Consider the following 136,279-nt stretch of genomic DNA (forward strand, 5'->3'; position numbering starts at 1 on the left):
CAGTTGGTTAGAGCGTCGTGCTAATAACGCGAAGGTCGCAGGTTCGAGACCTGCATGGGCCAATTTTTTTTTCACACACTTTCTTTAGTCTTTACTCTTATCTTTTTAATTTCTTCAATATTTTCTTACACTTCCTTTGTTTTTCTCTTTTTAATTTAGGTTTTCTTAAATGAAATTAAGTTTATTCTAAATCCAAATTTCAATATGCTATTTTCCCCCTAAAATTTGTTCAAATTTCCTTACATTTTATTAAGTCTATTCAAAATCCAATTATGGATTTTTCTGTTTATTTTAAATCTTCAAAATTTTTATTAATCTATTCTAAATCTAATTACAATGTAAATTTTGGTGCTTCGAAAATTGCAATTAATGCAGAGAAGATTGCTTTACAAACAGATGCTGTTTTCAGTTGTAACTTTGGTCCTGGTCCATTTCGGTCCATCTTGGACTCATCTTCTAAGAACTGAGGCTACGGCGAGCCTAAAATCCATCCTTTTATTCCTTGGGCTGTGCTTGGGCTGTGTAGAAGAGTCCATCAGCCCATCCTAATGAGGTCTGTTTAAATATCAAGGTGCTTTTGTCATATATAATGCATGATTGAGCACAACGGCCCGGTTCTTATACGAACGTGGGTGGTGGAGACGAAGGTCGTAACTCAAGCCGGTTGGGTCGAGTTGCAGGTAAACCCGAGTCGAACATGACCTCGAATGACCCATCCCACAATCGACATGACCCAAATTTCAACATGATCCGGACCCAACCTAAAGCCTTACATGTCCAACTCAACCTGACCCAACTCGAACTAACCTAATCCAAATACATGTGATTATTCCTAGAGTGACCTAATCCAACCTAAATTTGCCCTCTAATTCAACTGGGGTGACATTTTTCAACCCAAACTCAACCCAAGGACCTTAACAACCTAACCTAGCCGGACCCAAATTTGGGTTGGGTCAATAGGGTTCAGGTCGAACAGAACCCAAGTAGCAACCTTAGTGGGGATTGGGTGAGTTTGTTTAGGCATGCTGAGGACCTGAACCGGGTTTGTGCTTAAGATTTACTATTCTGGCTGGGCTTGGACAGACCTCAGACCGGGCCCAGCTGGGCCATTGACAGCCCTACAAATAAAGGGTCCTCACACAGGAGGACAACGCTCTTGTGGACGATTGACCCGAGTATCATTTTTTACACTCGTTCGTCCTATCATCACAATAGTCGTGCAAAAAGAAAACCTGAGAGTGGCAACGTGGCTTTCTTCCGCTGCTTCAATTATTTAAAGTCCCACATCGGAACGTTTTGTGTAGTTGAAAACCTTTATTTAATGGGAATACCATAAAAGTAACAGGAGCTGTGATGAACTTAGCGCACGTGTGACGCATAGGTGCTGTCACTTAATCTAATTACAGATGAAGCATGCGCTGCTGAGCTCTTTAGATTTTTTCAATATCATGTGGGCCCGCCATTTTCTGATACAACGAGGTGGGTGGAGGGATGGGGCCCACCTATCGCATCTTGATATATGTGCCAACATCCATGGGGCCCCTTATTTTGTCTACTCATTTTGGGGAATGATTCCAACTCTCAGGTAGACTACATTTAAAGGAAACAGCGGTGATTGAATCCCCACCATTAAAAACTCCTTGGTCCACTTATTATTTATTTATTTTTATTTTTTTTACACGTGCACCCGACACACACCCACGCACGCCATTAGGGGTGTACATGAACCCAGCTAGCTTGGTTAGCTTGCTCGTCTCGACTCGAAAAAGCCCAATTCGACTTGATTCGAAGCTGAGTTCGAGTCCAGCCAAGCTGATTGTTTTAGCTTGAAAATGAGTTCGAGCTGGCGCAGCTCGACTCGAGTCGATCGAACCCAACTTCAATTGAATCAGTTCAGTGACTCAGCTACTTTGATGTTGATGTTGCTCATCAAGTGTTTGATGAAATGACTCATCGGAGTGTGGTTTGAAGGTGCAGTCCATGTGTTTGTAGAAATGATGTACAGGTGAACTCTGCTCAAACTTGGCTTGAACTGGCCAGAGCTGCTGACCGAACCGAGCCGAGTTCGAGCTGAGTCAAGTCGATGTACACCCCTCACGCCATAGTGAGATTTCACCACTAATGGGTATCGGTCCCTGGACCTGGTGTTGAAACTCATCAGAGTCTACCATTGAGGTAAGGCCTTGAACCCATCCGCTTACTTTTATTTGCCATCCAACCTGTTTATAAGGTTGAAAAGACTTGGACGAAGAGACCACACAAATATCATCTTTGATTCAAAATTTTTATGGCTCACAAAAAGTTTTTAATAGTTAATTACTAAATATTAAATCAGTTCATGAGATCACACAAACATGGATGATGGACAAAAATAAATATGAACTTGATTCCGAAGTTCGATGATGGTTGGGAAAATTTTAATGGTAGGTGTTTAATTCTCAATTTTATTTTTTTTCTCGTGTCGTGGTCTACTTGAACTTTATCTAGGCAATAATTTTGGAATTATGCTTTATAATGATCTAAAACAAAGGATGGACGGTGTGGATAAGGCACATATATTACCACGGGCTCCCTAGAGCTCAATCTAGGCAATCCCTGGAGTTTAATCCACGCAGTTCGCAGTTCACATCTCTGGCTAGAAACGAACAGGGTCTCCAAAGGCCACCCTGATGTATGGGCTTTATCCACACCATTCATACATTTTGATACATCATTTTAACATATGATACTAAAATTGAAGCAGATACAAATCTCACATGGGCCACATGGTGGGATTAAACACATACCGTTGAAAATTTCTTGGGGGCCGTGAGAGTTTGGGATCAAGTTGATATTTGTGTTTAACCTTCATCCAGGTCTATATCACCTTATGAATAGGTTGGATGGCAATTAACCATCATGGTGGGCCCTATGAAGGTTTCAACGGTCACCTTGCTGCTTCTTGTGGTGTGGTCTACTTGAGCCATAGATGTGCCTCATTTTTTGGATTATATTCTAAAATGATACAGAAAAATAGACAGACGGTGTGGATAAGACCAATACATCATGGCTCAGAGCCCCTGTACTGTTTGTGAGAAATTCACCCATTCATCCGTTTTGTCAAGCTCATGTTAGTACTCAAGCCCAAAATTAGGCAAGTTCCATTAGAAAAAATGGTAGGGAAATGCATACATTTGAAAGCTTCCTGAGGTCCATCATGATATTTATGTGCCATCTAAACCATTCATAAGATCATTCTTGCTAGGATGAACTGAAAACAAAAAATATTAGCTCATGAATCTTTCAACGGTGGACATTCAATCCTCACCCTTTGCTGTCATGCAGTTCACTTGAGTTTTGGATCTGGCAAAACGGATGGATTTCTCCCAAGCATCTCAGTGGGGCCATCTAGCTTCTGATTAGGAACTTCAGGCAATCTGTGTCCGCAAGCATAAAACGTGAGAGCACCATGCATTGCAGGCATGTGTATCTCACGGACGCGGATTAGCAACTGTACGCGAGACTAGCTACTGAAGTGACGTCACTAAGTCTTGTGAGCCCCACCATGATGTATGTGTTGTATCCACACCGTCCATTCATTTATAGATATCATTTTATGTAATAAGCCAAAGAATGTGATAGATCCAAAGCTTTAGTAGATCCCGCTGCAGAAAACAGTGGTGAAAGTGACGCCTACAGTTGAAACCTTCCTAAGTTAACACAGACATGAAAGAAGGGAAAACACAAATATCAGCTCGGTCCAAAATTTCCTAAGCTCCTAAAAGTTTTAAATGGTGGGTGTCACTTTTCCAACTGTTTTCTGGGGATCCGCTCTAGCTTTGTATGGGACTCATTCTCTGGCATATACGTTAAAATGATCTCTCCAAATGGATGGACAGTATGATACAATACACACATCATGGTGGGCCCACAAGACTCGGTGATGTGAATCTAGCTACTCAACCTGTCGGTACCTAATCCTCGTAGCCGTCAATCATTCCAAATCCCACATCGGGAGTGTGTATTGATTCCGAGCTTTTATAAATACGGAATAAAATAAGACGGTGTACGAACCAATGCATGAGCCATGATGATAATTGCGCACCGGTGACCAAGTGCCGTCACGTTTTCATCATCTACAGATGACACATGCGCGCCTGAGCTCATATGATTTTTTGGTATTTTGTCGACTGATCATGTGGGGTCCACCATGATGCATGTGTTGATATTTTTGACACGCGTGTGGTTGGTGCTTGATCCCAAAAATGAGAGGGATATAAATCTCAAGTACCAATTTTAAAGATTATTTTAGGGTTTGATCCAAAAAATGAGAGGGATATAAATCTAATACTAATTTTAAAAATTATTTTAGGGCTTAGATCCAAAAAATGAGAGGAATATAAATCAGTAGAGCACACTATTGGAAAACAATACTGATTCGATATCCATCATTAAAATCATCTTAAGGCTCAATGTATTGTTTATTTGACATCCAATTTGTTGATTAGGTCATACAGACCCAAATGAAGGGAAAAAACAAAGATCAGCTTGATCCAAAACTTTTCTGCCCCCCCAAAAAAATTTTAATGGTCGACATTCATTCAACAGTGTTTACTATAATGTGGTCCATTGAGATTGGGATATATCTAATTTTTGTTGTCATACCGTAAAATGATCTATAAAAACAGATGGACGGCATGGATGAAACACATACATCATGGTGGGGTCCACAAAGCACTGAACACCAGCCATTGGCCGGTGGCAGGAGGAGTAGTCAATCCGTAACTAGAAGAATGGAGAGGTCAGGCGTACCAGTTTTTGCCACGGCACGAGATGTTTGGATCTCATAACATTCCAGTGTTTTTTAACACTCGACGCGGATCAAGCGCAAATTAGGTGGGGTAAGGGTAACAATGGTCTCACCTTGATGTTATGTGTTGTATATCGACGACAACATCCATCTATTTTGATAACTGAGGTCATGGTCCCAAAAATGAGGAAGATCCAAATTTCAGGTTGGCCACGGCTCAAAATTCTTGCAGCATTTTCCTAACACCTCTAAATTCAGATGGTGTGGTCCACCTAGGGGTGTATATCGGGCCGAACCGAGTCAAAATGGGCTCAACCCGGCCTGACCCGGTCACTAGCAAACTCAGGCCAAACCCGGCCCGGCCCGATCACCGGGCCAACATGTCCAGCCCGAACTCAACCCGATCAGTAATCGGACGAGTTCGGGCCAGTTTCGAACCTTACAGCAAGTTCATGGGAATGGCTTCTTTGGTATGTAATCCGCGTCCCAGTTTCAGGCCGATTTAAGGTTTTTTAAAAGCATCACACACACACACACACACACACACACACACACACACCATAAAGGCCAAGTCGAGTTGGGTTTCGGACCAAGTCGGGCCGAACTAAGACCTGTCCGAACTCGGCCCGTACTCAGTTTCGAGTTAAAGAAAATGGCCCGTCCCGACCGAACTTAGTTCCGGGTCGAGCGAAGTCAAGCTTTTTTCGAGCTGAGTCGAGCGAGTTAACCTAGCTAGCCCGATTCATGTACAGCCCTAGGTCCACTTGAGTTTCAGATTTTTTTTAGCATGATGGTCGGAGAGTAAAGGACGCGGATTGTGTCTTACCCTGCCCGCAGGGTAATCCGTCCAGGCAGGGCTCTGTGGGGCCCAAAGTGATGTGAGTATTTTATCCACGCCGTTAATCCCTTTTATTAGACCATTTAAAGTTATGACCCAAAGAACGAGGCAGGTCCACAACTCCAGGGGACCACACCAAAGGAAGCTGCAGTGATAATGACACCCACAGTTGAAACCTTTATGAGGACCACTGTGATGTTTTTTTTACCATCCAACCTATTAATAAGGTCATGTAGACGTGGATGAAGTGAAAACACAAATATAAGCTTGATCCGTAACTTCTCCAGCTCCCAAGAACTTTTTAATGGTGGACGTTCAATCCCCACTTGGTGGTCCACTTAAGACTTGTACCTGCCAAATATTTTTCATCATACCTTAAAATTATCTGAGAAAATAATTAACGGTGTAGATAAAACACTTATATCACTGTGGGCCCCACAGAGCCCTGCCCGGACGGATTGCTGTCCGGGCGGGAGTAGGACGCAATCCGCGTCCGAGAGTAAAAGGGTAATGTGAATGGATATGATGGGAGTGGATTAGGTATGACACTGCAGACCGCGCGACACTTACTGCGGGAGCCATCGCAACCTATGTATTCCATATCCACACCGTCCATCCGTTTTAACAGATTATTTCATGGCATGAGCACAAAAATGAAACAGATCCAATTCTCATGTGGACCATACAATAGGAAACAGTGTTGATTGACCATTAATGGGCCACAAGTGTTTTGGATCAAACTGATATTTATTTTTTCACTTCATCCAGGTTTATGTGACCTTATCTACAGGTTGGATGGCAAATAAATATCACGAAAACATTACAGTGTGGGCCGTAGGAAGTTTTTATTGGTAGGGCATTCAATCACCACTGTTTCCTGTAATATGATCCACCTGATAATTGGATCTTCTTCATTTTTGGGCTCAACGCCCTAGCATGGTTTGCAAAACGGATGGACGGCGTGGATATAGAATTAATATATCAAGGTGGGCCCCACGGTAAGTGCTGCACCTAAACCCGGATGTGATGGCACATATAAACTAGTGGCCCATACAGAACTAACAGTAGGCATCCCATCCTAACTCTTCCTTATTGTGTGGCCTACCTGAGTTTTGGACCAACCCAATTCCTTCCTGGAGTGAACATGAGAAATTGCACCAGATGGACGGCCTGGATCTTATGCACGTTGAGGCACGGTGTCGGTGATGTAAACAAAATACAATGGCCCATTTCAAGCATTTCAAGCATGTGTTCATGACCCACCCATGGACTGTCCAAGGATCTTGACCTTGTATTGTAAAATAGGATTTTCTTATGGGTGGTGGATGATGCAAATTGCCTTGTCCCAGTGTGGATGGAGAATATCTATGTAGAGTGGGTGGTGGACATGAAAGATGGATCAGAGAAGGCCTGATACCAGGCAGAAGTCACTGAGACAGTAAGAACCAGGCATATCTTGCATATCAGAATAAGTTACTCAACATACCATATATGATTTTAGGGTCGGATAAGCTACTTTAGCCAACCAACCCAGCTATGCCGGTTTCCCACACCAAATTTGCAATATTCTACTAGATTGGAGGTCGAATTTTATATTTATTTCTGCTTTTACTATTTTTAATGAGTATTGATTTGATCGTCATTCTTCATCCATTGAGATTTAGGAGTTGTGTCCAACATGAAAATTGTTTAGAAAAAATAGGAGAATAATGTGGTTAAGCCACATAGGACACTTACTATAAATAGTAAATTTACTCTTTATAGTAAGTTCTGCATTTTAGGGAGTTTTAGTTGTAGTTTAATTCCAAGACTTATTCCAATGCTTGGTATCTCTATTTAAAAGGTTGTAGACTTAATTATTTTGATCATGAATCAAATTACAAATTTTATAGAATTTACTTTTTATTTTCCTCGCTTTTTTTAATTTTCTCGTGGATTCGAGGAGTCTAGAGAAGCTCTGTGGATTTGGAGTAGTTATCCTTGAGGAAGACGGTGATCAACCTAATCACGCCCATTCCTGTGTCAATTAGTATCAAAGTGAGGACTCCCCTCGAGCTGACAACAAACAACGAAGGTATGAACTAAAATCCTGTGAACGGTGATTCAAGGATTCGTTATCTTACTCTTTAAAAAATGTGCCTGCTATCGAGAAAAAATAAACTCCTAGGAATCCTTCTAGTTAAATTATCATAGGAGTCTGCCCCGCCCAAAAAAGCAAAGCAGTAGATTGGCAAAGGTAAACTAAAAGACATCATTATGGTGTAGAGAACACACAAAATAGTCACTTAAATACATCCAGACAAACCACAGTAGCACTTCTCTAACATTCAAATTTTCAAAAATGAATTGGAAAAAAGAGAATCAAAGTAAACTCAATCAGACTTTGTGATTAAAAATCCAACAACATACGAACTCGCCATCACAGAAAAAGTACTCAAAACTTTAAAAAAAAAAAAAAAAAATCAATAGCAAAAAAAACTAACAGTACTCCACCGAAGCCGTCCCGTTGTTGTTGGCTTCACCACCCAATCTGGTTCCCTATCCGTCACATGGTGGTACCGGTACAAATTAAATTGAAATACGTCTGAGTATGTGATCATTCCCTGTACTTATTATCCATAACATGATAAATGCTTGGCTTTTTTGGTAATTTAACAAAACAATCAGGGCAATTAAGTTGGTTGGAAAAAACAATCTGGTTCCTGTCCATCACATGGTGGTACCGGTACAGCAATCCAGACCATTCAAATTGTTGGTTCCTTTTTAAATGAACCATATCTCTAAAACTACACTGATTAAGGCAGTCCTAACCGTCCAATCAAAGTCTACCAAATGGATGGTTAAGAATAAAAAAGTGAGTGGTCCGGTAGAAAATGGAAAAAAAAATCAGACAGTTAAGATTATCTCCCTGTTAAAATTTTGTTGATACTCCATCCATAGTTGGTTGGAAAAAACTACAGGGTAACTGTATTGATTTTGCCGAAAGGCGGTAAAATGACAGAGAAGAATCAAAGCAGTGAATCTTTTTAAAGAATGTGGAGTCTAAATTTAAAAGAAAATCCAACTAAAATATATGAAAATTCAAATACTAACCTCGTAAATCTTCTGTAAGGAAGGAAAACGACCCAATAGAAGAGAGAGAGAGGAGATGAGACTCTCTGCCTTCTCTTCTTCTTCTTTTCCCTCCCTTCCCGTTTTCTTTTTCTGGTTTTTTTTTTTCCTTTGTTTTTTTTATAATGGTTTGGCGTCCGGAGCTTTCTTTTAGTTTTTTATTTTTTAAGTGAGTGGTAACGTGGACCAATGAGGATTAGGGTAACAGGAAATCTCTGTTTACCTGGTAACAGAGGATCCGGACTCAAACAAAGCATGCTACTCTGCCTGAGCTGGTGGTCAGTGCTCCGTGGGCCCCACCATGATGTATGTGTTTCATCCATGTTGTCCATCTATTTTTACAGATAATTTTACAGTGTGAGACCAAAAACGAGATATATCCTATCTCAAATGAACCACATTACAGGAAACAATATTGAATGAGCGTTGACCATTAAAAACATTTTGGTGGCTATAAAAGTTTTGGATCAAGCTGATTTTTGTTTTTTTCCCTTCATCTGGGCCTGGATGACCTAATCAACAGATTAGATGTCAAATAATTAAATAAACAGTACAGTGGGCCTTGGGAGGATTTTAATGGTGAATTTCCAATCACTATTGTTTTCATGTGGTGTGGACCACCTGAGATTTTTATACCTCTAATTTTTATGATAAAGCCCTAGAATGATCTTTAAAAATAGATGAACGGAATGGATAAAAAACATACATCATGGTAGGGCCCACATAGCACTGACCCTCAGACATGGGGTTGGTGGCGGCCTAACGGGGGAGTAGCGAGTGGCCAATCCGTTTCCCACCACAGCACAGTTACAGCTGTAGAAACGTCTCGTGCAAAGAGGAGCGGAGACGCGCCTCGAGCTCTGTAGGTTCAAATGAGATCAAGATTATATGGGCCCATAATTATGTATTTATTATATCCACACCGTTTAACTATTTTTCTCGATTATTTTAGAGCATTTGAAAAAAATTAACTCACAAATTCAATTCCACCTAGTGTATACCTAATCCGATCCGACTCGGTTTCCCTGACCGAGTCGGACTCGGTTCAGGTCAAGCCAACCGCACGTCGGATCGGTTTGGGTCAAATGTCCTGAACTCAGTCCTAAATCGGACCAAGTACAGATAAGCCTATATATATTTCGGACCAAATCGAGTTGGACCCAATCCGGTCCGACTCGGTCCGATGCTCAGCTCTAGACTCGTACCTGTTAAAATGATCTCTAAAAACAGATGGACAGGGTGGATTTCTAACAAACACCCCGTTGGGCCCACACAGCATCCTTTCGCAGGAAGCTAAAGGCTTTCACAGGAAATCCTCGTCCAACCAACCCTAGACTCTTTCTTTTTAAGTACCGCGTACCGCCAAAACCCTCCCTCACGCAGCCGACGAGAATTCTCCATTTGCTCTTTCCAAGAGGTAAAATCCCTTATCTCAGCCCTTGATTTCTCCCTTCCGCAACCTATCCTCTCAATCTTGCATCAAATCCATCCGTCCGTTTATCTATTTTCTACAGATCCATCAACAACGAAAAATGTCTGTTAGTGAACAAGCCTGCAACTACGCCTGCTTGCTTCTACATGACGATGGCATTTCCATCACGGTATCCTTCAAAAACTCCTCCTTTTCAGTAACTATAAGCAGTGACTATTAGTTTTTTTTTTCCAATTTTTTTTTTAAATTTTTTTTTCTTGAATCGTTTGAACAACAGGCCGATAAGATCTCGGCCATTGTGAGTGCAGCTGGTATCGAGGTCGAGTCCTACTTGCCAGGTCTCTTCACTAACCTCGTGCAGAAGAGAAGTATTGACGATCTCATCTCCAATGTTGGATCTGGTTCGTCCAATTCTCGATTGCTTCGATTTTATTCATATTCATCTAACTAGTTTTTTTTTTTTTTTTTGTTCTGATTGGGTGGATCTGGCCTAAATATATGATTATTAGGAGGTGGCGCATATGATTGGGGGGATCTGTAGCAGGTGGAGGAGGCGGTGCAGCCGCTGCAGCTGCCCCAGTCGTTGAAGAAAAGAAGGTGAAGAATGTGGATGGTGAACATAGACTAATGGCCACTCGCATCAATTATCTATTCTCATAGACGAACAAGTAGTTATCTATCGTTCTGTTTATTTTCCAAGTTTACTGGATACTCTATAGCTTGTAATAAGATTAATTCACATATTAATAAAATTAGTATTATTTTAGTTTTCTTATTTATTTATTTGTTCATATTTATTCCTTTGAGAAATATGTTGGCTATAATTATTAGTGAAATAATAAGTCCTTAAACACATGACAAAAATAATCTATCAAGACATACTCACTCTTGTTATTTCACAAATTGCTTTTTCGTTGATTACAACCAATTATGGCTATAAATGGTCAGGTTTGGCAGCAGGTTTAGCGAAAACTAATCCCGTCCATTTACTAAATAGGCTAGGGTCTAAATTTTAGACCTAGACCCTTTTACTAAATAGGTGGGTCTGACTCAACCTTATCAAACCCATTTACAAATAAGTTTGGATCAAATAGAGGGAGATCTGCCTAGACCTATTTATAAATGGGTCAAGTCTAACGGGTCTGGTTAAAGGATATCCAGACCCTGAACCAAATCTATTTATAAATGAGTTTACTGAGTTTGGGTGACCTTGATTTTATATCAAAATTAATCAATGTTAATTAATAATAAAAATTAAATTCAACAAGTTCTTATAATAACAAAAATGCAAATAATGCCACGTATAAAGATCGGAATGATAGAGATGATTATTATGGTCAATTACTCCACTTTAGCCATGGTGCATAGTATCTATGAATCTAAAATTATTTTAAATATCATTCAAAGAAAAATGTTTATAAAAGTTGAAATTTCAAGAAATAAAATTAATAATTTAAAAAATTAAACAAATGCATACATTATGATTCAAGACTAAACCGATTCTCCAACCCATTGCAATCATCATCTATTTCTATCACATGACTATCTGACATAAGATTTATATATGTTACACGTTAAATAGTAACTAGTCAATAAATATAGAAAACAGTTTTCTATATTAAGTTAATTACAAAAATATAAGACCTTAAGAATTAAATTTACATACTTTTAGGAATTGCAACTCAAAGCTAATCCTGAAAATATGGCAAAGCTTCTACAACGTCTAGTGCTAATGAACTTAATGAGAAAACCTTTCACATACAATTAGTGTATATCCTAATTCACTAATCCCACCATTTTCATCGTGTCAATTCAGATTTCGTGATGCTCTGTATTCTTAGCCGAACATGGGATGAATTTCTCATTTTAGCTTGTTACTTGTCAAGATATATAAGCACTTTTACTGGATTTAAAAACAGGCCTAAACAAGTCTAAATCTTGATGTGTCTCTTGCAACATAGACAAAACCCACCCATTTACTAAATGGGTTCGAGTCGGGTCAAGCCTAATATAAAAGAAACCAGAGCTAAAGAAGACCCGTTTAGTAAACGGATTTGTTCTTGAGCCCATACCCATACCATTTAACAAACAGGTTGGGTTTGAGTATCCCATCCAGTCCATTGACCCATTTACAACCCTACAACAAGTGGTTGAAAGCTCGATTTCTGAATTCAGTCACTGTCGACCTATCTCATCCTGCCAGAATAGCACTGAGGCTTTCCTTCCTGTTTCAGTCATTCCTAATCCCACATCGGAAAGTTTGCATTGATTCCAAGTATTTATAAGTATGGAACATGCTATAAAAATGAGTCGAGATCCTCTGTTATTAGGTCAACCGGGATCCTCTGTCAGAAATCCCCGTTGACCTGATAACAGAGGATCCGATCCTGCAGCCGGGAGCTTTCTCCATCGTTGAAAAGTTACTCAAAATTCCGTGTTTAATACAAACTTCAACTAGAAAAAATGGAGAGGTGGGCCCTACCATTTTCTGCCACTACACGAGATGAAGGGTATGGATCACTCGGAACCGAGTGCGAATTAGGTGAGGTAGGGGCAACAGTGGGTGAGCCCTGATTATGGGTCCCACCTTGATGTTATGTGTTGTACATTGCATGCTTTCAAAATTGAGGCAGATCCGAATTTCTAGTGGACCACATTCCAAAACCCTGCGGCATTCTAAATTCAGGTGGTGTGGTCCACCTTGACATACGTACTCCATATCAACACCGTCCATCCGTCTTGACAGATCATTTTATGGCATGAGCCCAAAAAGGAAAAAGGAAAAAAGATGGAATTCTCAGGTGGACCATACAATAGAAAACAGTGGAAATTGACCATTAATGGGCCATGAGTTTTGGATCAACCTGTTTTTTTTTTTTCCTTGATCAAGGTTTATGTGACCTTATACGACATGTTAAATGGCAAATAAACATCACGAAAACACTAGGGTGTGGGTTGTAGGAAGTTTTTAATGGTAGGGCATTCAATCACCACTGTTTTCCATAGTATGGCTCACCTGAGTATTAGTTCTTCATTTTTGGGCTCATGACCTAGAATGGTTGGCAAAATGGATAGAAGGTGTGGATATAAAATAAATATATCAAGGTGGGCCCTGCGGTAAGGGTCGCACCTAATCCACTCCCGGATGTGATGGCATATATAAACTACAGTGGCCCCCATAGACAACTAACAGTACCTAACTGAGTTTTGGACCAACCCAATTCCTTATTTCCAAGGTGAACATGAAGCATTGCATCAGATGGACGGCCTAGATCTCATGCACGTTGAGGCACGGTATCCGTGATGCAAACAAAATACAATGGTCCATTTCAAGCATGTCAAGCATGTTTTCATGGCCCGGCCATGGACTGTCCAAGGATCTTGACCTTGTATTGTAAAATGGGATTTTCTTATGGGTGGTGGATGATGCAAATTGCCTATCCCACTGTGGATGGAGAATATCTCTGTAACCATACTACTCTAGCAATCTAACCACTCAATTACAAGCTATCAAATGAACGGTTATAAGCAAAATAGCAAGTGGTCCAAATTCAAAGGGAAAAATCAGTCTTCTTAGTGTAATTTTTCAGTCATGTTATATCCCCATTTATGTAAAGTGATCTCGATTGACATGCAACTATGCAATGAGTGGGTTTGAGTCCGGATCCTCTGCTGGCTGCAAGCATGAATTTTTTACTTGTTGCAATGTGATTGAGCCACATACCGCATTAAATGAATGCTGACAAACCTTAGTAATAAGGTATATCAATTACATTGCAACATGTGGTAAATCCCTGCTTGTGACAAGGAGAATATCAGATTCTTTTTGTCGAGGGTTTTGCTAATGCCAAAGCCCGAGATAACCTAGCATCAACTTGAGCCATTTGTTTATTCATACTACAAAGTGTAAGCCATGGTGCAAAAATCACACCAACAAGAAGATCCTAAACATCTGATCAGTAGCATGAAAAAATGACAGCAATGATTGAGCATAAAAACAAAACTGGTTGAATCATTGTCTTGAAATGTCCATTCAATGAATCTCACCTTGTATTGCTTAGAATTATGAAGTTGCACTTTGGTTTAATGATTCTAACCTAGTGGTCCAAGGGTCATAAACAACGGACCATTGTAACACATTTGCGTCATGCATAGGGCTAGGACCATTTGATACGCCCCACATGCCATTTAAAATCTATGGGACATAGCTTTAAAAAAAAAAAACAAAAGAAAACAGAACAACATCTTTGCAAAACCTAGTTTCCTAAATAGTTTAAAATCATCCATACAAATGGGTGATGAGCCATTTAGCAAGATTTTAGTCACAAAATCAAGACTTAAGACATCGATACCTTCTAGAGTTGAAGATTTTATCATGCATACCAGATCACCTTCTAACCCAATTGGGCAGATGGATCAACATCTTTTGAAAAACTCACTTACAAAGAAGGTTAAGTAAGTTGTTTGATCATGACCCAATCAAATTCATAAGCATGAATATAAATCACAATCACAAATACAAACAGATTTATTTATTCGGCTACTTACCTACTCTACTTCCGACGGACGTATTCTCCTTAAGTGTTAGAATTTATATGATCCGTAAAAAACAGATGAATGACACGGATGCATAATACATATATCAAGGTGGGCCGCACATCAATCCCACTGTAAGGTCCGAACGGTCTTGAGTGAGGCCAGGGTCTTACCTAATCCACTCCACATGCAGGGGCTCTATATGGCCCACCATGATGTATGGGTTTTATCCACACCGTCCATCCGTTTTTCCAGATCATTTGGGTAAGACCCAAAAATGAGGCCGATCAAAGGCTCAAGTGGGCCACTGGAATGAACCCCCACCGTTTAAAACGTCTTGGGGTCACATAAGTTGGGGTTCAAGCAAAAATTTGTGAGTTACCTTCAACCAGGTTATCGTCATCTCATGAAAAGGTTGGATGGCAAATAAACATAACATGAGGCGCTAGGAAGGTTTCAACGGTCTGCGTTATTGGTACCGCTGCTTCATGTGGTATGGTCCACTTGAACCTTGCAACTGTCTAGTTTTCTAAGTTCATAACTAAAATGGTATGCAAAAACTGATGGACGGAGTCGATAAAACCCATACATCATGGTGGGCCGCAAAGAGCCCATACGTGGGAGGAAGAGGATTGCCTACTAACTCACCATGCTTAGCTGAGTAAACTCTGTAAAGTTCTGGATGACTTCCATCCATCCATTTTATCAGATAATTTCATGGAATAATGAATCATATCCAAATCTCAAATGGACCACACCACATGAAACAGTGCGAATTGAATGTCCACCGTTGAAAAATTTTGGGGGCCACTGAAGTTTTGGATCAAGCTTATATTTGTGTTTTACCTTCATCCATATCGGTATTATCTCATGAACATGTTGGATGACAAATAAACATTACTGTGGGGCCTAGAAAGGTTTCAACGGTGGAAATCATTATTCCCACTGTTTCCTTTTGTATGATCCACTTGATCTTTGGATATGCTTCAAGTTTGGAATCAACCACTTAAATTATCTGGAAAAACGGATGGACGGTATGGATAAACCACATATATTCACGGTGGGCCCAACTGAGTTTACTCAGTAAGAAAAGAGCGTAATTAGTAACTTAGTACGCAATCCTACGTGGGTGGGAGGGAGGACGCGGATTTCCTGCGAAAGCCTCCATGCACTGGTAACATATGTGGGCCCACCGTGATTTTTTTGAGGCATCCACTCCGTTCATCCATTCTTTGAGCTCATTATAGGAGATGGAGCCAAAAATGAGACAGATCCAATACGCAAGTGCACCGAAAACGTGAGGATTGGACATCCACAATTGAAAAAATCGTGGGCCACAGAAGTTTTGATTGAGGATAATATTTATCTTTTCAGTTAATCTCAGTAAGAATAACGTTATGAACGGTATGGATGCATGAAAAAATCACTTTAGACCCAGGGAGGTTTCATCCACAGGAATTTCCTTTCCTGCAGTGCGGCCCACTTTAATCTTGGATCCTGCTCACTTTTGCTTTAAAGTCTTAAAATACGGTGAAAAAACGGATGGACGGCGTAGATTTCTTATAAACATCACGGTGGGCCCCACCTAGTTCCTGTGCGAAAGGCTGTTGCAGGAAATCCGTGTCCGCTGTGGAGGATGCTGCAAATTCCAGCGGAGGATGTAGTCTATATATAAGAGAAGGGAGATTAGAATCCTCATTTCCAATCTTCTCCATTACCCTTTCCTTCTCCCATCTTCTGCGACGGACGGCGGACGGCCATCATTATAGCTGTAAGATATATATATCAGCTTCATCATCATCTTTTTCTTCTCTAGGTTGATTTTGTCAGATATTCGTATTATGGCACGTCCAGCTAAAATCAATCAACGCAAGTATATAAAGAATAAGAACTCTAGAAGAAGGGAAGTCTTATGGAATTCTATTTCTTTAGAAAAAGGGAAGTCTCTATCAGATTATCCGGAAGAGATAATCTCGAATATTCTCTCTCGCCTTCCAGCTTCATCTCTTAATGACCTAAAGCGTGTATGCAAGAACTGGTTAGACATAATCTCTAGTTCTTGTTTCATACAGTGCCACCTCGCTCGAGTCCAACCATACCTCATTGAAAGAAAAACATTTTGGAATAATCAGATTCGTTCCGTGGATGTAAAAGATTCCGAAATAAGGGTGCGAAATCTGGTTATAGGTTGTGATTGGGAGATCTTAGCTACCTGTAACGGATTGCTTTTGATAAAAGATTATCTTCTAGACGACATTTGTATCTCCAATCCAGCTACCAAGCAATTGCTACGGCTTCCAACATGTTCTAAATCTCCGTGTGATGACTACCATCTTCTACATGACTTGGAATATTATGTGGGATTCGATTATGCGGAACTCGACTTTTATAGGTTTGGATACGCTCCTTCCACTAGGGAATATAAAGTTGTGCACTTCTTCCACGATGGTTTCCATCAGTTGTGTGAGATACTAACCTTAGGTTCGGATTCATGGAGAAGGATTGATATCTCGTTTCTCGTTTTGCCATTGATATTCAGTGAGCAACTATCGCTGAATAATGGGGTTTTGCCATTGATATTCAGTGATCAACTATCGCTGAATGGGGTTTTGCACTGGGTGGTTGGTTATCATTATATAATGTCTATGGATGTTGCCCAAGAGACGTTTGATGAAACGCGAATTCCAAGTTGCATCAGGCCAAATTATGATACGTTTTACATGGATGAAACTTTTCATCTTTCGGATATTAGAGGCTCTCCATCTCTCATTAACAGAATCTCTGATGTTGAATTTGAGGTTTGGATCTTGAAGGACTTTCAAATAAAAGAGTGGATAAAATTGCGGAATATCGACGGGACTGCAAGAGGCTTAATTAATCTTATTCCTCTTCCTTGCTTGAGAAATGACGAGGTTGTATTCCAATCTCGTGAAAAGAAAAGTGGGCACTTGGTGTTGTCCACCTACGATTTCAAACTTCAGAAGATGATTCAGGTCAAACTCTATCCAAGAGAGTTTCAGAGTTTGCCTAAGATTACTCACTTCGATACCCTTGTTTCTTTGAAGTTTTAAAATAATATTAAGATTTTGGTACTAATGTTACTAGTGGAAATTGAATACTCGTATATATATAAATTTTTTTAATGGTTAGGGTTTATTTAGATGAAATAACTTATTGGTTGTAATGGTGATTTTTATTCTTTTTCAGCTTCTTTTTTTTTTTTTTTGCAATGTCAGTATGGGTCTTTTTATGAGAACTGTTGGAGCCAATGATTATTGGGTTATGATCTTTGGATCATAAAGTAAGATTGTTGCATGAGCTTATCAGAAAATCCATAGTTCTAAAACTTGGTGACTCGACCAATGCTGCTGATTCAACTCGATTCAATGAGAAATCAAGCTGATAAACTCTACCAAACTCAACACAGTTGGTAGAATTGGCATGCAAGACTCATCCAGTCGACCCAAGGAAGCTTTTACTGTGAACCTTGTTAGCATCTCTTCTGACACGTGTAAGTGCTATGCCGTCCATCACAGGGTGGGTCCCATGTATATGACAAGCAGGCAGATAATTAGGTAGTACAGTGATCTGCAGGTGGGCCATACATGTAAAAAATGAAAGAACTTTCTGGCCAGTGACACATGTCGTCCTATTTACGAACCTGATTTTCAGGCCTTATCACATAGAAGGTGGGACCCACTGTCTAAAGAACTGGAATGTCGGTTATTCAAGTCACCTTGGCACGTCCGAGCACTTGCTTTCTTTGTCTGGTTTGCCACACCCACAAGCACCTTGGCAGCCCATTATTACATGGCACTCTACACGTGCTTGCATTGTACATGTGTCTGAAATCAAAGCCATCCAATAGGTGATTTCCATCATTGAGATTCCCTAGCTCAATAACTATGTTGGTCCTCTCATCGTATCAAAATGTTAGAAATTGTCATGATGACTGTGGCTATATATAGATGACTGAACTGGCCTGATTTTACACCCAGGGCTCTTGAACAATGGAAACCATATGATGGAGGGCTTGGATTCCACTCTTAATGAGAGGCTGGGACTAGATTTGAAGCCCGCTCCTAACCCTTGGCCAGCCAGAACCCGGCCTTACCAACAAAATAAGGCTGCCTAGGCCAAGCTTGAAAGAAGAGTCAGTGACTGGGATTGGCTCGTTCAAGTCAACACAGGGCTCAGCCAAGTTGAGGCTGAATCGTCCTGATTCAACCTAGTCAGTACGGGCTCATGGTATTGAACTGGACTGATTCAGAATATTTTTTTATTTCAAACTGGAGCATGCTTTTGCTTTTCGAAATAGGGTATGAGGCAGTGAGTCTCAGTCAACCCTTGTGATTTTATATGGTGTTACTCTGTCCAAGATGGGTTTCATCTTAAGATCCAGTGATATATATAAGCCATTATGAATGGGCTAATTGCATAAATGTATTTTCCCACCCATGGCGGGGCCATGTAAATGCATCTAGACTCTACCATCAGTGCGATTTCAAAATGCAGCAGAATCGAATGAGATGGCTGTTGTTAAGTTTGTGATAGTTCCTTTTTTTCACCTTTTATACAGGGAATGATCCATTGAGAAACACCTGTAGTGGAAGTTTGATGTGTGTGGATCTTTTCACACACACAATCACAACCTTAGCAGGAGGACAATGGGAAGTGGATCTATTTGCTCTGACTTTTCAGGTTATGTTGTGATGGAAAATACATACATTTTCTTTTTTATTTCATTTGAGTCAGTTTTGTTTCTTATAATACTTGTACTAAGCTTTTAACTGTGATTGTTTCCCTTTGATAAAGCAGGTTATTTGCAAATACCCTGATTGATGAGCGTCTGCAAATGGATCTTATAAGTTGTGTCCTGTCCTAAGTAGTTATAAAAATAACCTGATTTTTACATATAGGAGAATGATATTAACAGAAAACAAGAAAATCAGATGGCAATTTAGGCAATATTCATGATTGGTTACCACTACTTGGTCCTTCCCCACCCCTACCTCCCACATAGAAAGATCAGAAAAGCTGAGTGTTAAAACCTTGAATATTGGCATTTTATAATGTTGTAACTTAGTACTTGAAGAACCGACAACTCTCTAAGAAAATGATTGTGAAGTCCTCTACTAGCACGTTCTACTGTGTAATAATTGAGGATTATTTTTTTTTTCTCATTCATCTTTTGGGCTTCTTTTTACATTTTTCATTTCTTCATTGCCCATCCAATCAGTAGGGATGTTGAGGAAGCCATAAGAAATTGAATTTTTTTCAATCAGATGTGTGCATTTGACTTACTGGCCACCATAGCAGGCAAGTTATTACTCTTTGGTTTTTTCAACCATGTTTCAGCGTAACCTTTCCTTTTACATTTAAATTAGTTAAATAGAGTTTGCAGGGCAAATTTGAAATTCGACCGAAAATCAACTTGATGAGTTTCTTATTGTCATATTTTATAACTAAGCATCCACTGTGTCATGATGCGTATTGCACTCTATAAAATGGCATCATGTTCATTGAAGCAACTCTATTCAATTTGCCCATGTATTTTCTATCTCCCTTCAAACTCAACTAATGCTAAAAAGGATCCAAAGACCCTTCTTATAGGGAGGTAAAGGACAAAATATATATTCCGTCTTATGTAGGTTTAGAAAAAGGAATATGCACACTATATGCACACGGAAGCATAAAGAATAGGATCCACCATCAATAAGGGTGGATATAGATAATGGTTGCCATATGTTAATTAACTCAAAGGAACCATTTTCCTCAAAAGGCTTTCAGTTTCAGACCATAACTTCAACTTGACTGCATATCCAGCTTGTATGTGTTTCTTTTGATAATGTGTTTCAAGAGAAAACTAAGTGATTTCTGGTATTCCTTTGCAGAGTCTCATTGACACGTGCACTGAGAGTGCGGGAGAACTGCTTCGATCGAATTTTGGCAAAGAAGTTGTATATGAGGTGATTCATTTGTTTTCCAGTGCATGATTGATGCATTTCCTATACTCATGATTCTACATTTGTCTTTGAAATTTTGCCTACTGTGGTGTTACATTTGTGTTATAATTTCTCACAATTTTTCCTATGATTCAACTTTTATCCTTGAATTTTTGCCATTCAATTTATAATTTCTCTCCAGCAAGTGAAAGAAGCGTCTGATTAATTACTAGGGTACCACAACTGATGTATCGTTGTTAATCACAGTCATTGAATTTTACTTATACAATTTGTCAGCACACCCTGATGCTTCCTTAATCAGCCAAGTTGCCTTTTAGTCAGTTTATTTATTTATTTATTTATTAAATCTATAAATTAAAAACAGTGCCATAAACCACTACCTATCACTGATTTTCTGATTTATTAAATGGGCAGAACTAAGCACAAGCTGGACCGGGACCAGGTCAAAGACCGAGACCAAAGATGGTCCCGCTCACCAGACCGGACCCGGTCCAAACACACCTGTTCCTGAACCCGCTCTCCCGACCATCGATTGAGCTCTCTCTCTCCCGACCGTCGATTGAGATCTTGCTCCCCCGACCACCGCCTGAAATCCCGATCCCGTTCCGCCAACCGAACCCGCCGCCACCACCAAACCCATCAAACCCATTTATAAATGAGTTTGGATCATATAGAGGTAGATCCGCCGAGACTCATTTATAAATGGGTCAAGTCTAATGGGTCTGGTTAAAGTATATCCAGACCCTGAACCAGATCCACTTATAAATGAGTTTAACGGGTTTGGGTCACCTTGATTTTATATCAAAATTAATCAATGTTAATTAATAATAAAAATATTAATTAATAATAAAAATTAAATTTAACAACTTCTTATAATAACAAAAATGCAAATAATGCCACATATAAAGATCGAAATGATAGAGATGATTATCATGGTCAATTACTCCACTTTAGCCATGGTGCATAGTATCTATGAATCTAAAATTATTTGAAATATCATTTAAAGAAAAATGTTTATAGAAGTTGAAATTTCAAGAAATAAAATTAATAATTTAAAAAATTAAACAAATGCATACATTATGATTCAAGACTAAACCAATTCTCCAACCCATTGCAATCATCATCTATTTCTATCACATGACTATCTGACGTAAGATTTATATATGTTACACGTTAAATAGTAACTAGTCAATAAATATAGAAAACAGTTTTCTATATTAAGTTAATTACATAAATATAAAACCTTAAGAACTAAATTTACATACTTTCAGGAATTTTTCATGCTAGTGCTAAGGAACTTCATGAAAAAACCTTTCGCATGCAATCCGCGAATATCCTAATTCACTAATCCCACCATTTTCGGCGCGTCGATTCAAATTCCATGATGCTCCGTATTCTTAGCCAGACATGGGATGAATTTCTCGTTTTTCCATGTTACTTGTCAAGATATATAAGCATTTTTACTTGATTTAAAAACAGGCCTGAACAAGTCTAAATCTTGATGTGTCCCTTGCAACATAGACCAACCTGCCCATTTACTAAATGGGTTCGAGTCGGGCCAAGCCTAATATAAAGGAAATCAGATCCAGACCCATTTAGTAAATGGATTTGTTCTTGAACCCATACCCATACCATTTAACAAATAGGTTGGGTTTGAGTATCTCATTGGGTCCATTGACCCATTTACAACCCTACAACGAGTGGTTGATAGCTGGATTTCTGAATTCAGTCTTTCTAGACCTATCTCATCCTGCTAGAATAGCATTGTTGCTTTCCTTCCTGTTTCAGCCATTCCAAATCCCACACCGGAAAGTTCCATTGATTCCAAGTTTTTATAAATATGGAACCTACAAAAATACAGTGTGAGCTATGAAGATAACTGCGCACAAGTGACATTAGGTGCCGTCACCTTCTCATCATCTGCAGATGACACATGCGTGTCTGAGCTCATTAATTTTGCTATGTTTTCAGTTGATCATGTGGGGTCCACCGTCGAATTAGGTGAGGTAGGGATAACAGTGGGTGAGCCCTGACGATGGGTCCCACCTTAATGTTATGTCCATCTATTTTGACGGCTCAGCGCATGGTCCAAAAAATGAGGCAAATCCAAATTTCATGTGGACCACATCCCAAAACCCCTGCAGCATTTGCCTAACACTTCTAAATTCAGGTGGTGTGGTCCACCTGAGTTTCAGATTATTATTATTTTGTTAGCGTGAAGGTTGGAGAGTAAAAAGGTCATGTAAATGGTTGTGATGAGAGTGTATTAGGTGTGCCACCGCCTGACTCTTACTGTGGGGGCCATCGTGACTTATGTACTCCATATCCACACTGTCCATCCGTTTTGACAGATCATTTTATGTCATGAGCCCAAAAAGAAATTAAAAAAAAATCCAATTCTCAGGTGGACAATACAATAGAAAACAGTGGAAATTGACCATCAATGGGCCATGAGTTTTGGAGCAAACTGATTTTATTTATTTTTCCTTCATCAAGGTTTATGTGACCTTATCAACATGTTAAATTGCAAATAAACATCACGAAACCACTACAGTGTGGGCTGTAGGAAGTTTTTAATGGTAGGGCTTCAATCACGACTATTTCCCATAGTATGGCCCACCTAAGTATTGGATCTTCTTCATTTTTGGGCTCATGACCTAAAATGGTCGGCAAAACGGATAGACATGTGGATATAAAATAAATATATCAAGCTGGGCCACGCGGTAAGGGCCGCACCTAATCCGCTTGGGGATGTGATGGCCTATATAAACTACAGTGGCCCCCATAGATGGGTCACAGACATCATTGTGGGGCCACATAACACTGACCATCAACCCATCAAAACCCGGCAATGGGAAGAGGCCATGCGTTTTGGCTTCAATATAAAATGTATATACACTACGTAGCTCATATACCTCCTATCCAAACATTGACTACTTGGATGCATTTGTATACTTGCCCAGCAAGCAATCTGTTCCAAACACTCGCCTGTCCTCTCTGCGCATGTGGATATATATTGATTTTTGTCGAACGTATACTTCAACAATAGATGGACACAATGCATGGATGGACACAATGCAACACAATAATATGAGTAAATCCAAACAGGCCTAACAGTACCTAACTGAGTTTTGGACCAACCCAATTCCTTATTTACAAGGTGAACATGAAGCATTGCACCAGATGGACGGCATGGATCTCATGCACGCCGAAGCACCGTATCGGTGATGCAAACAAAATACAATGGCCCATTTCAAGCATTTCAAGCATGTGTTCATGGCCCACCCATGGACTGTCTAAGGATCTGGACCTTGTGTTGTAAAATAGGATTTTTCTCGTGGGTGGTGGATGATGCAAATTGCCTATCCCACTGTGGATGGAGAATATTTCTATAACCATAGTACTCTAGCAATCTAACCACTCAATTACAAGCTATCAAATGAACGGTTATAAGCAAAATAGCAAGTGGTCTAAATTCAAAGGGAAAAATCAGTCTTCTTAGCCTAATTTTTCAGGCATGTTATATCCCCAGTTATGTAAAGTGATCTAGATTGACGTGCAACTATGCCATGAGTGGGTTTGAGTCCGGATCCTCTACTTGATGCAAGCATGAATTTTCTGCTTGTTGCAATGTGATTGAGCCACATATGGCATTTAATGTAGCAGTGCTGACAACGTTAGTGATGAGGTAGACCAATCACATTGCAACATGCAGAAAATCCCATGACAAGAGAGGATCCGGATTCTTTTTGTTGAGGATTTTGCTAATGCCAAAGCTTTTAAATGATAGGTGAGATAACCTAGCATCAATTTGAACCGTTCATTTATTCATGCTACAAAGTGTAAACCATGGAGCAAAAATCACACCAATAAGATGATCCTAAACATCTTATCAATAGCATGAAAAATCGACAGCCATGATTGAGCATGGAAACAAAACTGGTTGAATCATTGTCTTGAAATGTCCATTCAATGAATCTCACCTTGTATCGCTTAGAATTTCAAAGCTGCACTTTGGTTTAATGATTCTAACCTAGTGGTCTAAGGGTCATAAATAACGGACCATTGTAACATATTGGCATCATCCATAGGGTTGGGATCATTTGATTATGATTCTCAAACCATGGTTTGCTTCCAATATTATTATTGAACGAAGCATTCAAAATCTACAGGACATGGCTTTAAAAAACAAAATAAAACAAAACAAAGCATCATCTTTGCAAAACCCATTTTCCTAAATGGTGCAAAATCATCAATACAAATGGGTGATGAACCATTTAGCAAGATTTTAGTCCCAAAATCAAGACTTAAGACATCGATACCTTCTAGAGTCAAAGATTTTATCATGCATCTTAGATCACCTTCTAACCCAAATGGGTAGATGGATCAACGTCTTTTGAAAAACTCATTTACAAATAAGGTTAAATGCACGATTTGATTATCAACTAATCAAATTCATAAGCATCAATATAAATGTGTTCAAATCACAATCACAAATACAAGCACATATAGTGATTCGACCAGTTGCCTACTCCACTCCCAACAGACACACTCTCATCAAGTGTCAGAATTTCACTATTGAAATTTTTAATTATGTTAACCTCTGACTTTTAAAATAGTTTCTCATAAGCTAACCACTAAATTACACGTATACTTTCGTGTCGAAGAAACACGTTTTCACCTATGTCGATGACTCCCGTGAAGACTTAATTGGTTTTCTATCGGTTAATCAACAACCACTAGCGATCTTAATCCAAAGCCCCACGTACACTTCCACCGAAGGCTCCCCATGGAGACTAACACGTACACACCCATGTCCGGTAAATGCGGTCACGATCCAAAGCCCTACGTACCCTCCCATCGGAAGCTCCTTACGGAGACTAATACATACACACTGGTGTCTGGTGAATTCAGCCCTACACAAGAATTTATTCGAGTTTGGGTCACAAACTCTACACTCAATCCTATACAAAGAAAGAGTATTGGACTCTACAATTAACAACCTTACTTGTCGGATTGAGACCCTTTGTAGCACTTTGCTTAAGATTTTTATTCGATGCTCTCCCGTACTTCAATCAGCTTCTCAATTACTCCCACAACCGTTGATGCCAATGCTTCAGCTCTTACGAGCAACCGCCTTGCATATGATGTCCCGATGAGGTGACTAAAGTGGTGGGAAGATGATGGAATCTCCTACAACTAATGGATTGTTGATTTTCAAAGAAAATTTCGCATATGTGAGTCTTCTAGAAGATATGGATAAGGATATACCTATAGACTTAGTGTCTAATCTCTAGAAAATTGTGAAGATCAAGATCACCAATTCCTAAAGGTGCTGAACTTCCTAGAAAAGCCTTTCACATGCAGTCCATGTACATCCTAATTCACTAATTCTACCATTTTTGGCACATCGATTCAGATTTTGTGATGCCTCGTATTCTTAGCTAAACGTGGGGTGGATTTTTCATTTTCCAATGTTACTTGTCAAGGTATGTAAGCATTCTGAACAGGCCGGATGAGTCTAAGTCTTGATGTGTCCCTTGCAACATCGACCAAACCTGCCCATTTACTAAATGGGTTCGGGTCAAGTCAATCCTAATATAAAGGAAACCAGATCCAGACCCGTTTAGCAACTGGGTTTGTCATTTAACAAACGAGTTGGGTTTAAGTACCCCATCCAGTCCACTGGCCCATTTACAACCCTACAACGAGTAGTTGACAATTGGATTTCTAAATTTGGTCTTACACTGTCATTTCAGCATAAGGGTCACTAGCGTTCAATCAAACATCAAGTCGAGTACAACTCTAGCACACCCGCACTTCATAATTGCACCTGAAATCTGAATCCAGGCCCTCCACACGTGTGGCCTTTGTGTTTGATTGAATTGCACGAACAACTTTGGCCTTGTGTTTACTTGAATTACACAAACAACTTTGCTCAAGTTAGCAGACAACTTCACGTGGCCTTGTGTTCGGTTGAATTAGGCAAACAACTTCATTCAAGTTAAGTCGCCCTGAGTCTATCTGACAATTGCATGTAAAATGGAATCCAGGTGGTGAACTCAACTTGGGAATTGAGTCCAATGTAGGAGTGGTGAATGAAAATGATTCCTAAAGTAGAGTCCTTTGGATGAATGGCGCTTGGAACTTCATTTCCGTGGAACTCAACAGTTGTGTTTGAACTCAAGATCCCATGGAATTCGCTTCCAAAAACACACCACACCAAACGAGTATGCCGACAACTTGGGGTTTAGGTCGACCCAAACAAGACTGATCCAACCCGAGTTCACATCGTGTTGAGTCCCATCTGTTAGGCCATGAACAGGTTCAGGATTAGGGTTGAGCAGATTCAAGTCAGGTTAGGTTAGGAATAATAACATGTACTTAGTTCTTTGATAGAGTAATTCGAGTTGGTATCCAATTGGGCCCCTTGGGTCAGAATTCAAGTCAGGTTGAGTTGCAGGTTCAGCCTCAGTTGACCCTCAAGCCAAGTCGCACCCCCAAAATGAGTTCCTTCCAGGAGAAGAAAACAAAGGACTCTTGCCTGGGACTCTCTTCCATGTTCTAGTTCAACGCATCCAAGCAATGTTGGGCAGAAGCAAGGATCAACCATCAACATCATCAATGACAACAACAACAACAACATCACCATCATCAAAGCATAACAGGGAGCAACACCAGCAAAAGAAAAAACCCAAACCACTAATCCATTGTCTCTCTTCTTTTTCTTCCCACCACATTTTTCATTCTCCATTTTTAAAAAAAAAATCTATTAGACCAGCCCCCTTTCCAAGTCCCACCTTTCCTACAGGGTTGGGGAAGTAACAAACTCCCTAGGCAAGCTCAAGAGGTCCTTCCCTGCGAAGGGCGACGTCCACTCATGTGATCCCACGGCTGACGTTGATGTATCAGACATCCACTCGTGTGATCCCATGGATGGCGACGAGACGTCCGTCGCCACCCCACCCTCTCGCAACCCTGCAACACGCATGCCATTCACAGCTATCCTTGTGGCCCCCGCTGACACGCCCGTTGTTGCCCCGGGCCACCCATCATACATCCGACTGCTCTTCATGTACATTGTAAGCCCTTGCGACAACCTATCCTGCCTTGAAGAGGGGGACGTCGTTGTCGACTCCAGGCTCCAATCTATGTTGTTGTAGTCGCACACTGGCATCGACCCCGCCGTGGTCCAATCCACTGGCGACGACGAGCCAGACGATGTCCCGTTTGAACTCCAACCCATGAACAACCCCAGAGAAGATGGAACTGCAAGCGACGATGGCCCAGTCATGCTCCATGAGCTCCCCCATCCCACAGCAGCCGACGAATCTGTCGAACTCGCCGCATAGGGCTGTTGATGCTGGGACCGTTGGAGATAAATTTGTTGTGAGCCTCTATTGCTTGCAGCTGGCACCTGAACTAGACCCCCATTTGCCTTCATCATCTCAGTGCCAGAGGGGCCAGTTGGATACCATCCAGTTGTCACTGGTGAAGATGCACTGATGCTGGTGGTGGGATTCTGCTTATTGGCATTGACAGACTGTGGACGCTGCATCACGATCACCGGCTCCCTCAATGGCCCGGTTTGTATTACCTTTCCTTCACTCCCTGAAACTAAACAACGAGCCTCTGTCTTTGACGGCAGAACTGAGGCTTGCAACGGCGTTGCCAAGGAATGAGATGCAGATGGGCTTGTGCTCACATTCGGCCACCTCTTCTCCACTGGGGTTGCCACTGTCGCTGACTGAGGTCTCACCCATTCTGGCTTTGACTGCATCCTTCTCGAAGGCTCCAAGTTCCTCGTTCCATTGTCAGGTGACGATACCACCGGCACCGCAGCCATCTTTGTGTAGTTGAAATCTCTTTCATCCTTTCTTTGTTGTGGTATCACAACTGAAGCAACAGCTTTCGTTGGTGTTGTTCTCATTAAGTGGTTTTGAGCACCAGGAACTGTTGCCAGCTTACCGCAATTGATGGCACGGGGGTCACCCATTCCTTCCAACTTTGGCGGAGAGGTGGCAGCTGGTTCTGGTTTCTGCGCTCTCAATGACTCAACCGCCTTCTTCAAATCGCCCTCACAGGCCACAATGGCCCTTTCAACCTCTTGCTTTGTGCACTTGTACCTAACCTCTATTTCTGAGATCTGGGCAAACTCTTCAGTGATATCGATTTTCAAGTTACGCCCACTGGCGAGGTTCGAAGTATCCTTCTGATGGTTTGCTTCTTCACCTACTTCGAGGAGCCACGCAATGGATTCCTCGACCCGGCCTTCATTCAAGATAAGGGCCATCGTCGCTCGTTCAGACAAGAAGCCCATTGACACAAGGGTCTGCGCGAGTTTTTCCAGTTTTCGGGACATGAGGTAGCCACAGCAACGTTCATGTAGCTCCTGGGCCCGCTTCTCCCTCTGACGCTGGTGCTTCCTCTCATTCTTCTGACGGATCTTGTCCCTCTTGTCATTGTCAGAGCCGGGAATTGCTTCTGGACGGGGTGTGACGCTTGGTGACTTCTCCTTCTGGTCTTCAGATTCAACAGAGCAGCTATCATTGTTTGAGACTGAGTCATACTCAGGTCCTGTACCAAGCGAGCTGCCTGAATGTTCATCAGTCTCGTCTATTGTTCGGAACCGGCCATTGCTGTGGGGTTGAGGAGAAGAGGCAGTCGGTGCTGTTTCGAGCATGTGGAAGGTGCCCGAGATTGGATTGTATGCACTTGCTGGGACGCCGCTCCCTGCATTAGCAGGCCCAGCTGAAGGCTTCGAAGAAGACTTCTGCTGTTCCTTGGCTGCCCTACTACCTGACTTGGACTTAGATCTTGATGCTGGAGACATTTCAAGAATCCTGTCCTGCATTATAAAGATTAAGAGATGCTTAATTCTCAAGATGATACAAGCAGATGGTGTGTTTGAGAAAACTCAATCATGTGACACTAGAGAGGATGGGCTTACTATTAGACCAGGAGATGAAGGAAAAATTCAGGACCGACAACTGCGATCCCACTTATGGATGCCCAAATGGTCTTGGAATACGACGATTCTAGTCAGGAATGAAAGAGCACTAAAGGACCTTTCAGATGACTAAAAATCGACCCAATCCAACATCAAACGATGGAGTTATATCCCACAAGTCATCCTTCTCAGAAAAGTGAGGTGATGCAAAGTCAAGTGAAAAGGGGACCGATTCAGTAAGACAATTTTTTTTTCATTGGTATAAGAAAAGACAACTCCAACAATTACACCCAGGAACCACTGATGGTTAGTGCGCTCTCATTATTTCCCAACACTTGAAGACATCAGGTAGGAATCTACAAGCATTTAAAAAATTGAATGTTCAGAAGCCCATTTTGAAACACATGTTAAGATTCCAGACACAGTTGTTGAACGGTTGGAGATGCATGCATGCCAACATTCAGTGAACACTGAGAGTTTACAAACTTCTCCCACAGGAATAAAGAGAAAAAGGGGACAAACATACATGATAGCTGAAATTTTATCCAATGACCAGAAAAGGGAACATCAAACAAGAGGGAAATGATGCCCATTACAAGGGATTAGATGTAGATACACCCACAGAAGGGAGTCCAAAATATCAGCCTCTCCCAACGCAAGCAGGTGAAAATTTCAACTCATCAATCATAAATTTCCACACAAACAAAAGACGACCACTATAGAGCAACGCTTTAAATATCGACGATATTGGCTACTATATCTTGTGTCCCACCTATGCGATACAAAACGCACAAGTAGGGCCGATATATCCCACATGTTCGATCCAGGGAGCATTCTCAATTTTCAATCCCTTTTTTTGTTGAAATTATGTTAAATCAGTGTCAAATGATCACAAATCCATTGGTTCTTCATGTTTTGCATGAAAAATCATGGAGTTGGAGCTTTGATTTCGATATCCATTGGTTCATCATGTTCTGCATGTTTTTTTTTTTTTTGAAATTTTCCTTCAACCAGCTGTCAATTGAGACTAATTTCGAAGTATTTAGGAGTATTTGATGAAATGATCATCAAATACACTCTAATTTCGAAATTTAATTGTAGGTGGTCCGATTTGGAGAAAATTCCAAAATTTCCAAATTTCTCCCAAGTTGCTTGCAATGTTGCATTCCAAACATGAAATCAAGAATGTATGACGGCTGATCTACTGATTTGTTGAGTCTTTGTCAATTTTTGGAAAATAATAATCATTTTTTATTTTAAAATTATTAAAATACTAAAAAAATCAAAATTTCCCTTTAACCAGCTGTCAATTGAGACTAATTTCAAAGTATTTAGGACTGTTTGATGAAATGATCATCACATATAAAATATTATGCATTCAATTTTAATATAGTTGCGTTAGTTCAGTCAAACAGCGCATAGCTTAGGACCCTATACAAAGGAAACCTATTATTTGCATTTCTTTTTTGAGATGTTATGATTTAAAAGTGTGTATTAACGTCCTTTTTAACAATCCATGAAGTTTCATTGAAAAATTCAACCAATTCCCCATGTTTCCCAAAAGTGTGATAAATTACCCGATACAAACGAGCAATAACTGATACATATCTATATCCCAAGGATGTGATATGTAGCACAATACTAATATTTCGAACATTGCTATAGAGTAGGCGCAAAATCAACAACCAAGAAATGAATTTTTTAGAGTCCTCTTCAACAGTCGATCCACTAGTGTAGTGATGCGGATACCAGACCATTCAAAGTATATCAATGCAAGAGGCGTGCATCACCTGTGTCAATGTGGTTAGATGATGGGTATGAATCGGGTCTCTAGAGGTTGAAGACCTTACACATATATTCGTGACATGTGTAAGTTACTTAAAGAAGACATTTAGACCGTTGGATTGCGAGGATAGTGTGATCAGACCATTGGATCGTCACGGCCCACCTTCATTGTGCTACCTTCACAGTGCTATCATCGGGAGCCATCGAGCATCTTAAATTTGAATTTAGTTTATGAACATTTGATTTATTTGAGTTTTGAAACTGTACGCACAATCTTTGTGCGAATTTCTTTTTTTTTTATAACTTTTTTTAGTAGGGGATATTTTGGTAATTTCATGTAATTACGAATTTATAAGAGCGTTTTGCACTAAACCTAAGGATGTTATGTTTACGAAAGAAAATGAGAGTTTTTGCTTTTAACGATTTCGTTTTCGACTTCCAATGATTGGAGGAGGGTGTGAGGCCCAGGGAAGTGATTTCCCATCCTCTACTTTTCTCTCCTTTCTTTTCTCAAGGTAATCATTCTTTAAACCTATTTTCTTCTTAAATCTTTACATCTAAAAGCCGATCCATTTCTTTTTTAATCTAAATCATTAAATCTTGGAAGATTTTCATCCCTACATTTACATGTTTTGGCCTTCTACTAATCCCATCACCCAAAATCTTAGATTTAAAGAACCACCAATTTTATTTTATTTTTGAATTTTCCAGATTTCCCAATCCAGAAAATTCATATTTTCTAAATTAGAAAATCCGCTTGAATCATTAGACGGACCTATTGCAAGACGAAAGTTCTATCTTTCGCCGGATCCAACTAAATTCTGATTTTAAAATTCAATACTTCATGTTTGTGATAGATGGCCATAATTATTGTTGCATTAACCTTGTTTCCTTCTTGTGTTTATGATGTATAAGGCCGAAATTTTTATTTGTCTTTAAAGATTGCATAAATCTGCCCCTTTCAAATACTACATTCATTTGAGGTTGGATTAGGTTGTCCTACATGTAGGCATGAAGTGGTTTTAAGAGTCATCTTCAACAACCTATCCAGTGGCATATGGATGAAGAAAAAAAAAATCTTCAACCCTCTCCACTGACTTGTGCTCGACATGAGTGCCCATAGACAACAGCAGACAGGAGTGCCAAAAGACAACAGCAGGCCTAATGGAAGTTCACTAAAATAGAGCCCCCATCATCATCTTGAAGAATACCACCCAAACCAAAGGTTCCAGGATTCCACATTGAAGAAACACCAAATTTTAACTTGTTCTAGGACAACATCATAGGAGCACTTCTAAGTTCTGACAAAAGCTTTTCTGATACAGACTTGAAGAAAACCTTCTTTTTTAACACACCCACCCCACACACTCAAGCACACCCCCACACAACATGGGCACTCGATCCCATAATCACGGTTTTGCAGAAAACCTTGGCATAATGGGATCACAGGACCAAAAAAAATGCAAAAAAGGGGAAGAATGAGAACATCTCTTGGCTGAGGGATAATCCACCTCAGGTACTTTTTCATTTTTCCTCCTCCAAAACTCCAACCATTCATGATCATCACCATTTACCATCACCGCCAACATCTAAAAGCCTTATCCCAACTAATTGGGGTCAGTTACATGAATCCTTTTCCACAATTCCATTCTATCAAGGGCCATGACTTCAATTAGACCATAGGTCATCAAAGTCTTCTCTTATTACCTCCACTCACGTCAATTTGGGCCTTGCCCTTGCCCTTTTAGAGCCTTCAACTTGCAGCAACTCACTCTTCACTCCTAGCTGGCACAGTTCTTCTAGGTCTCTGTTGTACCTGACCAAACCATCTAAGCATCATTCCAATCTCGTTTGAATCATTTCAAACATTCTGCCTTCTCCAACCATTACAACTCCTTAAATAAAGGCCCAAATAGAATACCTACAAGTCTCTCCTACATTAGCTATCTTCAATATTTGAATCAAATAAAATCCTAATCACAACTAAACAATATATTCAAACCCAATCACAATCAAACAGCTTCATTATTCAAAACCTATCTCATGAAAAATCTAATATTGGTGTATGTCAGGCAGACACCTTGCTGCTTCAACCACTAAAACACGGACACTTCATGGTTCCCAGAATCTTAAAGATCTTTCATGATTGAACTTTTTTTTTTCAACTTACTATTACCTAGAAGAGAGTTAAGCCAAAGATGATCCTACATGAAGGCACAATGCATATTATATTTTCCTCCGGGTTTTGTAGAAAAGCTCATTGCTCTGGGTTTCCTTTTTTTCCAAAATTAGGTGACAAGGAATTTAGATGCCTTAAGAGAATCATAAATTACTCCTCCCATTTACCTGCACTTGTTCAGGGGCCATCACAGTGCTTTTAGTTTCCATATAATTCGAGCCACTAAGGCCTTATCCATTTATTCACTTGACCCAATTGTGAATTGATTTGGTCCCCTTCCAAGAATAAAAAAAGAATTTGTACCAAGGATGAAATATTCTAAGAGTTTCCATTCATTGCCCCTTTGCCAGCTTCATATGGGCCAATATTCTCAAAAAGTTTCATATGGTTTGACGATGTGGGAGACCTCCTAATGGCTTGGTATGATGTTGCTCTCCATAAAAAGTCTCAAGCTGTGTGGAGGCTCAATCTTCTTGCTGGCATGTGGTTGATTTGGCGCGAGCAAAATCACTAATGCTTATATAATGTAAGCATGGGAGTGGAGTGGGTCGCTACTAATGCGTGGCTCTCTATCGTTGAGTCGGCGGTAAGCAAAGATTGGATGGGGCAGTTTTAACCTTTCCTCCATTTTGTTTTCCCTTGGTCTTTTTGCTTATTTTCTTTCTTCGCTTTTGTAGTCTTTGGCGCCTTCTCATTGCCTTTTAATGAAGCTTGTTGTTATCTTTCAAAAAAAAATACTAAGTTTTTTTTCAATTACTCCATTGACATAGAGGATGCCTTTTCCATTATTTCCATTTCAGGATCAATTGTGGCATTAAAAACTCTACCAATGGCACAGACAGTACTGTTGCTTCATATAAATATGTAAAAAATCATAGTCGCACTTATTGAGCATAATAGCATGGAGTTAGGAACCCATACATTTACACTTTACAGTGTGTAAATACAATTGAAAATAATAAAATAAAATACTTTTTTTAAAAAAAGTAAAATAGCAGTGCAAGAAATAACTGGAAAAAAAAACACCCCAGAAAAAAACTGAACTAGAAAGAAATCTTTAAAATATCATAATCAATTATGAATATACAAATGTTCAGATCATATTAAAATACAACCAATTCCCAGATAAATAAAGATGCAAACATTTATGTTCAGATCATATTCTTTATCGCTTTTTCATAAAAATTAATAATATACTTCTTGTGCTACAATGAATCTGGCAAACCCATCATTCAAGAAAAACAAACTGACTTATGAGACAAGATGCCATGAAGATATCATAAGCAGTGTTCTAAATTGAGAATCGCATGTAGCATAGCGTTCACCCCTCTGAAGAGCAGAGCATAAGCTACATAGCCATGCCACACGCTACTTCTAGATTTTTAGTTAAGGTTGTACTATGTTGCACCAAATATTATTAAATTTCATTATTGATCAGATTATTTTGGTGCAAAATATCATGCAATTTCATGATATTTGGAGCAACCAAACACAGCCTAAAATAATAAGAAAAATACGCAAAGATTAAGTATAAAGGTAAAGTAAGAGCAGCGTAACTGATTTAAAACTGTTACATGTATTAATTTACTAAAATCATTGAAAAGATTAATTTATCGAAAATTGAAAAATGATTGAAAATATCAATCGATTTTAACGTTTTAGTGATAAATAATTTGTAGTGAAAGCTGTGTAGCATGTAGTTTAGGGTGTTTAGCTTATGCAAATTAGCATGTGTGTAGACTACACACAACTTGGGGTATTTTCATTAGCTATGTAGCATCAGGGCTGAGCTCTCTCTCTCTCTCTAGCATGTGTGTAGACTACACACAACTTGGGGTATTTTCATTAGCTATGTAGCATCAGTGCTGAGCTCTCTCTCTCTCTCTCTCTCTCTCTCTCTCTCTCTCTCTCTCTCTCTCTCTCTCTCTCTCCTACATAGCCCCCATCTTCATCTGCAACACTCGTTCAATTTTTCATTCTATTTGTTAGCGAATTGTTTGCCATGTTGGAGATAACTTAATCTTGCACACCAAGCACCTCGAGAGATGATACTCAAACAAATCCGCATCAACACCTCGAGATGATACTCAACCAAATCCACCACGTTGAAAGTTGGAGAGATATTCAAGTTATCTACTAACTTGATCTCATAAGCATCGCCACTCATCTTCTCTACACTCCGCATGATCCAATCTTCTTAGAATTTAGCTTGTTGTAAGTTTCCCTCGAAAACATTTCTTCACAAAGATAAACCATAGCCAAGTTACCTTCATTATATATCTTCTCGAGGTGATGTTCATTTACATCCTCTCGAGTTTGACTCTACTCTCTGTGATATCCTTCCTTCGCTTCTTTTTCTTCTTTAACTAAGAGATCATCCCACCATGCTAACATGTGACAAAAAAAGCTTTATAGCTACTAACTTAACTTTCCAATTGTCCACAATTCCTTGTACATGAACACCTTTTCCACCGTGCTCAAGCAATCGATGAAGCCATCAACATGCATACGACTATAGAATTGAGAAATTTCTACCTTAATTTCATCCCCTCTGTCACGCTTCAACAACTAAAGGATTTGACTATTTATGTCCTCATAAGCCAACGTTGTCGTGAGTCTACTCACTTTGTGTGTAAATCAATTAGATTACTTAAACTCTTCTTGTGTCAACCCTTCAAAGCTTTTTTTAACGACGGCAAGGTGTCCCCACCCCTTTTTTTAAGGCGACAATATTCCCTGCGAATGCACGCAATGAGCAACAAACCACGTGCATTGAGTAAAGCACGGGGAAAGGAATCGAACTTGTATCTATGGGGAGCAAATCCGTGATGCTAGCCATTCGCCCAAACCCCAAGCGGGTACCCCTTCAGAGCCATTAAGAGGATATAATTCAAATATCCCCAAAGATGACTTGCCCTAATACCAAAAAGGTGCAACTCGATTAATGAGTTAATGAGATCTCAACATCTAAATCGCAAAGAAACGGACCAAAGTACACCCACAAGCATGTTTGAGTAGAGAAGGATAAATAACTTTATTGACATCAAATTTCTTCTCTTACAAATACTTGCGAAAACTCACAAACTCTACACTGCCCTCCTTTATAGACCCTAAAGACTATCCCAATGAATCTTTAATGAAAATCCACCAACTATTAAATTGATTTTAAATCAATCTTAATTGATGTCAAATCAATTTAAGCTACCCAAGATACAAGCCTTATAATAGGAAAAGCACATTTAGGAAGAAAAAAACCTCAAAATCTTCAAATTACCAATCATATTTTCCAAAATAGTAAATTCAGCCCCTGACATTCAAGCCCTAAATCAAGCAACAAACAGTCCAAAATCAGCAAACGCTAGGCCCTATGGTGGGTCATGGGCCTACATTTTCTCTATCCCCTCCCCGTTCCACATGCATTGGTTAGGTAATATGTATATAAATAAGTACTAAATATATTTTGTACCTAATATGAATACATTCAAAATTAATCAATATTCTTTCGAAGTGATTCTTAGGAGCCTCTGCTTCTTTAATTTTGGAGACCAATGCTTCCCCCACTCCAGCTCCTACTTCATGAATCTAAGAAACTAGCATCAAAGTCTAATAACAGTTACAATTACAGAATGGAACATTGCATAGATGTCAAAAGGAAACACCCGCCAACAATTGAGCATAAATGCAGTAGAAAGCAAATCTTTCAACTGGATAAACACCAAGCAATATAGACTTCTTTATTAGTTCAAAATAACAATGTAACCTAATTTAATCTATCAAAGTCCAACTCATCCCAACCTAAATATTTGCAGCCAGACTAGGAAAAAAAGGAATATAAGCTGAATACAAAAAATACTAAGACCTAATTATACAAATATTTTTTATTGGTAGTACCCCCATTAAAAAAAACAACACAATGACAAAAAACCATGAACAAAGAAAATTTAAATTACAACTGTGCTACCAAAGCTAACTGAAAATAAAACAAAATCCAATGAGAGACAAACATCCAATCCTTAAGATTTACAGGAAGCACATATAAAGAAATATATGTCAAGTACATCAAGTACCCAGTTCAGCAGATCCAAGTCCAAATTTTCAGGATCCACCCACAGGTACAGTATGGACTAGTAGCTACTCACATGTACAATCATGATAAAATACTCCCCTGATTAAAACAGGATCTCTTTTAAAGAGTTGGCATGGTGTTCGTGTTGGTTCCCAAAGAACCCCCATGTGGAGAATCTCTCTCTTGGCTGTCTCGTGGACAGCCTGGGAAGAGAGAAATGGCAGATGTTTCAGAGATGTCTCTAATTCAGCAGCGTCCCTAGCGCGTAGAGTTAAGAAATTTATTGTAGAATGGGCTGCTAGTGTAGACAAACTTAAGGGTTGTAATCTCCTTTTTTCTCAGAGCCTAGTCGGCCTGCTATCTCAGCGGCCCTGCTCCCTTGTGTTTTTTCTTTTTTCTTTTTTTCTGTTTTTGTCTTCTTCTTTCTGTTTGTTTTTGTTCTGTTTTCTCTTTTTAATATAATCTCCGTGACTCTTCAAAAAAAAATTGTCACAATTCACTACAAATTATAGGTATTTAATAACTCGAGTTCAAAATCCTAGAAAATCTAGATATCAGCTCTCGGAAGAGGGAGATCCCTTTTTTAATGGAAAAAATAACAATCTTTATCGTCTCCAATGACCCAAGGATGCAACTTGGGTAGTTCAAGTTTTTTATTTTTTTTAATGATTTGGGTATCAAAGATGCACAATCAGTCTCCTGCATTACTCAAAACCTATGTGACCACCACACGCCCAGTAAAAATTATCATCCCAACAAGTTACAAAACTTTCACCTCCAAAATGAGCTAGATTTTCATTATTCTGCCACTTCACCAGAAAATAATCCATTCATAACTTACAAGGGTAATGTCACCAACGTAAAATGTAGGATCTTTTACACCTCTTACAGCACAATGTTTAATGCCTAGTTGAAGAACAAGTAACCAGAGAGCCACTCCCACACATGTTGTTTCTTTGCCTCTACTTTAGCTTTGTTTCTATCTTCTTTGCTTTCAAACAAAATTTCCATTTACCCACAATCAAAAACAAATAAATTTCTTCTCAAGGGAAAAATATTTATACTACAACCATATGATAATTTTCCAATTCTTTTAGGCATTTTGTTAATTAGAATGCTTTCTTACTTAGGTGCTTTCCTTACCCGAAAAGAAAAAGAAGAAAAGGAAAAAAGAGAGAAGAATTTATTCAAAAAAAAAAAAAAAGAAGCGAAAACCTGTTGTCTTATGCACCGCACTAAAAGATGGACGATTTACAATCCTGAGATGGCTACGCAACCTCAAGATGAAACTATCACAACCTTACAACAAGAGGTCGATTTGATCACAAAACGGGTAGATGATCTAGAGGCCCATTCCACAGCCAAAATGAATGCTTTGGAAGGATGTATTATTGTGCTTGAAAATGCAAACAAGGAAATCAATCCAAACTGCCAAACCTCTATGGATGACCTTGATGGAAATTGGAGTCCAAAATGTTGACTCAAGGCATCCTAGTCAGAATGGTGATTTTCAAGAAGAAGAATATGATTCTGGCTACAAAACCCAACAACATCGATATGCGTAACCAAGAGCAAGAGGGATGAACAACCTCCGACGGGATCATCCAATTTATCCCGAAGAAGGAAGGAATATTCGCACTTCAGATCCCGCCAAGCATGTCAAGATTGATATTCCAGATTACGATGGTAATTTGGATCCCAAAGTGTTCAATGACTAGCTAAAGTCAATGGAGCAATATTTTTGTTGGTACAAAATGGAAGTTGTCAAGTTGTGTTTTGCTACCTTGAAAATTCAAGGGACAGCACAAGATTAGTGGTACACCGTCAAAGAAGATCTACAGTGATGTAGCTTTCCTCCCGTAAGCAATTGGGAGGAAATGAAGGCAAGAATGAAGCAAATGTTTTTGCCGCTGGATTATGAGACGACCTCTTTTCAAGAGCTCATGCTTCGACAGGACAATCTAATCATGGAGGAGTACACACAGTGTTATTATGACTTAGACATTTGGTGCCACTTAACAAAAACTAGAAGACAACAAGTGGCACGTTATTGCAATGGACTATGGCTTGAGATTCAAAGAGAGTTGGTAACTATTCGGCTCAACAGCGTATACAAGTGTATCAAATAGCTCGAAAAGTGCACGAGCAGAAGTTGGTGATAAGGCATGACAACCCTTGAGGCGGAGGCTATGCATCCACCCATCCCACTACTAATGGCTCCGCTTCGCGCCTACAACCATTCGTGACCCACACTTACCTCGGGATTATGAAATTGGTCAGAACTCCGCCCAATCCGTTTCCAATCCTCTTGTCCAAAATGGTGATACAAAGGGGAAGTTTGTTGCAGTAACGCAAGGGAGGTCGACCAACAATTGCTTTAAGTGTGGTGGCCGTGGACATCACGCAACTGAGTGATTTTGCAAGACAGAAGACTTCATTGCAGACCAAGCAGAAGATGAACACGCAGATGATCAAGAAAATGATGAGCAGAAACTTGGGGAAGGCATCGATGGCCTACACAAAAACAAGTTATCATCAATGGTCAGAAAGATTCTAACAGCACCAAAAGAGGAGACCTCAAACCAATATTTTCCATAGACGAGTATCGTGTGGTGGAAAGGTTGTCAAGGTCATTACTGATGGAGGCAGCAGAATGAACGTAGTCTCACAAAGCATGGTGGACAAGTTGAAACTGAAATCTCAAACGCATCCCAAGCCATAAAGTTTGTGTGGGTGAATGACACATTCATCCTTGTGACTACGAGGTGCTTAGTTATGAAGAATCGCTTTTGTGTGACATCATTCCAATGAAGGTCACACATATTACTGGGGCGCCAGTGAATATACGACGAGGATGTATCTCATAAAGGTCACAAGAACCCATACAACTTTATATGCAAATAAAAGCCCATTACATTTAACCCTATGAAGGATGACGAAGTTGAAGAGGCAAAGCCGGCTTCCACAATGTTGAGTATGGCCCAATTCGTGGAGGAGAGTCGTGAAGGGGGAATCATGTATGCTCTGGTAGGATACAAGACCGACCCAGTTGATAATGTTGTTGTTCAACTAATTGAGATTCTGGACATTTTGTCCCAATTTCAGGATTTGGTCCCTGATGAACTACCAAGTGAGCTTCAACCCATGCGTGACACTCAGCATGCAATTAATTTGGTACCTAGAGCGTCATTAGGAAATCTTCCAACGTATCAAATGAACCTAACAAAGCATGCAGAGCTTCGTCGACAAGTGAAAGAATTGTTAACAAAGGGCTTCATTCGTGATAGCCTCAACCCATGCATCGTGTCGACATTGTTAATACGTAAGATGGATGGCAGATGGCGAATGTGTGTTGACAATCGCACCATCAACAAGATAACAGTAAAGTATTGCTTTCCCATTCCGCGCCTAGATGATATAATACTGGACAAGTTGGCGAATGCTACAATCTTTTCGAAAATTGATTTGCGAAGTAGGTACCACCAAATAAGAATTCGTCCTAGAGATGAATGGAAAATTGCTTTCAAGACAAATGATGGATTGTATGAATGGCTAGTTGTGCCCAACGACTTGACAAGCGCACCTAGCACATTCATGCGGGTGATAACGCAAATTCAACTGCCATTCATTAGCAAGTTTATCGTCGTATACTTCAATGATTTCTTCATCTATAGTCATTCACAAGAAGATCAACTCGACCATCTTCATCAAGTGATGAGAGTAATACACCATGAGAAACTATACATCAATTTGAAGAAAAGTACCTTCATGAGTTCTAGCGTAGTCTTTCTAGGGTTCATCGTTTCAGCAAAAGGCATGGAGACTGATTCAGAAAAGATAAGGGCCATTGTTGAATGGTCTACTCCCATAAACATTCATAAGGTTCACAAATTTCATGGGCTAGCGACATTTTATCGAAGGTTTATTTGGAACTTTAATTCCATCATGGAACCAATTACTGAATGTATGAAATCTAGTTCATTTGAGTAGACCAAAGCAACAACAAAGGCATTTTAAGAAATCAAGTAGAAAATGACAGATGCTCCATTTCTTAGACTTCTTGATTTCGAAAAAGCATTCAAAATTGCCAGTGATGCATCACACGTAGGCATAGGAGGTTTCCTTAGCCAGGAAAGACATCCGGTGGCCTTTTTCAGTGAGAAACCCAATGAAGCGCGAAAGAGGTATTCTATATACGATGTGGAGTTTTATGCTATTGTACAAGCTCTGAAGCATTGGCATCATTACCTCATTCATCAAGAGTTTGCACTCTGTTTTGATCACGAGGCATTACGTTACTTGAATTCTCAAAAGAAATTGAGCGCTATGAATGCTAAGTGGAGTGCTTATCTTTAAGATTTCACATTCAACCGAAAACATCGTGCCGATATTGAAAATAACGTAGTGGACGCCCTCAGCCATAAATCACACCTATTGTCTACACTATCAATTTCCGATGTTGGGTTTGAATAACTTAAACGGAACTATGCCACATATGATGATTTTGGGAAGGTATTTTCTGCACTCATTTTTGATGCAAACACTGAGTACCAAAAGTATAGCTTGCACAATGAGTACTTATTCTTTGATATAAGGTTGTCTTCCTAAGAGTTCCTTGTGTAAGCTTGTTATACAAGAACTTCATTCAGGTGGCTTGGGTGGTCACTTTGGTATTAATAAAACGACAGCCCTGTCCGAGGACTATTTCTACCAGCCAGGTCTGAAGAAAAATGTCGGGATCATTGCTCATCAATGTCGAGCGTGTCAGTTGGGTAAAGGTAGCAAGCAGAATATTAGTCTTTATAGACCATTACTTGTGTTGGATGCTCCATGGGAAGATATCAGTATGGATTTCGTCTTGGGATTGCATCAGACTCAACGTGGTTATGACTCTATTTATATTGTGACTGACAGGTTATCAAAGATGGCTCATTTTATCCCTTGTAAGAAGACATCAAACGCCATGCACATTGCCAATGTTTTGAGGTGGTTCATCTACATGGTGTTCCCAAAACTATTGTATCTGATTATGACGTCAATTTTATGAGCTAATCTACTTCGATGTCTGGTTGGTGTCATATCCGCTCATGGGACATTGTGTTACCACAAGCTAAGTTCACTAATGACAGTTTTATGAATCGCACTACGAGACTCTCCTTTCGAAATTGCGACCAAAATGCGACCACAACCACCTATCAATTTAGTCCCACTTCCTAGTGCGACTTGATCGAGCCAAGATGCTGAAGCTTTTGCACAACATGTTGAAGAGATACATGAAGAAGTTAGGCAAAATATCACCCTTAGTAATGAAAATTACAAGGGACATGCATATGTTCGACGACTTCTGCACAATTCTAAGAAGAAGATAAAGTCATGGTGCGACTTAAGCCTGAGCAGTTTCCAACAGGCTCTTATACAAAGCTCCACTCCAGAAAGGCGGATCCTTACCACATGTTTGAAGAAGCTAGGTGATAATGCATAGTTAATCGAGCTGCCACCTGAAATGAAGATCAACCCCATTTTTAATATGGAAGGCCTTACAGTTTATCTTGGACATCACGCAAACGAGAGCATGGAAGAATAGGCTATCCAGATACCTAAGGTACCATGCCAGATTGAAGAAATCATTGAGCACGTGATGGATGATTAGATAGTTTCCAGACAGCAGGGGGTATTAGAAGTTTCTTGTCAAATGGAAGGGCCGACCAAGGTTCGACAACACATGAATTTCAGGCGTAACAACCTAGAACTCCATGAGTACATTGCCATTAACTCGACATTGCCAAGTATTTCAAGTAGGGGGGAATTGATGCAATCGTCCGACCCCACACGTGCACATTCCGCACATGTACAAGAAAATGACCACCTTCCTTTTTTAGCCCATCATTACTTTCCTTTTCTTTCAAATCAATATATTAGAAAATTTCCTCTTTCTTTCATATCTTTATTTTAAGCAGGAAATAATTTTAGATATTTTCTTATCTAAGTATCTTCTTATTTTAAGCATTTTTTTAATTAGAACACTTTGTTATTTAGGTACTTTCCTATTTTCACAGATTTTTAGATTCCATAGCCTTTATTACAGATTGTAAGGTCTGATTATAAATAGGGCCTATGGCCTATGTAATAAGACAAGCTAATTAATATTCTCTTTATGAAATTCTCTTTTTTTCTCTACGGTAGTTGTTAAAGGGAGGGGAGCAGTCTCTAGTTCAAGACTACAAGACTGTTGAGCTTTCTCACAGTCTTGCATTTGTGATCTCTAGCATTTGCTAGAGGATTGTTGGGTCTTTTCCCACAATCTCTTTGCTTTCTTATTGATTTAGTTGCTTTCCCTTACGGGTTTGCATCATTTTGTCTGCAAGCATGCTATTCTTTGAATGTTTAATTAGTTAGTTTAGTTCCACATTACTCTCAATTCATAGTATTCTATACACATTTATTTCTTTCCTTAAAATTGACTTTGTTTTTCTTCTTTTTTTTTCCATTCCATGCATCTCTTGTTACTTTCTCTTTCAGATTTCTCAACCTCCCACTAAGCACCAAGCGCTTCATACCCTAGGCTAAGTGAATTTAACCTTATGCTATCAACCTATAGACTATCGATATTCCCCAAAAAGACTTACAAGTTGGAAGTTCCCAAAACAAAACCAAAAAAGTATTGATTTCCAAATGATTGAATAGACAACTCATGTGCATTCAAAAGCAACGGCTTTATTCACTGTCCCCTCACTCTTCAGCTTTGGTCAGCGGTTTTTCTTTGGTTCAATATTCTTAGGTTCTCGCCTCCTCTTCCGCCAGCTTGCTTCAAGCTTGGCACGGGGCAGACTTTGGGAAACAGATAAATCAAGTTTGGAGAAAGTCTTTAGCGGCGGTTTGGTGGGCGATCTAGGAAGAGCACAATGGGAGATGCTTCAAAGGGGAAGCTCACAATGTTGGGTTTTTAATTAGGAAAGTCCATTTCTCCATAGTGGAATGGGCCTCCCTCGCTCGGCAGCCTGGCTGCAGCGAGCCGCTTTCATTTTCTTTTTCTTAGGTGTGTTGGTCTGCTATCTCAGCGGGCCTATCCCTTTTGTTTCCTTTTTTCATTAATATAATTTCGCCACTTTTCAAAAAAAAAAAGCAACGTCTTCATTTTTCTTATTCATAATACTGCCATCTTCATAAAACCAATAAAAACCTTATGAAGCACGTAGTTGCATGCTTTATCACCGTAACATGAATATGCAAAACCATAGCATTAATGCTCAGTAGTTAAACAATCATACACCCAATTATCAATTGTAATTCTCCTTCTAATTCAATGAGTCGAAATCATTAAAAAAGAAATCCAAAAACAGTTATACCCAACAACAACAACAAAATGAAGAGCCAGCCCATCAGAAATAGAAACAATGCAATGTACCAAATTCTTTAACAGAATTCGATTCTCAATCCCATAATAATCATGACGACATTTCCACTTTAATCGAGAAAAAAAAAATCCAATATTCAAGAAATTCAATACCACGGCATGTGACCATCCAAACACTAAACATAACCCGAACAACAGAATTCATCTCCAAACATTCCAAGATCTACATACCGAGTTCAAAAACATCCAAACACCACAAATTTACAACGAATCAATAGATCAGACTAATCAAGAATGGGAAAACGAATCTCTGCCACACAACCCCTAATTCAGACCAAAAAATCAAGGAAAAAAAAAAGATAGAGAGAGAATCGGTCAGAGATTCGGAAACTGACCTGATGTAGAAGAGGGAAAAGATCGCGATGGATTTAGATTCGAAGCAGCGGAAATCGAATCGGTTTGGGAATCTAGGGTTTTGAGAGGTGGGACGTATCGAATCGATCTCTCGTTCTTTTCAATCGATTTGTTTTTCTTTTTTTTTATTCTCCTTTTCTTTATTTTCGTCTGCCCTACTTTTAGGCCTTTTCTATGCGGGAGCAAATGCGAATTAGGCTGGATTGAAATGGGCGTTTCAGATCCGCGTGGAATGTCATGATACAAGCGGAGTTAATTGATACTCTGCAAGACTACGAAGCTTGATACGCAGGCACTCAAAAAATAATAAACTTCGTATATATTAACTAAATCTAAACCGACTAAATGGTGTAATCCTTCGACCATAACTCTAATTGGTAAAATTATATCGTTTATAAAATCATAAATTCTGATCATGGACGCTCATTTGTTAAAATAAAACCATTGGATTTTTTCCATTTTTATGCCACGTATTCGTTCTAAGCGCCTGCGTATCATCCAACACAGCTCGAGTATCAAAGCTTCTCTGACAAATTTTAACCATAGATCTGTCCAGGGGGACGGTGCATCTGTATGGTCCTTCGAGCAGAGGGTCCAGTCTGAAAAACCGTTGCCGTTCAAATTTTTTGGTTTCCAAGTAATTTCTTAGATCATACAAATTAGATAAATTTTTGTACGATGGATATCCACATTCCCACCATAAGGACGGTCAAGATTTAATTTCTAATCTTCCACATGCACAGTCGTGGGATGCATTTGCATAACATTGTAAAAACATAGTTATTACTATATTATTTACCTTGTATCAGCACCTAATGCTAAAAGTACTGCATTTGGTAGAATCAGAATACAATCCAGCCATACATCCACGGTACACGTGTCAGAATTTATCATTTGGAACCGTTCATCTTGTCAAGACTAAAATATAAATATATTAGATGATCTCAACCATTCGGATCTAAAATATAAATATATTAGATGATCCCAACCATTCGGATCAATGTTCTTCAAAACAATGAGAAAAAAAAATGTTTTAAAGGGCCATGATTTAGTGTAAGAAATTGAAGAAGTGGTCCATAGGTTTTTATTGTCTGATTTGTCCATATATAGAAGGAATCAGTAGATGGACGGACTAGATTGATAAATCATCCATCCACGTGTACGGTGTGGATATGTGGGTCATCATTAAGATTCTTCCCGCTCTACACCGCTTCATCTCCCGCTGTTAGAAATCCCGGGAGTTTCGAGAGAAGTAAACGGCAATTAGAGGGAAAAGACAGCTTACATGTACCAGTGTTTATTTGATATATTGACAGAGTAAGATCATTTCATACGCATGCATGAGGCTTCTGTACACGTGGCATAAGTATATTATAATCCAGACCGTTAAAATGGTGGGACTCATTTATAGAACCGTAAAATCATAAAAATAGTACGATTATATCACATTTCTAGTGGATGTAATTTTGTTGACTTTGGTCAACACTACTTTCCATCATAACCGTACTTTTTTGGCCATTACTGCAACATTTTGTAATGTTGTCTTCATCTGATATATGGAATGGACAATCAGTAGTGGACCACTTTATTTGAACGGTTTAGATTGGAGCATATGGATGGTCATAAGCTGCCAGAGTATGAAAAACTTCTCTATGGGCATTTGCTGCCCTTACAATGATTCTAGTCCTAAAAGCTCATGTGCCCGGTCTTAAAAAGATCGGGACAGTGCATCTGGTGGGACCCAATACGATGAGTGACAGGGCAGAAGATTGAATCAAAATTTCAACGGTGCAGAAGGGCCCACTTTTGAACGGTCAAAACCTTTCATCTGATAGGACTTCGTGGGTCGGCCCACACCCTCATAGCTCACATACTGCATCCTGACCATCCAATCGCATACCCAACGTAGGAATGGTGAGGATCATATGGTGAGTTTTGTTGCATTGTTTGTTGGGCCGGCCCAATGCGTCCAAGAATAGAACTTTGCTACTATACATTGAGACATATTTTAAAAGAACCGGCAAGAATACAGTCGTTTGATTTGGGATGATATGGAGTGATCCAAGTCATTCAAAATATGGTCCTCATTAGAGGTGTGCACCGGACAACTCAATCCAGCTAACTCAACTCGATTGACTCATTTCGATCCAACTCAACCCGAATTGAATGGGTGAGTCGGTTCGAACCAAGTAGGCTTCACCCAATCTGAATTCAAACCGAGTTGAGTTTGAGTTACCTAGTAACTCGATTTGGTTAGACCCGACTCTTTAACCCTACCCACCGCACTCTACCCTGATACGATCCTAAAATCTCTCTCTCCCTACCTCATACTCCTTATCTTCCAAGTCTGACCTCTCTCTCTCTCTCTCCTTCTCTCATTCTCTTTATCTTCCAAGCTTAACAACCACCTTCACCCCTCCTCCTCTCTCCTCTCAACTCCTCTAGTCTCTCACTCCCTCATCTCTTAATTCGACTCGGTGCCAACTCGACTTGACTCGATACTTCTGATTGGATCAGACATAATCCGAATCATCAAGGCTAGACCGGACTCGAATTGAGTCAAGCACGATGGATTCACTATCGAGTTAGATCAAGTTCGGGTCAAGCCTGTTTCAAAATCGAATCGAATCAAGTCGGCCATAATTCAATCTGACTTGATACCCGGCTCTAGTTCTCACTCTTAGATGAGAGATAACAATAATTAAATTCTCATATTTGAATATTTTAACACTTTTGATCGTTTAAATATTTTCCATTGGGTGTGGACTATCCCCTTGCCTTCTGTTGTTTTCTGGGCCTTTGATCAAAAGTTTAAGATCTACCATTCTAGAAAATTTTTGAAGAAGTAATCTTTATCCATGTATTTAGTCAGATCAATGGTTTAGATCACGAAACATGTCCCAATATCCTACGGTTTAAAGTCACGATGCATCCTATCCAAATGCATCCGGATGGATTCTACGAAACATCTCCAAAATAACCTACTTGCACGTAGCAATATTAAAATCACGTCCGTTGCGCGGAGGTTTTGCTAATCCCACACGTTTGCACAAAGCAGCCCAGCTGCATGCAATCACGCATGCAAACGTGACACACTCGTGCAACATCCAGGCAGTCCATCAGGTGGGCCCCACCGTGTAGACTTGGTGGACTAATTGTAGGGCCGTATAGTCATCATGTGAGCTATAATGTCCTAATGTTAGAGGAGTATGTCCTGATGAACGTGGGCCATTGCACATCTAAAACCCATTTAATAGACTGCCTAAATCTTCCACACGTGCCATGGGCACTGTCCTAAAACGAAGGCACGTCTTATATACCGTATCTGATTAGTAAATCTCAATCAGATAAAACATCTACTCGATCAGAGGCTCTTACCTAATGAAGATGTGGGACATTGATATGTACAAGCAAGGTCCATCTGATGAACGCTATAGATCTAGTAGATGTGTCATGTGTATGGCTCTTAGATAAGGACAAAGGCTTCTCCAATCTATGGGGATTATGAAGATTTGCTGATGTTTTTATTCACATGTGCTGTGCGTGCAAGATCCAAGCCGTTCATTAGGAGAGCATGAATATGCTTCAGAACTCCACCCAGTGCTACATCATGGATGTCACCCGTCCCAAGAAAATGGACGGTTGAGATATATAGCAAACTGTCCACACTTAATGAATACCTCTAGCTTGCATTTCGACTGTAGAGCTACCCCATGATTGTATTAGGGGTCGTTTGGCTCCGTGGATTGGAGGGGATTTAAGTAGGTTTCAAATCACCCAATTGTTTGGTAGCAGAAAGTAACGGGGGGTTTCCAATCCCCTCTTCAAGTGGGTTTGCAATCAACGATAATAGCTTGGATTACACGTAACATCATTTCAATAGTTACAGGTGTAACATATATGTCACTGTACATTATCATTCTATTAGGCAAATGGCTCACTTATGATGATCAGCACCATCCAAACATTGTCCATATACATCAACACCATCCAAATATTGTCTAGCACCATCCAAACATTATCCATGTAAATCAACGATTAAAAATAGTTAGTTAGTCACTCAGACATGATCTTATGCTTGTGGCCTATCCAAGACTTAGAATTTCATCGTTTTCGGATAAAGCATATATTTCAACGGGCTTATCACAACCATTGTATCAAAAAATTACATATCTCACTAATTAGAGATATTAAAGTTGATTTAATAATTAAATTTAAATCCCTATAAATATATCATGGATAGGTACTTTTGGATTAAAGTTGATTCATACTCCATGGTGCCAAACACACTAGGAGGATTGCAAATCTTGGGAGTTCCTAATCCTAGGGGTTCCGCATCGTGGGGGTTACAAATCCATGCTCCCAAACAGGCCCTTTGGGAACAGGCAGAGAGACCCATCTCATGGATGCCTTGGATGTTGCATATGCCACCGTAGGTAGGCATGCGCTCGCACATGGTTGCGACAAATTCAGGTTTTCAATTTGTGCAAGTGGGGCCATTATTTAATGATCCAACCGTTGATATTGTGGGTCTCACTATGACTTATCCATTCTTCAAAAATCTACCAAATGAACAAAAAACCTTTTACAAGATTCACAATTGCCAACTGGTTGAAGTCGATCGACTCCGTCCGGTGCCATGAAGCTATTTCCCATTCAAATACATGCCAAAATTCAAGGGCTAGGATCTTCCAATCTAGTAGCCTCGCCAAATATCAGCCTAAGCATGGGGTAAGACGTCAAATTCCAGGGCCTGTATGATTTTCCATGATGCCAGTAAATTCCTGGTAAATAGATAATTATTACTTTTTCACTTGTTTGAACATGAGTGAATAATTCTACTAAGAAAACCAGTCCAAAAATGTTTGACTTAAATTTATGAGGCCCACCATGATGTATATGATATATCTGTGTCATCCATCTATTTTATTAGAATATTTTAGGACATGGGCCAAAAAATGAGAAAGATCCGATGCTCAATTAGCCCACATGAAAGGAAACAATAGACTTAATTTGTCCATAGTTGAAAGTTGATTCTTTTACTGGGCCCACATTGAGGTTTATTCACCATCTAACCCGTTCATAGGGTCACATAGATATGGATAAGTGAAAAACATAAATATAAGCTTGATCTAAAACTTCTACGGGCCCCAAGAAGTTTTTAATGGTAGGCATTCGATTCTCAGAATTTCATGTGGTGTGCTCCACTCGAGCTTTGGATATTCCTAATTTTTGGGCTCAGGCCTTAAATTCAGTTGGCATAATCAATAGACGGTGTGGATAAGCCACACACATTACGGTAGGCCCCATACTTATTTTACAAATTTCTTGATTTAAGTGTTTATTAAAAAATAACCCATAAGTCAGCATCGGGAAAGATGCAGTAATTACCTTGGTAAATAATGATTGCCCATTTACAAGGTAATTACGGTTAAGCCAGAAAATCAAAGAGGCCCCTAGAGTCTGTTTCCTCTACAAGTTCTTGTAAAATAAACTTATTCTAGCTTGGTTGAGTGTGAGCCCCACCATGGTGGATGTCATCAAACCCGTCTAGTAGGGTTGCCCATCATGAAATGTGGACGCTCCAAAAATCAATCCGATCCAACCATCATGTGGGCCACACATAAATTTTGGATATTTGGGTGGTTGTCAATTGTTTTATGGCGTGGCTCAGTTAACGTTTGGACAGACCTGATTTTAGGGCATCCCATCATTATGTAGGGCTCACTCAGTGCCATTGGATGGGATAGATACAACATAGGGGGTCCTGAATAAGCTTATTCTACAAGGTGAAGAGGATTCAGCCTCCAGATTCTCATGTAAATTCCTAAAACCTCAATGGAAGGTGGCAAACCCAGAAGTGACCCAAAAAGCTGATGTGAATTTTCTTTCGTTTTTTTTTTTTTTTTTTTTTTTTTTAAAATTTTTTTAAATTTTATTTATTTAATTTGGTGGGCTCCATTGGCTTAAATGATGGGCCCACTGCTTTTACTCTGAGGGAACCCACCATACACGTCCTTTTCCATTACTTGATAGGTGGAACTTACACGTTCAACCAATGGGAACCCGTGAACTACAGCATGCAAGTCCACGTGATATGAAGAGGTTTACCGACACCTTGTTGGTTGTTTTAGGACCTTGGATTGCTTATGAGTAGGTGTGGAACCGAATGTGGACCCCACACGCTCTTTATGCACGAGCTGTCCGTTTAGGCCATGGGCTGGGCTTAGGCATGTTTACCATGGCCCACTTAGCTAATTCCACCCGAAGGTCTGGGAAAATCAAATAACTTCACAGGCCTTATATTTGGGTGGTTTTTCATCGTTTTCATGGGCAACCAAAGAGTTCATGGACAGAAACACCGACCATTGAAACCTTCCTAGAGCACACCACCATGTTCATATGCGATCTGACCCGTTCATATGGTGTGATTCCCAGCATGATCCAAAACTTGTACAGGGCTATTAAATACCTGTTTCTTGTGGTGGTTTGCCGACTTGAGTGCTGAATCTTACTGATTTTAAGCTAACATCCTAGATGAAGTGGATATAACACACTTCACGGTGGGCTAAAGGGAGCTTTTGGTTACATGAGCTAGTTTTGAAAGGGGAGTTATTTGATACTCCCACCTATGACACTTCATACACTGATGCTCTGGAATTATACATGGCATACACTATGATGTATGTATAAGCTTTTACAGACCAGATCCGCTGCTCGCGGAATGACCGGAGGCTACAGGACCTCCATGTCAATGCTGCAGATGTCCCACCACAAGCATGGACTAGATAATGCTAAATATTTATTTGATAATTGTCATGGACCGGTTGTCATCCAAATAAAATCGCTGCTTGGGCCAACCTTAGAAGTCACACACATGCACATAAGATATGTACATGATCAGAAACACTAATCAGGGGTGGGACCCATCACCAGACCTGGCTCAAAAATAAATAAAGAAGTACAAAATAGACCATAGAACCCTAACGACCAGATTGGAGAAAAAGCTGGACAGTTGAAAAGAGAAGTGGACAACACAAAACACTCAAAAAGCAAAAGAGCCAGTGGCCAGAATGGTTTCAACTGGCCTTATCTACGGACTAGGTCAGATCATATGGTGGGACCTGCCTAACATGCAGTTACCCTGCTTTTCAAAGTAAATACCAAAAATCACTTATTCACAAGAGAAAATATAGGATACTCCATGCAGTGCCACTGCATATAACATCCTGAATTTATGGTTTCTACTAACATGGCCAATGGTTGAGTGATCCAGAACATATATCCATTGATCTGACGTTACCCACTAAGACAGGATAACGGCCCATAGAAATCCTAGCCATACCATTAAATGGATGTTTGATACCTACCACTACAGCCCAGAGCACTTGCTGGGCCCCACTGTAACAGGTTGTGGTCCAACAGAATAACCAAGGAACAATCCCAGCCATGTCGGACCACACCGCCATTGAATAACACCACACATTACACCAGAAGTGTGGGATGATTATCAATCTAATCCTGCCCACCTAGTGTGGGCCCAGACTCCCTAAGCCAATGCACTCATGAGAAAGCTCAATGCAAACATGTCACACTAGTAATATTAAAACCGCATTGCTATTGTCAACAAAAATTCAAACTGAATCCTTTAGAAAGAAAAGGAAAAACAAATATTCAAAACTGAAACAGACTGATACCTGTTCGTGTTCAAAAGAGGATAATTTTCCCTCCAAATGCTCTACTAATATATAGGAATGCAACCATAAGAAGTACCAAAATTCCAGCAAGCCATGGGATAAACGGAGGGGCGCACACACCAAATAAGGGCAATCACCGAAGCCTCCTTGCCTCACGCTCCGACTCCAGCAAGGTGAGAATGTCGCCTTCCCGGACAGGTCCCTTCACGTTCCTCATGATCAGACGGTTCTGATCGTCCAGAAACTTGACCCTAACTTGGGTCACCTGACCCCTAGATCCAGTCCGCCCCATCACCTTCACCACAACTGCCAGCTTAACCTGTGAATCCATTTCTCTGTGGACACACAACATTTATTAAGTTTCATGTTCTAAATCAAAGAAATATGTAGATGGATCCATTATTTTGAACATTTTAAACTGAATTAATTGTATGCCCGTCTGCAATTTCTAAATAATGTCTAAGTGCCTGCATATCATCCACTACAGCCCGAGTATCAAAGCTTCTCTGCTAAAAACAACCTATCATTTTTACGGTAAGGACACCTTCTAACCATACAACTGGCTAGAGGGAAAGTGGATCTGCATGGTCCATGTAATGGACCTTCGAGTAGAGAATCAAGTCTGTAACCAATGCAGTCATTCGCTTTTCTGCTATTTCATCTTGATGAAAAAATAACCAATGCAGTTGAATTGAAGGGTACTAGGTGAATTTCTTAGATCATCCAAATTATATAAATGTTTGTACCATAGGTATCCACATTCATTTCCACAATATTGACGGTAAAGATACGATTTCCAATCTTCCACATGTACATGGAAGGAGGTACTACGAAAAGACTTGACCAATGGCCTAATTGAAGGTACGGCCCTTGATATTGGAATGGCAAAACATGATATATTGCCGACCCAAATCAGTTGCAATAAGGCCCAGATGATGATGAGGATAATGCGCGTTTAATGCAATTACATAAATTCGTAAAAACATCTCCTCTATTTACTTTCCTTACTTAAGATCATCCTTAATCCAAAGCCATATACACATGGCACAAATTGGCAAAATTGAGAATCGGCCTAGATAGGTGGGCCCGCAGGATCTGACGGTCTACACGATCTTGGGACATTCACAAAAGCCAAAGATAGATGGTAAACGGCAAAAGGTCCACCTAACTACTATAGGAGCAGAGAGAATCTTATCACCCCTCTTATTTTACGATTAAGATTACATCGAATTATGATCAATGACTTAGATCGTCTATAAAGCAGGCCAGATGGACAACGACATTAAACTCTCTTATTTCTTATCTCCTCTCTAAAAATCTATCATTTCGAAGACTTGGAATAGTACAAGGGATCTTCTTTTTATAAGGGAATGATTGAGAAGTTTGGATAAGATAGAGTTTATCCCATCTCATCCAATCTTACCCTCTTTCCAATTGAATTTGAGTTTTAACTTTGAATTTACCACTCAAATTCAAACCCTGGAAGGAATTTAAAAGATAGGCCGAAGATAAAAACATTTGAAACCAACCCAATAGTGAGGGCTCATATTCGACATCTCCCACTCAATCACGCTGTGAAAGATGGGCACTTTATAAATTGCCCATCTAGTTCATCTCGTAGCAACCAAAACCAAATATTGCAACCACAAGAATCAGGGGCGAGGGGCGCACTAAAACACTTCACGGGATTCTAAGTACTATGTAACCACCTAACTGGCACTAAAGAACCCCCTAGCTTTGCAATGCCTATCCTAATCTGCATGACCACACCGGATGGAATTGACTCCCGATATAAAGTACTCGACCAACATAATCACTTACCAACTTATTAAGTCATTCTAAAAACTACAGGCAACATCAAAATATCCTTTAAGCTCAAGATCTATATCTTCATAACATAACAAGTAGTCCCCAGTCCCTCTGAGATAACAAAATCTACGTTTGACAACTTGTCAATGAGATTATCCCAGGTAACTCTTAACTATTCCAACTACATAACAAATATTCGGTCGGGTGCAAAGCATAGAGTTGCTTTGTTATACCAATTGGATGAGATGAGATAAACTCTATCTTATCCAAACTTCTCAGTCCTTCTCTTATAAAAAAAGAAGCATCCCTCATACTATCCCAAGTCCTCGAAATAATAAATTCATAGAAAGAAAATAGGGGATGAAAATTTAATACTCATTGTCCATATGCCCACATTATAGACAATCTAAGCAATTGATCGTAATCTGGAAGCCATCTTAACCATAGAATTAGAGGGGTGATGAGATCCTCTTTGCTCCCGTAGTGGTTAGGCGAACCACCAGCCACCCACAATCTATCTTCAACTTTTGTAAAGCTCCAAAGATCATGTAAACCAACATTCAGTGGTATCAAGGCGACATCAGACAAATCTCCGATCAACAGTAGAGGTAAGTGCCTTTTTTCTAAATATGTTATTATTTATGCTTTTTATTTAATCAATATATTAATTGAGGTAATATCCATGTATAAAGGAGTAATAGCAAGGATAAGAGATATCAAGGCCGGGAGGGGTATTAGAAATCCAAATAATGTTGCCCTTTTGATTTAAGAAATAAAAATTAAGTTAGAAGAAAAAATAAATAAATAAATTAAGAAAATGGAGGGACGCTGCCACCGACGGCAGCCGCCACCCCTTTTCCTTTACCATCTCTTCTTCTTCCCTTTCTTCTTACTCCTTTCTGGTTAGCCACCGGCGGCAACAACCACCACAGCTGACACCGTTGGCAGCGGCAGCAGCGAGAGCCGCAACCACCGCTGGCAGCGGTAGCAACATGGCCTGCTGCTCCCGGCAGCAGCAGTGGCCAAATGCCACATCTCTCTCTCTCTCTCTCTCTCTCTCTCTCTCTCTCTCTCTCCAACTGAATTTCAATTTGAGTTTTTAATTAGAAAGTTAAAACTCAAATTCAAACCTTGGAATGAATTTGAAAGATGGATTGGAGAGAAACGTGTAGGACACACCCACTAGTGGTTGCCCACAAGTGGGCCCCAAAGGGCCATATCCAACAGAAATCTAAGTCATCTGCCAATGGAAAATGAACTATTAATTGTTTTTTAATCCCACCAATTGGAGAGTGTGGACTCCGCAAACAGTGTGATTTCTGAACAATGAAAACATTCACGGTGAAGCGCCCGCCTTATCAGCAACCCACCTCGCATGCACTTGTACCACATGTACCGTTCCGAATCAATGACGCATATAGTTTGAAATTCACAAGAATCATTATCCAATTACTACAAAAACTCTAAAACCAAAAATCTACAGAGTAATTTCAAATCCATTCCTAGTCTTTTAAAGAAACGGTCCTAGATTCCTTTCTTTGAAACAGCCTAATTTCACAAAAAAAAATAAAATAATAACAATAAAAAAATAAAAAAAATCCAGTAGAAATATAGATCCGGCGCAGGATAAGCAGATTTTAGTTCAAGAAAGAGATTTCTCAGATGCAACAGAAAATTTCAAAAAAAAAAATTCCAAAAAAGGGGGGATTCCAGCAATCATCACAGCTTGTCCTACCACGGATCCCCGCAACAATCTTAAAGAAATTTATAAAACAATACAGATAATAATCGATAGAGAGAGAGGGAATTACGGAGAGCGATGGAGAGAGAGCGTCTGATCGTCTTCCGCTTCGAGCTGTAAACAGGAAACCCTAAACCTAAAAGACTTGGTATTTATAGGGAGAAAAACCTCAAAATTTAAAAATCTCCCGAGAAATTGCCGAGAACGAGATTTTTCACCGTGGAGTTGGTGTTTTGGCTGAAACGAGTTGGACGCGGATTGTGTCCTACCCCCGCCCGTCTCCAGTTGGGAAGGGGCAGGATCTTATCCACACCGTCCATACATTTTTTCGTATCAATTTATGGTATAATACTAAAAATTAGGCATATCCAAATCTAAATTAGACTACAAAATGAGGATTAAATTATTACCGTTGAAAACTTCTTGGGGCCACAGAAGTTATGGATGGATCTAAATATTTTTTTCTCTCTTCATTCAGATCTATTTAACTTTATGAATATGTTGGATGGCAAATAAACATCATGGTGGGCCTAGAAAATTTTCATAAGGTAAGAATCATTATCACCGCTGCTTCCTGTGGTGTGGTCCACTTGAACCTTGGATCTTCCTCAATTTGGGGTGTTCACTGTAAAATTATACGAAAAATTGTATGGACGGTGTGGATAAGATACATACATCACGGTGGCTACTTAAAATTCCTGCCCATTCCTCATTTTTGTTTTTATGCTTTAAAATAATCCAAGAAAAGGGATAGATGGCTTGGATGTACAGATACATCACGGTGGGCCTGCCCACGGAACTGCCCGTTCACGGGTAGGGACGGGCGGGGGTAGGACGCAATCCGCGTCCATATAGGTCGGTCTACTGCCTGATGAATGGGCTAGATCTCAGGCACGTGTGGCAGAGAAAAATAAAAAAATAAAAAAATCAGTACTCATATGGGCTACACCAGTTCTGTTCCAGATTGAATTTTGTATGTTACCTCATCTTAGTGATTCCCATCTGATGAACGGATCTGATGAAAGGATCATACCATGGTGGCATGCACAAACCTACGGTGGGCGTCTCATTCCCATTGTTCCCCATGTTCAGGCAGAGTAAATTTCACGTGGTTGGCCAAAGATCTGGAGCGTTGTTGGCGATTCCTGCCGGGAACGGATTGGCTACTCCCCCAGCCACCAGCCCCGTGGCTGATGTTCGGTTCTCTGTGGGCCCCACCATGATGTATGTGTTTCATCCATTCCGTTCATCCATTTTTAAAGATCATTTTAGGGCTTCCTTACCAAAATAAGGGGATATCAATCTTAGGTGGATCACACCACAGGAAAACAATAGTGATTGGATATCCACCATTAAAATTCTTCTAAGGCCCACTATACTTTCTATTTGATATCCAATCTATTGATTAGGTCATACAGACCCAAATGAGGGAAAAACAAAGATTAGCTTGTACAAAACTTTTATAGCCTACAAAAAGTTTTTAATGGTCACGTGCATCCAACAATGTTTCCTTTATTGTGGTCCACTTGAGATTGGACTATAACTCATTTTTGGTCTCATACCAAAAAGTGATCTATAAAAATATATGAACAACATGGATGAAACACATACATCATGGTGGGGCACATATCACTGACCATCAGCTACAGGGATGGTCGCAGGGTAGTAGCCAATCCGTTTCCGAGTAGGAGATGGCACGGCTAAGCATTTTAAAAGTTATAAGGTCGAGTTTTATGGAAAGGGATTGGCTACTCCCCCTGCCACTAGCCCCGTGGCTGGTGTTTGGTTCTCTGTGGGCCCCACCATGATGTATGTGTTTCATCCATTCCGTTCATCCATTTTTAAAGATTATTTTAGTACTTTAACACAAAATTTAGAGGGATATAAATCTAAGGTGGACCACACCACAGGAAAACACTAGTGATTGGAGATCCACCATTAAAATCATCCAAAGGCCCACTGTACTGTTTATTTGACATCCAATCTGTTGATTAGGTCATACAGACCCAGATGAAGGGGAAAAACAAAAAACAGCTTGATTCAAAACTTTTATGGCCCCAAAAAGTTTTTAATGGTCTACATTCATTCAACATTGTTTCCTGTAATGTGGTCCACTTGAGATTGGGATATTTCTCATTTTTGGTCTCATGCCATAAAATGATCTATAAAAATAGATGGACGTCATGGATGAAACACATACATCATGGTGGGGCCCACAGTGCACCGACTGGGAGTAGCCAATCCGTTCCCCATTTTAAATAGTGGCAACCTTAAAATCTGAATGATTGGATGATTCTACACACTGATTATTTGACAAAGTTGTGTGGAGTTTGGGCCATTGATAATCATTTTATTTGAACCGTCCTTTAAATGTCCACCAATCAGCTGTATAAGGTGTCTACGCGCTGAAATTTTTTGTTTCATGATTAAAAAAGAAAAAAGAAAAAAGTGGGCCCAATGATATGGACGGTTTATTTTGAGTTCCACTTATGGCAAGTGTATGACTTGTGGGTAGATGTGTATGAAACATTGTAGTATATCAGAGTACCGAAGTTTTTTTTTTTTCTTCGGATTTTAACATCGGGTTTTGATAGGATACGGTAGCCGATTAGGTGAGAACCCGGAACCGGATCCACGAGTGGGTGAGACCCCTGATTGTGGGGCCAACTGTGATGTATATGACTAAATCCATGCCGTCCATACGTATTGAAAGATCATTTTAGAATATAATCCAAAAAATAAAGCAGATTCAAATCTCAGGTGGACCATAATAAAGGAAACAGTAGTAATTGACTGTTAAAAACTTCTTATGGGCCACAAAGGTTTTGGATCAAGATGATATTTACGTGGTCTCTTCACCCAGATCTCTGTGACCTTATCAGGCTGATTTAGCACTCATGTGGCATGTGGTATCAAACCGGTATGCAGTCCACCGAGTTTGAGTCAACTCAGCCAAGTCATTTCAAACTCATCCAAATCTAAAGAATTGGGATCCTCCTCTTGTCATAAACAGAAAATCATGTTTGTTACGATCTGATTGTCCACATCATCACACATTGCAGTGCTGACAATGTTAGTGATGACATAGACCAATCTCATGATCACACATTGGAGTGCTGACAATGTTAGTGATGGTATAAACCAATCTCGTTACAGTTTCTGTTTGTGGCAAATAAAGAATCTGGATTCAAATCTAAAAACCATGCAAGGTGAAGCTTCAAAGGGTCAAGAGGTATTTGTCATCCTTTATAAGCTACTTCATTGATTGTAAGAAGACCAGGTCAATTCAAGATGGGCCCATCCTGAACCCAACCCTTTAATTAATGGGTCCCACCTTTTGGCCCAAACCCAATTTATGAGCATTGACCTTTTGAAGGTGGCCTAACCCATCTAAAAGGGTCAAGCCAACTGACTCATGGGCCAACCCGGCCCATTGTCGGCCCTTCACATTAGAACATAAAGCCATGGATTGTACATCAACCCCAACCAATTAAATCATGGGCTCCATTGCTAATAAGATAGTTTTACCTGTCCAATTGGTGGCAACAAATGGACGGTTCAAAGAAAACGGACAAAATCTTGATGGTTAAGATCATCCTATCAGTATGATTTCCTACCTAGCTCCATCTACAATGGAGGATGTCACACCTAGCATTTGATGGCCAAACCTCATGTAGTCTTTTAGGGGACGTTTGGATCGTAAGTTGCTTAAGATAAGTTACTTATTCCACATGTAGCTTACCTTAGTTTCTACTTATTAAGAAGATAAGTACGTTTGGCAATCAACATACTTATCATAGCTTCTCCTCTCCTTTGTCTCTGCCAATGCCTCTTTTCAGCAACTTATGAAAGGTAAAAAAAAGTTATAAAATTTAACTAAAGTGATTGTACTTTTACGTTTTAAGTTACTTATAACTAGTCATAAACCAAACTTACTTATCTGAAATAAGTCACTTATCTACTGCTATCAGCAGAAAAAGTAACCTATTTGGTGGTATCCAAATGGGCCCTCCCATTCAGATGCAGCCATGTAAGTAACTTTTTCTGCTGATAGTAAGAGTTAAAGTTACTTATTTACTATAAGTTTAGTTAACAATTAATCATCAGTTACTTATTTACTTATCAAAGGTTGGCCCCACATGACGGACAGTGGATGTAGGGGACCAAGCATACTTGAATGATGGAGTGGATGTAAAGGGTACTGAGAATACTTGAATGATGGACAGTGGATGTAAGGGGGGGACCAAGCATACTTGAGGGATAAATGCATATGATGTTGGAAACCAAACATACTTACCTACTTATTGGTTGATAAGTAGGTTATTTACCAAACATGCGTATCTGCTTGATAAGTAGAAACCAAGATAAGTTACTTGGAGGCATAAGTAGCTTATGTTTAGTAACTTACAATCCAAACGGACCCTCGTAAGCTACTTATGCCTCAAGTAGCTTATCTTGGTTTCTACTCATTAAGCTGAAGTGATTGAGTACCTTTTAAGTTAAAAAGTCAAATATAATTGATCTTAAACCAAACTTACTTATCTCCAATGAGTTACTTAGGGCCACTCGGATACCATCAAATAAGTTACTTTTCCTACTTACAGCATTAGATAAGTAACTTATATCAGATAAGTAAGTTTGGTTTATGATTAATTATAACTAAGTTTTTTACTTCATCACTTCAGTTAAAAAATAAATAAATAAATAAAATAAAATTAGCCTTTCTACTTTCATAAGTAGCTGAGGCATAGGAGAGACGAAAGAGAGGAGAAGCAGATAAGTAGTTTGTTTAGCAAACATACTTATCTTCTTAATAAGTAACTTATCTTAAACAACTTAAGATCCAAACAGGCCCTTATCTACTGCTGTAAGTACAAAACGTAACTTATTTGGCGGTATCCAAATCGGCCCATATGATAAAACTTATTTTCAGTATTTATCACTGAGATTTGGTATTTTCAGTGATTTCTGAGCTTTCTTAGACCTGGTAGACCCATGTAACTGGACTGAGTTTTCTTAGACCTTGCAGACCCAATCCAGTTCAAGACCACTGGTCACCCCGGACTAGGCCAAGTCAGGCTAAGTTGACAGTACCTGCCGGTCTACGGTCGAGTCAGGCCTATTTACAAGCAAGCTGTGACTCGACTCGATCCTAGACAGTCGCTGAGTTGTAAACCATGTTACAGTGTCAGATAACATGCAGTTGCATATATCATTCAGAGTCCAGACCATCTAAATATTGAAGCTGGTCTACATTGATAATGGCACATTTATCAGAACTGAAAACCCCTGAAAATGAGGCATGTGCCATCAATCTCATTGCAATCTTCTTCGAAATGACAAATAGCTACAGTTTTTTAAACTTGTACAACTGGGGCCCATGTTTCAGAGATCCAAACCATTGACATGATGGGCCATTGTAGATGACCAAGCACCAAAAATCACTCAATTTAAAATCTAAACCTTCAATTGATGACCAACGAATAGATGGTTAAGAAAGTAAATACACTGATAGCCTACACTGAGCCGGAAAGGCCAAAGATTAGGCATACACAATAGGATCAACCATATCAACGGAGTGGATAACGACAAAACAGACCCCAACAATGCAGAACTAAAAAGAAAAGAAGAAGAAGAAAAAAAAGAGAGGAGATATTCCCAGATCAAGCACTGCATGATACCTATTTGAAGCTTATCAGTATAGTTTGTAAGCCAAGACAACCACCTACATTTTTCACCCCACAGCAGGCCACCTCAAAAGCCATTGCCAGCCCCACACAGCATCAAATAAACATTATCAGCCATTGATTTTAACTGACCTGAAATTGGAAAATTCAGTAAAAGCCATTCCTTGAAATGGTCAAAGATCACAAAGGCCCGCTTCTAACTACTCTTTTGTCATATTTTTCAAAGCTTGCAGCAACAATCATGTTGCCATCTTGTCTTAAGGGGGACAAGCAAACAGCAGGGATGCATTTGTGCCACCAAAACCAAAAGAATTCGAGAGAGCAGCTCTTATCGGCATCTTCATTGGGGCACTTAGAGGTTTGAAACCGTCATGGAAAATGGGGTCTGGGTTTTCAAGATTCAATGTTGGCGGTGCAATCCCCTGCAAGTAGCACCAAAGAAACCACGGTATGCATGAGCAACATGGTTGCAAAAGCTAGGCACGAAAGATCCAATTGGAAAAGCCATGAATTAGAACGGAATTGCAACCTAATGAAAATGGTGTGAAAAAGTATCAATGATAGAATCCAAAACCATGACTATAAGACTCAAACATGTCTGATGTGACTTGTCCAAGTTGACACGGACTCAGTCAGACCCGATCCAATTCAGTGCCGCAAGTCACAAATCAACTTGGCGACAAATGGGTCAGGTCAAGTCGCCCGTTATTTTAACCATGATCCCAACAGATAGACCACAATGTACACTTGCCCTGGTATTATGCATGTTGAGGTTGGCATCCCATCCATTTGCTACCCCATGGGCCAGCATGGTGGAGAGATGTGAGATCCAATCTATCCATTAGATGGATACCACCATCTGGATGCCCTGAGCCAAAAATCATGCTAGTACATTCAGCAGGCGGACCACAATTTACAAAACAAATGGATAGCAGGAAAGAAAAAATTAGCCAAGTTTTTATAAATTGTTTGCTTGTTTCTAACATTGTGACCCATGTGGCCATGACATTTAAACGGGCAGACCCACCTGATAGATGGCTTGGATCTTGCATCCATGTCCCAAGCTGGCACACGTGGTGGCATGTGCATGCGATGCCTTATGCATGCACGTGGGCTAAGCAAATCTCTACTTGGAACCATCATTAATTTTCTTCATTTGATAAAATGAATTTTGCAATTCGATTCAGTTGCACATCCAAACACAGCTTTATTTTTTAGGATGATAGCGCCAAGGAAATATACATACATGGTGTATAGCTAAGACCGCAAAGATTGCTTCTACTGCCCCAGCTGCCCCAAGTAGATGACCAGTAGCACCCTACAAATCATATCAGTTTAAGATCACATGATAGAGGGCCAAAATAAAAATACTGATAGGAATGAGGCACGCCCATATATGAGTATCACAGCGTCTACCTTGGTAGAGGAGAGGGCTAAAGTGCCCGATGTTGCATGGTCTGAAAACATGGATTCTATCGCACTGGCTTCTATGGCATCACCTGCACAAGGGAGAGAATTCATTCAATCGGGTAAGCACCTAGACCATTGCTCTAGACTTGCATGCCATCAATTGTACTTGAGCCAACCTCAACTTTCACCTTGTTATATTATAGAACTTGAATGGATATGGTGATTTACCCAAAGGTGTAGACGTAGCATGGGCATTTACGTAGTCCACTTGATTTGGATGAATCCCAGACTGCGATACGAAGAAAAGATAGTTTGATTAGTAAACCAACACCAATTCATGCATGCTACGGAAGGAATCATCTGATCCACAAATTCCCCATGCCTGAGTCTGTGGTTCATGATCCAGATTCCAGACCTTTAATCAGGTGGGCCCCACCATGGATAGCTCATGCTGCACAAAAGATCTCCATGACCGAATGACCCTAACCTTCAATTACTGGCACGCAGATAACAGTTAAGAATAACATGACAACTGTCATATTCAACCTGAGAAGATTTGGGGCATGGTCTACCCAAAGTAGGTCCTCACAGCCAATGGTCTGGGTCACCAAAACCATGGGACCCGCTCATAAAGACTTGAGGCCCAACGAGCATAGGTAATATGCAGATGCTTGGGTCAAGGATCATACCATATGCGTATTTCCATGCTTCTACCACATTAACGTTTTGTAATAGCAGTGAAGTACTTGCTTTCATTCTTTCAATGAATACCTTTCCACATCAGGGTGTCCAGGTCAAATAATATGCTTGAAGGTCTGATTGGTTGTGAGAGATAATAATATGGTAGTAGGAACATATGCAAACACGGTTCCTTTGTCCTTTAGCAATGAGACCACAACATTAAAAAGATTCTGAAAAAGTGACTTTTTTTTCTCATTGACAATTTGTCGGTTTCACAGCTGAAGGACAATGGAATCGTTGACATGGATGTAATTATCAATGTTCCTACTACCACATTATTTTTTTCTTACAACCAAACAGGCATTCAAGCTATGATAAGGATTGGGTGAAATTTAAATAGTTAAGAGTCACATAAGACTCAATGCAGTAAGCAACATCTCATGTGCATTTATCTTATTGAGGAAATTAGGGTTGGTAATGGGCCAGTCGAAGGCCTGAGCTGGAAAAATCAGCCCAGCCAAGAATTGATAAAAATACCTATTTCCCACTTTAATTTTCCTAATCTATCCATCAATCAAGTGAATACAGATTTTAGAGGAATGAAACCAATGGTTTACATTCAAGATAGACGGTTTGCCTAACCCAGGATTAGAATGGCATATTTGTAGGATATAACATATGTACATATAAAGTCGGTTCAGGCCTGGTGGGGCTAAAATGACTCGAGCCCAATAACGGCCCCAAAATTGATTGGCCCATTCATGTAAGGCCCACACTCGGCCACAGGCCAGGCTGGTAGGTCGAAGCCCAGCCCAAAGCCAAGCCAGCAAGCTACCCGACCCATTGCCACCCTTAGGTAAAATGTCATATAAAAGATCTATTGATCTTTTACAACCGTAACAGTCTAACAGATGCTAATGCAAGGGCAACCCATGTAAAGAAACTTGTTAGGCATACCTGCCCAAGTGCGCGCGTCATGGCCAAAATAGCACCTCTCCCATCAGTGTGTGGCTGAGTTATGTGATGTGCATCACCTAACAGAATAACAGCATCTTGTTCATAGATCAATCCAAGGAAATACATCACGAGTACAGCTATATTCATATATAAAAAAGAATTTTTTTTTATAAAAAAAGAAGAAGAAGAAGAAGAAGAAGAGGAGGAGGAAGACCTGACATCCCATAGCCTCGAACCTCGGCATAAATTTTTGCTCCTCGATCCCGTGCATGTTCAAGTTCCTAGATTTTACAAGAAGACTAAATTATGAGAGCTTAAAGCATGAATTACACAGGCTACAAATACATATTAAAAAAAAACAAAAAAAAAACAAAAGCAAATTGAAACAGCACGTAGTTACAAGCAAGCTACACCTGTCAATGACGTGAGATAAAATTGGAAGAAACAAGAATTCTTAACTAAATTATAAACATGTCACCATCATAGCCAGAAGAAAGAGAATAAATGACCTACACCTTGTTGATTGTGCTTCTCAATACTAAGCTTTGGATCTTGTAGTTTCTTCTAGCATTTCCAACACAATGGGGAAACTTTGTATTCTATAGTCTAATTCAATGAGTCAGTTCTCTCAACTTCTAAAATGGGAAAAAAATGAATTCCTTTAGGGATCATTTGGAGGTCACCAAAAACCACTGCAACTCATTCCCAACTGACATGTGTGACAGATGTGTCAGTGCCATTAAGTCAATCAATGGTTCAGATTTATCTCACCATTGTAAAGTCCACCTGAAGAATGGATGGGTCTGACTTTTTAACAAGGGATGGGCACACAACGGTGCATCTAGTGGACAGTGTGGATCCCACACACATGCCATGCATTGGCACGTGCGCTGGCTGGTGGAAAACCACCTCCCCAAACCATTTTTGCGGAGAAGAACAGAGATCTATTCTCCCAGACAATGTCACACAGGCAGAAAGAAAAAAATAAATCTATATATATATATATATATATATATATATATATATATATAACCTTCTTAAGCCACCTGGTCAACCCACTGAGTCTCGCTTTGGAAGTTGACCTGACTCAATGACCGATGAAGTCCCAAGTTGAGTCATGGTTTGCAAACTATGCTTAGAACTACAAAGCTAGCGCATCACCTACCCCTGAAACAGTCAAGTACAGTCTATGCATAAAACATATAACCCCAACTAGACTTCTAATGCCATAGATGATGCATGCCAAGGATCTGTTTGATAGCGAATTTCGACCGTAATGAATTGTAAAAGTACAATGATTACAAATTGCAATTCCAGTTTCCCAATCAACAGGTAATTTGACTGATATTTACCGTGTTTGGATAGGCATGGTAAAAGTGCAATGATGATACTTTTACATTACTGAGATGTCAAATCAACGGGAAAAATATATTGATTCCTGTGTTTGGATAGGAAATTACTACTGCAATGTATTGTAAATTTGTAATGCTTACAAATTCTTATACTTGTCTCCTATTACATCTACATTTGACCACCCAGTTACGTGTCAAATTATGTGTTTAAACAAACTCCATAAAATTGTAATGATGGTGCTTTTACGTTACAATACCGTCGTGATTCACTATCCAAACAGGCCCAAAAGGATTCCATGAAATAACATTAGAGGAACATACGCTGCTGACTTACTATGGAGTCAAATAGCATTCATCTATTTATCCTAGGGTCTGACAGGTATCTAAGTTACAAATGGATTTAAGATTTTCCAAATAAGATTTAAACATGCGCAGATATATAATAAAATTGTGCATGTTTAAAGGGAGAATGCATGGCTTACTGGACCGAATTTTTACTCACCTCCAATACCATAATACCAGAACCTTCGCCTATCCTGTAATTTTTATGTGTTAGATGGGAAATGGGTCCACCAAAAACTAATGGTAGATACAAAAGTGAAAGAGAGATGAGAAGCGATGGCTTACACAAATCCATCTCGATCACAGTCAAATGGTCGAGAAGATTCCTTTGGGAGAGAATTATACTTCGTAGTCAATGCCCTTGACCTACACAAACACAGAGTTATGCCTAATTGAGAAGTTAATGCCGTCAATTAGTTGTAAAAACAAATCAAATCATTACAGAGTAAGGATATATGCAAATACACAAAAATAAATAAATAAATAAAGAGCGTTGTTTTGCATGTAGTGTCACGTTGATTGTGAAAACTAAGCTCTTGATGCATGAAAAGAAAGTGCCCATAGCATGGTTTGAAGGATTAAGCAAAGACCTAGCACAGTATTTCTGATTCCAAAAGCATCATCATCTAAGCCTTATCCCAACTAATTGGGGTCCACTACATGAATCCTTTTCCCACCAATCCATTATCAAAGGGCCATAACTTCAGTTAAACCATAGGACATCAAGTCTTTTGTTAGTACCTCCACCTACGTCCTCTCGGGCCTTCCCCTTGTCCTTTTAGAGCCTTCAACTTGTACCATCTCACTCCTGACCAGTGTAGTTCTTGGTCTCCATGGCACATGACCAAAGCATCTAAGTCTACTTTCCCTTGTCTTATTAACTATTGCTGTTAATCTCTAATGCATTCATTTCTAATTATATTCTTCCTTGCCTTGCCGCTGTGTATTAGAGATCAAGATTCTTACTACATAATTACTGTTAACTAAAATGAGATGAACTCATTTTTAGGTGTCTATCGAACCGGGCCTCAATCTTTATTTAAATATTTTGATAGGAATGGGATGAGGAAACGATTACAAATTTACATAGGATCGTGAAAAGGTGCATAGTTCAAACTGCTGGTCATTTTGTTACCTACAAAATCCCGCTATAGAAAGAGCATCAATGCTGGACTCTGTTCCTCCAGCTACCATGACATCTGAATCTCCAAATTGAATCATCCTTGCAGCATCCCCGATTGAATGAGCACCAGTAGCACAAGCTGTTACTGCAGCATGGTTTGGTCCCTAAATTCAAAAGTGAGAGTTTGTACCAATTCTTGCATTTCAACAAGATAATTAATGAGACCATATCAACCATCAGGGAAGAATGCTTCTTGCAACCACACATCTGCAAGGGCTAAACATGAGCACCCCAATAGCATATGTTTGCAAGGTACAGGCAATCTCGACAGAGGTGGTCCCTTGTGAATGTGCCCAGCCCAGAATCAGGACGCCCACTCATCAGGTGCACAACAAATTACACGTGTGATCCTATAGGTAAGCAGACCTGACTGATTTTTTGGGATAGGATAGCTTTCAGTATGGACGCAAGGGACGAACACCCCAGATCAAGCAAACATGTGCCAGCTTGGCATATCCAAGATGCTTGTGTTTGGCATTTACAAGTGCACAGCTGCAGGTAGCACTCCTTATTACTCGGATTATAGAAGAAAAGAATGACAAAATAATTAAGGCCTAATCTGGAAATCTGATAAAAAGAGCATTCCACTCTATCTGGATGCCAACAAATGGTGCCAGAACTTCCTGCACATTCAGGAAAGGGCCATCCAGCCTCAGGATATGTGCTTGCATTTTTCCATCAAACTGGCTTGAAATAGTGAGTGAAATGCTGCTCATGGCCAAATTTCACTCAACTGCCAATTACTACCACAAAGATTGTTCGCAATGCAAAATAGTACCATCCAAACACGCGCTAACATTAAGTATATTCTAGAGTGTAAATCAGGCACCTTGAATCCATATTTCATGCTCACGTGACCTGCTGCCATGTTGATCAAGATTCGCGGTATGAAAAAGGGACTAAGTCGACGTAAGCGCTGTATTGAAAAAGTAGATAACAATCACATTACATTGTTGCCACAGCCATGCTATATGCCTGTAAGTAAGACCATGAATAATGACGAATCATTTTAGGAAGAAAGGGATGCTGCCATATAAAATGTTATGTCATGCAGAAAATTATTTAAAACACAAACCTTCTCGCAAATCATTTGTGCCGCATCCAAAATGTCACTAATGCTACCAGTGCCTCCGCCAATAGAAACACCCTAGTGGATCACACAATCTTCTACACTTTTAGACAGGAAGAAATAACTAGGGGTGGCAACTGAGATCTGAAAAAGTAAGCACTTACGCAAGTTAGCAGAGCAGCTTCTTACCGTCCTCTCCTTCTTCTCCAAATCACTTGGCATCCAGTTTGCATCTCTAAGCGCTTCCTCGCTTGAACATAGTGCATAGGCTATAAACCTTGCAATGGATCTATGGTCCTGAGCAAGATTTAAGTCATTTGAAGGAACGCCCATATAGTTAAACATACAAAACAAAGGGGAAGGAAAGCACTAGTTAAGCCCTCTCTTTTTCCAACAAAAACAGGGGGAAAAAGTGCATGTGTCAAAAAGAAAAGTGTAAATACCATCCTTCAAACAAAAAAGAAAAGAAAAAAGAAAAAGAAAGTGTAAATACCCCACCTATGAAGGGTTCTTGGGCTAATTAAGTTAAAGTCACCCATGTCCAGGGATAAGACCATAAAAATAAGGCCTTGGGAAAATTTTTCCGCATCCAAAGCCAGTTTCTGGACCAACTTGGGGTCCTAATTTCTCAGGTTCCTGATGTCCAAATCTTATGGTCCATGGTCCATTTTTGAAGCCCATCAAATTACCTTTCCAATGAGCCCAATTTCAACTCAATCCAATCATCGGCATGATGCTATGGTTGAAATGGCAGCCAGCACACAAGAATGATTGACAATTGCATAACCAAAATTTGACCTAACTTGTGGACCCTGCACCTCCTTAACTCCTAGGAATTTTTCCCTCAAACCAGAACCATTAGTTAGCCCATCAAGTTCCCTTTCCAATGAGCTATGGATCGCCCAAATCCGACACCCAAGCACCAAGTTGCCATTTTGTCCTTGCTCGAAAATCCAAAACCCAATTTCCATTTTCCTTTGACCCTTTGACCAACTTTTACCAAAATACGCTTAAAAACCTTAGTTTGCCCCTAGGCTACCATCGTTTTACAAAACTACCCTCGACAACTAACTTGGTTAGTGAAATCCCAAGACTACCATTTCCCAAGCCATGAGATGCTTCTGAGTGTCTCAATCCTAACCACTCATTCCCAAGCCTCTCTAGAAACCTATTTGAAAGTTCCCTAAACACAGTTGCCCCTCAATTCTCTATAGTTGAGACCCAATTAAACTCCAAGATCTTGCCACTTGTCAATCATCCATAACTAGACTGCCCCCTACAGCACCCTCCACCTTCCTTCAAATTGCAACAATGCCACCCTCTCCTCTATAAATAGAGCCTTCTTGCTATAAGAGAGGGACCTTGCCTCAATCCTAAGACCTAAAGACTCTCTAGGAGTTCCTACTCTTTCCTCTAACAATACTTACACAAAATTCTATAAAAGAGAAAATACCATGGAGAGAGCAAGGGAAGATGGGTTGGGGTTCAAGAACTAGTGAAGATCTTCTTTCTAGGGGATAAGGAGTACAATTCCATTCTTAGCAGTGGTGAGCGATGGCTTTAGTAAGCTCTTTAGGAGAAGTATTCCCTTGTTCTTCTACTTCTCTCAATTCCCTTGAAGATCAAGTTACAAGAAAAGACCGACCTTCACAAACAAAGTCTACCTCACCAAGGAGTTGCAATCCAAGTTCAAGATAGATCCAAGCCAAGTTTAAGTGAGCAAACACCTCAAGAGAAGGCACCGAGGGACCAATTCCCAAAACTCCCTTCTTCTCTAACTTCTCTCTCCAACATTCTCATTTTATCCTCACTTTGCTTACTTTTGGGGACTCAGTCAACTATTGTATAGGGGCAAACTACTCCCTTCGTAATAACCTCCACCACACTCCGGTTCTCATTACATCCTTTTTTGAGCTTCTTCACATTCTTCTTTGACACATACTGTAGAGAGAGAGTGTATTTGAATTTTGACCCCCAAAAGGAATTGGGGTTTTATATTCTCACGAAATTCATTTTCTGAATATCCTTATTCCCCTACATCTGAAGTTGCCATATCTTGTTCTCATCATGCTATACTCGTGAGAAGGAAAAGTGGTCGGTTAATGCTTTCAGAGGAAATGGAACAACGTCCAAGCTGTGACAAAACTACAACAGCAACCTGCTTATAAAAGGCAGTGATTTACCATCCCAGTCTAACAGATAGTTTGTAAATCACATATTACTTCTAGTGCGACTGTGGTGATAGCTGATCACCATAAGTGAATTTCTCATCTCGAGAATTCACTACTGGATTATTGATTTTGGGGCCGTTGATCGTAGGAATTGTAAGATCATAGATTTTTTATTTTTTTTTTCCATGTTCTAATGAAAGGTGTGGTATAATTGTTAATGGTTCATACCTCCCATTACTAATAAACAAACAAGCAAAGTTTATCCTCCATCTTTACCTTCTGCAAATCTTAATGTTGTGAGTAGTTAATCTAAAAAATTGAACTGTAATGTGGCATTCATTCCTATTATGGCTGCAAGCCAACCCATCTTAACATAGTAAGTAGTTTATCTAAAAAGTTGCACTGTAATGTGACGTTCACTCCTATTATGGCAGCAACCCAACCCAAGTTCAGATTCAGTTTGGATCGGGTTGTCAGGGTCCTCAGTCAGGTTAGGGTTGGAAAACTCCAACTTACTTTGAAATCAGTTTCGTTTTGGGTCAAGAAAATTTGAGTCGGCTTAGGTCAGGTTGGAAATAATCACACATATATGGGTCGGGTTGGGTTCGGCTGGGTCGGATTGAGTCAATCGAGGGTTGAGTATAGAGTAATTCAGGTTGGGAACCTTGGGTTGGAATTTGTGTCAGGTCAGGTTGTTGGTTGGGTCCCCTTGAGGTCAGGTCAGGTCACGCTCAGGTTGACCTCAACCCAAACCAAGCTGCCCGAGTTTCAAGATCCAGCAATGAGGAAAATTGAGTGGGGGGAGTCATGAAATTGATGGATTGCATATCTCATGGTGTCAATGGATCCTCAAAAGTATCTCCACCTACACACTTTAACAATAAAAACCAAATCAGGCCATGGAATGCTCATCTTGATCATGCTTTATTGTCTAGCTTATATTTGTCAGTTTCAAGTCTGTGTTAGTAAATAATATGCCAGATTACAATATGAAATGTGTCAGTTATCTAAACATTGTGGAACTTCTTATCCTTCCGATATAAATAGCAAGAGTTCTTTGTTTCCCCTTCTCCATTTGTCATTATGATAAATGGGGGCCAGTGCACATTGCTTCTTATTGTAGGCTTCACTTTTTTTGTTTCTTTCATGATGATTATTCCAGTGTGATTTGGATCTATCTAATGAAATCTAAAGGTGAAGTTGCTCCCTTCACAAACTCCCTTCTTCCTTTTTTTGACATCCTATTCTCTCAAAAAACCCCCATCTTTGGGCTATGCTCATTGTTGGACACATATTTCTTCTTGTTCTTCTTTTCCTCTTTTTTCAGTGGGGGGTTGGGGACCCCTTGTGGGGCCCACCCACACATGGCAGCAGCAAGGGCTGCCAGCCCTCCACCACCACCCACCAACTCTCTCCCTATCCCTTCTCTCATTTGGAGACTGAGAGAGAGGTGTGGTGGCATGTGTGCGGTAGGAGAGGAGAGAGAGAGAGAGAGAGAGAGAGAGAGAGAGAGAGAGAGAGATGTGGTGCATGCGCGTGTAGCAAAGAAGAAAGTAATAGAAAGATAGGCGTGATGCTTGATCGAAATTGCATCGCTACCCATTTTTCAAGTAGGTGAATCGGCTCGTCTTCTCATTCTCATTGTGTGCTTTACTTGAGTGGGACACCAATTTCCATGTTCCGGCTCCCCAATTCGATCGTAGTGTAATCACATCACTCGATCCATAATAACCTAAAGTATAATGTGCCACGTTGTCCACATGCACTCAACATTCCATCAACAAGACATCCCACAATTTGAACGGTTTAGATTCCTATACGGGCATTTAATGTGTAGAATTGATAACTCATTATCATTTAAACAAAACAAAGGCGAATGGAGAATTTGGTCTACCCACCAACCCATTGCTCGAGCTTCAATCAATGGCTTCTATCATACAAAACAGAAAACATCCAACTGCCAATCAGTTACTGGGTACTGTTAAATACCTTAGACCGTAGCCATATTTCCTCATTGAATTCACCCTCATCGGTTCCAGAAGGCACAATGGCCGCAACTTTGGACACCAGCTGCTCGAACGTATGCAGCGTAGTCTCCTTGTCGAAACCTTCCATCTTAAGATCTCCCGGGGTAAGCGCGCGGATTCCACATCTGCCATCAATTAATCGCCTCCATGTGGTCTCTACTCCACAGCCAAGCGGCGTAACCATTCCCAAACCTTCAAATAGCAAACAATTCTAGCCAAAATTAAAATGAAAAAGATCATGTGCGGTGCGCCACAACCATTCGACATAATTCACTGCATTGTAGCAAGCAATCCACCATAAACAGGGCATGCGCACGTCAATATAGACTGTCCAAATTGCAGACCATGTAGATCATGCTAATTCGACAATCTTAGGGGCCATTTGGATGTTTGAAAGTGACTTTCCCTTGAAAGTCACTTACATGCCGCCTTTTTGGATATAAGCTATAAATCACTTACAATTAAGTTGTTTTTGTGTAAGTTGTAAGTGAGTTACAGATAAGTAGATGTGTAGGTTGGAGTAGAGAATCGTTCCAAAATGTTATAATCGCACAAGAAAGCTTCACACAAAATATGCCATTTTGTTAAGCCCATCTAGATAAATATTTGAACTGATTCTCAGGCTAAACCAATCATCAGGTAGGCCCACAGATTCAAAATACTTGTAGTGTGAAGCAGTAACTTAATATAAGCATCAAGGAAACTAAAAAATATTAATAATAAATCCAACAGACACTCTACGATCTGATTTTGGACCACTTAACTGTGGCATTACAACATAAACATAATGGAAATTGTACTCAATCTTCGCCTATGCTTTATCGGCAATGGGACCCACGAATTGGATAGCCTGGATTGGCGAATATGTACTCATTGCATACAGTGGATGAGCTGCTTCAATTCAGTAATTTGTGGCAAACGCACATGTTAAATGAAATTACCGGTGACGACAACTCTTCGTTGGAGGATAGCTGGAGGTGGATCGAATGACAGGGATGGAGATGAAAAGCAACGGCTAATCTGGAAACGATGGCGGAATAATCGACGGTGGTGATTCATCACCACGGCTTGAGGAGATTGGACGGTGGTAAATTTCTTTTGGGGGGAGTGGGTGGAAGGAGGAAATGGCGAGATTGAGAAAGAATTAGATTTTTGAAGGGGCGAGGAGGTTTTCTGAGGAGGAAGAAGGAGAGAAGCAGAAAGAAAACCCTAGAAATGAGTGCGGGAGGGACGAAATCGGATTGCATACTGAGTTAGTCAGTACGCTCTCATCTTGCGGAGTAAACTCTGTTAGGGCTCACCGTGAATGCATGTTGTTTATCCACACCATCCATTTGTTTTTCCATATCATTTTAGAGGTTCAACTTAAAATTAATCCATATATAAAGCTTAAGTGGACCGTACAATAGGAAAAAGTGAAAGTATTAATTTTCACTGTTGAAAACTTTCTAAGGCCCCAGTTACGTTTATTTGTCATCCAACCTGTTCATAAGATCAGACAAACATGAATGAAGGGAAAACATAAATATCAGCTTGATTGCTCCTTCCAATCCCATCCAATACAATCTAATCCCATCCAGCGTGCCCGTTCAAACACACCCTTGAGGTTTGGATATGCTCCATTTTAGGGTTAAAGCCCTAAAATTATGTGGTAAAAGAGATGGACGGAGTGGATACAATGCATGAATGACAATGGGGTCCACAGAGTTTACTCATTACACTTAGTGTACTGAGTTACTCAGTACGTAATCCGCTTCCGGTTGGGGTTAACTGCCGCGAGTTTCCTGAGTTCCTGTGAGGAAACGGATTGGGTACTCCCCCTGACTCCAGCTCCAGCCCCGTGGCTGGTGGTCAGTGCTCTGTGGGCCCCATCATGATGTATGTGTTTCATCCACTCCGTTCATCCATTTTTAAAGGTCATTTTATGGATTTATACCAAAAATTAGAGGTATATAAATCTCAGGTAGACCACACCACATGAAAACAATAGTGATTGGATATCCAATATGTTGATTAGGTCATACAGGCCGAGATGAAGGTAAAAAACAAAAATCAGCTTGATCCAAAACTTTTATAGCCCCAGAATGTTTTTTAATGGTCGACGCTCATTCAACACTGTTTTCATGTAATGTAGTCCACTTGAGATTGAGATATATACATTTTACGTCTCATATCCTAAAATTATCCGTAAAAATAGATGGACAGGATGGATGAAACACATACATCATGGTGGGGCCCACAGAGCACCTACCATCAGCCATTGGCTGGTGTCAGGGGGAGTAGCCAATCCGTTTCCTTCCTGTGATGCAATGTGGGGCCCACCGAGATGTCCGGGTTGAAATCCACCCTTCATCAGTTATGCCAGCTCGTATTAGTACGAGATCACAAAAATGATCCAGATTAAAGTCTGGAATGGGCCACACCATAAGAAACAGTGGCGATCCACCGTTGAAATCTCCTTCGAGCCCACACAAGTTTTGGATTAGGATGATAGCCGTGTTTTCCATTTGTCCTGCTGGGAATCACCTTATCAACGGCTTAGATGGCATGAAAACACCACGGTGAGTTCACGGAATGTTTCAACTGTGGTGGGGCCCACTTGAGTATTGGATATGCTTATTTGGCCTCTTAATCCTAACATGAGCTGGAGAAATTGATGGACGGATTGGATTTCACAGAGATTTGGGTTAAAGGTGCAACAGGACACTGTGCGTCTGGGCTTGTACGGTGGTTCTCCAAGAAAGCAGATTGCCAGTTGAACCTGTGGCCACAGGATATCCTTGTGACACGACGTGGGGTCACCATCATGTATTTGCTTCATCCACGCCGTTCATCCATTTTTCCAGCTCATTGTAGGGCATGAGTTGAAAAATAATGCATATACAAAGTGGGCCATACTACTGAAGAAACGGGGATTAAATGCTTACCGTTGAAAACTTCTTTTATTTGCCGTAAAGTCACGCACACCCGAACGAAAGCAAAACTCAAATATAAGCTTGATCCAAAACATCTTACTCTCCAAAAAGTTTGCAACGGTGGGTATTCATTTCCTAAAATGAGCTGTAAATTTTGGATGGATTGGATTGACAAAACATATACATCATGGTAGCTCCACAGAGCTTGGGCCACGTCATGAATCTGCTTCCACTCTCGAACTGAATATGTGGCATAGTTGCATATATTGGGTATAGTCAAATCAAATTAAATCATTCAGATTATTTTTTTCAATTTAGATGTGTCATTTGATTATTGGATGGGTGGACACATATTGGTCGGCTGAAAATGAAAACCACCCAACAGTCATGTCTCAACAAACAAGTGTCCACGGGTTAGATTTTAGGGGCCTGTTGGGTCGGTGGGATTAAATGGTATGGAATTTGTCATAGGAAAAGTAGGCCCATCAATGATGAAAGTTCATGTCGAAACTTATGCATACTCCCCTAGGTCGGACACGACACACTTTCCCACGTCGGACACGATACTGATTTTGATCTCATACTCAAAATCTGAGCAAGAAGTAAAATCGACCTCAGCATCTCGTCACTAGATTGGAACACCTATTGACCTGCCCAAACACCTGTAAGAGCACAACCTCCATCGATTCCAAGATCCTCAGAGTTTGTCAAGGACATTCTGTCCTGCTGCTCGACTAAGGAGACAGGTTAGTATAGCCAAGGTCGAAATGACACAAGTCCTCAAGACCCAGGTCGGCACAACCCAAGTTGGTGTGGCCTAGGTCGGCATAGCTTAAAACGACATGTCACTCCCAGGTCAGGTCGGATGAGGCCACTTCGGCCTCCCATTGCACGTCTCCGATGGTCTCAGATAATCAGATCTCACCAAAGAAAGATCCGTCCGAGGTATTATCCAAGGATCTCGAAGGATATCTGTGACACGCTCGAACCCCGAGATCTTTGCCAAGGATCTCGGAAGATCCTCCTACTAATCCAGGATCTAAATCCGCCTCTGATACAAACCTACTAAATAGGGATATTCCCTCTATGCCTCCGCCTCTTCTAAAGATATAAATAAGGCACCTCTAATTGTGAAAGGTACGCACTATCTTTAGCCCTAAAACTTCAAAACTCGACTAAACCCAAATCTTTTTCCTGACTGAGGCATCGGAGGGTCCCTTGCTCTAGTGAAGGTCTTTCTTGTCCGTCCCATATGTAGGTAAATAGGTTCAGAAAAGGGTTAACTAGATTTCTGCATCAACAGAATTGTATTAGATGGGATTAACATCATTATTGCATAATGATTGTATGTCTCCAAATACTATAGTATTTTGGCTGTCCAATTCTTATATTTGTTATAAAATTCATGTTACGGAAAAATTTATTAAATTAAGCATAACCCTGTTTCATAGACCATGGAATTGTAATCAATGAACTATATTTACTATGAATGTCGGTCACTTATATCGTACATATAACTAAAATATCACATGTAAAGGGCATATATGCATGGACGGCATGTATGAACCACATGCATCAATGTGGAGCCTACATATGTGGTGAGTTTTAAAATCCACCAAAAATTCCACCTGGACCCAATGCAATTCCACCCCAGCTAATTCCAATCCTTCCATCCTCCCCTAGCATTTGGAATTTACATGGACCAAATATAATTTCATCTCAGTTAACCTCATCTAAGCCCATGTACCAAATAGGCCATAGAATTGATGAGCCAACTAACTTTCGAACTGTAACTAATTGATGGTGGGCTCCTCATTTTAATTGAGCTAATGTATGCCATGTATTCCATTTCTTAGTACCTGATTATGAAGCACAGCTTCACCAATGGTAAATATCATATGTTCGAGCTGTGTGGGGCCCACTTGTGATGTTTATATGGAACTCAGGATATCCATATATTGCACAGCCTCATGTTCACCGTACATCTCAAGAATCAACCTGTTTGGGAACCCAGGTGGGACACACCACATAGAACATTGTGGAATCAGGCCTCTGACCTATGTATTTAAATGGTTTGGGACACTTGAATTTTGGACTGGTCTGAATTTTTGTTTGTCCCATCATAGTTGTTGTGGAGCATGCCTTATTATTAGGTTGGATGGCAAATAAACAACATGGTGGACCCCGCATTCCATCTCAAATTTCTATGGTGGGTGCTGTCCTTTCCAGTGTTCTTTTGATATTCGCCGGTCTTTCTGAGTGTAAAATACACCTGGCTTGGGCATGAACAAAACAAAATCAAATTTTTGAATGAGCTCAACCGAGTAGTTCAAAATATTGGGCCAAAGCTAACCACAGGCTCAGCCAATTGACAGCCCTTCCTTTGTGTGGCCCTCAATAAGTTTTTAATACGTTTGATCCCTACCGTTTCCTGTGGTGTGGTCCACTTGAGATTTGGGTATGCTTCAATTTTGAGTTCATGTCCTAAAATAAGCTAGCAAAACATATAAATAACGCGGATAAAACACATACATAAAGGTGGCTCATATAGTCCTGCCTGGATGGAGGTTGGTGGTGGTAGGGTCACCACGCAGTAAGCGTCCCCTGTACGAAATCTATATTTGTTCCATCCAAGTAGGCCTCTATGTTTCATCAACTATCGTTGGTCGAACCTATGGTTGGCATCCCCACCCCATTGTTTGTCGATTTGGCTGATTTTTTGCCTTAGGGTCTAGCATCAAGGAGCGCACCTGATGAACGCAGTAGATTTCACATATACAGCACATCGACGAAGAGCTCAAATGTTTTAGGTACTGCCAGGAATGTCTAGTGTGGCATATGGCACATGGGCATAAAATCAGGGCGATTTGGTGGGCCACACACTTCCGAATAAAAAGGACTGTTAAGAATATCATGTAAAACACAGCATTATGATACATGCTAATGTGCCCGTGCCGCATGGGAGTGAGGTCCAGGCAATTGCTCAAGTGATCATCAGGTGGGCCACACAATTATGAATAAAAAGGGACAAAAAAAAAAAAAAAAACCTAACATATGGTGAAGTGATCCAATAAACAAAGAGACAATGTACATTTATCAGTTCTTTGTACATGTATATCAGTCTATGAAATAAAAATCCAGTTTGAGAATGCAATCATAGAATGGAAATTAGATTCGAAGAAAATTTAGGGCGTGTTTGGGTACCACTGATCTACCGCTTGTTGGAAGCATATCAACAGCTGGATTTGAGCTTAAGATTGTTGCCTAATCAGGTGTCCAACATGCCTGAAATTTCAACATAATGCATTTTGCACAAAACAAGTGTGTGAGAGAAGGAATTCAAACCTTGCTAACCTCATGTTTGCAACAGCTTTCTCAAGAAATACTAGTCTCAGCATATTTAATGAGAAATGAAAAATGAGAGGCATCCAAACATGCCTCGTGGAGAAATAAGTAAGGGAATGAATCGGAATTTCTAATATTATCTTTCTAATTATATGGAGATAATTATATAGAATTAGAGAGGAGGTATAGGTAGAAAATAATACTACATTTCCGAAGAGAACTAATACAACTATTAGAAGAGATGAGAAAAGGAGGAAAAGTCCTAGAGAAAGAGTGAGACACAGAGAGTATAGACATTCTTCAATACCACCCCTCAAGTTGGTGTCGAGATATTGATGATGTCCAATTTGTGTAACGAACTAAGAAACCTTGATCTTCTAACAACTTTTGTGAAACAATTGGCTAGTTGGTTCTTAATTCATACAAACTGAGTAGAAATCACCTTAGCTTGAACATTTTCTGTGATGAAGTGACAATCTGCTTTAATGTGCTTTTGTCTGTTTATGAAACACATGATTAATTGAAATATGAATAGTTGTGTGATTGTCATAAAATAAATCAATAGGCTTGTCATTATGAAAATCCATGTCCTTAAGTAGAGCTTTTATCCAGATAAGTTCACATGTGGTTGAGGCCATTTGCTCTACACTCTACTTCTGCATAGACCAAGCAACAATGCTTTGTTTTTTTTACTTTTTTATGTAATTAAGTTTCCACCAATAAAGGTACACATACCAATCCTAGACCTTTTGTCAAAAGGACAACATGCCCAATCAACATCTGAATAGCTCGTAATATTTAGATACCCATTACATTTCATTAGCACTCATTTTTTGGGAGAACCCTTTAGGTATCAAAGGATTCGATTTACAGCTTTCATGTGAATCAATAATGGCCCGGGCATGATTTGGCTGACCAAAGAAATGGCTTGCACAATGTCTGTATGGGCAATAGTAAGCTATATGATCGTCCGACCAGTCGTTGAGATCTTATATGGGCTTTTCCATTTATTCAAAAAGCCAAACATTGCAATCGACTGTATTATCGGCAGGCTTTATAGCTAACTTTCTTATCTCTTTCAGGAGATCTAATGCATATTTCCTTTGTGATAAGAAAATTTTAATTTTTTGAAGAAGTTATTTCTATACTCAAGAAATACTTCAATTTACCAAGATCTTTTATGTCGAATCATGTTTTAAGATTGCATTTCAGCTATTCAATGTCTTAATCATCATCACCCGTAACTGTTATATCATCAGCATACACTAAAATAATCAGTGTCGCTGCACACCGGAGTCTACATGCTGAGTGGTCCAACGATCAGAACCGTCCATGTTGTGAACTCTATGCGAGACAGGCTACATAAGAAACTTATGCTGAATGGATAATTGTAACCATCACTCTCTACAGACGAATCTATGCAAAGAAAATTTTCAATTGCTTGCATTCAACTCTAAAAATCAAAGGTTATGATCACAATATGGACACACATAAGGAAACTGATGACAAATAGCAAATGCCACAATACATCTCCGACTTGTACAAATGATGATTAAGAAAAAACTGTTGACATGAATAACTCTTCCTAGCTTGCTTCTAGAAACAAGCATTCATAGTAATGATACCAGGAAATAAACAATGCTCGGTTCGAACTAGTGGTGTCATCGGCTCTACTTTTGAGTGATCCAGATAGTTCATATGGTGGGCCCCACCATGAAGTGGTGGTGTTGCAAACAACTACTTTGCTGGATAATTGCAACCTTCCAATTATTGACCTGCACATGGATGGATGACAAAGTGTAAAAATGTAACCTTGGCCTGAATACAATGCAAATGATCCCATCATTTGGGTGGCTGGAATAGTTTGATCGTGGGGCCCAGCAGTTGAACAATCTCAATCACTGAAAACCGGGGCTGACCCATACCAAAATTAGGCTGAACAATAGCCCCGCCAAGCAGTGGATAGCCAAAGGAACTATTCAAGATTCAATGCAGAGTATCAGTGATGCATTGAAAGAGTAATGAACACATACAACATTAGCATTGGAAACTCTTACAATGCCACATTGTTTTACCTGCCAACATGTCAATAGTTCATCGGTGTCGCTAAATGTAGGACCCCCATCATGAAGCTAACTGATTGTGAAAATGAGGTCAAACACTCATCAGGTCAGCCACGCCATTAAAATCAATGTATGATGACCTGAGCCAACATAAAGGTGTTGAGAACCGGCCTGATTTTCGCAATGGTTGATCTTCATGATGGGGGCCCCACCATTATGCCGGGCCCAGATGTCCTGCACATGTGACATGCTGGCAGGGAACACATTACAGCATGCTATGGTTGTTTGTGACCATTCCTCATATTGTAATTGGTTTGTTTTATCTATTGAACAGTGGTTGAAACTGCCATACATAAATACTCGAGTTTTGGAGGAAAATTTTGCCACTCTGATGCAATAATACGATGCATGTAAAGAAATTTGCAACAAGAAAAGCAAAAACGAGGTTGGGTTTTACCATGATTTTAGAATTGGTGTTGCAGCATCCTCGACTTAGTTGAGTTTGTTATGGTGTAGGTGAAATCATGAAAGTTGTTTACTACACAGCGACGAATTGATTCTCTGCCCTTTTCCTGCATTAGGTCCAATTGATCAGAAGCTATGTAATAAGGATATGGGTCCACTCAGTGTTAGATACCGATATGATAAGTCTCACATAGCAAGTGCTAAGAATCCAACTCGCCATAATGTTGGTAGGCAATGCATGAATACATTGGTGTTTTTCAAAAAACAGAAGAAAAGCCCAGTAGAAAGGGAAAAGAATGTGTGCATTCATATCTCCTACCATCCAACATCATGGGTACCAAATACCAATCTTATCATGCATTTCAAAATAGACTTCTAAAATTTTAAATATTAAATTTCTTATAGATTCCCACCAACTGCCTCCAAATGGTGGGAAGTGATGCGTCCACCAACTCTTAGTGCTTTCTTTGCATATTGAAGTCACCCTCAAATAAAAATATCAAATTCCAACTTGAGAAATGCTATAACATTGCATTCTCAATGTACATGCAGAAAAAAAGTATGGTGTCTGTAGCCATTGATCAACATGGGCCACCATGTGGATGTACAATAAGCCAAAAATCTATTGATTTGACCACTCTGACCATGGGATTGTTGAGGTTTGCCATTTGGATATTGACCATTTGTTATTTCTTGTGTTAATCATCCCTTTTCAGGTCACTGAATGGAAGATTACTACTGATGCCAACATATCAATGACCCAAAATCACAAAGCGCAAGCGCTACACGTGCTTAGAGCTCTTCTGTTTCGCACTTCACGGAGCACTCCATTTTCCATCTTAATGGGTTTTATTTTCACTCGTAGTCAATTGCTAATTTCGGCTCAATGTTTCAATACTAGGCTTGAAAATTGAAATCCATGATTGAAGTAAAAATAAAAACAAGGGTCTCAAATCTTCACCGATTTACGGCTTCATAACCATGCAAAGTGGCACGCCGAGCAAGTTCATATATTGCACTGAAGTTCCTCAGCCTCATTGCTTCTTTATTGAATATAGCATCAGATAATACAACTGCAGATGCCCCTTGAGCAATGTATGTCTCTACTGAATCTGTAAAAAGAACAAGAATTAAATACACGTGTAAAATCTTTTAAGCCAAACTTCACGAATGGGGCATAGAGGCGGATGAATGTGCATCATACAAGAAAATTTTTCTATGTAAATTTTCCAAAACAATGGAAAACATTTGAGGTAATTGCAGAATCATGCAATAGTAGTGCTAGCACAGCTTGAGGCGTGACCGTGTTGGCATGTGAATGGTGGTGTCAAACTGTCAATGTGCGACTCTGCCATGGATGGTTCCAAGAGCCCTAGTGTGGGAAGCTGATAGTGTAAGTTTTGCCAATCTGCCATATAAAAGCCAACCCAAATTGCTAGGGAAAAGGCTAAGATGATTATGATGATGATTTGAGTGATATGAGAAATGACTCTACAGTGAGAAATGAGACTCTACAATTCACACAATCAACCTATTGTTATGCCTTGGGAAGCAACCATTGGAATATGAGAAAATGGTCTCTTGAGTGCCGAAATATATTGAGCACCGCCTAATGCTGAGATTGGATAAACCTGGAAGAAAGAAATTTCGAAAAAAATAATAATTAGTGGAGATTTTGTTAAACTGTGAAAAAATATTTTCGACATCAATGACAGAGTAAACTAGAGTTACTTACTATTACCACCTGCATCAAAGTACTGAAATTTACAAAGGGGCTTTTCAAAAAAACAAAAAAAAAAAAATTACAATGATATGCATTGATAGCATGTTGTTTTTGCAATTGAAAAGAGAGGAAAAGAGGGAGTAAGAAAAAAGCAATCAAGCAAAGCTTTGATATTTTTTATTTTATTTTATTTTATTTTTAGGGCTGGTTTGGACACAACTTCTGAGAAAGGGAGTTTCTGCAAAAGCAGGCACATAACATCGATTCGCCAAAACCAATCTGATTGGTTTTTGGCAAGTGATCTTTTTAGCGCCTGTTTCGTGGAGAGGAGCAATCAAAAGGGAGTTAAGGAAGGGCAACCAAACAAACATCTCAAAAATGGCATTGGGTCTCAAAATCTCCTTTTGAAGGCGTGTCCAGAACAGGCCCTAAAGGAGCTACACACAATAGAAAAGGCCGAAAGCTCCAATTCTCTCCTAAATCAATTGAAAGTTTATTGTCACAGTGCACAAAATACCTGAACTACCTCTAATGAGATTCATACTACCAAACAACTCATACAATTGCAAACTATGCATTAGGTTAAAGCAAAATACTAATTGCACACACTTCTGCACATGACTTCCCACTGCAGCACATGTCAGACAGATACAAAATCCAGACTACACATCTAGTGGGTCACACGATATACTCGCTATGACAGAAAAATCAGGCCAATCAGATGATCAGAAGGCATGATTAGCTTACCATGACTTGTTCATCAAGCAAAAGTGATGTAAGACAATTAACCACTTGCTCTAAAAGCTCGAACTGATAGAACATGGCGAATTAATCCCTTTATCTCATAGCCCAGGCCCCACATCCATGGGTTAGGTCCTCGGCCAAACCCTCCTCGTAGGCCCCAAATCCATGGGTTTTACCTCCTCATGGGCCCCACATTCCACAGGCCACTCCGCTCGAGCCCGGTGTGAAAATGCCCCCGCATTAAAAAGTCATGCATAGGGAAAAACCATCCATCATCCGACGGATTGTGTGCATGAAATCAAAAGGCAACATGCATGCTCTACTGTTATTACATGGTCTATACCATATATCTATTTTACAAATAAAAAACAAGAGATTTTTATGATGCCTGATAGAAAGAACTGACCTATTCTGTTCGACCCGACAATGGTAAGGTGGACTCCACATTTCACCAATATAAGCCATTGATATGGTGGGCCTCATCATGGGAAGGCAAGGCCCCAATATCTCCCTTATCTGATGATCCTATCCGTCCTGACAAATGGCCCAAAGTTAATGGAAGCCGAGTTGAACAGTTAGGATCATCAGATGGGGGAGAACTTCATGGTATCTCACACCCACCATCGACAAACAATCTAGATCGCTGAAAAAGTGGACCCATGTGTACATTTAGAGGGCGCGAGTTGGATAGAACATTGTATATTTCCAAAAAAGAAATATAGTGATAAAGCTGACCTTGACTATTCTTGCACCAGCATTATACGCATTCAATACCTGTATAAGCATTAAAAGAGTGGACTGAGCTTAAAAACCCAATTTACATTGCAAAAGCTTAAAAAGAAGTGACGAAAAAAAAATAAAAAATCCATCCTTACTTCTGTTGGAGTCATCACTCCAGGGATGTACAGAACATCACTACCATGGAAATCATCTGAGATTTCCTGATGAAATAAAAGCATTAAAGATTTCTTGATGATATAAAGGCATTGGAATTCATGAACAACCACAACCATATATCTTCGACAGCAATCTGATCAAGGGGCCTTTCCATAAATTGAGATTGATGCTTCTTGAGAAGATAGTTAATTTGTTATTTTGGTTGCTCCACATATCATGATTAATCAGTCTAATTTGATGTAAAATATCATGATATTTCATGAAATTTGGTGCAACCAAACATACCCTGATTGAAAAGAGGTGTCCCTCAGTGGTACTAGTACCACCATTAGCTTACGGTGGTACCAGTACCTGGCAAATGTGGGTCCCACGTGATGTATGAAGGACATCCAGCCTGTTCATCAGATGTGTGAGCTCATGTTACCTCCTGTCATAAAATATCAGCCCAACCCAATTACCCAACATTTATGTGGGCCACGGCACAGGGAACGATATGGGAGGGAACACCCACTCTTGAGAAGGGTATAATGGATATAGAAGCATTGGAAAATTTAAGTTTCTAAAGGGCAAGATGGTCAACAAGGCAGACTCACTTCTTTTCTTCTTCTTTTTTTTTTTTTAAAAAAAAAAACTATAAAAAGTGCAATAATGCATAAATTTTGAACATAAAACTAAGGGTGTGTTTGGTTGCACCAACTATCACAAAATTTCCTCATTTGGTGCAAATTTTATGAAATTTGTTGCAACCAAACTGATGCAGGACAATTAACCACTTGCTCTAAAAGCTCGAACTGATAGAGCATGACGAATCAATCCATTTATATCATAGCCCAAGCCCCACATCCCATGGGTTAGGACCTCAGTCGAACCCCCTCGTGGGCCCCACTTCACATGGGTTCTGCTTCACACGAGCCACCCGCTTCACACGGGTGGGGCCCGCCCCACACGGGCCACCCACTCCGAGTGTGCCCCCTGCATCCCACAAGCCACCCCACTTGAGCCCGGTGTGAAAATGCCCCTGCATTACAAACACATTGTATAATGGCGCACCATGATAAGGAAGCACCAAAAGCGCACCTTGACAGTAGCAGGGCTCATGAGAAACTTGGCCCCAGCTTTCATGCCATTTCTTGCATCCTTAGTATTTAAGACAGTTCCAACCTGCAAGATCATTACCATTTAACACCTTCAGAACAACATTAAAAGTCATCTGGAATTCCACGGACGATGTATTCATTCTACATGGATGATCAAAGTCATAGTCTAAACATCTTATCGCATAGAACATGTTTTTGGAAATGTGCAGACAGCATAGATAAACAACAACATTTAACTAGAAGCTGAATAATTACTCCGATCACAGATGTTGGATGATCATGAACAAGTCCTTGTATCACCTGCAAGGAAGAGAAAAGTGCATAAGTTTTTATCAGAGAGGTTGGTTACATTCAAACGAAGGTTTTAAGACTCGATGCGGGCGCTGGACTTGGTTAATCCACCAATGTACAGAATAATTCAGTCGTATGTGCGATTACAGACATTATGGCTTTGTAACAGACGACTGGGCCAGTGCTAATGAATATCAACAGAGTCATGCTAGCTTGATACGAGTCACCTGTTGGATCGACAACTCGTATTAGAGATAAAAGACAATCGAGTCAAGTCGACGAATCGTTTCATATTGCACGAGTATTATATAATGATTCTTTCAAATGACTACATGGAATTTGTAAGTTGGACAACCTCAAACACACCTGGCGTCAACGTCACAATCTCCAGCTAAACATAAAGAAAAAATAAGAACATTTCAGAATTGCATATAATATTTATGAACTCAAATAAAAACAAGTACATTTCCAAGAATCAACAAAAAGAATTTCCACCACTCTTTGATGAACAAGTAATGCATTCGTGTAAAGAGACTCACAACTGAAATGCCACCTTCAAGTGCTGCATGAGCAGCTTCTCTCGCCAGCTCAGCACTAATGAAATGGTACAGCAAATGTAAACTATTAAGTCCATGTCATTTGGAGTTTCAGATGCTAGTGATATTATGGGCATGTTTGGATGCATTATTGAAATGAATTGTACACATTAGTCTCGCAGACTAGAATGACAGATTATAATCGTCATAACATTTGTATTGAGGACATGGGCCAAATTGCAATTTGGGCTCTACCCCATTAAGAAAGTTACAACCGTTCATTAAAATCTGTCATCTCATCATTTCCTCTTGATTGAACTGAATGTGGGCATTTCAATTCAATTCAGTTCTGCATCCAAACAGTCATTTGAGTTGCAATAAGAATCTTACATGTTAGATATCTATAAACAAAATCAAAGCCAACCACCATTTAAAGAGTTGGCCGAGCTGACCAAGTGGGGTTATGTTGATCCACACTATCATGGGGTCCACTTGGATGGACAACGGTCCAGATATCTCACAGATACAATCTTATTAACCACCTGTTACAAGGACAGATGGCTGTAAATTGGATGGCTAGGATCATTCAATTTTAAGATAGACCGATCAGCACGATTTTAGGACTGAACCATCTATCAAGGTGCCCGAGATTTGGACGATCACGGCCATCATGCAATGTCAATGGTACTGGATGAGTTACCAAAGTTAACTGAATGAGCCCAGATCCACTATAAAGCTTTGTAGTTTAAGCTTAACCTACTATGTGGTGTGTGGGGCCCACCGTCATATGCGAATGATTTCCAATCTTTCCGCCATGTGGCCCCCATGTTCTCCTTGGTGCCCAAAAATTCATGCGGATACAAAATTCGAGTGGGCCACACCATGTAAAATCTTGACTGAAAGTCTGAAACCACGTGATGTGGGCCACCTGAATTTTGGAATGGCCTGATTTTTGGGGTGTCCACTCATCCTGATGAGGCACGCCTTCGGAATGGATTGGATGGCATGAAAAACAAAACAAAACAAAAAAAAAAAAAAAGTGGGCCCCACATGAATCTGGAAGGTTTTTAACAGTGGGCGGCTCCATCCCAACTGTTCCCTGTGGTGTGGCCCACCTGAGTTTTCAATCGCCCTGATAATTTTTAAAGCCAAGGGGAACCCGAGGGGGCCCACATGATGAACGGTTTCCATATCTTACACACGTCAAGGTGGGTCCCACACAACGTGTTGTGGGTTTCCTCTAACTGAATTGCCCACTTCTGATTATCCAATGGCTCAAAAGTACTACCTGAGACGATCTTAACCATCCAACCATAGACATCTGCCCATCAAAACGTCGACTCGATTTTCAACCAAACCGATCTAACGTTCAAAACATCCGATTGATACACACTTCGAGATATGGTTAATCCATAGTGGGGCCCAACAGATGAACGGTCTGGATGATGAATTCCATTTACCTTTGGGCGCGAAGGCATGCGATGACGCCGGAGTTCTCTATTGCCATCAGCGTCTTCGGAAGAGGAGAGAGCGAGGATTTATGAGAACGGCAGGAGACGTTAAAGTGCGCCCGAAACCCTAACGTGCGCCGGAAAGACGATTGGGAGGAGAAGGGCGTGGATGTTACGGTCGCCATTGATTGCAGCTGCGTCTCGAGGCGAGCGGGAGCTTATCTGCAGGAAGAGTGACGCAATGCCCAAACGGAGACGGATTGGCTGCTCCCCCTGACACCAGCCCCGTGGCTGGTGGTCGGTGCTCTGTGGGCCCCACCATGATGTATGTGTTCCATCCATTCCGTTCATCCATTTTTACATATGATTTTAGTGATTTATATAAAAATTAATAGGGATATAAATCTTATGTGGACAACACCACAGGAAAACAATAATGAGTTCTTCTCGAAAGTAGAATCTAAGCCTTCTGATTTGTGGCCCGAAGATAGACTATTAAGTAGATTAATAGATCATAGGTTCGTATTCATATTTCCTATTGTTCATCGCGTCGGTTTGTGCTAAAAGCTAAATTAGAATGAGTGGGAATATGCGGAAGCCGATTGGCTGGTGTACCTCTCGCCAGCTATACAGCTACTGTATTGGCGTCAGCAAGTTCTGTGGGTCTGATCACGAGGTATGTGTTATATCTAAACCGTCCATCCATTTAGTGAGCTCTTATTAAGGCTTGAAACGAAAAATAAGACAGATCTAACTATCAAGTGGACCACACTGCAAAAAGCAGTGGGGATTGAACATCTACCATTAAAACCCTTTTTGGGGTCACAAAAGTTTTGGATCAATATGAAATTTTTTTTACCCTTCATTCAGGTCTTTCTGACCTTATGAACAGATTGGATGGAAAATAAACATCATGGTGGTCCCTAAAAAATTTTTAACCGTGAAAATCATTATCTCCACTGCTATTTATTGTGTGGTGCAGATGATCTTTGGATATGATTTATTTTTTGGATAATTCTCTAAAATGATCTCTAAAAATAAATGAACCGTGTAGATATAATAAATACATCAATGTATGTCCCATAAAACTTTGATCTCCTTTGAACCGTTCGTACAACTTGGAGCTCGAGGATCGTCGGTGCTCGTCTTCGCACGACACGTACCTACAGCAGCTATATAGCTGCTGTGTGGTACACCAGCCAATCCGCTTCCGAATATGGTGCGTGTGTGATCTGAATGGAATTGTACTATTGGACATTTTTTAGGATATACCAAGATAATTCTACAATAATACATTTGTAGTGTATCAAGCAATGCTATATCATCTGTTAAGCGGTCGATTGAAAAATAAATAATGACTTTAAAAGCATAGCAGCTTAAATCATGCTAAATGGTTATAACAACCATCGTAACGTTGTAAGCATCTGAATGGCTAGATAGTAATATTAAAGCTATAAATAACGTAGAATTTCAACAAAATAAATGGTTACATATTAACTCAATTAAATTAAATTTATTTTTTAATTATTCTTTTAATTATTTATTATTTACCTTAGTGTAAGCAGTTTACTTTCTACTAGTAAATTACAAATTTTAAGGAATTATTTTACTTTTACTTGTTATTTATATTCATTACTGTACTACGTAATATAAGTAAGTATTAATAATTGTAATTCAAATCTACACTTGTACATTATATTTGATTTGAATAGTAATTAACTCTTTTTAGATAAAAATACCTTTACTTTCACGGTAGCACCGTGATATCCATAGTGTGCCACGTAACATTGTCCACTACCAGAAAAAATATTAACGGCCGTAGCTAAAAACATATGGCTATGAATCATAACTGTAGCAAGATCGTAACTATTAGTACTTCATTATATTCGTAGTCATTAGTTTTATGGCTGCGGATCTAATCCGTAGGCATTGCTTCTATAGTAAAAAGTATATACATCTTTGGATAATTGATCGAGCCTAATATGAAATTAAACAAACTTCGAATGAAATTGAGCGAGCTTCACATAAAATTGAGCGGAAAACATAAATACAAGCTTGTTCCAAAACTTCTATGACATATAAGAAATTTTTTCGATTTAAGATTTAGGGTAATTTGTTCAAATATACTTGTAGTACATGTTTTCTTCGATGGAGACATCATTTCTTGCCAAACTAAAACAAAGACAAAAAAGTAATGATTTAGTATAAATGATATTCTTATATAAAGAAGAGAGAAGATTTTAAAAAATAAATTTTATATAGATGAGTATTGCTATATAAAGAGGATAGAAGATTCCAAAAATTAGATTTTTGCATAATAAGAGAGTAGAGAAAATTACAAAAAATGAGTTTGTATTATAAAGTGTTTTTGTCCAAAAAAGGAGCAACAATTTAGTCTTAAAAAGTAAAGTTTGGAAGCATGGAGAAAAGCCGCCGGTGAAATGTGAGATTTATTGCGGGGAAAATCTCAAATATTTATGGGACATGGATTCCTCGCAAAACAAGAAGTTAATGGGCAAGGATGTTGGGTGGGGCACACCTAGATGTTTGTGAGAAATCCATCCCGTCTATCCGTTTTAAAGATTATTTTTAGGACGTTCAAACAAAAATAAAGTGTATCCAACACTCAAATGGGCCACACGAGAGAAAACAGTAGAAATCAAGTGAGCACCGTTGAAGCATTCTTATGGCCATCAAAGTTTTGTATCACGCCATCTTTTTCGTGTTTTCACTTCATCCCAATCGAAATGATCCTGTAAACAGTTTGGATAGCATATAGGCATCAAGGTGGAGCTCAGGAAGGTTTCTACAGTAAGAATTATTTTTCCCAATTTTCCCTCTCCTATGGCCATATGAGTGTTGGAAACAAATAAATTTTGGTGTAACCTCCTGAAATGATCTCCCAAATCCGAGGGACGGGTGGAGTTCTCACAAACATCTCGGCAGCCCACCCAGTATCCTTAAGCAGGAACTTCACGCAGCAGGCTCTCGAGGAAATCCGCGTCGATCTTCTTCCCAGGTATGTAGGAACCTGATTCGTTGGAATCTGAATATCCTCCTTCTTCACCTAACCTACATCAGTGGAGTCCACCTTCAGTTGACATAGACAACTGATCTGATAATCCCCACCGTTGATACGAGATTACAAAAAATTCTTCCACAGTGGAAGATCCCAACCGTCTAAGTATTTGTGTTTTTTCTCCTGGTCATTTATCCATCTATCTATCTGTTAGGATACAAATCAAAAGGGCCGAGAGCTTCCAGTCGAATATGGGGCCCACAGATCCACGGCATGGATCGCAGAGGAATTGACCGATCTTGTCCGTAGTTGTACGTCACGACATCATTCATGTTATACATCAAAAGACCATAAAATGCTTGTTCTCGTCCGTCTATTGTGGGCCCCACAAGGAACTTCCTATTGACCAATGAGAGGCATTATATCACTGTGCATCGATTTCCGGTAATGTTAAGTGGGGTCCATGGTTGGGCAATCCAAACCATTGATCTGTTGCATCTCACCGTAGTCTATGCCTGAACAAATCTGATCTTTTGGATTCTGGCCCACAAATGGACGGTTAAGAATAGCAGAAGGCAACGCATAACGTGCAAAACTGCCTGCGGCATATCAGACAAAAGAGAAAGACCACACGTGAACTTCCATACGCAAACGTATCTTTCCCTGGCCTGTCAGCCAAGTTAGAATATCCTATTTATGAAAAACGTGGGACGTGGCGTGAGGATGCCCTATATCAAAATCAAACTGATGGAATGGCTATGTAGATGACAAAGTATACTAATAATGGATTATTTGCTTATTTAAAAAAAGTATATTTCTTGTTTTTTAAAATAACATGTTTGACAACGAGGTTTTACCTCCTAAAAAAGTTTTAAATTTTTTAAGAGCTTAATTTAGTAAGGCGGGTATTTTTTAGTTAATTTTGAGACATTTATTTCTTAATATTTTAAGTAATTTTCAAATTTGCCTTTTTCTCTTAACTCTATAATCTCTCTCGAAGGTCGGTTCACCTGATGAATGGCCCGTATTGAAGGTGGGCACTGCATGATGGATGGTCTACATCAAAGTGTGGCCACACATGATGGACGATCCATATCAAGTGGGCGCCGCTTGATTGACAATCTGCAACAAAGGTGGACACGCGTGATGGATGATGGACATTGAAGATGGATGGTTGGGATCAAAAGATCAAAAGTATGGATGACCCACGTCAAGGTGGGCCCCAATGTAGACACCCCCACCTCAGGCTGACAATCTCATCAGAGTAAGAACCCCAACCAAAATCCATCGGTTCGAAGTCTAAGCTCAGTTCAAACCCATGCCCATTAGCAATTAGGATTGTTGATGTCAAAATCTGGACCACCTCCCACTTAATGCTGAGGACTCGGAACGAACCCTGGACCTACACAGAAAGGTAAGCAAAAGAGACCCTTACTTAAACAGGGAACCCTCTGATGCCTAAGTTAGGCTAGAGAATCTGAGTTTAAGTTGCGTAATGTAGAGAGAGGGTGTGAGATCTTACGTACTTGTTGTAATGTGTTTCTCTAGTATTTATACCCATGAGGCGATGGGATCATGACCGTCAATCTCGGCACGATTTATGTAATCAAGTGGATGTCGCATGTGCGAAGATGTTGGCTCCTATCTTTGGATCGTGCACCGATTCACTCTCCTGTATGCGTTAATGGGGCGTATTTACGGGCGTGATCTTCGGCTACGTCTATATGGGGGTTGGTTGCAGAACTCGGTCTCCCTAGCCGTTGGTCGGACCTTATGGTCAGAGTCCGTGGTCGGAGTATGCCTCTAGCATTCGAGATGTGAGTAGGGCCTAGATTGGCCGATCCAGGGCCGTAGTTCTTTGGATGAGGACTCCAGACAAGAGCTTGGCTCAGTCGATCCAAAACCATAGTTCTTCAGATGAGAGCCCCATATGAGAGCTTGGCTCAGATTGCCCTGTCTGTCTCTCCTCAATAACCCTAGTTTTGGAACCATAGTTCGGAAGCAAGGCCGGATTTGTCGTGATGTTCTCTCTTCGAGGTCCTACTTGATCGATTTGGCTTGCTTGAGTTAATCTTTATCGAGTTTGCTCACATTTTTCCATAACAAGGACAATAATCAAATAAAACCTAGTAGCCCATAGAAGAAATACCACACCCCACAAGGGGCCCATGCAAAAAATCGGACCCACCCATGTGCTCGCCACGTAGATTATCATAATATATATATATATAGCAGGGTAGGTAAAGGGGCGACGAAGCGTGCATTGCATCTAACAAACCACCTGATATGAAATGACCCATCTGCCCTCACCTTTGCTCCCAAATTACACCTCTTGTCACTCGATCTAACCATCAACATCGTGCCACATGGCTAACATTTCGCAGCTAATTTAAGCCTTAATAGACATTTCAACCCCTATAATCTTCAAAAATCACCAAAATACCACTCAAAACACCTATAAATAGCCCTTAATAATTCATTTCCAAGGCATCACCCATCTTCACTTAAGAAGAGAAGAAGATACGGAGAGTGGAGTCTAGCCCATCCATCCACAAGAAGAGAAAAAAGTATTTGGAGAGAAAAATGTACTGTCTACATGAAAGAAAGTCTCTGCATGATAGACAATTAGCATCTAATGTCCACTATGATGGACGGATACATCCAAGGTGGGAGGCATGAACGGCAGATTATTTAAGATGGAGTTGTAAATTTTAAAAATGACATTAACCATCCCACAAAATTTTAAAATAAGAGTTTCTTTTTTCGGTTATGAAAAAATAGTATGACCAAATGAGATTATTATAAAACAATAGTAGGAGAAAAATGACTTAATTATTATGTAACTCTAATAGTAGCTCTTATTACATCAGATAAGAGATGCCAAACGCACTCTAAATCACACCATTGTTGTCCATTATTTTGATGTTGTGTCTTCTCCTGGCCTGATGGTCATACAAAGGTGGTCGTCATGGCTTGGCCCATCGTTTCCACGGAATTGATATTCTACACATGTCACATGTATAGGAAAGAAATGACTATGTATACGTTACAATGCATGTTTTACGCAGCGTATAAAATACTTAAGCGCCCGTTTGTTAATATTGAAAAAAAATATATAGAAAACGGAATTCAAAAATCACCAAACATAGAACTTGGAAAGTGCTCTATAAAATTTCCCTAATTTTGTCTGCCTAACTTTTAACGCATAAAACTTCTTTGGACCCTACCATGATTTATGTGTTGGATTCACACCGTCCATTAACTTTTTCAAATCATTATAGAGCATGAGTCCATAAAATGAGGCACATCCAAAGCTCAAGTGGACCACACCAAAAAAAGTAGTAAGAATTGAACGACTACCGTTGAAACCTTCCTAAGTCCAATGCGAGGTTTATTTGCAATGTAACCTCTTCGGAAGGCTACAGACATGGTTGAATGGAAAACACAAATATCAACCTGTTCAGAGCCTTTTATAGCGCCAATAAGCTTTCAATGGTAGGCACCAAAATCCCACTATTTCCTATAGTGTGGCCCACTTGAGTTTTAGATCCACCTCATTTTCGGTTTCTTGTACTAAAATGAGCTTGCAAAATGAATGGACATGGTGGATTGCCCACAAATATCATGACGGGACCCACCTAGAATCCCATTATAGGAAGTTTTGGTTAAAGGCTTTACCAAAAAAATCCAATCGGATTGCATAGGATGATGCTAACCGACATGATATTACCAAGTTATGTTGGTCCCACCATGATGTATGTGTTATATCAAAATCGTCCATCCATTTTGTGAGGTCATTATAGTGAATGAGACCAAAAAAGAGGTAGATCCAAATCTCAAATGGACCACACCGCAAGAAAACAATGGTGATTGAACGCTCTCTGATAAAAACTTCCTATGACCCATTGTAATGTTTATTTACCATCCAACCTATTGATTAGGTCACCTAGACTTGGATGAAGGGAAAACACAAATATCAGCTTGATCAAAGCCTTTTGTGGGGCCAAGAAGTTTTCAACTATAGGTACTGTTTCATGTAGTGTGGCCCACTTGAGCCTTAGATCTGTCTCATTTATATCTTATGCCCTAAAGTAGTATGGAAAAATGAATAGACGGTATAAATAAAACATATACCTCATGGTAGGCTCCATAGAGCTAACGTTGGGAGTGGATTAGGTAGGTAACATGGAATGGTTGTGATTGAATTCCCATGCTTAAAAACTTCAAGGTGGCTACATGAATGTTTATTTGCCATCCAATCTGTTAATAATGCCACAAAGACATCGATGAAGAGACCATACAAATATCAGCTTGATCCAAAACTATTGTGACACTGGAGAAATTTTTAATGATTTTCTCGTATCACGGTCCACAAGCAATTTGGATTTGCTTTATTTTTGGGATCATACCCTAATATGAGTTTTCAAAGCAGATGGATGGAGTTGATATAAGGCACATACATCATGGTCGGCCCCACATTCACAGATCCCACCCACATCTCCAAACAGGAGAACTGCCAATGTGTTAGATTAATAAATATAAGATATTTAAGACCTTTGTTAACAAAGGAATCGTTTTAGATTTTATACTAAAATTTTCAACTAAGACACTTCTTTAGACAATTATCAAATAAGTTTTCAAACTTCAGATTGAGATTCAGGCTTTAGACTTTTTTTTTTTTTGGGTTAGCTTGCTAGACAATTATCAAATAAGTTTTCAAACTTCAGATACAGATTCCGGCTTTAGACTCTTTTGTTTTTTTTTGGAAGGGGGGGGGGGGTGGTGGCTTGTTAGTACACACCCATGTCAGTGTCAATGCACCCACTCCGTGTTAGCCACCCCCACTAGGGATCGATACCCAGACCTCAAGTGTTGAAACGATGAGATATCTCCACTCGGTCTGCCAGTTGAGCTATGGATCGGAGTGTTTTCAGGCTTTAGACTTCAGATTTAACAAACAGTCCCCAATATCTTTGGCCCACCATGTTGAATGCTTGTAGTCCACTTTGTACATCAGGTGTTAACCTTATTTTCACTCCAAGCGTAAAAGATCTGCAAGATATAAAAAGGAAAAAAAGAAGGAAAAAAGACTCATATCAAGTCGAACTATGTAAAGCTTAGAAACGGATTGGCTACTCCCCAGCCAATGGCTGGTGGTCGGTGCTATGTGGGCCCCACCATGATGTATGTGTTTCATCCATGCCATTCCTATATTTTTAGAGATAATTTTAAGTATGAGTCCAAAACAGAGGTATATAAAAATCTCAATTGCACCACATTACAGGAAACAGTGTTGAATGAGGGTCAACCATTAAAAACATTTTGGGGCCATAAAAGTTTTGGATCAAGCTGATCCTTGTTTTTTCTCTTCATATGGGCCTGTATGACCTAATCAACAGATTGGATGTCAAATAAACAGTACAGTGGGTCTCATGAGGATTTTAACGGTGGATATCCAATCACTATTTTTTTCCTCTGGTGTGGTCCAACTGAGATTTATATTCCTCTTTCTTTTTTGGCATCAAGCCCTAAAATGATCATTAAACATGGATGAACGGAATGGATGAAACACATACATTATGGTGGGGCCCACAGAGAACCGACCACTAGCCACCGGGATGGTGGCAGGGGAGTAGCCAATCCGTTTCCGTAAAGCTACACCTACAGCCTTTATATTCATGCGTTGCGGTCCACTTGAGTTCAAGCTAATGAGTCACACCTGATGAACGGTTTATTACAGACATGCAACAGGGTGGCCCATACAAAAACCTATGGTTGACATTTCATCCCTATTGATTTTCTGTGGTGTGGCCTACATGAAAGATGAATTTGTCTGATGTTTTACCATAAGGGCTATGACTATAGACAGGACCTGATGGATGGATTGGATTTTACATATACAACATGCTGATGCTTGAATGTTTTACAGGTGATGCGAGTTGCCCGTGACCCCGACCACCAGGAAATTCCCGTATGAGAAGCTAGGTGGAGCCCACAGGAATGTTTGTGAGCAATCCATCACATTAAAAACTCAAGTGGGCCACACTATAAAAAAGCAGTGGGGATGGAAATGCATACGATTGAAGCATTTGTATGGTGACTTAAGTTTTGGATTTGGCTAATTTTTGTGTTTTCAGTTTATCCCAGCAAGAATGACCTTATCAACGGTTTGGATGGCATATAAACATTAGGGTGGATCCGGAAAAGTTTCAATGGCTACGCCTACTGTTTCCTGTATTTCACCATCTACATGAACTTGCTTGCTCTTCACGAGTCAGAACCGGATTGCTTGGTGTAAAGTCATCAAGTTATGTGGGCTATAATGATGTATGTATTATATTCATACCATTCACCCATTTTATGATGTCATTTTAAGGCATGAGCAGGCAAATCCAAAGTTCAAGTGGATCACAACACAAAATAATAATGATTGGTGCAACGTCGTCAAGTTATCTGGGCCATCATGATGTATGTGTTATAATCACACCGTTCATCCATTTTATGATATGATTTTAAGGCATGAACCTAAAAATGAGGCAAATCCAAATCTCAAGTGGACCACACCACATAAAATAATAATGATTGAATGCCTGCCATTGAAAATTTCTTAAGGGCACAAAATTTGTAGGGCCTGTTTGGGAGCGTGGATTTGGAACCCCTTGGATTCCGAACCCTCAGGATTGGCGATCCTCCTATTGTGTTTGGCACCCTGGCGTGTGAATCAACTTTAATTCAAAAATACCTCTGCATGGTATATTTACAAGGTTTGAATTTAATTACTAAATCTACTTTAATATTCTTAATTAGTGAGATATATAATTTTTGACACTATGGTTGTGATAAGCTGCTGAAATATATGCTTTGCCTGAAATGAGGAAATTCCAAGTCTCAGATGGACTGCAAGCACAAGATCATGTATGAGTGACTAACCAACGATTTTTAATTGTTGATTAATATGAACAATGTTTGGACAGTGCTGGACAATATTTGGACGGTACTGATTTACATGAAAAATGTTTAGACGGTGCTGATCATCATTAGTGGGCCTTGTCCGCAATAAAATGATAGTGTATAGAAACACACATGTTACACCTGCAACTATTGAAATGATTTTAGGTGTAATCCAAGCTCTCGCTATGGATTGCAAACCCCTCGTAGAGGCAATTAGAACCCCCGGATTTGAAACCCTTATTTTATGCTGCCAAACAACCAAGGGGATTTGTAACCCCCTCCAATCCCATCCAATCCACGGTGCCAAATGACCCCTTAGATTAAGCTGTTATATATGTTTTAACTTTAGGTTTGTGTGACTTTATGAACAGATTAGATGTAAAATAAACATGATGATGGGCCCACACCAAGGCACTGCTTCCTTTGGTATGACCCACTTGGGCTTAAGGTCTTCCTGATTATTTGACCTATTCATTAAAATGGTATTGCAAAATGAATGGACCATGTGAATGTAACACATAGATCATAGCGAGTCCACGGAATTGGGTGAGGTCAACACACCACCGAGGCCAAATAATCCAATTTCGGCAGGGGCACAGTCAACTCACGTCCTCTTTTATGTGTAAAATGGATACTGATTGCCTTCACAACACGGCAATGAGTATACTTTATTAGGCTACTTTGATGTGGATGTTTTATCCATGCCATTCATCCTTTTTTAGTATCATACTTAAAATGATATTCCAAAAGCGTGGATAAAACACTTACATCACGGTGGGCCCCACAAAGCCCTGCACGGACCGATTACCGTCTGGGCAGGGGTAGGACGCAATCCGTGTCCGAATATGGTAGCATATAGCATGATGCCGTATGGGAGCCGACCGGTCGGGGTAACATTGTGTTCAGTCAAACTATGACCGTAGCCACCTTAATGTATATACTGTATATCCACGCAATCTATCCATTTTTCCAGCTCATTTTAAGGCATGGGCCCAAATGTGAAGTAGATCCATCTCTCATCTAGATAACACCACAAGAAATAATGGTGATTAAATGCCCACCGTTAAAAAAAGGAAAAAAGAAAAAAAAGACTTCATATCCCACTGTACTTATTGATAAGGTCACCAGGCCTTAAATTTAGCTTGATCCAAAACTTTTATAACTGGCAAGAAGTACTATTGGTCAATCACCACTATTCCCATGGTTTCAATAGCTTCTTTTTTTCGAGCCATTCCCTAAAATGATCCGAACAAAATCAACGGACAATGTGGATATACAACACATACATCAAGGTGGGACCATAATCATAACCTCATCGAGCATGGTGTTACCGGGCCTAACCGAATTTGCTCATTTGCAAATACCTAATATGGATTCTTCCTGGGAACTGCATAAGCATTGGACGAAGCATATTTGTTTTTTATTTTTATTTTTTGCACACACCTCTTTACACCCCACATACACCACATGGGTACTCTACTAAGTTTTAAAACCCACTAGGTCTACCACCTAGGCATGAGTAGGGACCCATGACCTGTCCATTGAAGTTGATATTTGTGTTTTCCCTTCTTACCGTCCATGTGATATTATGAACAATTTAGATGGCAATCTGGGTTTATATAACCCTACCAGTAGGTTGGATGGCAAATAAACATCATGGTAGCCCCTATGAGCTAATGAGGTTTCATCGATGAGTGTAATTATCAACTCTACCAATTGTGGTGTGGTTTGAACTTTGGACTAGCTCATTTTTTTGCTCATACCTTAAATTGGCCTATGAATGATTTGTGTATTGGCCTATGAATGATTTGTGTATGGGCCCCGCGTTGGCCCAAGTAACTTGATCAAGGCAATAGCGATACACATCGCCTGACATGTAATGGTATCACCCATTAAGGATACAAGTTTATGGGATCTGGTTTCACCAAAATCACCTAGCTTGAAGAGACAGAGGAATGAGTACTCGAACCCATGACCTCACGTTGAAACTCTAGTAAATCTACTGCAGAGGCATGAGTAATGACTCGAGACTGGCCGGTGTACAATATATGTACATGGCTCATGAACTGACCAAACAGTCTAACTAGTGGCAATATGGGATGATACATATCCCTGTCTAACCCATGGCGATATGGGATGATCGCCACATACTCACCAATGTAGTCTGTCAACCATACATGCATGTGTATAGGCCTGCATTGCTCCAAACAACTTGACTACTTATATTGTCTTGATCTCAGCATTGGTTCAGTCTGTCAACCATACATGCATGTGTATAGGCCTGCATTGCTCCAAACAACTTGACTACTTATATTGTCTTGATCTCAGCATTGGTTCAGTTAATCTTATGATGGTCACATAATAATTGCTGATGCTAAAATCTGGTTCACCCTTCGCTGAGCTTCGAGCACTTGAACCGAACCCTGTTAGCCTACACAAGAGAAGGACAAAGGAGACCCTGACTAAAGCAGGGGACCTTCTGATGCCAAAGTCAAGTTAGGAATCTGGGTATAAATAGTGTTGCTAGGGCTTAGGGTGTGAGATCTTGCTTACTTGTTCTTATAAATATGTTTACAATTTATACCTTTTGATCGAAGTAATTGTGCTCGGCATTTTCAGCACGATCTCTGACAATAGGAGGGAGTGACGCATACGCTGATATTGGCAGTTACCCAAAGATTATGCGCCGGATCTTACTCCATGTGTGCGTTACTGGAGTTGATCTCTGAGCAGGACCATAGGCTTCATTTTCATCCGAGCCATAGTCTTGGTCTGTCTTCTAACGGTTCGAACCCATATGCAGGTCAAGCCTGGCCGTTGGTCGGCAAGGATCGGGTCGGAGCCAACGGTGGGGATGTGTAATGACTTGTTCCAAATTCCAGGTTGATATGAAAACTCTACAAAAGAACTTGGAGGCGGAACTTTAGTTATTACTGTACTGGATTAGACGAGATGTCACTAATGAGCCGAGGTTCGGCTCATTAGCCTTAGTCGTCCGGCCTGCTATGATGAGTTAGCTTAATCGGCATCCCATAATAATAATCATATCAACAAAGTTACAAGTGGTGTACCACAATCTTAAAAAAAAGAAAAAAAAGAATGAGATGTGAATTTCAAACTTTGGATTTTAGCTGCAAGACAAAATTGGGTTACATCTACAATTCAGGTAGGCCACACCATTTAAAACAATGGTGATGGGATGCCAATAATAAGTTTTTCCGTAGGCCCACGATGGTGTATTATATCCTTTTTAAAACTCGTTAATCAGGTGTAACCGGTCAAGGGAAGATATAAAAAAAAAAATTAAACAAAATGAGCCTCCTGTAGGTTAATGGATTGGCCCCACTATGATGCATGTGTTTCATCCATGCCATTTATCCATTTTTACATATCATTTTACGGCTTGATCCCAAATTCGAGAGGGATATAAATCTCAGGTGGACCACACCACAGGAAAACAATAGTGATTGGATATCCACCATTAAAATCCTCCTAAGGCCCGCAGTACTGTTTATTTGACATCCAATCTGTTGATTAGGTCATACAGACCTAGATAAAGGGATAAAACAAATATCAGCTTGATCCAAAACTTTTATGGGCCCCAAAAATTTTTTAATGGTCGATGTTCATTCAACACTGTTTCCTGTAATGTGGTCCAATTGAGACTGTGATCTACCTCATTTTTTGTCTCTTACACTAAAATAATCTAGAAAAATGGATAAACGGCATGAATGAAACACATACATCATGGTGGGGCCCACAGAGCACCGACCACCAGCCATTGGCTTGTGGCAGGGGGAGTAGCCAATCCGTTTCATCAAAAATATGATTCTAACCTGATGGACGGAGTAGATTTCACATATACGTGGTGGGCCCTTTAAGAGATTGGGTGTTGTACGACCTTAGGTAAAACACGTATGGTAGAGGAGTGCGCTCCGAAGCAAACTACCCTAAATTCCCTCGTTTACGAACTTCAAATTAAAATTCAAGAAAACAGAATCTTTCTTATTTTCAAGAATCAAGGAATTTTCAAAAGTCAAAAAAACCAAAATTCTCAAAACCATGCAGAGAGAATGAAATGAGATTATTATTATTATTCCAGTCATTTTCACTCTCTTATTTTCAATTGCCACACCTGAATTTGTCTTTTCTACGTTACTTTCAATGCTTTCTTGTTTATAGAGCTTGCCATTTCTAACTCAATCTCATGAAATTCATCTTTAAAATAACAACAACAAGAAGCTCTCTCTCCCTCTCTCTATTACAAGGTAAACAGTTCTACTTTTCTAGAGCTGTGTCTTCTTTTTACCTTTCCTTGCAATTGTTTAAAGGTTCTTTTTTCAGTGTAGGAAAGTCTCATAATTCTTTTGTCTTTTTAGTGATTCTTGCCTTGATTTCAGTTGGGTTTTCTTCAATTTTGATTTTATGTTGTATTTTTCTGGGTATCTCTTATCTCGTCTGTTTTCGGCAGTTCTTTAGGTGTTTCTTCTGCTCTTTAATTGGGGAAATTCTCGTACTTTTGTATCTTTCCTTTGGTTCGTGTTAAGATGAGTTGGTTTTATCTATATTTTCATTTAAACACTGTAATTTTCAGGATATCGGTTGTATCCTGTGTTTTGGCAGTTGTAATTTTCAGGCTATCTTTCCTTTGGTTCTTTTAATTGGTAAAATTCTCAAAAAATTTCGTTGATTCTTGTCTTAATATGACTTGGGTTTTAATTTAAATGTAGTTTTTTTAATTTTTTTTTGGGTACCAGATTTTCCATTTTATGCCATTTGACACATATTTTCTCCCTTTTTTGATCGGCGAAAGTGGCAAAGTATAGTTTTTTTTTTTTTTTTTGCTTGTTTCTTGTGTTTTCAAAGCGTAGTTTCTCCCTTATGAACTGGGTTTGATTCTATTTTGATTTAAAATATACTTTTGGGCTTGCTTCTATTTTGATTTAAAATATACTCTTGGGCTTGCTTCTGTGTTGTGTTTTCAGCAGTTCTTGAGGTATTTTCTTCTTATTTCACTGATGGAAGTACCATTAAATAGGTTTTTATTTTTATTTTTTATTTTATATCGATTCTTGTTTTGACATGAATTGGGTTTGTTTCTATTTTCATTTACATGTTGTATTTTTTTTTTTTTTTTGTCTTTCTGGTATCTACTATTAACCCTATTTTTGGCAGTTCTTTAGGTACTTCTCCATTTTTACTGATGAAGCTCATAAATTGGTATCTTTTATTGATTCCCATGTTCATTGAATTGGGTTTGCTTCTGTTTTCATTTTGAATAGATTTTTTCCCTGGGTATTTGTTTTATTCCCTGCTTTTGGTGTTTCTTTAGACACTTTCTCCATTTTTCAATTGATGAGTGTCTCTTTATTTATTAGTTTCATCCATTGCTTCTTGTGTTTATATGAACGATTTTCTTCTATTTCCTCTTTTTTTAATCTTCCATTTTTCTTTAATTGATGATAATATAGTTTCGTTTGTTCCATTTGTTGCTGTGTTATGAATTTGGGTGCTTCTATTGTCTTTTAAGCGTAGTATTATTTTTTGTGTCCATTGCTTCCCCTATTTTTGGTAGTAGTCTTCTCTGGGCCGTTTTTGCTTCCTATTTCATGACTCGAGTCTCAATTCCACTGATTTTGCACTAGTAGAAAAAGAGGAACGATGGGATACAACCATAGCATGCTAACCTTACCATGCTGCCATGTGGCACATGTGTAGGACATCAAAGCCGTGACAATGCTAGGTGTCATCACTAAAATCACCCGGCACAAAAATCAGTGATCAACTCATTAGCCATACCCCATCAAAATCAATGGATGGCCAATGATCAGTCCAAACATATGGGTGTTGCCCCCACCTCTTAACTATTTGGTTGTCCAACTCATGCGACATGTTGAGAGGGAAGACCACAGTATGGTAAGCTCAACATGCTATGTATGTGATCGTCCCTCATCATTAGATTGGTTCCTTTTCATTTTTCATTGGAAGAAAATACTTTTTTTTTCCGGCATATGCTATTTCACTGCTTTTGCCAGTTCGTTACGCATATCATCCTTTTCTTAAAGATGGAAACTTGCTTCTTATTTCTGGGATTCTTGAATTAATATGAAATGGATTTGCTTCTATTCGTTCTAGTATTTGTCAAGGGTGTTTGTTATTTATCCTCTTATGCTAGCAGTTCTTTTGAGGTTTTCTCATTCTTTCACCAATGAAAGTCTCACATTTAGCTTCTTTCTTCGATACTTGTGTAATATGAATGGATCAGTTTCTATTTCATCAGAATTGTATTTTCTTGATGATCGAGTACAACTGGCTGCAGGTTAACTTTACCTTCAACCCATTTTAAAACCAGTTTTCTCTTGAAAAATAGAAGAGGAATTCTCACCTTTAACTGGTTGTAGGTTAGCGTAACACACGAACTGTAAAATATGCCAACCTAGCACATGTTTGTGAGATCTCTATCTTGCATAAGGTGGGCCCTCCCAGGAAGTTCAGCATGCATACAAATTAAGCAGGTCTACTCACCAGGCAGCCCTCATGTGTTTGTTGAATCAAATAGCTCGCATGTTTGGTTTAATAAACAATCCATTCATATCATACAGAGGGGCCTGCCTGATGAGTTGACTGGCTTGATTTTTTGGTCAGGTGTCTTCATGGTGGGGCCTGCCTGATGAGTTGACTGGCTTGATTTTTTGGCCAGGTAACTTCATGGTGGGGCCCCCCTTGTGCAAAGCTCGCATAATATACACACGCAACATGTTGGCATGTGTGATGGCTTTATGTTTAGCTACCCTACAAGTGGCTGTAGGTGATTGTTCCTTTTGAAAATGTATGATATTTTCAAGGGAAAAACTTGGTAATAGAAATTCAGAAGGCCAGAAAATTGGTTGCACCATACAACCAGTTGTAAGTGATCATTCCCATCTGGTATTGACCCTTGTTTACGACAGTTCTTTAGGATTTTTATACAATTCTTATGGATGAAAGTCTGAAAATTTAGTTTCTTTCATATGTAATGTGCTTGCTTCTATTTTCCACACAATATAGTACTTTTCCAAGCCATCTTTTATTTATACTGCTTTCTGCTCTTTCGGAGGATAATGATTTGTTTTTTTGGTTAGTCTTTTCCCTTTTTTTGGCAGTTCACAGATTTTTTCTCCCATTATTATTGCTTCTATTCTAATTGTCTGATATTTTTGTTTGATTCCTGAGACAATAAGAAAAAGTTTTTGTTTTTATTTCTATTTAGTATCGTATTTTTCCTGTTTATTTGTTGTTTCCACTATTACCAACCATTCTTTAGTCCTTTTCTAATGCAGGGGCATTCTCACACCGGGCTCGAGTGGGGTAGCCTGTGGGATGCGGCGACACACTCGAGGTGGGTGACCCATGTGATTTGGGGCCCATGGGGGAGGTCTCATGTTTGAGACTACTCACCGGGAGTGATTAATGCGCATTTCACATCGGGCTCGAGTGGGGTAGCCTGTGGGATGCGGGGACACACTCGGGGTGGGCGGTAGATGTGATTTGTGGCCCACGAGGGGGGTTCGGCCGAGGTCCCAACCCATGAGATGTGGGGCCTGGGCTATAAGATAAAGGGATTGATTCGCCATACTCTAACAGTTCGAGCTTTTAGAGCAACTGGTTAATTGTCTTGCATTAAATTGGTATCAGAGCGGGAGGTCTCGTGTTCGAGACTCCTCACCGGGGGTGATTAATGCAGCGGCATTTTCACATCGGGCTCGAGTGGGGTCGCCTGTGGGATGCAGGGGCAAATTCGGGGTGGCAGGGCCCACGGGGGAGGTATCATGTTCGAGACTCATCACCGGGGGTGATTAATGCGCATTTCACACCGGGCTCGAGTGGGGTAGCCTGTGGGATGCGGGGACACACTCTGGGTGGGCGGCTCGTGTGAGGCAGTACCCATGTGATTTGGAGCCCACGAGGGGGGTTCGGCCAAGGTCCTAACCCATGAGATGTGGGGCCTGGGTTATAAGATAAAGGGATTGATTTGCCATACTCTAACAGTTCGAGCTTTTAGAGCAACTGGTTAATTGTCCTGCATCATTTTCTCACTTACTTTATGGGTTTGTTTTTGTGTACACTGCAATATAGTATCATTCCCAGATTATTTCCCTCCTTGCTTTTATTGATCGAATTTTGGAATTAGTTTTTTAGTTTTTTTTTTTTCTTCCCATTGATCATCATGTTGGTTTGCCACATTTTCTGTTAAATTATATATAGTCTTATCTTCCAATGGGTTCAACATGGTTTCAGTATCATCTACTTATGTTGATGAAAGGCCCATAATAGTCTTTTTAAGAAATGTGTTTCCCTTTATTTCCATTAAGTTCATAGTAATTTTCCCGAATTCCTTCCCTTTCTCATGTTTTTTTTTTTCGTAGAACTTCTGGTACTCTCTCTCTCTCTCTCTCTCTCTCTCTCATGATTTATCTAAAATAAAGTGACTCGTTTTAGTTGAATCTTCTGCTAAGGTGAATTAGATATGCTGAAATGTTTGTTATTTTCTTGGGTATGTTGGTCTAGGAAATCGTTCTAGATTCCAATTGGAATTGAATTGGGTACTCAAAATCGTGGAGTGTTATCATGTTCTTGGATAAAGAGTAGGGTGTTTTCTATTCTCTTTTTCCATGTAACATGGATGTTAATTTTCAGGCCCTTTTTTAATTAAGATTTGTGTTTATGTTTGTAATTTGATTCATTTGATCTTTGCCCTTTGTTTATCTTCTATTGATGACAATTTGATTTTGCACGTCCTAAACAATAGAGGCCTTTAAAAACCTTTCACAAATAAATCTTAGCTACAACTCTATCAGCACCACCCCCACCCCCACCCCCACCATTATCATAACCTTGTCTTGTCCCAGTTATTCGGGGTCAGCTTTTTTAACGATTGGCTACCTGCCTAACATCAATGCTCTCTAACCAGGAATAGGGACTCTTTATGAGTTCCTCTTGTACATGGTTTCCTTTTTGACATGTTTGTTTGTAGAGAGTGTAAGTATTTTCTTTTTATTAACACTTATCAATCGCTTGGTTGCACATCATGCTGTACTGGAAGTCATTTGCCGTACTGGAAGTCATTTGCCACTTTGGCGGTATTTGAAAATATTCAAATAACTTTGAAGGCTGATCTTCATGCTCTAGACATTGAACTATTTGCAAATGTACCTTTTTGGACAGCTTGTAGTAATTTTGCTCAAGTGTTGTGTGGGGCTTGGTCGTGTTGGCATGTGAGTTATGTTGGTAATCATGTATCAATGGGTTCGTTGACAGTTTGTGCAGCCAACTGCTCCAGCACATGACCTTGATGTTTCCGAGTGCTTTGCACTTTGAGGTTTTGATGCAAATGGATGGTCATGATCTCTTTTCGTTTTGGGCTACTTTTGTTTTTACATTTGTCTTGCTTTTTATGTGGTTTTGTTGGGACATAGGTTAGTAGGGGTAACTAAGTAATTTCATAGCTCTTTAGTTGGGCCTATGCAAAAGATGGATTGTAGAGAAAGTAGGGGACTTTTGGCATTTTACGGTTTTGTGTTTGAGAGGGCTCTTATCCAGAGGCAGAGAGTGAGGTTGGAGGGAACTTGTACCCATACACCATAGTGAAACCCTGCCATGTCTCTCTCCTTCTTCCATTATCTTCTTGTATTTATATTCCCTTAGCCTTGTTTGTGTCATTTGGTATTAGAGCCTTGTTGAACCTGTGACTTTGGTGGGTCCCTATGGCAGCAAGATGGGGACAAGCGGGTAGGGGTATTTTGAAATGAAATATGTAAAGAGATGAAGAAATTGCATTGGTAAGGCAAATAAAGCGATTGACTTACCGATTGAATTATTGTTACTTACGTGATGGTAGAGGTGCTTCCGAAGATGACGGAAATCCTTTCTTCAACCATGCCCTGCAAGATGGGTCAGACGAGGAAGGATTTGAAACCCGAGCATTCCAAATTAGGGTACGTAGGACATAGAAATGGTCATGGAATCAAGGTTGATATACCCAATTTTCATGGATGTAGGACGTTCTATAGAGAATTTTTCGATTTATACTCCCGAAAATGTGAAAATGAAATTAGTTGCTACCAAGTAAAGGGGTTATGCATCATTTTGGAGGGGTGATGTTCAAAATACATGAATCTGACGAGGAATGCTAAAGGTTACTACATGGGAGAAAATGAAGTCCAAGTTGAAGGAAAATTCCTACCAACGGATTATATGCAATTGATATTTCAAAAATTTCAAAATCTACGTTGAGATAAGAGTGTGGACGAACATGGAATTTTTTTACCAACTCTCTATAAGGTGTAGCTTAAATGAAAATGAAGAGCACTCAGTTGCTTGTTATGTTAATGGGTTCCATATGCCAATCCTAAACAATCTAGCATTGCAAAATATTTGGAAGGTGCCTGATGCTTATCAATTGGCCCTTATAGTAGAATCGAAATTGAAGCTTGATAGGGCTAGGAAAACTTAAGCAGAAAGAAACTCACATAAACCGTATGGGAGAGGCACATGCTCCAATGGACTGTGGCGGTAGGATGGACTCGGGGTGCAACTAATTTTTATTTTTTTCTGAAAGGCAATGAAAAGCACTCTTATTTCTTTCAAAAGGGCAATTAACTACAAATTACAAGGGGACCTACACCTCGGGCCAGGGAAGTAAAAAAAGAAAACAAAAAGAAAAACCCATACCTTGGGCTAAGGGAAGGAGAAGGAAGAAAGCAAGGAAGAAAAGAAAAGATTACAAGAAAAAGAAGAAAACCCTGGACTAATGGCAATCCCACACTTTGGTAAAGGGAAGAGTGGAAGCGAAGCAATTGAAGCTAAACCTCTAGAAGAAGGGAGCTAGAGGTACGTGGGATAAGGGATTAGGGAGGCCATCTCAGAATAGGTGATGATCTGAGGGAGATTGCTAGCGAGGGCGCTTGCGAAGCTAGAGGTGAGAGCTCTCTTGTGCTTACTGACTATCTCCACCACACTAGAGTTAGGAAGCATACGATGTAGGGTGCGAGCAAAGAGCCTCATTTTCCGCGAAGAGTCCAAAGGGTCATGAATAGCGACGCAACAATCCTCATTGTGCACTTCTATAAGGATACTTGAAAGGCTGAAACCATAGTAGAGGAAAGTCCAAGAAGGCCATATAACAAAATGGGAAGGTTCTTATCTCTGGCCCTTGATTGTCAACCTCAGAGGTGGCTCCCCAGACAATTCTAGAGGTAGGCGAAAAGCAAAGGAGCCTAACCTTGATGTTGCTAATCTTCACACAAGCGATGTACCAAAAAATGCCTAAAACTCCTGGGGGATTAGAAATGCTTTGAGTGGGCACTCTACGGGAATGATGAGTAGCAGTTGACAAATTCTAAGCCGTAGAGATATTTGTAGGAGATATCATTTCAATTGAAGGTCCCCAAATACATATGTTACGGGACCTCACCTCCTCAAGAATACGCCTGAGGAGAACTTCCTTTGGAATGGAGGTGGAATTAAATTGAGGATTTCTATGCTCCCTCCAGATATGCCAGGCAAGGGCTGGGAAGTAGTGCTTACTCAATAAGGTGGAAACAGGGTCAATACAGTGCTCCACAAGGCTATTGACCATAGGGGTAATAGAGGGAGAGTGGTTATGGGGGCTAATTTTACAATATAGAAGGGTGGTGGTAATGTTGGTGCCTCTATAAGTCGACCTATGCAAAGTTTGGATTGGTCGTTCAATTGCTTCAAAGGTAGGGAAATTGGACGTAGATCGCAAGATTGGTTGGAGTGTCGAGCCAAGAATATTGCCGCTTTTAATGAAGGAGGTGAAGTGAGTGAAGGCCACACGTAATTTGATGACGATGAGCTGATTTACGATAACAATGCCCATGAAATGTTTGATGAAATGACTAGACCGGATGAAGGTGAAATTCTTGTTATTCACAAAGTCCTGGCCACTCCTGGAACTCTCAAAGACGATTGGTTATGGATTAATATCTTTCGTACATAGTGCACATGTGGTGGGAAGGTCTGCAATGTCATCATAGATAGTGGGGTGTTGAAAATTTGGTCTCTAAAGAGATGGTGGACACGCCTCACTTGAAGGTGGAGCACCCCAAGCCTTGCAAAATATCATGATTCAAAAGGGGCAATAAGGTAAGCTTTTCTAACTGATGTCTTGTTTCTCTTACTATTTATAAAAATGAAATATAGTTAATGTGGTACCCACGGGATGCATGCCATTTGTTTTTGGGAAGGCCATGGCAATATGATTGGAAGTCCAAACATTATGGGGAAAAGAACACCTACACATTTTGGAAGGATGGTGTGAAGGTGATTCTTGGCCTAATGAAAGAGGAATTTACAAAAGTCTTCTAGTGAGAAAGGTAGCAATTTTCTCTCCCTTGGTGAGTTATTGATGAAAGTGCAAAACGAAAGATTGTTTACATACTAGCGTTTAAAGAAAAGATAAAAACCACTCCAACTCCCAAGAAATTAGAAGATATTATGCCAGATTAGTTACAAGATGGGCTGCCTCCTAAGAGAGATATACAACACATTGATCTCATTCTGGGTTCAGGCTTATTGAATCAATCCCACTACCGTATGAGCTCAAAAGAACATGAAGAACTACATAATCAAGTGATGAGATTATTAAAGAAGGGGCTAATAACAGAGAGCATGAGCCCTTGTGCCGTACCGGCGTTATTAGCTCCTAAGAATGATGGTTCATAGCGGATGTGTATAGATAGTCGATCCATTAACAAGTAACAATCAAATACTGCTTCCCTAAGTGGTTAGATGATATGTTGGCCGGTGCACAAGTCTTCATTAAAATAGATTTGGGAAGTAGGTACCTTCAAATATAGATTAGACTGGGGGATGAACGGAAAATGGCATTTAAAACAAAAGAAGGCTTATATGTGTAGTTAGTTGTGCCATTTGGTTTGTCGAATGATCTAAGCATGTCTATAAGAATGATGACCAAGTTCTCCGTCCATTCATTGGAAATTTTTGGTGTTTTACTTTGATGACATCCTCATCTATAGTGCCAATGAAGAAGAGCACTTGAAGCACCTCCATGAGGTTATGAGAACCCTATAGAGAGGGAAGCTTTATGTGAATGTGAAGAAGTGTAGTTTCTTAACCAATAGTTTTATCTTTTTGGGCTATGAGGTTACTTCGGAGGGGATCAAGGTTGATGAAAGCAAAGTGGAAGCTATTGCAAATTGGCCGATCCCTAAGAATATTAGTGAGGTCTGAAGTTTTTATGGGTTGGCTACGTTCTATAGAAGGTTCATTCGAAAATTTAGTTGTTTGATTTATTTCGCCAATCACCGATTGCTTGAAGAAATGGTCCTTCCAATGGACCAAGGAAGTGGAGGAGATGGTGATGAACATGCATGACGTACATGAACAAGTGTGGAAGAGGTTGGAAGAGAGCACAAGGTTATATGCAATGTTCAAACTGTCGACAATAATATTGATAATATTGCGATATTATTGTTATCACAACATGGTGACATCGAGGCCATCATCTTAAAAAAAATACAAAGAGGATGCCGACACACGGGCATTCCAAGGTGTTTGCGGAAGGTGATTTGGTTATGGTGTACTTGCACAAGGAACAATTCCCAATGGCAACTATAACAAGTGGAAGCCAAGGAAATTGGCCCATGTCGGGTGTTGAAGAAAATCAGTGACAATGCATGTCGCATCGTGCTAGCGGAAGGTCTATATATCTTGCCTACTTTTAACATGGTGGACCATTTTGAATTTCACAAAGATTTTGATGAAGTGAACTCAAGGGCGAGTTTCTCCCCAACCCCAGAGGAATGATGCAAATGGATGGCCATGATCTCTTTTCTTTTTGGGCTATTTTCATTTTTATATGTATCTTACTTTTTATGAGGTTTTGTTGGATTAGTAGGGGTAACTAAGTAATTTCATAGTGCTTTAGTTGGGCCTCTACAAAAGGGGGTTGTAAAGAAAGTAGGGGACTTTTGGCACTTCGCCCCCTTTTATGACCTAAATATAAAAAAAAATCCCTATTCAAGATTCTAACAGCTTTAAGGGATCTCATTGTGGCTAATCTGTAAAGCAGGGTGCCTTTCACCCTCACTCGCCACACTTCCTCCACTGACAGCACCCAAAGAAGCATGATCCAACCACATCTTCTCGAATCTAAAGGGGGACTATTGTTTTGTGTTTGAGAGAGATCTTGTCCAGAGAGCGAGGTTGAAGGGAACTTGTACCCATCCTTCATGGTGAAACCCTGCCATTTCTCTCTCGTTCTTCCATCCCTCAGCCTCATTTGCATTACGTTTTCCTAGCAAATGTTCCTTCATGACCCTACTTTGCTTGCCCGCACTTTGGGGAGTCTGTGTAGTAGTTAGGCTGGGAGGCAATACAAGGTGCATCCATGTTGCCATTTGAGTGGTGTAAATACGAGCTATTGCCATGGCAGTTCCGAGAGCCTGTGTAAAAGAGAGAGGCTGATGTTTGGTGGGCTGCTAGTCATGAAACTTTTGCCAACCTATCATTTAAAAGCCAACCCAAATTTGGCAATGCATCAATCACTTATCGAAATTTTGTAGGCCAAGATAATGATTATGATGGTGATGGTGATGGTGATGCATCAATCGCTCGTCAAACTTTAATAGGTTGGGCCTGTTTTATTCTTCACCAAGCTCATGGGTTTTGTTATGGAACTCATCATCCGGTAGATATGAATCCTTAGCTGAAGCTAACCCAAGATTTGAACCGCATAGGGTGCTTATGATACTCTGCATGTTGTCAATGAAGCTTCAAAATGGAATTCCATTTATTTTTTTTTTTTTGGAAAAAAATTGGCGAATAGTCGTTTTAAGAACCCAACTTTGTTCGAATGGGAATACAGGAGATTGATTTTCAAAAGCTCCCACCTCCCTTTCCTACATGCTCCAAGTGCTTTCCTGCTGCAAGAAAACATTTTGAATGCATTCAGAGATTCCTGCCCACCATTATTAGATGATAAGATATTATGGAAAGCCATCTTTGTGTGTCTGAATGGGAACACACTGTTTTCCATAGTTTTAATACTTTATGGAGGTAAAACCAAAGTTAAAACTTATTATATCAAATACGCTTAATAGAAAAAAGAAGTGTGGAACTGCCAATTGTGTCTGTTATCATCTGCTTTGTAATTTTGTTTACTACCATGAGTTGCTGTTAAGATCCTCAATGTGTGCTTTCAACAGCTTCTAAATGGAAAAGCCAAGTACAAGAGGCAGCGGATGTTATGAAAAAATCTCACCATACTATAGACTGGGGAAGACCCTCGGCATTGGATCATTTGGTAAAGTGAAGCTTGCACAGCATGTATTGACTGGGCATAAAGTTGCTGTTAAGATCCTCAATCGTCAAGTGTTAAATGATGCTGAAAGAGAAAAAGGTAAGCTCAATAAGATTGGATGGTGCTAGATAGTCAACATATTAAGGGGATCAATATGCATAGTTTCTCATGTACTCTTTTGCATAAAGCAAATTGTTAGTTTCACTTGGTCTTTAGTTTGTACAAGTGAGGCCCATGGATCAGCCATCTGGGCCTTTGATCTGATGTTGGCACTGCCCCAAAGTATCCCCATGGGACAATCCTAGCCCTTTGATCAGTGGCCCTATAAATGGACAGTTAATAAATACAAACAATGCTCCACATTCAACTGAAAAAGCCAAAGATTGGATAACTAGGATCTTCTAATGTACGAGAGTTTTGGAGCATGGTCCATCCATGCTGTCACCCATCTGTGATGTTCTGAATCAACTGAACCATGGGCTCCACTTATACAAGCTGGCCCAATGATAAGTTCTTCGTATGCTGTGACATGTGTTCTTTGGAACATACAAGTGGTTTTATGGCAAGATAGTTTCTTGATGTAATTATTTCTTTTCCTTCTTTTCAGTGATGCGGGAGATCAAGATACTGAGGTTATTTGCACATCCTCACATCATTCGCCTTTATGAGGTTATAGAGACTCGGTCGAACATTTATGTTGTAATGGAGTATATGAATTGTGGGGAACTATTCTATCACATCACCGAGAAGGGTAGACTCGAGGAGGCAGAAGCCCGCTGTTTCTTTCAACAGGTAGTTAAAACCTAAGAGACTTCTCTTGTGCAAAAGACTGAAGTTTTCCTGTTTCCTTTAAGGAAAAAAAAGGCTTCTTATCCATCTTCTTGGATGTGGGCTCAATAGGAATTACATGGCTTATTATCCCCGGATCCTTTAGTTTGTAAGGGTGGGAACCATTGTTCATTGATCCAGACCATTGATCTAATGGGTCCACTATGGATGGACCATGCACCAAAAGTCTTAATGGGAAAGTCGTACGTACGGAACAACAGTTGATGGACTACAACGCGGTTGAGAAAGAAATACAACTCCGAGAGTACTAAAGTTTGTACAACTAGGACTTTCGAGTCTATGAGGTTTTTCTGGCATGGTCCATCCATTGTGGGGCCCGTCAGATAATTCTCCACACCACCAAACAATGGACCCCAGTTCTAAACTGAAGAACCCAAGAGCAATTGCATATTTTCTGGTCGAGGATAATCAACTCGATCCTTGGCTCTGTCAATGTGATTCTTCTCTATGCTAAACTTCAGGAATCAGGATATATAACAAACTTTCAGTCGCTCTCCACTTGGAATGTAGATTTGAATTGGTTTTCTTGAGTCCAATATTGCTTTCTTCGTATTCTCACTATAGTTCTAAAACTCGATGACTCGACTTGAAACTCAGCTGAGACAACTTGACTCACTGAGATTTTGAGCTGAGCCATTGATAAACTCGCTTTTGGTATTGACCTGATCCTGACTCGGTCAGGTTGAGCAGAATTTTTAAATAAAAAATAGTTTTGGGGAGTTTCGAACCCTTAACGTCATGATGAGAAAAAAACAAACTTACTAACGCACCTGGTCATGAATCCTCTTTTATATTATACAAACAATTTGTATAATTTTTGGGTAACACAAATGTATTCCTATTTAATTATTAAATACCGCGTTGAGTAAAATAAAGACTCGTTCAAGTCTTCAAGTTGACCCAACCCAGCTGGACTTCAATTTGAGTAGAGTTTTTTGGTTTCTGAAGAATGTATTTTCTATCAGCTTCCATTACATCAAGTGTGGTGTTCTCGTGTTTTAAAATAGATTATATGTGGTGTTGAATTCTGCCATCTCAACATGGTGGTTCATCGAGACCTCAAGCCAGAGAATCTGCTTTTGGATTCCAAACGAAATGTCAAGATTGCGGATTTCGGCCTCAGCAATGTCATGCGTGATGGTCATTTCCTCAAGACAAGCTGTGGAAGCCCAAACTATGCTGCTCCTGAGGTACACAATACACGATGATTTGGAATGTCTATTTAAGGTGGTTGATGCAGAGTCTTGCTTTACATGTTCATGTTCGAATGATTCTTGTACAGGTCATTTCCGGTCAGTTATATGCCGGCCCTGAGGTTGATATCTGGAGCTGTGGTGTCATCTTATATGCTCTTCTTTGTGGAAGACTCCCTTTTGATGCTGACAATTTTCCACTTTTGTACCAGAAGATAAAGGTATGGTAAATGCCAAAGAATTTCTCTTCCAGGCTTTCCTTCTTTGGGTAAATGTGACAGAAATTTTGTTGAACCCACACCTCTATATGCACATGTGTTTACATGTGGGAGATTTGAGCCATGCATAAATTGAGCCCTTACATGTCTTGGCCCAACTCATGTGGTCGTTCAAGTTATCAGGTGGGGCATAAATATGTAAAATGAATGGATAGTTTGAGAAAAATATATTGTGAGAGGTCCATATTTAATCTACACGAAAGGCCCACCTGATGAGTGGTTACAAGGTGAGGACCATCTAATGCCTGGATAGGATGTCCCTTATGCGGTTGAGGTCGACAGGTGTGGCTGTATGGGAGTTCTCTGTAGGCTTAGCAGAGCATATATATTGAGTAGGGGTTTTTAACGCAGAATTCCCCGACAGTTCTGATTTTAGCAAATAATGTCTACACTTTCGTAGAATACGAAAAGGTGCTTTTTGTTGAGTGAAACGACTTACATGTCAAGCATTGTGGGGCTGGTGTGGCATGTTTATGACAGCCAACCCGTCCAACATTTGCATCCAACCATGATGTCCATATGAACCAATAATTGGGACACTCTAATCATCAGGTGGGCCACACGTAAATTTGGAGGGTTTTGGGTGGTGTACATTCTTTTCTATGGTGTGGGCCTACTTGATGGTTGGATGATTTTTGGTTCATATGATCAGAATGGCGGGTTACACCTGTTGGATGGGCTACAAAACGCCTTGACTCTACCACCCTCTTAAGAAAAATAATAGATGAGGGCATTTTAGTCATTTTACTCGTAAAAAGAATTCTATGGTACTTTAAAAAAAGTCAAGGTGTTGTCTAGTAAAATTATCAATGCTGAAGAGGCTCCTTGTACAAATCCCAAATTGTTAATACATGCAGTATTTTTAGATGCAAGTTGTTTTATATGCTTGTTACCTTCTTTGTCATCAGAGTGGAAAATGCACCCTTCCTAGCCATTTGTCTGTTGGAGCAAGTGATTTGATCACCCGGATCCTTGTTGTGGATCCAATTAAGCGAATGACAATTCCTGAGATTCGTCAACATCCATGGTTCCAACATCATCTTCCCGGCTACTTAGCTGTTCCTGCAATAGATGTGTTGCAAAGAGTGAAACAGGTACTACACTTTCTTACCACTTGATGCATTATGTAACATGGGCTACCCTCTGATGTGTGTACATTGTAACTTCCCAAATGGTGGCAACTCATCCACCACACATGTGGCACTAATCCAGACCTTCCAATTTGGAGGTCCCATTGTGGATGAAGCCTACCTTGAAAATCACACTAATTAAGAAACATCAAGTTTTAGCCTTCAAATGGTCAGTTAAAATAAAATGGACAGTGGTCCAAATTCAATGGTCAACACCAAATAAATAAGATCATCTGATCAGTATAAATTTTGGCTATGCTCCATGCAAAACAGGCCCATGATTTGGATGGTCTGGATTGATGTACTAGACTGTTTGGATTTGCTTGGCTGTACTAGACCGTTTGGATTTACTATGTTTAAATGTTGGCTATGCTCCATCAATTGTTTGGATTGTACTAGACCGTTTGGATATGCTCCAACCTGACTAGTATCTATGTAGAGGGGTTTAGGCTTAGTGATAGGTGACTGAGATGGTCACCTTGTAGTGAGTTTGCATCAGTAATCGTAATAGAAAGAGTGGTCCAACCTTTCCATGAGTCATTCCTTTTTATTTATTCTTCAGCAATTGGAGTTAGCTACGTCGAGTATTTCATTCCCAATGGAATTATATTCATAGGCATATATACTCACATGCTTGCATTGGTTCACATCAGACTCCGTTTCTTTTGGAGATCAAAGCATACATCTTTTGCTCAATGAGTCTATACCCTGAATGCTGTAATTTCATCTCATAAGGGCAATAAAGCCTTTACGAGATGATGATCTTGACACTAATATCATGGCTTTTGAAGAACAGTGGTTTGATCTTTGTACTTGCATGGACTTGGATCTTGTATTTTGGAGGAAGATGTTCTTTAAAAATCTAGTGGGGTCATAATCCAATACCAACTGCGGGTTTTTTGAGCGAAGATAGGGCATTTGATCTGAATGATTGGCGGAAGAGGATTCCTAAAAGCTGGGACAAGGATACAATGATGATTGATTAATTCACAACTTATTCATGAATGATTCTATAGTTTATGAAAAGTCAAAAAAGAAAAAAGAAAAGAAAAAAGAAAAAAGAAAAGCACTTGTGAAAAAAAAAAATTAGATTTTTCTTTCTTTCTTAACAATCCTGAATCTCTTCCAAAATTTTTGAATAAAGTCTAATTGCAGTGCAGATTTTTTTTCTGCATCCAATTATTTATGGACATTGCTTTTTTATTTTGAATTTCCCTTTACTTATATATCTTTGTTGAGCTTTGCTAAGTGCATATGTGTGGGCAATAAAGCTCATGTACACATGGCATGATAGGTCTGAGGTCCAATTAATCTATCAGAAAGGAACCACTATATTGATGCCCTGGCCCAAGAATCAGGTTGATCCACTGGTCAGGTGGGCCACATTTTGCAAAACAGATATACAGCTCTGAAAAACTTGGCTGAGGTTTTCTAATCCATCCACCTGTTTCAAATATTGGGACCCACATGCTGTGTTGACCAGATTTATTTTTGGGAAAATACATAGAAGGTAGGACCAACCTGATGGATGGACTAGATCTGGCACCTATGTGCCATGTTGGCACATGTGTGGTGTGTACACGAGCTTTATTGCATACGCTTGTGCGCTTAGCAAGGCTCTTTGTTCGCCACTTGGTCATGACTATGTTATTATTTGCTAAATAGCTTCCTTGTTTACCTCTATTTATTATCAGATTGACGAGGGAATACTTGATGAGGTGGTTAAAATTGGGTTCAACCGCTATGAAGTGATTGAGTGTCTTCAGAATAAAATTCAGAATGAGGTTTTCTTAGCCCCCTTTGGTTCAGCTCTCCTTGCTAGAGGACTTAAAAAGGCTCCCAATGCATTATGATGTCTTCTGGGTCCTTATGCACCACTTCATACAAGTGTGGTCCATGTTTCAGTAATCTAGACTGTTGATATGATGTGCCCCGCCGTGGGGGGATCGCCCATATTCTCCCAACTTGAAAGATACTAACCCTTCGATTGGTGGCCTAGAAGAAAATAGTTAAGAAAACAATACAACTGTCCAGATGAAAGGCCAAAGATCAGATGGCTAGAATGTTCTGATCCAGTAGATTTGGAGAATCCCCATCCATGGGCAACCAACACATCAAGAGTCAAGATAAATCCTGATCTATGGCATTTTATTTCAACAGATGATTAGAACCAAGGGGCCCCACTTGTAAGGACTGGGTGCATCGGGACATTGTAATTTTTTGCTAGCGTAAGAATTAGGGCAGCGAAGCTGATCTCATGACATTTTCAGGCAACGGTGACATATCAATTGCTGTGTGACCAACAATTTCGTGTTTCCAATGATCATCTCGGAGCTGATCCAGGAGAAGCCTCTGTGAGTACATGACTTGCTATGTCGTACTAGAAATAGAAAAGTAAAGGGTGTGTGTATGAAAGTGGGTGGGTGTAGATATCAATTCCCCTGTTTGGATTCGTGGAAAAGGAATTGAGGAAATAATGTTCCCATGTAACAACATTTCTAGGAAATTGTGGGAAAGAAAAAGTAGTTTCCTCTGATTGTTTTTGAACAGGATTTTCTTGAGAATTTCACCATTTACAAATATGTTGTTTGTAAAAATGGAATTTTTCATGGAAAATTTACTTGGAGAGGGAAGGTACCGTGTGTGGTGTTGAAGATGGACTGTGGCACATGTGCATGTGTGAGGCACTCGAAAAAGAATGGTGACACATGTGGAACGCGTGAAGATGGATGATGGCACATTTGGGGCTTGTAGACGATAGTGCACATGTGGCTTATTGACATGTGGAGCACTTCAAAGGTGGCTAGTAGCACATGTCGAACATTGGCACATGGGTGGCACTTCAAGATTGATGGTGCACATGTTGCACATGTGGCATATTGGCACATGTATGGCCCTTAAATGATGAATGGTGGCACATAGGGAGCACTTGATGATGGTCAGCACTCAGCAGCACATGTGACTAACATGTGGGGCACTTCATAGAGAGATGGGTTGCTTCCCCTCAATTTCTTAGAAGATACGTTACGAAGGCATGGGCAAGGAAATGAAAAGGGAGCATTTTCCATTTACTAGGAGAGAGGGAAATGGACATGTCCTTTCCAGGAAATTTACAAAAACAAACAATGAAAACGTTGTTTCTGTGTAAACAGCGTTGCTTGGAAACAATGTTTCCCCAGTTTACGATTCAGCAAATCCAAACAGGTCCTTGAAGAAATGATAAGTTCTCAATAGCAGAATTCAAAATAAGAACACCCTCAACCATCCAAAATGCTCTTGGTCACTGCTGTTGGTTTCTCAACCCACATCTCTTTTGCTACCTTCATGTGGACCCGCCACACAACAACAAATGTGATTCTTCAGCCCACATTACTATGAATATTGGAATAAGGTTCAAAATTCTAACCTGTCAATCAAATACCATTTCTTATCTTTCATAACCAACTTGCCTGTTGTTGATTAACTTCAATTTTCTTGTGTAAGCTTGCAAATTAAGTTTTAGATTGTTCTTGCTACTGTTGTGACAGTTTCCATTAAATTCTGATATCATTACAATTTCAAAAATCTGCAAATGCAGTTACAAAATGCTTAGTTGACATTCTAGTAGTTGGCAATATCTTCAGAAGAACAATTCAATGCTCGAACCCAAGGATATTTAAAGTATCCTCAGGCCTTTTGAGTCTCTACAAGAGGGGCACATGGTTTGGTGATCTAGACATGGATGGGCCATGAGCCCAAAAACCTCACCCCATTCTGACCATTCTAACCATCTGGTCCTTGGCCTGCAAATTGCGTCACTTGTCGTCTCGACAGTTTCGTTCGCTTTTGCTAATGTTGCAACTACAATGTCTTGAATTGCAGTCACGAGATAGGCAGTTGGCATTTTAGTCTTTGTTGGATATATAAATCTTCAAGTGTTTTGAGTCTGTTTAACCAATCATTTCTTCTCCATCAATGTTTCTCCAGGGAAGCATTTATTCTAGTTCGAACTGCATTGGTCCCACAACTTCAGTCCCTGTGCACAGTATGCAACAAAATGAGTATATGAATCCGAAAGAAATATCTCCAATGTTGCAGTTTCCTTCTGTAGAAAGGAAGTGGGCGCTTGGGCTTCAGGTCATTTCATTTGTACTCCATTCCGATGACAATCATTTCTTTATGATCTTAAACTCTATATGTGGCTAACATGTGTAGGACACTTGGGCCATGTAACAGGAGGGATTGCTGTCTTGATGAACTAGCCCAGTAATCTGGCCGGTAAAAAATCACCAGGTAGGCCACACATGTAAGGAAACAATGGACGGTCCAAAAGAATTTGGCGATGATGCAGGGCATGAAAATTAAAACATGCTATGCAAGATTCTAGGCTTTAGATCATACTAGTTTAGAAACAATTTCACAAAATTCCACATTCCACATAAAGTCAAGCACTCAACAAAGGGAATCTATGTGGGTCCAGGCCTACACATGCCAGGGCTGGATCAATTAAAGTTATAGACCAAATAATGCTCAAAGGAGAGAAGATTCAGCTATACACGCACAGAAATATTTCCCCAATTCAAGGGATTCACAAATTTCAATTCAGGGAACCCTAGGGTTGAAGAAAAGGGTGTGAAAATTGGGATTTAAGATAATCTAGAGTTAGGGTTAGGAAAATCAAGTAAGAGAGGAGTGAAATAGAGGAAAGAGTGAAAATTGGGATTTAAGATAATCTAGGGTTAGGGTTAGGGAAACCAAGTAAGAGAGGAGTGAAATAGAGGAAAGAGTGAACCTGACACTAGCCCGCGCTTATGGACAGCAGGCCAGGCCTGACGCATGTGCACTGGTGGCTGTCCGCATGTGCGTGGGGCCCAAGAACCCAGAAAACCCCTCCTTGGGTTTGGTCGGCCAAGGCTGGGCTACAAACCCCCCAAGTTTCGGCCCAATTCGACGTATGGTCCGTACGTGGTGCTCCGCCGAAGTTTCAGCCCTTCTACAGGGCCAAATTCCGGAAATCTGCTGTAGAGAAGGAATAACTGTAAAATAATGATGGATTTGCAAGTGGAATGACTGTAGGAGAAGATGAATATGGATGGTAGAAGGTAGGGGCGAATCGGGATGGGTGTGGCTTCGTACCACGGTAGTTAGCCCTTCGAAGAAGGGAGAGTTTCGTACCCAATTAGGCTTCCACAACTCAGAAAGGAGCAGGAAAACATAGAAATTTTATTCAATCTTCCATCAGAAAAAGACTACAATGGGTGTCTATTTATAATAAAATCTTATAACCCAAAACTCGTGCCATGTGCGTAACCTATTACTTAGAAATGAAGTAACCATAAATAACAACTAATCAAAGCAATTTAAACCGTCCATGATGTTCCTAATACAAAAATAACCAAAACTCAAAGTACTAGATTGTTTAGAATAGTGGGCCACGATCATGAGAACCCATGATGGGATTCACATGACGATCGGGTTCACTCCAAGGGACCAAAACGCAATCCTCTAGCTAGGAGGCCCTCCCTGGACGTCGTCATTTATCCAGATCGATAGTGGGGCCCTCCTCCTCCTTGCATATGTGTGTAGGGGCGTGCGTGTGCGCGTGATGTCCCCATCAGGCGAGTTCTTATAAACCAACCATCATTTTCATACATTTGCTGCCCAGTTGACCCGCCGGATTTTTAGCCAAGTCATCTCATAGGTAGGAAAACTCTATATTTTTCAAAAAAAAAAAAAAAACCCTCATATAATTGATTAAGTGCTTAAAACTCCCTATATTTTGAAATATAGGAAAGAAAAAAAAAAGATTTTTGGGGCAAAAATGAATTAAACAAGTTAAAAAGAAAACAACCTTTGGGTATGACTTAGAAAATAGAAATTGGTGGAGGTGAATTTTTTTTTTTCTTTGTAGAGATGGATCGATTTGTATGAGGATTAAATTACCTATATCCATTATGCTCATGCATATAGAAAGTCTAATTTTTTAATTGAAGTTTTCTCTTTTAACCTTATTTATATATAATACACACACATGGATATATGGCCATTTTTTTACTGTTTAAAAAAAAAAAAAAAAAAGAAGTTAATAACTGTATTAAACCAGAACTTCTCATTTTCCATTTTGCTATCTATCTGTCATCTATACAGCTCAGATGTCCTACACATGCTAGTTTGCCACATGCCCATAGAGGTGTGCCTGTGGGTCTAGCAGAAGTGTTGATGAATGATTGTATATTTTACTGACCGTATTTACTTTTACAGTCTTTAGCTCCACCTCACGTGATAATGACTGAGGTTTTGAAAGCCCTCCAGAGGTTGAATGTGTGCTGGAAAAAGATTGGAAATTACACCATGAAATGCAAGTGGTTACCCAGTTTTCCTAGCTATCCTGGAAATGCACCCAATACTACTCTGTGCATGAATGGCTTCTCTACTGACGGGCCTTCTATTGTCGAAACTGACAGAGTTGGCAGCGGATCAGATAATGCTGTTAAGTTTGAAATGCAGGTAATCTGGTGCTACTTACTTCATGGCTCAGTTTCATCATTGGCTTGATGGTTGTGCTGAAAATGACCAAAGTGTGCCTGAGCTTCTTTGGAATGACTTTGTTTGTAAACAACTTGGATGGTTCTTTTTCAGTGACTGATGATTTATTGCCAATCTTGCAAAATATAGAAAGTTACAAAAAGATTCGGTAGTCTCTCTCAATTGTGAAAGTAATATCAGTTCAAAAAAAGAAAAAAGAAAAAAGGAAAAAAGCAAAAAAGCAAAAAAGAAAGTAATATCAGTTCAGGGAAAGCAGATGGTGTTTATCACTTGCACATGTTTGGATATGTGGAATCCCTGGGTTTTCTACAGAAAATAATATCCAATGGTCATTTCCTGCTGATTGTAGAAAATTGGATAAGGATCCTAGAAAATGGGGTCGTGTTTGGGTATCAAGTGGAATTCTTGAATTCATTAGACAGCAGTTACCTCATTTCTTGTGCCTGAGAAATCTGACCGTGGATAAGAGCGATGACTACTGTGTCAAGGTCACGTATCCAAACAGCCCAATTGTCTTGTCAGTGGAAACCGATTTCTATTTCCGCATGGGTTCTGTGTATCAAGATTTGAACCATTCCTCTGGTGGGCCTTACCATGGAGGGGCATAGACTGAAAATCACACTGCAGACAACCCAACCCTTCCACTGGAGGGTTTTTCCCAACTGATCATCAATGGTACTTTATTTATTTCTTCTAATCATCCATTTTCTTTACTCAAAGTCCTCCAATTAAATGGCATAGATTTGCAGGAGTGGTGTTATTTTTTCATCATGGCCCATCCAAGGTAGGGGGCGCAGCCAGATGTGTGGTTTCGATATACCTTTCATTTGTACAAGAATAGAGTTGCATATAGCTTAAGAAAATAAATACTTCACTCTTTAAGTCTTTCCCTTATTATAGTAGCTGATAATTTCATAGTGAAAAGTAAGCAATATGAGTCTTCTTGTCTTTGTTGAATGACGATTTTCCAGGAATTCCCTTTTGTGGAGTAAATTTCATATTCTGGCTGCACATGACACTTGATACACAGGCACTTAGAAATGGTATGCATGACATTCATTTACTCAAATTAAATAGACTAAATTGTGGAGCTTTGCAAATATCAGGTTGGTTGGACAAGGCTAACCTCTGATTGTTGACACTTGTTTGTTGAAAAAAGATCATTGGATATTTTTCATTATTAACTGTCCAATAAATATCTACAAATCTTTAGTATGTGGTCCATCTAAACTGTTATACATAATTTGAATGGTTTAATTTGAATTACTTGAATGAAAAATGTGTGGTGTCCAAGTATAATTTCTAAGTGCCTGCTTATCATCTATCTCACTCTGCCAGAATATCAAAGTATTTCTCTTCCTTTTTGAGTGGTGTTCTTAATGTAATCTATCTTGTTGTACAGCTTTACAAAACTAAGGAGGAGAAGAAGTATCTACTCGATCTACAGAGGGTCAATGGATCACCATTTCTCTTCCTTGAAATCTGTGCTGCATTTCTTGCCCAACTTCGGGTTACATGATCTGATTCTTGTGGATTTTCACACATCAAATTTTGAATTTCTTGGATTTTCTCATATAGAAGGATATTATGTTTGGATGTACATAGGCCACACAAAAACCACTTTCAGCTTTCCCGTCATTGTAACAAGCTCAAATGTAAAAGAAAGGTTTGTCCAGTTTACTTCCTTACATTATTAGCTTCGAAATTTAAGATTTGTCCAGTTTACTTCCTAACATTGTTAGCTTGGAAATTTGTACATTGAGAATATCCTACTTTTCTGAGCTTTTTGGGCAAATGTTTGTATTGTAGTGTTTAATACATTGTATTGTAATGAAAAAAACTGTCATGATTTGCATGGTATACTTGGGTCTTTCAGTTTGTACAAGTGGGGCCCATGGTTCTATAATCGAGACCATAGACTGTTGGGCATGACCGGGGATGGAACACGATCCAAAATTTTCCCTGAATGTGGACTGTTGCTGAAATCATTTCTCTTCTTGACTGTCTTTTTCACAGCCCACAAATCAAAAGGTTAGGATTTTGCCATCAAGGAGATTGATGTGGTCGATGGATGATGGGGCCTGCCAACAGTCCGATGGATTGGATTACTGAACTACTGGCCACAATGGCCCTAGTAAACTATGCATATACTCAAATGGAGGATCAGATAACTCTTGTTTAAATACACTGATGAAACTTCCATAAGATACCATATTGCAATATATCAGGAAATTGAAAACTGATCACTAACAACCAGTTGTAGGCTTACTTAAATGATAGGAAAAGGGCCCGCCAAACGGATATCTAACACGAAAATTTGTATAGGACTTGGATATATGACTATTTCTAGTTAGTTATATGAATATAAAAGAAAAAGTACCCACAAACACACTAAAGATAGATCTTGATAAGGTCATCATGGAATGCTATTGTTTTAATGAAATCTTTTCTTTCTTTCTTTTTTATTATTTTGTTATTTTTTATTTAATAAAGGTGGGTGGTCTTTGACTATAAGACATTAAATGGTTTATGGGACCAATCTCTGCTTTGTTATTTGATAACAACTAAATATATAGGAAAACCTAAGATCTATCCAAGTTTTGAATATTCCAAAGATGAGATCTATCTAAGATTTGGATATCTCAAAGATAGTAAAAAATACAAAATATCACCTAATCTAATCAGATTCCTTTCTAGCTTCGATTTTATTTTATTCCAGGATCCTATCATGAAGTTAGGCAAAGCAACAGCAACAGAGTTTAATAAAATAATGCATGTGTCATAGAACTTCAAATGGTAGAAAACATGGATTGAACGAGTATTTGCATGCTACATGCGTGGTTTCAACCTGGTGTGCATGAGCACGTATGGTGTTTGGTTTTTCCATACCTTGATTAAGGTAGTGTTTGGGTGTCCACCCAAATCAGCATTTGGTTGAATCTCCATCCAGACTGCCTCTAAGGAATTGTTTGGTTGAAGCTACCCAAATCGCGATTCTTTGATCACATAGCTTCTGCCATCAGACCCAAGTTTTGAAAGGATGCAAGTTCATCAAGATCTCCAAGATTCCAATTAGAGCTGGGCACGGGACAACTCGACTCGGTAAACTTGACTCGTTTGATCGATTCGAACCGAGTGGGTGAGTCGATCTGAATCGAGTTGACTTCGTCCAATCTGAACTCAAACAGTGTTACATTCGAGTCACCCAGTAACTCGACTCGACCTGAAATCGAACTCGGAACTGACTCGACTTGATCTGAAACTCAACTCGTATATATATTTAAAAGAACTCAGATGTGACGTTTCACATCTGAGATGTAGCTGATGGAGAGGATCCAATTCTGGCAAGTGAATCTAGGCTTTGAGTGGTGATTTCAGCCTTTGAATACCCGCTGCACCCTACTCGACTCGGTGCGGACTCGACCCGACTTGGTACTTGTGACTGGATCAGACTCGGTCCAAATTAGTCCAGGCCAGACCCAGACTCGGATCGGGTCAGGCATGCTAGACTTGGTACCGAGTCGGTTCAAGTTCGGTTCATGCCTATTTCAAAACCGGATCAAGTCGGGTCAGCTCTAACTCAGTCTGACTAGGCTCGATGCCCAGCTCTAATTCCAATGCATGGATTTCATTGTCACATTTCTTCCGTACATTACCAAATGGATACCACTAATTTCTATCCTGATCTCTGATTATTTAAAATAAACAGGTGCACAAATTATCTGGAATATAAGAATGACTGAAATTAGGTGAGCTGATAACAAACTGCCAAAACAATACAAGCATGCTGCCATTTTGTATTTTTTATTTTTGGGGTAGCGGTCCACATTCCAACTGAAAAAGAAGACCTTAAATAGCAGACAGACATGGGCCGTCTGGCATTCAGTTTTCTCCATGACTAAGCTTTTGGCAACGACTTGTGTTCTTGGGCTAGTGCTTGCGTGCGAACTCGGTTGGACTGAGGAGTTGAAGTCGGGTTTGCAGATGAGTGGGAAGGGTGCCAATGCACCACAATCGCCAGCTTTATTGGGATGGCTGGGACAGAAAAAGATGGTGGCTCAACGGTTGAGATTGACAGAGGGATGTTTGAACAGCTTCAGGCCCACTTCACAGGGCCATAGCCCGGGTGTGGGGCACACCGATCATGATTGACGGTTGGGATTGTGTATTTGTGTATGATAAGATGTGATTATTGTATCTTGCTCTGGTGCTTAGATATGTTAAGCTGATGGATTGTATCCGGTTTTCTACATCTCTGGGTCGGACGTAATCCGCTTCCGTTTCATGAGTTGGTTTTCTGATTTTGAGGTTGTAAGGTTGGTATTGGAAAAAGCTCTGTAGCCACCATGATATATGTTTTATTGAAACCGTCCATTCATGTTGGGAGCTTATTTTAGGGTATGAGCCAAAAAAATGAGGCAGATCCAAAGCTCAAGTGGACCACACCACAGGAAGTAGTGGGGATTAAACGCTTGCCATTGAAACCTTCCTAGGGCCCAACACGATGCTTATTTGCCATGCAACGTGTTCATAAGGTCACACAGACATGGATTAAGGGAAAATATAAAACTTAGCTTGATCCAAAACTTCTATAGCTCACAAGAAGTTTTCAACGATAGGCATTCAATTCCCACTGTTTCCTGTGCTGTGGTCCACTTGAAATTTGGATTTACCTCATTTTTGGCATGATTATCTAACTTGAGATAGTAAAATGGATGGACGGCATGGATAAAACACATGCATCATGATGGGCCCCACATAGCTTCGACCAGTACCAACCTTGGTACTGAGAGGTCACTATGTAATTCGAGTCTCACTATGATATCACTCTATCACAAAATCATGATTTAGCTGTTACTTACCATGTGGGGCCTACTTTGATAAATGTATTTATATCCACGCCGTCCATCTGTTTTCTCAGTTCATTTCATGATGTTAATACAAACTTAAGCAGATCCAAATCTCCAGTGGGCCACACCACTGTAAAATGTGTCAAATGACCAAAAAAAAAAAGTTTTTTTTTTAAGGCACCAGAAGTTTTTGTTCAAGCTGATATTTGTATTTTCCCTTTATCCATGTCTTTTTGACTTATCAACCGGTTGGATGGAAAATAAACATTACAGATTTTCTTACAATGAGCCCTGGAAAGTTTTTAACGGCCAGAGTTCAATCAACACAGTGGTCCACTTGAGATTTGGATCTGCTTAAATTTTGAGACAGCACTGATATATAATATATTATGAAGGTGGGCCCCACGCTAGTGTTACCCGGGTAACACCTGATCCACTCTCCTCAACACGTGTGGGACACTGTTGAGGGGAGAGGACGGGTAATACTTTAGTGGGTTTTACACTTACCGTGTGGGGCCCACCTTGATGAAGGTATTGTATATCCACACCGTCTATCCATTTTCTCAGCTAATTTCATTATGTTATTATGAAAATTAAGCATATCCAAATCACCTACATAACACACTAATGTAAATATGTATATACGGACGCGGATTAGCTACTAACTTGACAGTAGCGAGTCCACTACTGAAGTAACTTCACCACGTTCTTTGAGCCTACCATGATGTATGTGTTTTATCCACACCATTCATTCATTTGGAGAGATTATTTTATGGCATTATACGAAGAATGAAAGATGTCCAAAGTTTAAGTGGATCTACCGCAGAGAACAGTGAGGACAGTGACACCCACCATTAAAACCTTCCCAGAGCCCACCATGATGTTTATTTGAGATCTAACCTATTTATAAGTTAACAAAGACATGAAATAAGGGAATAAACAAATATCAGCTTAATCAAAAACTTCTATGGCTCAAAGACGGTTTTAAGGGTAGGCGTTCAATCCCCACTTTTTTCTGTGGTATAGTCCACTTTAGCTTCGGATTATGCCTTAAAATGATCTCTCCAAATGTATGAACTCCTTAGCAGGATTTCACCACCTATGGAAGCTCGAACCCTTACAGGGTGTTGAAATTTTATTTTATTTTATTTTTATATTATTATTATTATTATTTTTTTACTACACCCCACTGCCAGTTCACACTTTAGCCAGACTAGCACTCAAGTGACCGGGTTCTGTGGGGGTGCGCGCGCGTGTGGAAAAAAAGAAAAAGTGACCGGGTTCTGTGAGCCCACCATGGTGTATATTTCGTATCCACACCGTCCAACTATTTTCAGATATTATTTTAGTGCATGAGTTAAAGAATGAATGAATCAGATCCAAAGTTACAGTAGGTCCCACCACAGAATAGTGAGGAGAGTGATGCGCACCGTTAAAAACTTACGAGGGCTACAAAAGTTTTCAATCAAGCTAATATTTATGCTTTCCCTTCTTTCATGTATTTTTTAACTTATGAAGAGGTTGGATCTCAATTAAACATTATGGTGGACCTTAGGAAGGTTTCAATGGTGCACATCACTCTCCCCACTGATTTCTGTGGTGGGGTGTACTCCAGCTTTGGATCTTTCTCATTCTTTATATAATGCCCTAAAATATCTCTCCAAATAGATGGACGGTGTGGATACAACACATAAATCATGGTGGGGCATACATGACTTGGTTACGTAACTTCAGGTCTCGCAATTCAACTTGTAAGCAGCGAATCCGCGTCCGATACGCTACCGACGACCCTCCGGTTGAGCAGCGAGATTCGCTACTGAAGCTACTCAACAAGTTCTTTGGGCTCCACCATAATGTATCTCTTGTATCCACACCGTCCATTCATTTGGAGAGATCATTTTAGGTCATCATCCAAAGAATGAGGTAGATCAAATTCTGGAGTGGACCCACCACAGGAAACAGTGAGGAGAGTGACGTCCACCGTTGAAACCTTCCTAAGGTCCACCATGATATTTATTTGAGATCCAACCTGTTCATAAGTTCACAAAGACATTAAGTAAGGGCAAACACAAATATCAGCTTGATCGAAAACTTTTGTGGCCCTTATAAGTTTTTAATGATAAGCATTACGTTTTCTGTGGTGGGGTCCATTCCAGCTTTGGATATGACTTGTTTCTTTGGCTCATGCCTAAAATAATGTGTCCAAATGAATGGACGGTGTGGATATAAAACATACATCATGGTTGGACCACAAAATTAGGTGACGTCACTTTGCAGGAAGTCTAGCGACTCAACCTGTCAGCAGCTAATCCGCGTCCCACGCAATCTCGTTCTCCCAATTTTCAAGAAGCCGATTCCTTGACGTGCTACACCACCGGCGACGGTGGCACGTCGCCGTGGGACGCGGATTGCGTACTTACCCCGCCCGTCCTTAGCTCCGAACGGGCAGTTCTGTGGGCGGGCCCACCGTGGTGTATATGTACATCCAAACCGTTTATCCCTTTTCTCGTATTATTATCAGGCATTAAAACAAAAATGAGGCAGATCCAACATCAAATGGATCACACCACAGATGACTCTGGTATTTAATGCAATTGACATTTAATGCTTTGTGCATTTTAATGCAACTAAGCTTATTATTTAGTGTGGTACGCTTGATAGTTAGATCTGCCTCATTTTTGTTTAGATGCCTTAAAATAATCTGATAAAAGGGAGAGACGGTTTGGATGTACAGTTACATCACGGTGGGCCTGCCCACAAAACTGCCTGTTCGGAGCTAGGGATGGGCTGGGCTGTACGCATTCCCCATCCGTCGGCGTGACCGAGTTCCGTGGGATGCGGATTGTATCCTACCCTGCCCGTCTCCCGGAACGGGCAGGAGCTTTAAGTGGCCACCATGATATATAGGTCTTATCCACACCGTCTATTTATTTTTTTTCCATATTATCTTAGAGTATACACTCAAAATTGAGGCAGATCCAAGGCTCAAGTGGACTACACGGTGGGGATTAAACTCTCTCCGTTGAAAACTTCTTAGGGTTATAGAAGTTTTAGATGGAGCTGATATTTACATTTTCTCTTCCTCCAAGTATACATAATTTTATAAATAGGTGGACAGAAAATAAACATTAAGGTGGGCCCTAAAAAAGTTTCAACGGTGAGAATCATTATCACCAATGCTTCCTTTGGTATGGTCCACTTGAACTTTAGATCTTCCATATTTATGGGCTTCTATCTTAAAATGATAAGAAAAAATGCATGGACAGTATGGATAAGACCCGTGCATCACCGGTCACTCAAAGCTATTGCCCGTTCCCACCTAAAGACGGTACGGGGTAGGACGCAATCCCCGTGCCATTTTCAAGAAGCCGATTCCGTGCTGTGCGACACGGACGCGGATTGCGTCCTACCGCCGCCGGGATGGTAATCCGTTTGGCAGTGCTCTGTGGGGGCCCATTGTGATGTAAGTATTTTATCCACACAATTAATCACTTTTATATGATTATTTTAAGATATGAGTCAAAAATTGAGGTAGTTTCAAGGTTTAGGTGGACCACAGAGTGGGGATTGAACATCCACCATTAAAAACTTCTTGGGAGCTAGAGAAGTGTCAGATCAAGCTGAAATTTGTGTTTTCATTTCCTCCAAGTCTGCATGACCTTATTAATAGGTTGGGTGGTAAAAAAAACAACACTGTCCCTTAAAAAGGTTTCAATAGTGGGTGTCATTGTTACTGCAGCTTCCTTTGATGTGATCCACTGGAGATATCTTAAAATGACATGAGAAAAGCAATGAACGGTGTGGATATAATACTTACTTCATAGTGGGCCCCACAGATCCCTGCCAGGACGGATTGCTGTCCAGGCGGGGGTAGGACGCAATCCGCGTCCGACACCAACCCGTGGGCCCACAATATGTGTTATATCCACACCGTCCATACAATTTCCAAACCTCAATCAGACCAAACCACGAAAAACAATGCGTATTAAACGCCTGCCTTTGAAAACTTTTTGCCAGCCACAAATGTTTTTGATCAAGCTGATTTTTGAGTTTTCCCTTCATCCACGGTCAAAGATTCAACGGTGGGATCATTATCTCCACTGCTTTCTATGATGTGGCCCACTTGAGCTTTGAATCTAGCTCATTTTATGCCCATGTTCTAAAATGATCTGGCAAAATGGATGGACTGTGTGGATATAACACATACATCCTGGTGGGCCCATAGAACTTGACGTCAACACACTACGGTGGTCGGTGGTGTGTATTACACCACCCAATCCGCTTTCCCTATTTTTGCAAAACTCAAGCCGTCTTCTCGTTTCCCCCTCTCCCTTCCATCCTTCCTTTCTCATCTCGCCCATCGACTACCACTCCACTTCCTTAACCTCCGTCGTTTTTGTTTGAGATCCTTTTCGTCCGTCGTTTTTGTTGGAGATTTGTAGCTGCGATCATCTTCAATATGGTACGTCGCACAAAGAACAAGAACTCTATAGAGATGGTCACAATAGAAAATCAAAATGATATTATCTCTCCAAATCCCACATGGAATTCCCTTTCTCTAGAAGAAAGGATTTCCTTATCAAATTTTCATGAAAATCTCATCTTCGAAATTCTCCTTCGGATTCCACCTACATCTCTTCATGAGCTAAGGCGTGTATGTAAAGAATGGCTACACATAATCTCCGACCCTTATTTCATCCAGTCCCACCTCCATCGACTCCAACTACAACCTCATATAATTCAAAAATTTACGAATTTCAATGGTGAGACTTCTTCCCTTGATGTAAAAGATTCCGAAATGAATGTTCATAGTCTGAATATAGGTTGCGTGGGGGATATCTTGGTTTCTTGTAATGGGTTGCTTTTGGTAAGATACAAGTCAGATATTCACATCTCCAATCCTGTTACGAAGAAATTGCTAAAGCTTCCCACATGTTCTACATTTTCAGATTATTACCGTCGATTTGAATTCTGGGACTTAGAATTTTTTAGGTTTGGGCACGCGCCTTCGACAATGGAATATAAAGTGTTGCATTTCTTCCCTCACCAAAAACAACAACACTGCGAGATACTAACCTTAGGTTCGAATGAATGGAGAAGGGTTGCTGGCCAGTTTCGCAACCTGCCATTAAAAATCAATGAGCAAGTAATGTTGAATGGGGTTTTGCATTGGGTGGTTGGTTATGAATACATAGTGTCTATGAATGTTGCTGAAGAGACGTTTTATGATACGCCATTTCCGAGTTGTGTCGCTCCACCTTATCATAAATCTCGCATTCATCAAACTTTCTATCTTATGGAGATGGGAGGTTATCCATCTCTTATGGTTCGCATCTCCGAAGCTAAATTCGACGTGTGGATCTTGAAGGATTTCAAGAGGAAAGAGTGGATGAGAATGTATAGCATTGATGGGGCTGAAGTAGGAGGCTTCCTTATTCCTATTACTGGTTTGAGAAATGATGAAGTGATATTAATACGTGAGAAAAGATGGAGCTTGTTCTTGTGCACCTACAACCTGAGACTCCAGAAGATGGTTGATGTAAGAATGTATCCAGAAATGTTTCTGATTGTCTTTGACATGATTCACTTCCATAGCCTTGTTTCTTGGAAAATCCATAGCCAAAGTGGTTGAAGCTGTTTGAAAGAAGATGAAAGTGATTGATCATAGTAATACTTTAGGCATACATATAGTCATGGTAATACTTTGAATATAAGTTTTATGATTAGTCTTTTAGATGAAATTACTTATTGGTTATCTGCTCATGGTTATTTTTGTTCTTTTTCAGGTTTTTTTTTGTGTGTGTGTGTGTAATATCCACCTTGTCCATTCATCATCTATAGTAGGGCAGGAGAAAGTGGGAGAAATTCAAGTGGGCTACACCAAAGGAGAAATTGGGGGATGAAAACATCCATGGTTAAAATCTTCTTAGGGCCATGGTAATGTTTATATGCCATCCAACCTGTTCAAAACTTCTAGGGCCCCTAGAAGGTTTCAAGTGTGGGCATTCAATCCCCATTGTTTTTTGTGTGTGTGCGAGGCAGCGGATGTCTCATGTCCTGTGGCATACGGTGGCTAGAGCTTGTCACCGGATGACACGACTTGACAAACTTGACTCGTCTGACTCGATCTGAATCGAGTTGACTTCATCCAATCCGAACTCAAACCAAGTCGAGTTCAAGTCACCCAGTAACTCGACTCGACCTGAAATCCAACTCGGTACTGACTCGACTCGATCCGAAACTCGACTTGTACATATATATTAAAAAAAAACTCAGATCTAACATTTCAGATATGACGTGTCAAATATGAGATGTATAGTTGATGGAGACGCTACAATTCTAGCAAGTGAATCTAAGTTTTGAGTTGTGATTTTAGCCCATGGATACCCGCTGCACCCAACCTGACTCGGTCCAGATTAGTCCAGGCCAGACACAAACTCGGATCGGGTCAGGCATGCCCGACTCGGTACTGAGTCGGGTCGAGTTCGGGTCAGGCCTGTTTCAAAACCAGATCAAGTCGGGTCAGCCCTAACTCGGTCCGACTCGACTCGATGCCTAGTTCATTAAACAGCATCGGATGCTCCTAGTTACACAACAATATTTGTACAGACTAATCAATCATCTGAACTATTCATTGGGTTCAACCAATTTCGCAGGCCAGATTAATAATCACATGTAATGGATGGTTCAACCACATATAAAATGGATGGTTCATATTGTTTATGGAACAAATGGTCCAATCAATAATTCTAACCATCCATTTGGTGTGTTTCTTTGTATATTTGTTATTGTATTAAACAACCACTTGGGTCCTTACTCATGCCTCGGTGGTAAACTCACAAGAGTTTCAACACAAGGTCAGGGGTTAGAGTACCCATTGTGGTGAAATCCCACTTAGGTGTGAGTGCATGTTTAAAAAAACAGCACCGTACAATTTAAAGTGAGCCCTGTATCATCTCTTCATCTAATTGCATCTGTATGCTTCCATGCTGAAGGAGCATTTAAAACTTTTCACTTTTCATGATAACCCTCCATGGGCCTGTTTGGACACTGTAGGTTTGAAGTGATGGATATGATTATTTAATG

At 39.9% G+C, this 136,279-nt stretch overlaps 7 protein-coding genes and 3 non-coding genes across 27 annotated transcripts in view; 6 read left to right on the forward strand and 4 right to left on the reverse strand.

The window, feature by feature from the left end:
- TRNAI-AAU (transfer RNA isoleucine (anticodon AAU)) overlaps nt 1-62 on the forward strand; it is a 74-nt gene extending 12 nt beyond the window's left edge. The window contains exon 1 of the tRNA in view: nt 1-62. This exon is cut by the window's left edge and continues 12 nt beyond it. This is a non-coding gene — a tRNA (tRNA-Ile).
- Nucleotides 63-1,345: 1,283 nt separating this feature from the next.
- On the forward strand, nt 1,346-1,429 carry LOC131252460 (small nucleolar RNA snoR114). The gene has a single exon (XR_009174479.1). It is a non-coding gene; the product is annotated as a small nucleolar RNA snoR114 (small nucleolar RNA).
- An 8,664-nt stretch (nt 1,430-10,093) lies between these two features.
- LOC131251922 (large ribosomal subunit protein P1-like) lies at nt 10,094-10,936 on the forward strand. The gene is made up of 4 exons (XM_058252913.1): nt 10,094-10,155; nt 10,253-10,339; nt 10,448-10,571; nt 10,680-10,936. Exons 2-4 carry the CDS (start codon nt 10,271-10,273, stop codon nt 10,709-10,711), a joined length of 225 nt encoding a protein of 74 aa, XP_058108896.1. The 5' UTR covers nt 10,094-10,155; nt 10,253-10,270; the 3' UTR covers nt 10,712-10,936.
- A 5,309-nt stretch (nt 10,937-16,245) lies between these two features.
- LOC131250938 (F-box protein At3g07870-like) lies at nt 16,246-21,295 on the forward strand. 3 transcript variants are annotated; one of them, XM_058251344.1, is made up of 4 exons: nt 16,496-17,699; nt 19,286-19,407; nt 19,525-20,675; nt 21,087-21,295. In XM_058251344.1, the coding sequence occupies exons 1-2, from the start codon at nt 16,548-16,550 to the stop codon at nt 19,298-19,300; spliced, it is 1,167 nt and encodes a 388-aa protein (XP_058107327.1). In that variant the 5' UTR covers nt 16,496-16,547; the 3' UTR covers nt 19,301-19,407; nt 19,525-20,675; nt 21,087-21,295. The 3 variants fall into 3 exon arrangements, 2 of the variants coding, with proteins under 2 accessions (XP_058107327.1, XP_058107326.1); XR_009173508.1 differs by lacking the exon at nt 16,496-17,699 and adding an exon at nt 16,246-16,477 and having other exon boundaries at nt 19,286-20,675; XM_058251343.1 differs by having other exon boundaries at nt 19,286-20,675.
- A 1,241-nt stretch (nt 21,296-22,536) lies between these two features.
- On the forward strand, nt 22,537-22,621 carry LOC131252454 (small nucleolar RNA snoR114). Its single transcript, XR_009174474.1, has one exon. It is a non-coding gene; the product is annotated as a small nucleolar RNA snoR114 (small nucleolar RNA).
- A 4,813-nt stretch (nt 22,622-27,434) lies between these two features.
- On the reverse strand, nt 27,435-45,623 carry LOC131250939 (uncharacterized). Of its 2 annotated transcripts, none has more exons than XM_058251346.1 (2): nt 45,402-45,623; nt 27,435-29,515 (listed from the first exon to the last, which is right to left on the reverse strand). In XM_058251346.1, the coding sequence occupies exon 2, from the start codon at nt 29,503-29,505 to the stop codon at nt 27,478-27,480; it is 2,028 nt and encodes a 675-aa protein (XP_058107329.1). In that variant the 5' UTR covers nt 29,506-29,515; nt 45,402-45,623; the 3' UTR covers nt 27,435-27,477. The 2 variants fall into 2 exon arrangements, with proteins under 2 accessions (XP_058107329.1, XP_058107328.1); XM_058251345.1 differs by having other exon boundaries at nt 27,435-29,520.
- Nucleotides 45,624-52,995: 7,372 nt separating this feature from the next.
- On the reverse strand, nt 52,996-56,894 carry LOC131250940 (small ribosomal subunit protein eS28). Its single transcript, XM_058251347.1, has 2 exons — nt 56,738-56,894; nt 52,996-53,452 (listed from the first exon to the last, which is right to left on the reverse strand). The coding sequence occupies exon 2, from the start codon at nt 53,446-53,448 to the stop codon at nt 53,251-53,253; it is 198 nt and encodes a 65-aa protein (XP_058107330.1). The 5' UTR covers nt 53,449-53,452; nt 56,738-56,894; the 3' UTR covers nt 52,996-53,250.
- Nucleotides 56,895-62,108: 5,214 nt separating this feature from the next.
- On the reverse strand, nt 62,109-74,773 carry LOC131250941 (3-oxoacyl-[acyl-carrier-protein] synthase, mitochondrial). 7 transcript variants are annotated; one of them, XM_058251348.1, is made up of 14 exons: nt 74,488-74,773; nt 73,509-73,738; nt 69,538-69,645; nt 69,355-69,426; nt 69,105-69,195; nt 68,236-68,379; nt 67,382-67,484; nt 67,257-67,290; nt 65,617-65,683; nt 65,403-65,479; nt 63,993-64,053; nt 63,771-63,853; nt 63,601-63,672; nt 62,109-62,776 (listed from the first exon to the last, which is right to left on the reverse strand). In XM_058251348.1, the coding sequence occupies exons 1-14, from the start codon at nt 74,603-74,605 to the stop codon at nt 62,612-62,614; spliced, it is 1,425 nt and encodes a 474-aa protein (XP_058107331.1). In that variant the 5' UTR covers nt 74,606-74,773; the 3' UTR covers nt 62,109-62,611. The 7 variants fall into 7 exon arrangements, 6 of the variants coding, with proteins under 6 accessions (XP_058107331.1, XP_058107332.1, XP_058107336.1 ...); XM_058251349.1 differs by having other exon boundaries at nt 67,382-67,462; nt 68,232-68,379; XM_058251353.1 differs by having other exon boundaries at nt 69,538-69,637; nt 74,488-74,625.
- Nucleotides 74,774-79,514: 4,741 nt separating this feature from the next.
- LOC131250942 (uncharacterized) lies at nt 79,515-89,308 on the reverse strand. 5 transcript variants are annotated; one of them, XM_058251355.1, is made up of 11 exons: nt 89,083-89,307; nt 87,626-87,680; nt 87,442-87,477; nt 87,051-87,095; nt 86,776-86,859; nt 85,677-85,742; nt 85,537-85,575; nt 83,866-83,965; nt 83,296-83,446; nt 82,327-82,441; nt 79,515-79,746 (listed from the first exon to the last, which is right to left on the reverse strand). In XM_058251355.1, the coding sequence occupies exons 1-10, from the start codon at nt 89,256-89,258 to the stop codon at nt 82,408-82,410; spliced, it is 786 nt and encodes a 261-aa protein (XP_058107338.1). In that variant the 5' UTR covers nt 89,259-89,307; the 3' UTR covers nt 79,515-79,746; nt 82,327-82,407. The 5 variants fall into 5 exon arrangements, with proteins under 5 accessions (XP_058107338.1, XP_058107341.1, XP_058107340.1 ...); XM_058251358.1 differs by lacking the exon at nt 79,515-79,746 and adding an exon at nt 79,753-80,303 and having other exon boundaries at nt 89,083-89,308; XM_058251357.1 differs by lacking the exon at nt 79,515-79,746 and adding an exon at nt 80,315-81,182 and having other exon boundaries at nt 89,083-89,308.
- Nucleotides 89,309-114,280: 24,972 nt separating this feature from the next.
- Nucleotides 114,281-126,076, forward strand: LOC131250943 (SNF1-related protein kinase catalytic subunit alpha KIN10-like). Of its 5 annotated transcripts, none has more exons than XM_058251360.1 (10): nt 114,281-114,467; nt 114,976-115,160; nt 116,225-116,407; nt 116,500-116,631; nt 117,597-117,782; nt 119,513-119,602; nt 120,089-120,172; nt 121,785-121,934; nt 124,059-124,304; nt 125,746-126,076. In XM_058251360.1, the coding sequence occupies exons 1-10, from the start codon at nt 114,281-114,283 to the stop codon at nt 125,860-125,862; spliced, it is 1,560 nt and encodes a 519-aa protein (XP_058107343.1). In that variant the 3' UTR covers nt 125,863-126,076. The 5 variants fall into 5 exon arrangements, with proteins under 5 accessions (XP_058107343.1, XP_058107347.1, XP_058107346.1 ...); XM_058251364.1 differs by lacking the exon at nt 125,746-126,076 and adding an exon at nt 122,034-122,090 and having other exon boundaries at nt 124,059-124,194; XM_058251363.1 differs by lacking the exon at nt 124,059-124,304.
- The last annotated feature ends 10,203 nt before the right edge of the window (nt 126,077-136,279 follow it).

Source organism: Magnolia sinica, chromosome 7 (genome assembly GCF_029962835.1).
Source record: "Magnolia sinica isolate HGM2019 chromosome 7, MsV1, whole genome shotgun sequence".
NCBI classification, from domain to species: domain Eukaryota; kingdom Viridiplantae; phylum Streptophyta; class Magnoliopsida; order Magnoliales; family Magnoliaceae; genus Magnolia; species Magnolia sinica.

Excerpts from the sequence above, each read along its gene's own strand:
- LOC131251922 (XM_058252913.1), top strand. The coding sequence starts at position 10,271 with ATGTCTGTTAGTGAACAAGCCTGCAACTACGCCTGCTTGCTTCTACAT. Across the intron at positions 10,340-10,447 it reads ACGATGGCATTTCCATCACG|GCCGATAAGATCTCGGCCAT; the intron begins GTATCCTTCAAA and ends TTTGAACAACAG. Across the intron at positions 10,572-10,679 it reads CATCTCCAATGTTGGATCTG|GAGGTGGCGCATATGATTGG; the intron begins GTTCGTCCAATT and ends TATGATTATTAG.
- LOC131250938 (XM_058251343.1), top strand. The coding sequence starts at position 16,548 with ATGGCACGTCCAGCTAAAATCAATCAACGCAAGTATATAAAGAATAAG.
- LOC131250939 (XM_058251346.1), bottom strand. The coding sequence starts at position 29,505 with ATGTCTCCAGCATCAAGATCTAAGTCCAAGTCAGGTAGTAGGGCAGCC.
- LOC131250940 (XM_058251347.1), bottom strand. The coding sequence starts at position 53,448 with ATGGATTCACAGGTTAAGCTGGCAGTTGTGGTGAAGGTGATGGGGCGG.
- LOC131250941 (XM_058251348.1), bottom strand. The coding sequence starts at position 74,605 with ATGAATCACCACCGTCGATTATTCCGCCATCGTTTCCAGATTAGCCGT. Across the intron at positions 69,646-73,508 it reads AAATATGGCTACGGTCTAAG|GACCATAGATCCATTGCAAG; the intron begins GTATTTAACAGT and ends AATCTTGCTCAG. Across the intron at positions 67,485-68,235 it reads TCTTTCTATAGCGGGATTTT|GCATAACTCTGTGTTTGTGT; the intron begins GTAGGTAACAAA and ends CTTCTCAATTAG.
- LOC131250942 (XM_058251355.1), bottom strand. The coding sequence starts at position 89,258 with ATGGCGACCGTAACATCCACGCCCTTCTCCTCCCAATCGTCTTTCCGG. Across the intron at positions 87,478-87,625 it reads TTGAAGGTGGCATTTCAGTT|CTGGAGATTGTGACGTTGAC; the intron begins GTGAGTCTCTTT and ends CTTTATGTTTAG. Across the intron at positions 85,743-86,775 it reads TGAGCCCTGCTACTGTCAAG|GAAATCTCAGATGATTTCCA; the intron begins GTGCGCTTTTGG and ends TTATTTCATCAG.
- LOC131250943 (XM_058251360.1), top strand. The coding sequence starts at position 114,281 with ATGGAAAAGCCAAGTACAAGAGGCAGCGGATGTTATGAAAAAATCTCA. Across the intron at positions 117,783-119,512 it reads TGTTGCAAAGAGTGAAACAG|ATTGACGAGGGAATACTTGA; the intron begins GTACTACACTTT and ends ATTTATTATCAG. Across the intron at positions 121,935-124,058 it reads AGTGGGCGCTTGGGCTTCAG|TCTTTAGCTCCACCTCACGT; the intron begins GTCATTTCATTT and ends TTACTTTTACAG.